Source organism: Bactrocera oleae, chromosome 6, assembly GCF_042242935.1.
Source record: "Bactrocera oleae isolate idBacOlea1 chromosome 6, idBacOlea1, whole genome shotgun sequence".
Lineage (NCBI taxonomy): Eukaryota > Metazoa > Arthropoda > Insecta > Diptera > Tephritidae > Bactrocera > Bactrocera oleae.
Window position 1 is genome coordinate 44,176,850 of NC_091540.1, and position 144,179 is coordinate 44,321,028.

The following is a 144,179-nucleotide window of genomic DNA, read 5'->3' on the forward strand; positions in this document are numbered from 1 at the left end:
ACGACAGGAAACATCTTGATTGCTTTGCGATTGGAAGCGGGTTTTCTGTAAATCAGACTTGAGGCATTCCAGGGCGTATGTTGCAAAAACATTGGTTATTTCATTTGGAAACAGGTGTGGGCATTCGTTTGATCTACAATAAAAAGTTTGAAACTGTGATTCTCATCAATTGTCGATAGATTCAAATCTGGTTTCTCTCCGATGAAAAAATCTGATATGATTGAAGTTTGAAGAGACTACATTTGTCGCAACGGACGTTAGAATCGATATAAGGGAAAAGGATATTTTTTCTTCAAATTATCGTTGAAAACACACTTTCGTTTCAACATTTCACAAGGTAAATATTTATGCTTGAAATTCATAAAATTATTTTATGTTTAATTTTGATTGCTGATTGAAAGTAATGAGCTGTTAGTGAACAACGCTGACGTTCGCGCCAAAATCTACTACAAAATTCAATATATTCAAACCGTAAACATTGTTGTAATTTTGTTCCGTTTATTGAGAAATTTTGTTTTTTATTTTATTTCTAAGCCCGGGACGGAGTCTGGGACTGTCCCCATCATACCGGGACGAATGGTCAGCTAAGTTTGAATACTTAATTTTGAGAATTTATGAATATTTATTTCCTGTATAGTGGAGAAATATAACAACCTCTACATTTTTCTTTAGTAAAATAATAGAACTAAAAGTAACACCCTTTATGAACTGGAACACTATTTATTTATCTATTTACATATGTTATTTGAATTAAAACACTCATTGAGTTATAACTTTTTTTTATATATTTATTTCTATAATAAAATTCAAAATGTTAAGGTTAATATACAGAGAAGCTCCTGAACGTCAGTTGACGGTTAAGCTGAAATCAAACAATTGGTTGAATTGACAATGAAAGTTATGTATTTGACAAAAAAAAAGTTGGAAAAAATTTAAAACTGAAAAAATTCGGTTTTTTCCAGGGAAAAGTTTGAGCGATACTTTTTGTAACTATTAAGCTTCGGGAGCTTCAATTTCTAACCTGCAAGAAGAACTCTGGCATAATAAAATATCAAAGGTCGTTTTAACTTCCTACATGTAAAGGTTTTCTTTAACCATGGTGCTGTGCGAATCATACATTTATACACATACATACATATATATGAGCGATTTAAAACTTTTTTAAGGTTTTTTAACAGTTATTCGACGGTAATTTGTTGGTTCGCTTAATGATATGTCGGAAACCAAAAGAGTATAAATTAGCCGAGTACCTTAGGCAATTTGGTAGATTTCTTGTATTTATATTCTTTAGAATTGCAACTCAAATTTAAGAAATATCTCGAACTTTTTCGATGAATCTTATGTTCCGTCCCGTTCCGTTGTGAATGCTCACCTCACTGAAAGAGGCTTCACATTGGAGCAATATATCTACTGCTTCTTTATTCGCAGTTGAGGAACGCTACAGGGATCCGAAAACCAACATTCCCTCTAAGTTTCGACCTATAAGGACTAGTCGTGACGCTATAACAACAAAAGAGTCTAATCTAATTTGACCAGTTGTTTAAAAATTAATAATTTTATTATTTTGGTCTTAATGAAGCGTTCGTAGTATCTATACTGTTTTAAAAACGAAAGAAAATTGTTTCATTGCTATTTGACCATGAAGATGTTCGGAGCTGATATCAGAGTGTCCAACTGGAAGTAATTTTCATTGAAATGGTTAATCTCTTTACAGTTAAAAAAAAAAATTTAAAACAGAATCTCCATACAATCTCCATAGAAATTAAAAATACATATACAATTATATCGTATGTTTGTATATTTGTAGACAGGCAATTAACACCATATAAAATTAGTATAATCGCCAAAGGCAGAGTAAGCTACTGCCAACACTAATATCTACGTGATGACAGTGCGTTCAATCGTTAATCACTCGGACATTATAATTAATAGTTTTGTAGTGTTGTTGAACTCTTAAGCTTTAAAACGGTAGATATATTATTAATTATGCTAAGCTTCCTCAAAATTCAACGCTCTTTTAATTTTTTTAGAGAATCTATTAACTAAATTAAGTAACAAGAACATACGAAAACAAAATTTATTTTATAGAAAATATGAGATTAAAACAGCGAGAATATAAAGAATTATATTCATTGAAAAGTAAAATAAAAATTTATATAAAATATGTAATATGCGAGTATTCCAGAACCAATTCAGATGCAACTTAGTCATCCAATTGACAGAGAGAGGCAGTGCCACGATTGATCCAGTGCATAGGTGTCTTACTGCAATTCAATTGCATGTACATTACAAAATTGGTGGAGTGACCAGTCGTTGAGAGCACACCACGCCTCTCGCTCGTCTTATAAACAGGACAATCGTAGATGGTACGCGCTGTGGCATCTTCCTTCGCCGCCTGTCCACCGTCCTGTGACTGCTTCAAGGTGGGACGGAAGTATATCACCGGCAATGTATCGAATAGAATTTTTGAGTAGGATTCATCGAGCTCTTGTGTTTCACGATTGTAGCGTGCGCCTTCCAAGAAGAGACCCTGCGTCGAGGCAAGACAAATTTGAACTTTGTTTGTTTTTATTTTTAGGTACAAAAATAAACATGGAAAGTTGAACATACATAAAATATAAATACTCTACAATTTTAAGAGGATGTGTTATAGTAGTAATTTGTATTCACAATGTATTTTTTTTATTTGTATTTCGTGCTCTTTTTTAAAAAAAACTGTTTAGTTTCTGGTTTTGCTAATTATTATAAAAAAAAAATTGGTGATAAATTACTTATCTCTGTATAAAGTTTATATACAACAAGCTCAATTGTCCATATCTTACATTGAAAAATTTTGTCTCATCATTGATGGACAGTTGCTCCTGTTCATGTTTGTTGTTTGTAAGCATGTGTAATGATGATATTCAAGAATATATAGTTAATAAATGAAATATTTAGTGTTAGTGTTTTAAAGTAATATAGGAATAAAAATTCCATATAGACACATATGTGAATATCGGCATAAATATTCACTACTCAACTTACACGTATATATGCACCAAAACTTGGTAGTTTTTCAACTTCGGTCTCGAATTTGGTCACTTCGAATTTGATTTCAACCATATCTATTTGTAAGGTATTCTTTCGTGAATAATTTTGTAGTACACCAGTGATAAAGGATTGTGTGAAATAAAAACCCGATAGCCAATAAACAGTCGGTTCGCCCTCATCAATCCAACGTTGAAAGAATTCCAAGCTAGTTGGGAGAAAATATGTTATTTATGGTGGTTAGAACAAATAAGCAATATTTTACAATATAAATGTATAATAGAAACGAGTATTTAAATTATATTACTGATTCATTAGAAATATATTTTTATATCTGTATATATAAAATACAAATTTTTAGGCGAGAAATCTTATTTAGCTCATAAATGTATGCTTTCAAAACATAAAATTTTTCTATCAAGCGAATTGAAAGCAGCCCTTTGGGCGCTTTATTGTTTCAATTTTATGTATATTAACGTTTATAATTGAATATATTCAAATAAAAATAGCTATGACCACTTTTTAGTAAATACTACCGACTTTTTTGAAACAAACATATTCCAGAGAAATTGTAGTAAAAGTTATTTCTGAAAATTTTCGGTAAAATCAAAAACTTTAAATTATTTTAAAATTATTCTTTTATTTTATTGTATCATTAATGCTGTGTTTCGTTTCATACATTTTCTAAGCATTACTATAACACTTGTTACCACTATATCAACCTACTATACATTGATATACATATATGCACATATACACTACGTATAGTGTACATAGAAATCACAAAGAGTGCTTTCAAACGAAGCTCAGTGTACAAGTGTTTGTTCAAATACTTGTATGAATTGTGTTTAAACAGCTTATTGCGCAAATAATGCCATATTATTGCAAAGAAATAGAAAATAGGAGAATCTGCTCAAAGTAAACGGAAGCAAATGAATTAAAGATACTTCGATGTGCAGAATTACTGTAAATAAATACAAATATTGCTATTAAATGTGAGACTTATTGTAGAATTTCTATTCAAAAATACCTTATATTCAACGCAGAAAAAACTTTATACTTTCAATAGTTACTTAATTAGATTATTATTAAATCTAAATATAAAATATTACCGACTGTCCAATTCTTACAATGCCGACAAATTAGATAGAATGGGTAGTTCGGGTTCATGGTAAGAGACTGACATTGCAATGAAATCGAACTGTGTTGAGATAACATATTTCGATATCTTAAAATAACGTCGACTACAAGTCGAAGATGTGATCAAATTTTTGTACCAATTTCCGTTTTGAGTTCCAAATAATAAACGATGGATAATAAATGAATAAGGTTTCTTACTTGTTTATCTTTATCCAACAGAGTTTTATTCAGAGTGAAAACTTTTGGTACTAATAACCTACTACTTATAGTACAGATATATAAAAGATTAGAATGAGCTTTCTAGAATACAGATTTAGGCTATATACTACGCAATTAACTCGGAAGGTAATTGAATCGAGAAATATTGGATTTAAGTTTAAACTTCTTAATATAGATCAATAAAAGTAAAAATAGCGGAAATATGACAACTCCACTTTGACAGTTCTTGTCAATAAAGTCATATTTCATTAAGCCCATAATAGAAAAACTTTGAAGAAATTGTCATAAATTTAAATTAAACGAGAAATAACTGACAATATAGATTTTGTGGCAATCGTAAAAGGACTGCAGAAGAGGTATTTCCAACGTATCATGCACGACTGGAGATATGACTAAACTCCCTAGTACAGAGAATATTTTTATACTCTGAATAGGGTATATTTGCAACGAAGTTTGTAACACCCGAAAGGAAATGTCAGGGACCCTATAATATGTATATATACAAACATATGTAAATTAATGATCGGCGTGAGGAACTGAGTTGATATAGCTCTAAATTATGCATACATAATTTTATCTACAAGAAGCTGCTTATTTGTCGGAACCGACGAAATCATATCACTATAGCATATAGCTGCTATACAAAATGTTTTGTTTGACAAAATATTTTCTCGAAATTTGTCATAGATTACTTTCTAAAGCAACGCTATAATATCTGAAGAAATTTTTTAGATCGGACCACTATAGCATTTAGCTGCTATACAAACTGAACGATCAAAATTAAGTTCTTGTATGGAAAAATTGTTTATTTGTGAAGGGTCTCTTGCTTCGGTGCAACTGAAGGTAACATTTTTTTCTTTACTCCGTTTCTATGAATAAATTTATTATTTTAATATTGCCTGGACCTCTACATTAATGTTCCTTCAGAAAGCTCCACTGACAGCATCGTCAAATCTAAATGTTCTGACACAATTGATATCGAGCATTTTATAGCGAACACATTTCTACCGAAGTGTGACAACGAAATGTCAAGCACCGCAGTTCTCAAGCAACTTTTCACAAAATCGCTGCCACGGTTTTTTTTGCTGGCTTAAACCATTAATAATAAATTCTTTGCTTAATTTGTCGGTGTCAAGAATTGGAACGATTCTTAAAGAGTTCTCACGTCGAACGTGGGTAATAACTAAGCATTATTAAGTAAACAAATGCTGTTTAATATATTTTTTGCCGAAAAACTGAAATTATTGGTCAAAAAACTATTTCCTTAGTAATAAAATTAATTAATGCAAAGTGTTAGAAGCAAACAAAAATTTTGAATTAATCAAAAAACGTTATGTATAAGCATATCTGACACTAATTGACTTACCGTGTTAGAAAATCCGTAACGTAGCTACCAAGTGGCTTGAGCGATGGGTAGCTTTTCCTTAGCCAGTCCGCTGGTAATTTACCGATCACCATTGATAAATGTGTGCGCTCCAATTCGGGTATCATGGCGATTTGACCTTGTATGGCTTTTTGTACGTTGATGAGACTTTTGCGTATGTAATCCAACAAGCGATTGAATCTGTGGCAAGTGGCGACGTAAAAAGCAAATATTATAAAAATGCCAAATTAAGCACAATGGAGATTATAAATATGAAAATTTAGCCGTTGCTTGCTTCTATGCGAATCTTCTATTCAATTGTGTTTAATTTTTGGCAATGTGAGCAGAGGTCTCTGCAAAAAGTCTTTATGACTTTTCTTTGTTAAACTGGTTAGCCATTTTTTTTATTTCTATGGAGCCCAACGGCTTATTAAATGCCATTGATTTTTAAGAATTGGTTTTGATTTTAATTTATGATAATTAATCTAGTGAAAGTCCGCTGATTTAAATTGTTTTCAGTATTCACGTAAGTTTTCGCACCTGCATCTATTTCTTTTGCAGCCTAATACGATATAAATGGTGAAGTAGTGTCGAAAATCATGTTTTTTTAATTGAAGAGATATTAAAATATCTACTCGAAAGGTTTTGGAAATAGTAATACTATCGTATAATTGAGTTAAAAAAAATTTGTTTGGCTGCTTTTTCTTAAACACTTTGGCTTTCGCTTTTTGAGTTCTCCTGGCAATATACCCTTGGAGTCCAAGAATCCATTTATAGCGAAAAGGTGACTTCAGATTAAGAATAAGTCAAAATCAAAAAGCTTTTTAGACAAGCATTCGCCCTTCGACAGGTAATAGCAAACCTCCAAGTGTACTTCTGCCATGAATACTAATATCCATTATTAAAGTCACTTTCAAACTTTCACATGCGTTAACCAAGGCTGTCCGGCCGCCTTCAGCCGGAAGCAATGAGCGGGTAAAGTAACCTGATTGAAAATTTTGATGGCTTTAACAAGCTAGTTGGGTTGCTTCATTAAATTTTCTTGCACATTAAGAAAGATAATGAAGGAGCTATAACTGTGCGTACTTTTCAGAAGTTTTATTTGGATGGAGGTTTTGAAATATTTATTACTTTAGTTTAACTTATAAGTTTAAAAATCTTAATTTGTCTAACATTAGGGTGTTCAATATGTACATAGTATCAGTAATTTCATATACATATATATTTAAGATATTTTAGTCTTAGTCAATTTTACTGAGTTGAAGAAAAGCAAAAGCTAATTTTATATTTTTTCCATTTCCTTTAATGTGTGTTTATAGCAAAAAATGTAAAAATAAAATTCCAATTATACAATGATTCTCCGATGAGGCTTCACCCCAATATACAACAAGCGCACCATCAATCTACTTACCTTATCAGCTCTTGTCTCAATACCGTATTCATGGAATTTGTATAGATCACCGGATACTTCTGTCCCACCTCGGCAATATTAAAAGCCTGAGGTAGGCGTGACAAAATTTCTTTGCATATGGCAAACGCCGGGTCAACGCTGGCGCCACCCGCTGCGCCACTTGCCTTAACTGAAGCCATTAAATCTGTTTGTGTAAGTAATACACCGCCAATCAACTGCGTTTTAGTGTAGTGGAAACAAATTTATATTTAATAGATGAGATTTAAAATAAATATGCGCTCATTCAGAGCTCTCGTTGCCCTGTGTTCAGATGTATGTATGTGTACTTACACTGTTCGTTTCCTTGTTGTTCCGATTGATATCGGCATTTTCGTGTAAACCAAAGACTTCCGGATGAGGACTAAGTGCAAATGTGGAAATGTATTCGAGCGCGTTGAGACGCGTTGGATTTAGGGGCACGCGATAGGTGGCGGATTGTGATAAGGGATAACTGCGTTGATGGAAAATAATAAATGAAAGAGGTAAATGCATGAAAATGCGTAGGTATTTTTCTTCTGCGTGTGCCGTTATTTTAGAAAATGAGTATAGTAAGAGTGTTTTAAAGTATTTTCAAGAATATGTACATATTTCTTTCTGTATAAAAACTAAGGAAAATTCTTTTAAATTGGAAAAAGGAATCTTAAAGAAGTATGACTAGAACTACATTGCAAAGATATAAAAATAAAACAAAAGCTTTGCATTATATAATTTTTTATTTACCATTTAAGAATTATGAGATACCACTTGATTTATGAGGCTTTTTATACTGTTCGAACTTAAAATTTAAAACTTTTTGAAGTTTTTGAATCCATAAGCATTGCGTTTCTCGTTACACTTTGAAAGAAAATTCAGGATTGTCGAAATTAGGAAATCAAAATTTTCGAAGAATTGGATTCAACAAATACCCAACTTATATTTTGAAAAAAAAATATATATATAGTTTTAGAAATATAGATTTCAGAATTTACGAAGTTTTTGAAACCGTAAATTTCGAGCTTTTTCTGATACAGGGAAATGGAATAACGAAATTTTTGATTTTCGCAAATTCTGAATTTTAAGTTACACTTTGGCGATAAGAACTCAGGAAATATTAATAAATTAATTTAAAATTTTAGTTTTTTCGAAATTTTGCGGTAGATAAATAAATTTCGAATTTTACAAGCAAATCCATGATTTTCGAAACTACGATTTCAGTATTTCGAATTTTTTAAATTTGGAGTTCCATTTTACGCCATGAAAATAAATTAGTTTTGTTTCGATATTTCGGAATCGAGATTGCAGAACTTCAGAGGTTCATAAATTTTGAATTCGGCCTCCACCTCAAAAATAAATTAATACACCTATTCACCGTTTTCAAACTGGAAAATTTGTCACAAAATATTTGTGACCATGGGTGGGAATTTCATTGAAAGTTCGAAAGCATAACATGCACGCTTTTTATGAATGTGTGAATGCTATTTTGGAATGTGTGTTTATACGTACATGTATGTACATATGTACAAGTATCTACAGTTATCTGCCAACTACTGTGAATTTAGGTGAAAGAGTTTTTGACGCTGTCATGGGCAGCATTTAAAATCGAAAATACACGTGACATTCCATAAAATTGGCAAAATTTAATATTAGCAAAAAAAAAAACGTAAAAAAGAAATACTGGGATGAAGATAAGCACATAGCGCAAACAACTGTCTTTCTTACACGTACTTCGCTCTCTTCTACTACCTTTGCTGAACAAACAATCAGCAGTAATAATATTACAAACTTCAAATACAGCGCCGAGTACACTTACTTGTCCATTTCGATTGTGGTCGGATTATATATCATGTTGAGCAGTGAAAGGATTAAGCGGCGATCCTTGTCATCCGTAACACGCCCACCATAGTTGCATTCGCCGGTGAGATAAACATGTCCACGAAACGGTATACTCTTGCTTTGTGCGATGAACATCTTCAGCTGCATCAGCGATATTCTATTGTGGAAAAAATGTCACCGAAACGAGCAAATAAAAACGCCAAATGCTTGAAATATATTTATTAGATATAGCAAAAGCGCAACAAAGCGGCAAGCGGTCGGAGATGCAGTGAAAGGAAAACCATATCTGTGTAGGATTTGTGGTGGAGCAACGTTTGACATTGCAAAATGGCGAAATGTGGTGGAGCAACGTTTGACATTGCAAAATGGCGAAATGTGGTGGGCAGCAGAGTAGCGAAATTAGAAAAGCACTTACATACGTATCTGCCGGGTTTAGCTGACAAATATGAAAATAAGCTTGTAAGCAACTAAAAAATTGCTTTTCACAGCGCATTTCCGAAGCTACAAAATAAAGAAGAGTACAAATGTTGGCATTTGAATAAAATACCTACATAGCATACATAGCAATATGCTTGACATTTCCGTTCACACAATAATGAGGCAACCTCCAGCAAGTCAAACTACGTTTTGCCTTTCACTACACAACCGCAACCATACCTACATATATCAGCGTTGCACTCTCAATGGCCTTTTAACATATCGACCTTACTTACTTCAAATCCGCCTCACTGAACTCGTACGGTATATTCCAGCCAAGCGGTCCGAATTCACGACGCTCCTGCACCACAGCGTGGAAGAAGACCAAGGCGAAGACGCCGCGTAGCCAGCATTTATTTGCCATATCCGAATACAAGAAGGCATTCGTAAAGAATTTATCGCGTACCAACGGATCCGAATTGAACGACCTAAACATGTTCGCCTTAAGACCTTTTGGCGGTTCATTTGTCATCTTCACCGAATTCTGTAGCACCGAGACGGGAAACACATTGCTCGGATATGAGGTACACCACAGCCTATAGTCAGGATGTGCTGCATCCGCCAACGAGGTGTCATTGCAAATGCGCTCTAATTCGCCCATCCAACTGACGGCGACGTGACAGTTTTGCAAAACAACCCAGTGGCCATAGCGATTTGCTTCCAATATCATTTTCTCGGCACGTGGACCTTGACCTTGACCCAATGAAATCGTTTTTGTTCTGTGAAATATTTGTTGGCGAAAATTTAGACAATTTTTGTATGCATAAGTGCATGTACATATGTATGAGATTGTGTGAGGGATATTTGTTTTTTCTGATCAGCATCTTATAATAACATGATTCAGTGTGCAAACACAGGCTTTTGTGTGGGCGTGAATTGCGCAGCAATTCTTATAGGCGAAAAGGAGAAAATTCCTTTAATGTGTTATAAAATGTATGTGAGTCATGGTTCTTTTAAAATTCTGATAGACTATGTTTTGAATTGTGTAAGAAATAATTTTTTCTCAACACTCTTCTTTCCTTAAGTAACAGGTATTTTTTTAAACGTGTGGTTTTTAATAAGACAATACTTTTTTAGTAGTTGGTCTTTTACACAGCTGTTTCTTGATTTGTAAACAGTTTGGTTCGCCATTTCATAATCAACAAACTTACTTCGGAACAACGTTTCCAAATGTGCAAATTAATAACTAAAGTAATGGTTCGGCGGCATCCCGCGCTGCGTCCAATAATTCGCCATTGTTGAGATGCCGATTCATCCTCAAAAAGCCACTGTTTCATATATCTTCAAAAATAAAGCCGACCATAATTTTACAGTCTATGGGGAACGCTATAGAGTCATGATTAATAACCTGGGTGTTGATGTGGACGACCTTTGGTTGCAACAAGATGACGCTACATGCCATACAGCCAAGGATACAATCAATTTATTGAAGGAAACTTAGTGAGCGTATTATCTCGCGTTTAGGATGTGTGGCCTGGCCTCTAAGACCGTGCGATTTAACACCGCTGGCTGGACAATTTTTTGTTGGGGTATATGAAGAGAATATTCGGCGTGTTATCACTGACATATGATATCAATTGCTGCAAAAAGTAGTCGTTAATTGGGCCTCTCGGCTGAAATTTATTCGAGCCATCCGCGGCGGTCACTTTCCCGAAATCGTTTTTAAAACATAATGACAAACACTTATCTTAATAATAAAGCTCGATACTTGTTTACCATAGCCAGTCTCTTTTACACAAAAAATATTAATAAATAAGTGTTTACTAATAGTTGTCTTACTTCCGAGCGCAATGTCAAATATCCGGTTGCTACCTGGTAATATTTACTTGCCTGATAATATCCAGGCGTTTTTCGCTTTGAGATTTAGAAAAACCAAAATATTTATCGAAAAGAAACTTACTTAAGTATGCAGTCTATGCAGTTAGCGATTAGTAGTTAATAAGATTCCTTAAAAAAAAACATTATGTTGTTATAAGTTATGTATGTTATGCTAGTTATCGAACCACTGTACCCGTCAGATCAGCACTATTTCCAATTTTTTATTAAAGTAGTATAATTTGTTCTGTTGGTGGAGTGTTTAATTAGAATTTTTGTGTACCAAACTTGTTTGACACACGATCAATTTCGTTTCTTTCGTAAAATATAAAAAAAAAATTAAATTTCCATTATATGTTAGAGTGAACTTTTGTACATTCTAATGTAACAAGAGTGTTGATAATTACTTTGAATGTTACGAATATGTATGTAGTATAATGGTAGCACGAGTCGCCTTATGTGCATGTAGGCTAGGATGGCCCTTAAAGTATGAGTAATATACACTCCTTTAATTAAAAAAAAAAAAAACGAATTTCTTGATTTTTTTTAACAAAGTTCGAAAAATCCGATTCTTCAAAAAACTGGTTAGCTGAATATTTGCACAAACGAACAAAACTCGTTATCTGAGTTATCCTTATTTTATCCGTTTTACATAAATTTACGAATATTAACCGAATCCATATCATACGAGTTTGGTGCGTTCAACGGATAATATATCTGAATAGCCGGATGACTAAATATGGGGATAAAATGGTTTCATTATTTTAGTTTTTCGTAGTGAAATTTGAGATTTGGCTTTAATGTGTTTCAGCGTGCGGTTTTTACCATTTCCGAGCGTTAAAATGCCAGCGCAGTTTGAGAAAATGAGAACGAAAAATACCCATTTAATAGTTTACGGACCACCGTAATGTACCCCCAGCCAATAGATAATCCACACATGTGGCAATCGTATACTTCATTTGCCACTTAACTCGTGTGTGTCTTCATGACGTTAGTGCACAGAAAATATGAAAAAATCTCATAATAAATGAAATCTCCGCATCCGTATCCACACTCATATAACGGGGCTCATTATAAGTTTACATTGATTGTACATTTTCGCTATTGACAATCATCGTGAGCAATTAAAAATTGAGTGCATTGTTCAGGAATAGTGGCACTCGACTATGACAGGCAGACGACGGCAAACTAAATGAAAGCAAGAACAACAAAAAGGAAAAAAGAACATATTGCGCTGTCAACAGACTACGTAGACGGATGTGGATTTAATTACAACTTCATAAACTTGTTGGATTCTCAATGCATTTCGTTGCTTTTCTCAGCGAGAGGAAGGGTTAATGTTTAGTGTACGTGCAACTTGGCAAAGAAAAATTGGATAAAAATGCTCAGCAATAATATGCCAAATAGCGGCACTTGATAACGCTCGTACGTACCGTTGAGGAGGTACAAAAACCAGCTGACAACTTATTGGACGTCGAGGAGCGAAGTTAGCTGCTAAATAGTTGCTACACAGCCTGGACAAGGACGAAGAGGAAGGTGTGGATGTATGTGTGCATATGAAACCACTTGGCAGCTGAAATTGTGTGTCGTTTGTATTTATGTATGTATGGATTGGTGTTTGTGTGTGTGTGTGTCATTGACCATCGAACGAGTTCTTTAATTAACTTACTTGTCATACATGTTACGCTGCTTGGCGTACATGAATAGACTGGCCATTGGATCGGAGCCAGGCGAGAGCAGGAAGACCAATGGTATTCTTGGTGAGCTGTCAGCAAATGAGGCATTCAAATCGAAGAGCGGTGGCTCCACAAATGATTGGTCCATGTTGTTCGTAATGAATGTCTGTAAAAAAGATTTTTGATTTTTTTTTTAGTTGACATTAACAAATGCGGAGAGTTGGACACAATTTTTCAGGGGGAGAAACATGTAAAATTTTCAACCGCTAGCAAATACGGCTATGTTCGATATGTATGTGTGGGTGTTTGATTGTGTTTGCAAATAAGGATATTTTGTGGATAAGCATACTGTGTGTATGTCTGAGTACTGCTGGCAAGTAGCTTATTCATTTTTTAAGTGTGTATGTGTGTGTGTGTAATATTTGAACAAATATGAATGTATAAGTATGTAGAAAGTGTTGGCGGAGACTTTCTATACCAACCCACATGGGCTAGCATGTACTGTCATTTGTCTAAAATATAAATAAAAAATTGTTGGCAATGTTAGTTAGCTTGCCAAGTCGGATTTGAGTTGCTAACTACATCCGTCATTATGCAATTGCATGCAGACCAACAAATAAGCAAACCACAAACACACACACCCATATCTACACCCACACAGTCATTGGCATTGAATGAGCGTCGTCGGATAGTCGTGCAGTGATGCTTTGTCTAGTTGTTGCTGGCCATTTTGGCCCAAAATGTATTGACGTCCAGCAGTCAAATAACGCGCTTGTCGCTTGCCATTTCACAATTTGCCAGTTGACAGTTGGCATTACTGTTATGTCGGTCAAGCAGTGCTTGTCGTGCACGAAAGTTGGATTTGCGAACTTAAACGTACACAGACACACACACACACACCCATATATATAACATACATATGTATATGTGATGCGTAGTTCATGCCAAAACCCAAGGGGTACAAGCGTTTGAATTGACTTTATGGGGTCCATGTGGGTAAAGTTGCGACTTTCAAAACTGAAGGTTAGAGTCATTAATGTTTCGAATATTTGAATTGAAAATTATGGCAATGTGCAATACGAGACAACGTACTTGAGCTTTCAGGAGTACCGTACGTAATTCGTAATTACGGTATAATAATTTTGTTAATTTTGGCTTGATCATCTGAATAAAAGAGGATTCAGGCTAGTTTCCCGATAAGAGATACTAATCGAATAGAAAAGCTCTGGTTGTTGCTCGACATCCTCAAGTCGTTGGCACACGCTCAGCTCATTGTCGTAGTGAAGCGTGATGATGTGGTGAAACCACAAATAGGTATGCTTTTAAAACAAGGTACCAACTACTGAGTTATTAATTTGTTGACTTATTTCTCAAAATCTTCCTTTTTATAACATTTTTCTACTACTACCGCAGTCAGAAATGAAAAAAGCACTCCGAATCGTTTGTTAACAGTAGAGGTTTTAGAACGTTACCCTGTAATGTCAAATCAAGTAAGCACTACAATTCAACATAGAAACAAGCTTGTTGATAAGCTTTCTTTAGGTTGAGTATGAGATTTGTTCAAAAAGTATCGTGAATTTTGAATTTTCGCAGTCTACGTGTATTTGTTTTTCGAATGTTTTGTTGCGTTGTTTTGGTGCTCATATCCCTTACTAATGTTGACAAGGACAGCTGTTTTGCTTGTTATTTATGTGAAAATCAAAATTAAGTGCGCGGACGCATTCCGACTATTGGCTGTGCCATATGGTGAGGCTTCCTTGGACAAGAATCGAGAAGATGTGGCCGTCAACAATAGACGAAAATCATGAGTCCTTGCCAGAGGGTCGTACGGTGAATAAAGAATATTATTTGCAAAAAGAATATTGCGCGAAGCAATTCGCCAGAAAAGCTCGAATTTGTGGAAGAATAAAAATTTTAATGACTCTGCTCACGCATAGGTTCTTGTGTACGAATATTTGACCAAAAACCACACATTAATGATCTTGCAGCCACCGTATTCCCTAGACCTGGAACATTTTGAAAAAGGACGACCCCACGTTGCAATTGATGAGGCATAAGGGAATTATATCAAGGGGTGATTACATGAGTTAATACAAAAAAGTATGGGTTATCGTATACTCTCTACTTGACTCGACACTTTGTAACGCATTCTCACAAGGAAGCTGCATGCCTTGAACTAGTGTAGAATATACTACATATATCATACACACACTGTATGTTTATATATATTTATCAATGCATAAGATTTTTGCTTTTTTACAATTTCTACTTTGTACGATATTGTGTTGTGTCATTTGATTATGTTCATGTTTAGTTATGTTTTATAATATAATAGATACTTTATTTTTCGAATTTTGTATGCGCCCTGGTTTGCCTCGTATTGTAAGAATATTTATGGTTATACCTACAAATATATATTCTACTTGCATACTTACCCTCACCGCCGGCACAACTTTGTCCGGTCGCAAAGATTTCAATATAATTAAGCATAGCATTTCTTCCACTGTATCGTATGGCTTTGGTAGCGGATACTCCTCGGGCGATGATAAGTCGTAGTATTTCTTCCATAGATGAATATCCTTTGTGAACTGCTTGTAGAAGTCTTTGAGACTAGAAAGAGTGGAGCACACATAAATATAAAAATATGTGTAAAAGTAGTTCTAAAGTTTATATAAGCTCGCAAGACTACATTGTATGGTAGCAAAGCCGGTTTTCACAAACATGTGACCTGAATATGGTTCAACGAACTCAACAGCTTGTGGTAATGAAAGAGTGAAGTATATACCATAGTTAAAAGACGTTAAGAAGTGGAGTGCTTAATTCATGAAAAACTGAAATACTGAAATTTGTATTTAAAAAATACTTAAAAAAAATGTATTTAAATTTAGAACACTTATTCTGAAATAGCGTTGAAAACGTGTTCTTTTTAACCTTGAAATGCATGGGTCTACTATAATAGTATAATAGTTTTGTTCACCTAACGGTTGTTTGTATCACCCAAAACTAATCGAGTTAGATATTGTGTTATATACCATATATATTTCTAAATGATCTTAACTTAAGTAAAAATTTAAATATCTTGATGAAACTTGGTACACAAGTTTCTGGGCGCCGTAAGACCGCCGTTGGTATTGCCGATGGGCACAATCGAATTATTTGGTAAAACGAATATTAGGGAGGTCAGCTGCACTTAACAAATTTTTTAAAAAGTGGGCATGGACCCCTATCGGCAGTGTAAAAAGGGGAAAATCGGGTGATAACCACGCCCACTTCCCATATAACAGTTTTGATTAAAACTACTAAAAGTGCAATAGCTCATTAAATAAACCAGTCAGAGATGTTGAATGGTATAATGGTACAATATTCTTACATACGTTCCTTTGTTACAGTGCGAAAACAGACTACAACCACGCCTACTTCTCATACAACACAAGTTTAAATTCCATTTGATCCTCTTACCTTATAGTATGTAAACCAAACAAAAATTTATCTATCAGAATATAATTTTGCATGAATAATGCCCTTAAAGTATACACTTCTATGACAAAAAATTGTTGAAATCGAACCAAAACTGTTCAAGCCCCTTGGTACCGAATATGTGGACCCCAGAACTTATAGTTGACTTTTTAATGATGATAGTAGGTTTGTAAGTCAAAAATGGGTTGAATCGAATGAATAATTCCCTTAGCTCCCATATACCTAATAGAAAGATTTTCGAACTTCCGACTGATTTTATACCGGCAAATATGTGAGTTATCTTAATAAAATTGAGAGAATGTGTTTTTCTAATAACGGTGCAACTTTGTGCCTAAAATCGATAAAATCGAGTGAAAAACTGCTCTAGCCCCCATATAACTAATCACAGAATTTTCAAACATCCGGTTGATCTGATGGCGTGTGAGGTACCTTATTGAAACTCAAGGAGCATCGTTTTCTGTTAATAATAAGTATTAAAGCCAAATATAGATACAATCGGGTCAATACTACTCCTATATATTATATAATATTTTTAAACCTTCGGTTCGCTTTATATCGTATATATCGGTCGATACGCAAGATGTCTTAACAAAATTAACTGAAGGTATAATATGGGATATACTATAGTTTAATGGAATTATGGAAAATTGGTCTATATATTATATATAAATATATGTTACTACATGCATTGAGTTTCGTTATTCTAACAATCCTTATGCCGTATATTTGTTGTCGCATATATAATGCATTTATTGTAATAATAATTTCGGAGGTCTTCTTAGAAATCGGCTACGGGGTCGACAAATTGCAACTTTAACCAAACTTTTCATTCCACTAGAAAAATTAAGTGGATTTAAGTTCTGAAAGTAAGTGTTCATTTGAAGTAATACAGACAGTATTTAGACACTGCCAAAGTAGTTCAGTAATTTATTAACATAACCTAAATTTTGCATTGTATATTTAAGTAAAAATTCACTTTCCTATGCTTATACGTATTTGAATGAATTCTTACCGTAGAAAATGAATCCAATATTTTAAACCTAATTTTTACATTCATTAATCAGACGCATAAATCAAAAGCGGTTAAATAACAACCAAATTCATGAACAAATTTTTCGAATAAACTACAGTTTTATCTGCAATATTAATTTCCTTGAAAATTTTCGGCAATCTACGAACAAAAAAGCTCAATGCAAGTGGGATGAAGCATTGCGCGTTGATAAATTTTTATTTGAATTGTTTTTGCGGCATCATTACATCAAAGCAAAGTTTGAAGAGTGAGCTTATAGAAAAGGAAGAAGAAGAATTACTGGCATATTAAATTATGATTTTGAATAATGCCACATTCAACTAGCTTTACACTCACTTTGTTGCTGAAATTCGCATTAATTCTTATTGTGAGGCAAATGCAATTAATTGGAAATAAAGTATGAAGCCTCTTTCGGAACAATTGAAGTGCGATTAAGCGCGCTCTTTGTAAGCTCAGCATTTGGCTAATTAATGGCCATGAACGAGCGGAGTTAGTTCGAGTTCGACCGCGTTGCAATGAATTTCAGATGCTTCGATTTGTGCCAACATCGGCGCAAATTAGCAAGACGAGCGTAAAACTTCAAGGTTGTGCTGCTTAAAAAGTACAAAAGGCTTTTGAGAAATTATATTGGTATTATTTTGCTCGTTGCCTAGGCGTTTAAGTATCTCACTTGAGTAATGATAGTGATTGCATATTCTATTAGCTTAAAACATTTACAATGCCGAGTGTTTTCTTAAGCTAAACCTCACTATTCACAAATATTTGTTGCTTAATTTGGTCTTAGTGCATCCTTTTTCGCGTAAGAAGTGGCAATGTGGCCTACTTCTAGCAGAATTATTCGTTTGCGAGTCATTTCACTAAGTTATTGTTGTTAGTTTTTCAGTGTTGCTTTAAGGGAGGTTAGTAATTCAAACTTTGTTCGACTTTAAGAAGATAAATTCAAGTAGAAGTGTCTTTTAGAGGAAAAAATTAGAACTTCTAACCTCAGTAGATATAGCATCAAGCTATTTCGTTATCAGACTCGTTCGATTACGTGGTCATAGCGAAACCGCTGAAAACTACAAAGCCGACGAACTAGCAAGAGGTGGCACCTTTACATCTCTCACATCCGAGTGGGAACTATTTGGATCTCTGTTTTAATCTTGCGTTCTAGTTCTGTCGTGCTGAGGAGCCATCTGCCGACGACTAGCTTCTGTCCGACTGTGAGATCCTTCTGGCCTAGAGTAGAACAACTTTCGTTGTGTTTTCCATGAGCATCTACCAGCGACGGCCTAACTACCTAATTGATATACTTGCCCTTAGCAAAGTTCATCTTGCCGCAGTTCTAGGCGTTCTTACTGACCGAAACTGACATTAGCCGCCTCAACAAATTTGTTATCGACACAAAGTGCTTAGTCGATTTATGAGGGTCTTTATGATTAATTGTATAGGAGTTTTAGGTATCACAACGGACCGGACGACTGTTAGGATCGATCGTTTAACTTAACTTAATCTTCCCTAAAATTATAATCCTTTCTTGGGACTAATAAGTCGTTAAGAGTAACATTGAATATATTGTGACGAAGCTCTCACAAAAAAATAATAAAATATATTTCGGAGCGCTTTACGTGAGTGTTTTTGAAAACTTTTTATACACTTGACACCAAACGGAGAAACTAAAAATAATAATAAAAATGTGGACTATATAAATGATCAGCGTGACGAGCTAAGTCAATTTAGCTACATATGTCCACCATTGATATTGGACCGCTATAACATATATGTAGTTGTCATTCAAACTGAAAACAAGTTCTTGTATGGCATACTTTTTTGTTTGTTTTTATTTTATATAATTATTTCTTCATTAGCCTTATGCTTACGAAAAGAAAGAACGGTTACACGTGCAGAAGAGTTTCGAGTAGTTTTGTCAATTCGGCTTAAAAAAACTAGTAGAAATTATAACAGAGTTCTTTGGTAGCATTCTCGGGTAATTAACGTGCGATTTAACCGATAGTAGACTCACAGAGCAATGAACTAATTTTGTATAAGAGCAGTGTTGATACCTAATCTTTGGGCAAAGGTTTGTAAAATTTTCGACAAGACTGTTGCCACCTATTTTATTAATATTGTTTTTACATTCTTTAGAAATTGCAAATAGTTATTGAAATATGAAAACTATAAAAATTTTGGCATAATTTAATAACAATATTTGTAAATCACTCTTTGCTAAATGTTAAAACAAACTCAAATCGTATCCAAGCGGCTTACACTTTCAGCCGCGAAGGGTTTTGCTTACCATTTCTTTATTCATTATCAACTTACCCTTCTAGATCGCTCGCGCGAAATATTTGTGTCCAAGCCTTCTCCGGTAGCCAACTATTGTCCGGATTAGGCGGCACCGCTTGCAAGCCAACGCCTCCAGTCAAGAAGAACAACAAATGCGATTTATTTATTTTGCCCTGTTTTTGCAATTGTTTGTTGTTGGTTATTCGGTATATCCGCAGCATCAACACCAAGCGCAAATGTGTTTGTACGTATGTGTAGAGTCATCAGCAGCAGGAGCAAAGGAGCATAGACAACACCAACGCCAATAGAAATAAGTAATAGTATTGCAATTTTTGCATTTTACAATCGCTTAAAACTAGTTGCTTAGTTATTGTGGTGTGTGTGTATGTATGTGTATGTGTGTAGTACAGTAGTTTTATTTTAGTTATTGTGCACCATAAAGGAATGTTTAATGGCATTGTTGGCATTTTAGTTGTTATCATTGTGATAGTTGTAGTTTATTTTGTTTGTAGCTGTTGTTGTTGTTATGCTCATAGTACCGTAAGTAAGTAGATATTAGGCGGTAGTCAAGGTATTAGCAGCTAGCAGCCAGCAGCATTTGCATCCGATCATTTACCCGCCGAACAGTGGCAGTGGCGAATATCCCTGGTACAACTGCCGCATCGTTTATAATGGCCAGAGTTGCCACTGCACACACACACATACTTGCATATATATAGAGGCACACAGTTATACATACTACATACATATAGCAGAGTGAATGAAGTTGGAAATTAGCAAATGGTAAGTTCCATTTAGATGATTGCAGTTTTATGTTTGTTCATGCAAATTAAATGGGATTAAATGAAAAATTAATCAACATTAAGATGGCAATGGCGTCAAAAGCCGACTAGGCAAATAGTGCGAGTACACAACGGCAAAATGGTGAAGCAGAAAGAAGATTTGCGATAGAAAAATGAAACAAAAAATAAAATATATTAAAGTGCTCACTGAGCATAGAGGAAAAACCGTAAGAAAAAATTATAATAAGAAATGACTAAGTGTTGCATGAAAGGCATTGCAGCATCTTAACTTACCGTTATTTGTATAGCTGTATGTAAGTATGGATAAGTGCAGTGCGCGAAGGTTGTTTAAACGTCATATCTTTAACAACTTAAAAAGTTACAATTACTGTATATTGTATTCTATTTTTAATATTTTGAGTTTGAAACGAATAGAAAACTTGATTATTTTTAAATGCGAAAGCAGCATTTTTCGAATTTTCTGTAGTGGTTATCCAATGACTATCAAATCAATTTGAATGTTCTGTATATAGTACTGCCTGCAATGGCCTGCCAGTTTTCTTATTAGATCCATAATCGAATTCTGGCGGGCCAAAACTGACCAAATTTTTGAGTAAAATTCCCTTTTTTTAAACCGCCACCATTTTGTCAATTTTTGAATTTTTTCGACCATTGGTCATCATACGACAATTACATCGGCGGAGAAAATCGTTGGAGACGAAAATCGAAAAATATTTAATATTTTTTTTTTAATTTAAGTATTTTTTTATTTAATTCACAAAAAACCCGTGTTTTTGATACAATAGATGTACCTATTAAAATCATATTAGATAGAGCGACTCATTAGAGGTACACTAAAAAACATACTAAAGAGCAGTTGGAAGTATTTTTAATAAATCGTATACCTAGACGCAGAGCATATCGAATATTCGGCACGAATGTTTCTTTGAGTTTTGAAAAGGAGAGTTCAGGGGTATCAAAATTGGGTCGAGTTCAGTCAAGCTCACTTATTTTATTTAAACTGACAAATTTGACTTGCTGGTTGACTTGTTTTAGGTGTGTAGTTTCAGTACGGTTCTAAACTGTGTTGAGATCCATAATATGTCTAACCATTATAATGGGTTAGTAAATGTCAAAATTATTCAGTGTTTGTAGACTAAAAATTGGCTTACCCTGAACCAGTAAAACAGTGCAACGAAGGTAACAGAAGTGAAGGTTACTCAAGCTCACAGATCGGTAAGCAAAGGTCAAGATATCTTATGCAGCTGACAAAAACGCAGATATCCATTATGATAGGATAGGTTTTTTTGATGTCGTTTTGGTAAACGTTTTTATGGATAACGGTGCTATGACAACAACGTTTCCTATCATCATAGGATACTTTGATAAGATATGACATAAAACCAAATATATTCTAAGTAGTAAAGGTGTTTTATAGGTTTTTTAGAAGTTTGCAAGTGAAATTATTGAAACTTTTATGATAGCCTAGCCTAACTATAACCCCTGATTCAAATTTATTTAGCTCTCTCACTTAATGATATATAAATTTTTTTGTTTAGAATTTAAGGCTCTAAAAGAAGTAAATTTTTTGGATAGATTTTATTGAAAGTTTGCTTGTCGAGCAGTGAGCACCATTAGTCACTGTCGTCCGTACTGTAACAAGTTGTTGAAAGCTTTAGCTCGAACTACTCCTTTAATAGGTAATTTAGAAGCCATTCAAGCAATAAAAGAGCGTATTCCCTGTTTACTCTGTTTTTGTGATAAGCCAATGAAATCTGAAGGCTTCTTCCTCATACCGGGTAGACAATTTTTTTTACGTTTTTCTTTGTCTTTTCTCACATATGTCTAAATTCATATGACCAACCATAAATGATGATTTTTTAAACTTTTACGGAAACGCAAACCAATTTTCGATAACATAAAACCGAATAAATATTCCCCATATTTTCTTATATAAAGAGACCTCGTTACATAATAATTGATTGAGAAAGCAATACTTCGATCTTAGTATTTTTATTAGGGTAGATAGTTTAGGGCGCCGTGTTTCGCCTTTTATGTGAGTGGTGGAGAACATGCAAATTTCATACAAACTCCTTAAGATAATCGCTCGCGCAAAATAAAAAGATAATTGCGGATAGAAATTAGTTAAAGTTCAAAACTGGTGAATCAAATCTTGACTATACTATTAATTACATAATACGACAAAAAATAGTGTTGAAAAAATTGTAAGTGCTTTACAAATAAACAAATGGTTTTTCTTTTTGCTTTTGCTTGGAGTTAAACACCTTTGGCGTACTGTAAACCAGCCTAAAACATTTAAATGCGTTAAATATAAAAAACTTAGACATTCCAAGCATTACGCAAAGGTACTGGAAACAACAAGTCCACGAGTAGGTATGTTCTTAACAATTCTTGCGCCTTAACTTCATTCATTCAAATATATATTTCTTTTAAAAGCTAAATAATTGTGCTTTCATTACATTCATGCGTGTACGTGTGTGTATATATGTGTATGTATGTATGTGAATGTTTCTATTTATTGCAAATTTTGCTCCTTAACTAACGCTAACCACGCAGTTTAGGCATCAACTCACCCGCGATACCAATATACCCAAGCACATGACCAAGGATATGACAAGCTTATCCTTCTCGAAAAGCGATCGGCAAACATTTTGATAAATTGATTTCGTAAAGTAATAATTCAAATGCTCTAAACGCTCTTCGAGCACATTCGATTTCGGCGCCTTCAATATAGCGTTTACGAAGAGATTGAGAAACCAGGCCAACGAGTATTGATACATTGGATCGATGTTTGCCAATTCGCTGATGCCGAAGAATAGTATGGCGGAGTGTTTGGCCACCGGTACGTATTGTTGGCGTGCGGCGTCAATTTCCGTTTCAGTTGCCACAGCGATTACTTGCTTCTCCTGTATTTCCTCCGATAATATTTTACTCGATGACAGTATGTTGATGGCATTCTCATCCTCCAGCACGTTGCCCTCCGAGGAGGATAGTACCTACGGGTTAAGTAAGGCAGAGAGTGTTTGCGCTGAATTGAGTTTGGTTAAGTTGATGTTAAATACAAGCAAATGCTTACATATATGGTATATATATATATATTTAGTTATTACATATGTAGTGAATAAATATGTATCAAATCCTTGGCTCAGTCTCAGGCTGAGTAGTTTGGGGGTACATATGTGCATTAGCCTTGGCGATGATGCTTGTTTGTATGTTTTGCTGATAGATGGATTGGTAAACTTGAGCTAAGCAAAGCAATGTAGTGAAATTGTCAAATGGAAGTGTAGGTCTGAACACACACTTTCTATATGTTTCGTGAGGTGAAAGTTTTAGCTATCATTGGCTATGACGGAACATAATTTGATTGAGGCTTACAGTGGGTGCTAATTTCTATTATTTGTTAATAAGTTTTCGTTTTTTTTTAATTAATTTCTTATCGGGAAGTATTTTTTTCATTCTCAATAGCTAATTTAAGTATTTTTATTCAATATCTAATTCGAACAAAATTCCAAAACAGAACTGGGTATTTAAAATGGAGCATGCTTGTCATACCGTACCGGTCAATATCGCAAAATATTTCAACAGACATAGGTATGTGGATATGTCTGTCCACAATAAAAATAATGCAATTGCATAAGTGTTATCCCTATTAGTGTGATAATAATTATTGATAATAATTAAGCGCTTGCGAAGTAAAAATATTTTCAGTACACCCGATATTTCGATCATAAACAAAATAAAACAACATATGCTTTGAAAATTTGAACAAAATATCCAACTTTTCATACCCACCTCTAGGATCTTCGATTCGATTGTGTATAAAGCGTCACGATTCTTGGCTGACTCGACAATCAATTGTTCTTTTTTCTCCTGCAAATCGGGACGTTCACGTGCCACGGTGTTAGCTAGTAGCTGTTCGCGCAAGCCTTGTTCCGTTATCATGAAATTCAAAACCGCTACCTACAAAATGTAAAAAAAGGATTACAAAAACAAGCTAGAAACAACAGCGACGTTGTTTTAAAGTGCATAAATATATTTATTTTTTAAATAACCTTTAATGAAGGTTAAAAAAAATCTGTCAAACACATCTTTATATTTGCTTCCAATCCCTCATCAAACTGCCTCTATTTGAGTGCACTTCTCCGCTGAATGGCTACGTAATGTCTACGTGAGGGATCTCCGGTTGCAGGGTTTTAATATATGTGGTCGTTTTCTTCGAAAGTAGCTCAATATTAAATTCTTTAATTCCATATCAACGCGGTACGAAAACGACAGTAAGTCAAGATTTGCAGCAAAGAAGAGCTGACACTTTCAAATATGTGTTGTGTTGTTAAAGAAATTGTGTGGATCAAATTTTAAACAGGGAGGGATTTGTATAAACATATATGGAGTTAAGGGATGTGTTTGAGGTATAACGTGAGAACAATGTACCAGTTCTCTTCAATTCATCAAAATTGGCTGGATGACGATGAATCGAACAAACAACTCGAATAAGTCAAAAACACTGATATAATGAAAAGTAGGGATATAACACAAAGAGAGAAACAATTTCAATCACCCCTTATGTTATTGTTGCTTGCATGTGAGAATTTAGCACAATATAGCAGAGCTCAAACATAGTGATCATAAAAGTGTTGAATAGAAGACGTCTACCACAGCATGAGCAAGTTTATAACGGGTTTCTGTATGATTTCAACAAAAAACTTAAGAATTGAATATACATTTTATATATTTGACTCTATATTTTTTCCTTATTAATCAATCTTTTCTGCTCTAAAATAATGTTTCTGACAAAAGCTTAAGATTATTGAAAAGTGCATGTTTTAAAATGCATTTCAATATTAAATCTTCTTTTCACGGAGTTATATCAACAATTCACTTTAATTTATTTTGTTAATCCTGCAAGCTTTCAATCCTGCTCTCGATCGCGCACTTTCGCTCTCACTTACCATAACCATTATTTCCGGTGAGTAGTGCGGATTACGCAAACATGTTGTTATGTACAGACGAAAGTTGGGATTATACTCCAGCATCGTTTCACCGCTTTTAATAAATAGACCACCTTTGTGCTTAATTACGTTTTTCTCCAGTATTGGCGTCAAATTGGAATCTAAGCTTTCACCTGCAATCAATTTATTAAAAAACGCAATTTTTAATTTAGAAATTCTGCTAAATACCAAGTAAAGCGCTTTGTACGCTTGGATAGTGGGTAGAGTACATATGTTTGTTTGTTTTTATTATGAGTGCCAGTTAATTAAATCGAATTCAGAGTGGTCTTTGTTATACTCTCGCGACCTGTTGCTACAGAGTATAATAGTTTTGTTCACCTAACGGTTGTTTGTATCACCTAAAACTAATCGAGTTAGATATAGGGTTATATATATATAAATGATCAGGATGAAGAGACGAGTTGAAATCCGGGTGACTGTCTGTCCGTCCGTCGGTGCAAGCTGTAACTTGAGCAAAAATTGAGATCGTATTGCAGATGGGCGTAATCGGACCACTGCCACGCCCACAAAACGCCATTATTCAAAAACAAATAACTTGCCATAACTAAGCTCCGCAATAAGATACAAGGCTGTTATTTGGTACACAGGATCACATTAGGGAGTGGCATCTGCAGTTAAAACTTTTTTTTAAAAAGTGGGCGTGGTCCCACCTCTAATAGTTTTAATGTGCATATCTCCTAAACCGCTAATGCTATAATAACAAAATTCACTAGAAGCAAATGTTTTTAGCACTAATATTGACGGTGTGAAAATAGTTGAAATCGGGTGGCAACTCCGCCCACTCCCCATATAACGGTACTGTTAAAAACTACTAAAAGCGCGATAAATCAAGCACTAAATACGCCAGAGACATTAAATTTTATCTCTGAGATGGTATAAATTGGCTTCATAGGAACCGCGTTCAAAATTAGTCAGTGGGCGTGGCACAGCCCACTTTTAGGTGAAAACCCATATCTTGAGATCTGCTCAACCGATTTCAACCAAATTCGATGCATGACGTTCTTTTCATGTTTCTATGCCATAGTGCGAAAATAGGCGAAATCGGACTAAAACCACGCCTTTTTCCCATATAACACCATTTTAAATTCCACCTGATTCTTTCACTTTCCACTATGCAAATCAAGCAACAATGATTATATCGGGGTAAAACTTTGCGTGAATAATACGTTTAAAGTATGCCACCTTGTGACCAAAAATTGTCTAAATCGAACCTGCACTGTTCAAGCCCCTAAGTACTAAATATGTGGACCCCAGTGCCTATAGTTGACCTTCTACCGAAAATATCGGTCAATCCACAAAGAAATCTCAAACGAGTATACCATTTGACTTTGCGAGAGTATAAAATGTTCGGTTACATCCGAACTTAGCCCTTCCTTACTTGTTTTTCATTTAATTTTATACATACTTACATATATATGTATATATGGTGATTTCGTTTTTGATGATATATATTAGTACACATAGCATTTAATTGAATTACCAAAGGAAAATTTGTGGTATTTATCATCCCCAAATTTTAATAAATCAAAAGAAATTTCCCGCTTGTGTGGAATGCGCATAATTTCACAACGTTTGAGTTACGCGATAAATTACGTAAAAATTAAGGTATCTTAATGAAACTTGGTAGACGTGTTCCGACGCAAAACGAGAACGAGTTCGTAGATGGGCGTAATCGGATCACTGCTATGCCCACAAAACGTCATTTATCGAAAACCTATAAATTGCCTTAACTAAGCCGCAAATTAAGATACAATTGGTACAACGAATCCCAATAATGAGGGGCATATATGGTTTGAAAATTTGTTAAAAGTGTGCGTGGCCCCACCCCCTAATAGGTTTAATGTATATATTTACCAAACTATACAAGCTATATCATCCAAATTTGCGCAAGACCTATCATTTCGACACTTCTTGCGACAGTATGAAAATAGGTGAAATTTTATAAAAGGAAACCACGACAAAGTGGCAAAGCTGTGAAAGGAATGCTCTATTTTAAAAATGAGTGGAACTCGACATTCTTACTTAATAAGAAAGCTTTTGTTCTAAATTTGATAACTTAACTCCGTAGGGTTAGTTGTGTTTATTAGTAACCGCAAAGAAAATTTTATGTTTGAATAACCTTTGCGACCGCTCAGTTAGAATCTGAAGCAGCGTTTGGCGAAATTATTTCCTCTCTTGAGGTTTTCAATATGAAATGATATTCTGTTTTTTATTTGTAGAATACGCGAAATTTAGTTCATAATTTTTTGCCGATTTTTACTACAAACATAAAAATTTACCAACGTTTGAAATAAATCGATCGTAATTCATCAAGCAGCCTTAACATTGAAAATGATAATTGAAAATGTAATTGAAACGTTAATTTGACGAAGTTACAAAAAAATGCAGTTCATAAATAAAAAATTTCTGTATCTACATACATATTGTGTATACATTAGAGCGGGCTGACTTACAAAAAAAAAAACGGAAGTATCGTATACACGGGAAATATTCTACGGATCATTCTGAACAAGTTTGCTCATTTGTCAGAATCGGCCAAATGGCACAACTATGTCACATATGTCCCATACAACCGATTATTCAGGTTTTTTACTGTCCGGTATCCTGCCTTTAATCAAAAAGCTAAGAGCACGTAATTTCGTAGAACAGCCCTCTAATACATACATAAGAATAACAGCGAAAATGAAGAAAATCGGAAAACTATAACGTATAGATTTTATGGAAAAAATCGACCCGCTCTAATGTACATACATACATATATACATACGTTTGTACAGTTGGGTGTGAATATTTCGTGATTTACTGCTGCCAACTTTTACTGTTAACACATTTGACATATTGATTTGATTTAATAAATTTTTCCTTGAAATACAAAATGAAACATTGTTTACACACTTTCATTGGCATGTGTGGTTATTAAAATTCTATTAATAGAATAACCGCAAAAAGCGTTTGTAATTAAGCACTTTCAAATGCCACGAATTAAAATTGTTTTAAATTAACTTTTCTCATTAAAAAAGTGTAAATAAATAAATATTTATTATTAAACTTTTTTTGAGCATCGTAAATGTTAGTGTGATATTACTATGTAACATAAAGTTCATTACTAAAGTCTGATTCCATAACATGTGTATGGTCAAATGAGTTTTAGGAGGGAATAAACACACAATAATTTTGAGCCGATTTGAGAAAATGAAGTTTTATATTAAACACTTTGATTAAATTTCAAATTATTTGACCGCGACATTACCGCTTTCGACAGTGCGCTTTAAAAACTAAACTCATTTATTTTTTACACCTTAAAGTAATGTACTTTAGCTCTGGAAAGATCAGCATCTGCAAAATATATATTCGTACATATGCAAATACAATAAAATAGACAGAGACAGGGAGAGAGCGCCCTACAGTCTCGAAACAACAGTTTTGCAATTAGTTGATCATCTTATTTTAACATTTATTATGATATCTTACGGCTTGTGTGGTTTACTTTAAAGTGCAACACTACGACTAACTTTTCGTGCCTCTTTTCTTTCCCCACTTATTCAGCTAAAGTGAAAAATAACTAACTAACCGACCAAAAGTTTTGAAAAATATTTGGAAAATCAAGTTGTAAAGCCGTTTCATAGATTTTGTAGGAAATTCAATGCGCTACAGAATGGTCGCCCAGGCTTTTTAACAGTTATGACACGTTTGAGCAAACCCGGATCGTTGTTGAAGTCATTCAACAACTCCTGAGCGATGGTAATGCGGCATTGTTTTTGTTTAAAATTTTGGAAAAAACTTCGCTGCCACCGGTTTCATGCCCAAAACATTTGGGAAAATGTAATGACATGAGCCGATTGATATGCCAACATCCTCTGCAACTTCTTTAATAGTGATTCAACGATTTTCAAGAACAATTTTTTTTTACTGTATTTTCTTTGCTTGCTAGCGTGGTCGCACCTTCAGCATGCTCATCGTCATCAACATCTTCTATAAAGAGCTTGTACCACATTTTTTCCTACACTTTAGTCACTTTATTCCATTTTGAACGCAACATTTGATAAATATTCTTTGATCCATTTTTTTTAAAAGTCAAAAATCGAAGAGCACACAAAAACGTGACTATCATTTTCTGTTGTCAAAAACAAACCACTAATCGAAATCGGCTCCTAATGCAAGCACATAATCAACATATGTGTCCGATTATAACCAAAACAAAATGTCGATAATCGAATGTACACAGCCCGCGAAAAATCAAAATTCTCCTTTTCCTTTGAACACACCTCGTATAAAGATATACTAAAATTGAACTAGATCATGCCTTTGCTATATTAATACTCCTAGGAATCATATCTTTTTGCTATAAGTATATAAGTTCAGTCGTGTAATTTAAAAAAAAATCAAAAGAACACCTTTCACAGTTGCATTTTTTATAGGAATCTAAATCTGAAAACGTAACCGGTCAATGGTTTGCATCTAACGGAAAATATTTTGCTTGTTCTTTCTAATGAAGAAAACAGATCACATAAAGTTTATGAAGTTTCTATCGTGATTTTGATCGGGTAGTTTGTACGGGAGCTTTATACTATAGTAGTCCGATCTGAAAAATGTATTCTTAGATTATAGCAATGCCTTGGATAATAGTCTCAAAAACTGAAGGATAGTTCACATACATATATCTAGTCAGGCGGACAGACAGAGGTAGATGGTTCCACTCATACATCTATATTCTATTTTGTAGTGTCACCGATGTTTGCTTCTGGCGATTATAACCAAAACAAAATGTCGATAATCGAATGTACACAGCCCGCGAAAAATCAAAATTCTCCTTTTCCTTTGAACACACCTCGTATAAAGATATACTAAAATTGAACTAGATCATGCCTTTGCTATATTAATACTCCTAGGAATCATATCTTTTTGCTATAAGTATATAAGTTCAGTCGTGTAATTTAAAAAAAAATCAAAAGAACACCTTTCACAGTTGCATTTTTTATAGGAATCTAAATCTGAAAACGTAACCGGTCAATGGTTTGCATCTAACGGAAAATATTTTGCTTGTTCTTTCTAATGAAGAAAACAGATCACATAAAGTTTATGAAGTTTCTATCGTGATTTTGATCGGGTAGTTTGTACGGGAGCTTTATACTATAGTAGTCCGATCTGAAAAATGTATTCTTAGATTATAGCAATGCCTTGGATAATAGTCTCAAAAACTGAAGGATAGTTCACATACATATATCTAGTCAGGCGGACAGACAGAGGTAGATGGTTCCACTCATACATCTATATTCTATTTTGTAGTGTCACCGATGTTTGCTTCTGGCTGTAGTAGGGTATAAACATAATTGTGAACTATACTTTTTTTAACTCAACAGAACTTTAAACTCGTGCTCGATTTAGAACTAAGTAACAACTATGATGTAAAAGTTTATAAAAAAACGGTCAGAAATTTTAATGTTCGGTTACTATGCGATAACGTGGCCCTTCTTTTATTATTACGCGCTAACTTGCGGGTACGCGAGAGGTAACAAAAAAATATTTGAAAATTTTGTTCTAACATTTTTGTATTACAACATATTCATCAATTGAATTGTGAAACCAATTAAAGTAAAAACACATGGTAAAGAAATCATGGTAAAAAAGTAATTAACTGTTCCAAGAAATATGTAGCTACGATCAAACCGTCCACACTCTCGACGTGAAGAAACTGGTTTTGATTGAGGGAAATCTTTACCTACTAAAAATGTGTACACCATTAGGCGGTACTGATGATGAAACACAGTGTTGGGTGTAACATTAGGAAGCACAGTAAAATATAATCAAAACATATTTTCATTTATTTAAAAGTCAACTACCTGATGATAAACTGAATTTGAGGTTATGGAACAGTTTAACAAATTTCTCAACGAAAAAAATATGCATCGATATTTTATCCGTTTGCTATGGTATTCTAATACGAAATTTAAATAAACACCTACTCTCTCTTATCTTTAAATTATTACTATTTTTGGGGTTAAGTGACTAGCTAGCGTTTTAACAAGCGCAGCTTATAAACCAGCTTACTTAAGTCGGTGCGTTACTCATTTTTATATTCATCCAAAGCAGAACACATGCCTATAATTGGTCCACTTTTTCGTGCTCGTACTTCCTATAGACTGGACGGCTTTGCGACGTCAAGTTCTTTATTGCTGTCGTAATCTCGGAAAATAAACACGATGAAAAATCAAAAATGTTCAACTCATCTGCTGCCCACTGACACGTGGCCATATACACGTGTACATACAGACTTTACATACTTGTATATTCCGCATACGGAACTTTGTTTGAAAGATGCTCAAATCATTTGATACGGTTCGACTTGACAAGTAATTTGTTGTCGTACGTCGTATATAAAAATCGCAAATCACCATGAACTTGAGTTGATGCGTTTGTTGATTTTATATTTATAACATTTTTTGAGTATTTATACACACACACTCATACATACATATGTAGGTACATAAGTATTGGCGCATAAATGTTTGGCCAAGTAACTGTCTGCATGCTCAAAACCCCAAAAATCCATTCAATTGAAGAGCACTCAGCATAATAAGTGTTTTCTGAGAAGTCATGTGCGTGTGTATGTATGAGTATTTATGTATGCGCGCATGTTACTCTGCTTTTATGTGCTTTTAATTGGATTTGTACCGACGTCACTCGTTTATTATTTCTGGCTGACTTCATTGCGTCATTAATCTTAGCCAATTCGAATTTGTGAGTTTTGATAAAACAACAAAAAAAAGAAAGAAATGGGTGGAATATTTCTAAGAAAACGGTATATATACTTATATATTTATTTAAATACATACAAAACAAGTAAGGAAGGGCTAAGTTCGGATATAAGCGAAAATTTCCTTCAAATAAATTTTTCCCGATTTCACCCATTTTCACACTGTCGATAGAGGTGCCAGTGAATTTCATTATTATAGCCTTAGCGGCTTAGGAGATATGTACATTAAACCTTTTAGGGGGCGGAATCACGTCCTGTTTACCAAATAACAGTCTTGTATCTTATTGTGGAGCTTAGTTATAGCAATTTATTTGTTTTTGATTAATGGCGTTTGGCAGTGGTCCGTTTACGCACATTTGCAATACCAACCGTCTTACGGTACCAAGAAATGTGTGTACCAAGTTTCATAAAGATATCTCAATTTTTACTCAAGTTACAGCTTGCACGGACGGATGGACGGACTGTTGGACAGACAGTCACCCGGATTTCAACTCGTCTCTTCATCCTGATTATTTATATATATATAACCCTATATCTAACTCGATTAGTTTTGGGTGATACAAACAACCGTTAGGTGAACAAAATTATTACACTCTGTAGCAACAGGTTGCGAGAGTGTTAATATCAAATTTGTCCCAGACTGACAAAAAATATAATATATACATATACATTCATATATATAAGTATTATGCGTTTGATGCGCCGTATTCGACGTGTTCGGCCCGAATATCGCGAAGATGGAAGTTGGAGTTTGTTGCACGATAATGCGCCGTCGCATCGATTAACGCTTGTGGTCGATTATTTCACCAAAAATCACATTTTAACAATCAACCACTCCCCGTGTTCACCTGATATGGCAATGTGCGACTTTTACCTTTTCGGAAAAATACATTTGCCGATGAAAGGAAAGCGTTATGCAGACGTGGATGTCATTCAAAAGGCTTGCACCGGCATACTGGCGGCCATACCGGGCAACGAGCTAAAACACTCCTTCGACATGCTTTTGGACCGTGCAAAAAGCTGTATTAAAGCAGAAGGGGACTATTTTGAATAAAATTAATTGATTTTGCCGATAAAACCATTTATTCCGTAATTTTTTTAAAAGTCCTGTTTACTTTGGAACGCACCTTGTAGTATATTGTATATAGTATATAGCATTCATGAGTCATTTATAGTTTTTGGGGAAGAAATATCCACAGGCTCTTGAAATTTTTAACAGTTTTACTATCAAAATAATTGAGTACAGAGTATTTATTAATAAGAGAACAGAGTGACGGTCTCGAAATTATTAATCGAACTAAAACGTGTAAGTTTAGTATAGTATTATACACGTATATTAAAAAAAATGTACACAAATTTATATTATTATGGAACTCTACCGTTTTTAAATCTGTAAATGAATATATTTCTAACTATTTGGTCCAGATCCCACACATTTAAAATCTTAAAGTAAGATATTTTTTCAACAAGCTCTGAACATTTATCAACAGATGTACTTTTTATACTAAACGTTTTCTTTAATACAAAAAAATATTTCTTTGATTTCGTTTTTGTAATAGTAATTCCATATATTCTGAATTTATAGTTTTTGAAGATTTTATTTGTAGTAAAAGTAAAGAGACTTTGTTTTATTCCTTCGAAATATGCATTTTAATACAAATAATAAACACGGGAAATCTATACTTTTAGTAAAAAATACTTTTTCTACCAACCCTAACCACATTTCCATTTATTATTAAAAAAATTTTAAGATTAAATACTCCAAAAGTCCAAATGTGTACTTACCGACATTTTCAATTAACACAGGATTGCCATATGTTACAGAAAGCTCAAGTATTTGCATATAATTAGGATCACTTTGCTTGATTACGCGCAGATACTTATCCTTTTCCATATTCTTAATCCATTTGTTAGCTTGGACTGGAATTACAGGTAAGATAATAGAAAGTAAATATGTTAGATAAACATTTCTTTAAGAATTTATAGCTTCAAATTTACTATAAATTATACCGATTGAGAAATTATAAAAAATTAAATCCGGTTAATTATTCTGAAATTCCAACGATATTATACGAAGTTTGGTAAATGTTTTCGAAATTTCCACTAAAAGTAATAACAACAAGTAAGGAAGGGCCAAGTTCGGATGTAACCGAACATTTTATACTCTCGCAAAGTCAAATGGTATACTCGTTTGAGATTTCTTTGTGGATTGACTGATATTTTCGGTAGAAGGTCAACTATAGGCACTGGGGTCTACAGATTTAGTACTTAGGGGTTTGAACAGTTTTGGTTCGATTTAGACAATTTTTGGCCGCAAGGTGGCATACTTTAATTGCATTATTCAAGCAAAGTTTTACCCCGATATAATCATTGTTACCTGATTTGCATAGTGGAAAGTGAAAGAATCAGATGGAATTTAAAATGGTGTTACATGGGAAGTAAGCGTGGTTCTAGTCCGATTTCGCCCATTTTCGCACTATGACATAGAAACATAAAAGGAACGTTATGCACCGAATTTGGTTGAAATCGGTTGAGCAGATCTCAAGATATGGGTTTTCACCTAAAAGTGGGCTGTGCCACGCCCACTGTCTAATTTTGAACGCGGTTCCTATAAAGTCATCTTATACCATCTCAGAGATAAAATTTAATGTCTCTGGCGTGTTTAGTGCTTGATTTATCGCGCTTTTAGTAGTTTTTAACAGTACCGTTATATGGGGAGTGGGCGGAGTTGCCACCCGATTTCAACTATTTTCACACCGTCAATAGAAGTGCTAAAAACATTTGCTTCTAGTGAATTTTGTTATTATAGCATTAGCGGTTTAGGAGATATGCACATTAAACCTATTAGAGGCGGGACCACGCCCACTTTTTAAAAAAAAGTTTTAACTGCAGATGCCCCTCCGTAATGTGATCCTGTGTACCAAATAACAGTCTTGTATCTTATTGCGGAGCTTAGTTATGGCAAGTTATTTGTTTTTGATTAATGGCGTTTTGTGGGCGTGGCAGTGGTCCGATTAAGCCCATCTGCAAAACCAACCGTCTCACGGTACCAAGAAACATGTCTACCAAGTTTCATAAAGATATCTAAATTTTTACTCAAGTTAGAGCTTGCACGGACGGACAGACGGACGGACAGACAGTCACCCGGATTTCAACTCGTCTCTTCATCCTGATCATTTATATATATATAACCCTATATCTAACTCGATTAGTTTTGGGTGATACAAACAACCGTTAGGTGAACAAAACTATTATACTCTGTAGCAACAGGTTGCGAGAGTATAAAAATATACCACTGAGACTCCGGTACCAAAGTCTCGATATAGCACCATCCACATTTGTTATAACTTTAAAAGAACTTTTAAAGCATAGAAATCATTAAATCTGTGTAGCACATATTATTCCTTGTTAGTACTGATGATATTATTATAAATATTGAACCGATCTATTTATGCCCTAGACATTTCTCTTCGGATACATTTTCTATAAGACACCTAAATTCAAAAACTTTTGTGAGGTGGATATATTTGAAAGATCGGCATTTTTACGACAATATGGGCGGATTTCTCGCCAAGAGATTCATAATATAATTATTTAATTCATGTCATCAAATATCCAGATATTCAAATAGTTCCTACCTTAAATTCATTATAACGAAATTCGTAACTATTTTACTATTAATACCAGGTGTACCAGTATGAAGTGATTGGTGTACCAGTAGGTAGCAGCCTTAATTTGTTTTCTGTTTGGTTTTCATGACATCTTCCTGTCGATCATGCTCTATCAGAAGCAACACGCAAAAGATGGTTTTAAAGGTTCAAAGATAACGATTTCGATGTGAGAAATGAAGCACGTCAAGGTGGTCAAAATGTCCAAAAAGCAATGCTCAATACAAATGAATGATTTTTTTTTTGCTTTCCCATCATAAATTAGTATTTCATTTTCACAAAAAAAAACAACGTTCACTTCATACCGGTATACCTGCTAAATACCGAATAATTGCAAACAATCAGCTGCCACTAATAAATATAAACACACATGACTACAAACAACTTCAATTAACCGCAGCGTATCAATAGAAATCACCTTGTGGATCTATCATTAGCGGATATCGATTCGAGTTGGCCACAATAATGCCATTCTCTACAGAAAAGTTATCAGCCGGCAGACCGGCTAATGACCAGGCGCGTATCTGCATTGGATTTCCCAGTGTGCTGGCCAGTGAGAACTTCTCCGAACAAGGAATTTTTTGGCGCACACACAACGCATTCCAGTCCTCCAAAATTTGCGCGCGATACTGTAATGAAAAAGCATACATTAGTTTGACACACACACACATGCATACACATAGAAATATTTTGCTAATTTGCAAATGATATCTTCTGTTGTGCAAAATATTTTTCAACACAATACAAAGTTTCAATCAGACAGTAATTTATGGATTCGCGGAAATATGAAAGGTTTGCAATGGCGCCGACTTCCCATTTGTTTTGCTGTGGGTGGTAATTACAGCTCACTTATCAATTGTATATGAATTCCGCTTTAAATCACCAACTGTCTGCCACATTTCTGTAAAGCTATGCATGTCTATTTGGCGTGTCTATGGTTTGGCTTTATTAATCAGCACATTTATTTGGCTCTTTGCAGTTTCATTCGCCATTTTGGTATTTTGATGCCAAAACTATTTTTGCCCAATGTGTTATGCCTTAAGTACATATATAGTTGCGAGCAGTTAATTAGCAGTTAATGTATTGTTTATAGTCAAACCAAAGTGAATAAAATTTCACATGGAAGGAAAAGAGTATAATGTTTTGATGCGCTCGACAGAAGCAACAAAATTCTAATTTCCTACAAATTGTATAAAGGTCGTAAAGTCATCGAAAACTTGCCTCATGCGAATCGTCCATCAATCGTAGTTAATGGCGTTAACATTGAAAAAGTTAAAAAAAAACAAGTAAGGAAGGGCTAAGTTCAGATGTAACCGAACATTTTATACTCTCGCAAAGTCAAATGGTATACTCGTTTGAGAATTCTTTGTGGATTGACTGATATTTTCGGTAGAAGGTCAACTATAGGCACTGGGGTCCACATATTTAGTACTTAGGGGTTTGAACAGTTTTGGTTCGATTTAGACAATTTTTGGCCGCAAGGTGGCATACTTTAATTGCATTATTCACGCAAAGTTTTACCCCGATATAATCATTGTTACCTGATTTGCATAGTGGAAAGTCAAAGAATCAGATGGAATTTAAAATGGTGTTATATGGGAAATAGGCGTGGTTGTAATCCGATTTCACCCATTTTCGCACTATGACATAGAAACATGAAAAGAACGTTATGCACCAAATTTGGTTGAAATCGGTTTGAGGAGATCTCAAGATATGGGTTTTCACCTAAAAGTGGGCTGTGCCACGCCCACTGACTAATTTTGAACGCGGTTCCTATAAAGCCAATTTATACCATCTCAGAGATAAAATTTAATGTCTCTGGCGTGTTTAGTGCTTGATTTATCGCGCTTTTAGTAGTTTTTAACAGTACCGTTATATGGGGAGTGGGCGAAGTTGCCACCCGATTTAAACTATTTTCACACCGTCAATAGAAGTGCTAAAAAAATTTGCTTCTAGTGAATTTTGTTATTATAGCATTAGCGGTTTAGGAGATATACACATTAAAACTATTAGAGGCGGGACCACGCCCACTTAAAAAAAAAAGTTTTGACCGCAGATGCTACTCTCTAGTGTGATCCTGTGTACCAAATAACGGTCTTGTATCTTATTGCGGAGCTTAGTTATGGCAAGTTATTTGTTTTTGATTAATGGCGTTTTGTGGGCGTGGCAGTGGTCCGATTACGCCCATCTGCAATACCAACCGTCTCACGGTACCAAGAAACATGTCTACCAAGGTTCATAAAGATATCTCAATTTTTACTCAAGTTAGAGCTTGCACGGACGGACGGACGGACGGACAGACAGTCACCCGGATTTCAACTCGTCTCTTCATCCTGATCATTTATATATATATAACCCTATATCTAACTCGATTAGTTTTGGGTGATACAAACAACCGTTAGGTGAACAAAACTATTATACTCTGTAGCAACAGGTTGCGAGAGTATAAAAAAAAAAAAAATACAGTGCTTGAAAGTCGTGGCGTTGGCATCAGAAGTAATGCAGAGGATTTCGACATCTAATGGGTATGAAGCCGGACAATGCTAGACTCGTAGAAAAATACGCGAACTTTTACAAAAACGACGTCGAGTAGAGGTCGCAAACGAGATGCTTGATAACGGCGCTGAGGGTTCTATGGTACATTCATCAAAAGGATCATTACTGGTAACGAGAAGTGGGTTTATGAATATGGTGTCGATAATGTCCAACAATCTAGCAAATGGAGTTCCAAAAATGAGACGAAACCGAAAAAAATCAAAATTCACTGAAGACACTGAAAGCCATCGCAGCAGAGGCTTAAACCAGCATATGGAAAATTGGATTAGTAAAGCGATAATAATGTTTTGTAGTAAAATTCGTGAAAATGGCCGTGTGAAATTAGATCAGATGGTATATTCAATCTCCATTGAGAATCTGTAGCAAACTCGATTACGAAATATTTTATTAAATTTAGGTGAGGTTTACCTTAGATTTAGGCCATGCAGATTTTGGGTGCAGAAACAGCTTCGGAATATAATATTTGCTATTTATGAACTTAACAAATACCAAATTTTGAAAATTATTTATATATATATTATATAATTACCTGGAATACTGTTCTGACCTAATATTTAGTTTTATGTTATTCCTTCGTAGTATTCTAGTGTTAATTCAAAGCCATTTATCATAAAGATTACTTTTAGAATAGTATACTAAAAATACCAAATTTATTGCTCGGAACTGTACATGTACACCAACATATTTAATCTCACATTTTATAGTCAGGTTTTAGTTAAAAAATAGAGTTAAGCAAGTTCATATGTAAATAATTGTTAATAGCATGACATAAATAATAAATATAAATACATTCCTGTTTTAACCCATTAGTATCCAGCAGGAATTTCCGCGATAAATATGCAGGAAATTAAGCTTTGATAACAATTGGCTTGACTTCAATGGAAAAGAATAGTTATGTTAATTGAATATTTCGTTTATTGCTATTTTTTTTGTAATGTGAGATATTTGGAGACTTGATTATCAAATGCACAATTTTTCCAACAGGTGCTGTATATGTATGTATATATATCTGTATCTATTTACATTACATCACACGTAAGAGCATTTATTTAGGTATACGCCGGTTTTATACTGCCATTGTCACATCACGATTAACTGATTAACCAGTAAAATCAACATAGCTTCGCTAATTTTAGCCGAAACTGTGCAAATATTTCACTAATTACACAAGCATTCTCCAGCTGATTGATATATTAAAATATTCTACGCAGACATTTTCAAAAATAATTAATATATGATTTGCAATATTTATATATGTACATATCAAGGATTGTAATGAGCACTTTACCAGAAAATTTTAATGCTTTACGGTGTGTTTGTCAAGTTTATAATTTATGCCAAATGGAGGGGTGAAGTGCTTTAAGCGTGGTTTGTAAATAAGACTTATTTGATTAAATTTGTGTGCAAATGTTTATTTATTAGTTTATGTAATTATTGGTAGGATGGTACATGGATAGCAGAAAGCATGAAGAGGGGAATTTCAAAAACCGAAAAATTGTCGTACTATCGGGTTTTAGTGCACAAACAGTCACCGACATTCCTCCCTTCCGTCCCTTCCGTAATTTGTCAAAATTATGCCCGTAGTTGCAACGCAGAAATCGGTTGTTCTCTTTTGTTTTCATTTCACCAATGTTGCCATTGTTCTATTTGTATACACGATTTTTCACATTTCAGTTATAATTTTTCATAATGTAAAATATCAAAACTAAAATCAAACTATTAAAAATAGTTTGCCTATTTAGAAATAAGTGTATTCGACTGTGATTTTAATTTATTTTAAGAATATTTCAAATATATTCAAGTTCATTTTTTAATTACTACAAAATATCGAGATTGGCAACCCTGCGTTGCAAGAGATTGCTCTTTCACTCTCAGCTCACCCGTTTCTACGGAAAAAATCCAATTTTCGCGGTCATCCTACCGTACGGTCTGTTGAAGCGGACGGTAGAAGTGGTGGTGACTGTTTGTGCCTTTAGATGGTAGTAAGAAGTAATTAATTTATGGAAGTTATCTCCGATCTACTACAATTTCAATGCTCGGTTTTTTACGCATTCTGCCTCTTTCTTATGTGGTGTAACTGCTACGTATACTATATCTGCTTCATTATATTACTATCTTGTATTTATCGTAGTTGTCTGTTCGTACTACGTAATACGCTCAAAGTTTGCGTGTTTTGGAGGTCGTTGATTGATCTCATTTAAATAAAAAAATATCGTCTTATGGGATCATGTGGGCGAGAGAATGATGAGAATCTTTCAGAATAACGATTGTAAAAAAAAACGTAATTATTTCTGAATAAATTTCTTTATTTATTAGCAATTTTATATTTTTCTCTAAAGTACTTTGAATGCGCAATTAAATATATATCTTTTTATTCCACATATTTTTAATCCTGAGCACTTTTACACACTTTGTATACAAATTCAGCCATTTACTCCTCGTGAAGCTGCGCTCACATAAGTACATACGAAAATGTTTTACGTGCTCTCGCATATAAACAACTCTTTTATACGCTACAACTATTTTAATCGAATTTCAAAAAATATTCTATCGCTAAAAATAAGTATTTTCTAACACATCAACACAGTACCACCGACGGCAGTTAAAAAAAAAATATAATAATTTTTTTGGGACATGCCAAATCCGCGTCGGCAGTGATTAATTTCATTGACAGTTAGAGTGGTTGTTCATTTTTTGTGCGAGCAACACACTACTAGTTGCTGCAATTGAAAATATCAATAACGCGTTAAATGTATAGCTTAAACGAAGCGTATTAATAGCGAGCCGACAGTTAGAAACAAAATAAGGTGTTATTATTATTTTATTTTAAAAATTCAAGCACACGTACTATATATGGAAATTTATATTGTACTTTTGCATTACATATTGTTAAACAAGAGTTTTTTGTTGTGCCACTGGATTTGGAATTAGAAAGAAACGAAAACGAATGGTCTTGAAATCATAGATTAGGGTTGCTCTTTAGCGATATGACTACACCAGTGTATAAAAACAGCACTAACTCACCTCGGTTGGAAAGAAACCCAAATAAGCTACTGCGCCACCAGCTAGCAAAACATCGCCGACAATATTGCTAATCGATTTATGTAAGTTATGCGCTGCCTCCGACCAACGCGTCTTCTCACCGCCCAGTCCACCAAGTAGCTTCTCCGCGCTGCGTGTAAACAAAAGTAAAAATAAAATTAAAGATACTTTAAAATACATTTTTCAGTTTTAACATTTTGACGAAGATTACCGATTCAATTTCTTCTCGCAGTTATCAATCTCATCTTCTAGACGCTTCTTCTCACGTGATTTTTCGGCAAAGAAGTCATTCAATTTCTGCAATTTGTCCAAAATTACTTGCAGCTCGGCACGTTTCGCATTCAATTTCTCCATTTGCGAGGCCAAATCGGCCTCTGCTTCGGCAAGTGCTTGTTGTTTGGGTTGCACGATCTTCGCTACACGATCATACACATCCATAGCGCGCACCCATTTGCAAAGACCCTCGCAGGCAGTAGAAGCACTTTTAATCTTTTCCGGCACAAAGTCGCGATCAGGTATATATCTGGGTTTAAGAACAGTTGAAAGCGTAGTAAAGACAAGAAGTCTCAAAAATTTAGCAAATATTCTACAAATATGACACACACTTCTCTCTAATCTTTTTGATATTAGTCGCCGGTATATTGTCTTTGTCGAATGTTTTCAGCGATTCTAGAAACTTCATATCGCCTATCATACGCATTGATGGCCCCCAAAAGTCCTCCACCATGCGCCCGCTGGGATCTGGCTTACGATCCGGTTTGAAGCCACGCAACACACATACAGCCTCCAGTGTTAACTTCACGGCGTACGGTGGATTCTTCATCGATTTCACAATGAATATATCAGCCGGCTTGAGTGTGTTCAATGCCTCCAATGCTGCTTCTAGTGCAGGTATCGCTTCCGCTAGATCACTTTCACAATCATCTTTGATCGCTTGCGCGGCGGCTGCGGCCTCATTGGCTGCCGCTTCATCAGCACCAACCACTTCCTTCTTTTTCTCAGCCTCCGCTGTTTCGCGTTCAATATTCACCATTATGCGTTCAGTCTCCTCGGAGAGCACCTTCAGCTTGGGCTGCAGATCGTAGAGGTTCGCCTGCATTTCTCCCACCTGACCGGCAGCAAAGTCCAATTTCTCCAGACCGGTGGTGTAGCTATTGTTTAAAAGGTTGTTTATTGCATATAATTACTGGGATATGCCAGCGCAATTGAGTGCGCACACTCACCGATCGCGCAATTTTGTAATTTCCTCCAATTTCCGTACGTAGAAACTTTTAAAAGACTTAAGCATCTCCAAATAAGATGAGGGTGTCACATAATTGCGGCGCCCCAACTCCAGATAGCAACTGTAATTTAAGTCAAATTAATGTATGTGCACATAGATATGTATGTCTGTCTGTCCATCTGTTTGTATGTATATTTAGTTTGCTTGTGCTTATTGCGGTTTACTGCTTATTTGCTTGTTTGCTTGTCAACTTATCACTTCATTCCGTTTGACAACTTTCGATAAACGTGCACTTACCGTTCGCTCGCTTCGAAGACGGAATTATTGAAATACATGACAATTTGTACCAGCTCCAATTCCAATTCACTGAGCACAATTTCCTCAACATTGTCGCTTTTCTTGTCATCCGATTCTGCGGTATCGACCGATGCTTGCTCAGCGGCACCGGCCTCAGCCTGCTCCTGTGCCTGACCCAATTTCATTGAACTGATAAAATATTCAGCAACACGCTCCAAGGCGTCAACGGGCCACGGCATGAACCTGCAAATCGTACATTTATTTGCTGCATACATATATGTACACTCACACATATCCATGGATATGGGTATTTATCTACTTTTGCCGTTCTACATGGGTGAGTATGTGGAATCCATTGAAATAGATGTATTCACATCGTGTTCTATCCACTTAACTATGTACTTATGCGCATATATTTCCCTCAGAAATTACAAATAATTTCATATAAATGCAAATAAAACAAGCATTTGCACTTATATGTGAGTCAAATTAATAAATTTAGTTAACTGTTAATTGTGGTATTTGAAATTGCCCAAATATGGCTAAAGTAATTGAATTAATTTTGCACCACTTGATCGAAAGTGTGAACTGTTTAATTGCCAAATGAAAGCTTTGACGTTATAAAATTGACTTTGGAAATTTAGCACAAGATCTAGTATGTTTCTCTCTTTTCCAATTTATTAAATAAAAACAGCTCTACCCTAGAGGAGTCTATTTGACGTGTACCGAAGACTCGGTGAGTTGGGAATTCAAATTTGTTGAAGTTAATCGCAATTGATAACAAAATAAGAACGTCAGAATTTATCGTGAATTGCTTTATTAACCTTAACCAAAAGACCTTATGTTTAAAAAAAACAAAAACTTATTCTGTGTAGGAGAGGGTATCAAGTCTTATTATTTTAAGTCCCTTGTTTTTTAAAAAATATTGAAAATTCTATAAAGATCCTTAATTTAATGGTTAGGTGGGCTATGTAATCGAAATACTCCGAGAGTATGATGTTTTCAAACGAGAAGCAGTGCTGGTCACTTAAAATTCGAAATTCTCTTAATGTAAATAATAATAAAAGCAACACAGGAGAAATTCAGACTACACTTCAATTGTAAAAACATGGTGACCTTTAGCATAGAAGACTTTTTTATGTCATTATACGAGTATTTGTTGTATTCTGCAAATATGAAAACATTCGTATGGGAATCTCTTCTATCTGACATAAGTTCAGAAATATGTCTTATTAAAATAATTGATCCTGGTTACCTGTGCAAAGTACAGAGAGCTACTGGTGTAGAAAATGTTCTGAAACTTTGGATGCTATATTAGATTTATACCATAGGATAATCCTAAGATTGGTGAATAGTCATTAATAACTACTTGTTATACTAATTTGCCTAAAACACTAATTTATTTCAAAACCGATTCGTTATCGAAAATTAAAATATCAGCTGGCATACCATAAAACTTTCAAAGTTATTGCTACTAACTTTAAATAATATTTTAGTTTTACTACATATATTTGTTATTGAGACCATTTTTTGAACAAGATGGAAACATTGATTTTTAACCTGTTTCGATAGTTTGGAAGCCTCCAGAAAGTGGGCGAGTAATGAGATTAAAATAAAAACCATTTCTAGGTTTGTTCCCGAAGACAAAAATTTGACAGAAAGATAATGAAATTGAAAGGTACATATATTTGATTTCTCTAGAGATATGTTTTAGATAGCTTTAACTTTCTTTGATTGCATTGTGGAGTGTGCTTAGAATACAAGGTATGAGTTATTGTAGCAAGATAGTGCAAAGTCTGCCTTAAGAATGAATTAAATGTAAATTTGTAAAAAAAATATCGAGCTGGAAAAATTTTTCCGACAAAAAAGAGGCTGTATTTTTGGCACATTGCGTTCCCTTCTTCTCTAATAAATTCTAATTAAATTTAAATTTCTTGCTTCCAAGTCTAATTTGAACTCAAGTCTTATTTATTACCATTTTACTTCCTCATGTTTTCTTAATAATAATCAACTATGATGCAGTCATGTATTTTAATATATCCTTATCCTTATTTGTTGTGATATTCTCATATTTAATTCATATCGTCTTTCTCTGAAATGTTTGATACATGCACTCGTAAGAAAATACCTTCGTAAGCTGCAAGATACAAGTATAGCATTTATTCTGCTTTAACAAGCTCAACAACAAAGAACTTATATAAGAACGAAAAAAAATATTTCTGCTGGATTTCGTTCGAATGGTCATAGGTAAAGCCTATTGCGGCGGGAAGCATTTGTTTAGCCGAAATGATATATAATTTCTGAGCTTGCTGACATCAAAAACGAAGGAGGAATCAAACAAGAATTTTTTGTTCGAAGCTCGAGTCACTATAAATCTATGTGTATGGAATGATGTTTCTAAAAAACGTCTGTTTTAGACTATTATCATTGTTACACTCATTTTCTCCTATATGTTTTTTGAAATCTAGCATTTTCGGACTCGCCTATCTGAATTATATCAAACTAAATATTCATGGTTTTGCACAAGATACTGAAAGGTATTCATATAGATGATATTCTGAAAATTTTAATGCCCTTTTAGAATAATTGCTTATGCTACATTTATACCATATGAACGAGTTAAGAAATATCAGAACAAGCATATAATTATCAGCAAAAATGGTTTACTCATGCTTATTTTCTAGAATATATGTTTTAACTATTGTAATATATTAGTGTTTCGCAGGCAACATTTAGGAAAGCCAAAAAATTGTTTCCAAAGACCTAACGAACCACCCTGATAGCAAGTAGCGCGCATATTGCTTGTGTATGGATATTAAACGCATATGGCTGATAAATTGAGTGATGCAATTTTACTATAAGATTTTTATACATATTATCACTAGATCACTTGTTGTTGTTGTAATTGTTCACACTTACCAATCAATCGTGCAGCAGTTTATCAGTGATGGATACATTCTTAAACGCTCCTTGAAGGAATCGCCAATCGGTGAAAATGCCAAAGCTATATGCAATTGCTCACGTATCCTCTCGATAAAGTATGCATACATCTCCGAAGGGGAATTTTCAATTTGTCTCGCCTGTGCGTCAGTCAGCCCGCATTCGAGACGAAATTCGCCCAAAGCGCAGAAGGTGGTTCGATTGTTGCAGCAGTTGTAGTATAAAATGCAGTGCGCCGTGTGTATGTGTATGTGGTTGGTGGTGTCGTTGTGTGCCGTTGGATGTATTTTATTTGCAGGAAATTATCATCAGCATCGACATCAGTGGCAGTCAGAGTGGCAGCAGCAGTGGCAGTGGCAGTGGCAGTTGCATGTGCAAGCGTTAACCGAGTTCGTAAGTAGGAAGATGCATCATTCAATAATGCAGTCGAAATATGAATTGATTGTGAGCCACTCGAGGAGGATGCGGAGCAGGGCACCAAAACAGCAGTGCAACATTGCAGTGTGGCAGGCCAGGCCATCGGGGCGGTGCGTGGCATGTAATGCAGTCAGGACGGAAGAAGTGCAAATGAAATTCCCACAGTGGTGTGAAGTGGCAATGGTAATGGTACGGAGAGCAAGCAGCACCACCAGTAGCAGTTGGTTGTTATTGTTGTTGTAGTCATGAAAATAGTGCAAAGACAGAAATTCAAAATGATGGCAACAGAATTATAAAGCAGGTTAAAGGAAGTAAAATTGAATCGGCCAAGCAAGCAACCAATATTTGTCATTTGATGGTCCGCAAACGACCGACATGGGAGTGGCAACCGGTGCAGGAAGACGGAAATGAATGTGTTACCGGAAATAAAGCAAATATAGTTCATGAAATAACAACTTGTTATTGTACGGTTGGTGCATAAGTAAGTATGGTGCACATGTATGTGTTCGGCAAATATTGTTGTCATTGTCTATGTTGCTGGTGTTGTTGTTCCTGCTATAGGTACTAACGTAATTGCTGTATTTAGTTCGATTGCCTTGTTGTAAGTGCATTTACTCGACACTGGGGCTTGTTGTGTCGCCTATTATTGCTCTATTGCCAAAATAATGAGCTACTTGTGAGCCAATCGCAACAACAAAAACAACAACTGTACGCAAGTGTAAGAACTTAGCGTTAACGAAGCATGGGTTGTAAATGCAATGTAAAAAAGAGATATTTTCTGAAATAAGGAGGTAACGGGTATTTAAAAATCTAATTTCTTTATCTTAATTTTTATTTACAATAAAAAACAATTATAAAAAAATTGGAAATTGAAAAATTTAATCTCTAGACATTTGAATGAAATATTTGTAATTAAAAAAAAAATTAAAAAAAAAGACTTTATTACTTTCTCACCCACTGTGTCTTCGATAAATTTCGACCAACTGAGCTGCTTAGTTAAAGGTTGAATAATAGCAAAAATGATTCCATACAAGAACTTGACTTTGATCGGTCAGTTTGTATGGCAGCTAGATGCTACTGTCCATACAAAATTTTGTGAATATGTCAGTTTCCCATACAAGGACTTTATTCCGATCGTTCAGTATGTATAGCTGCCATACATGCTATAGTGGTCCGATATCTACGGTTCCGATAAATGAGCAGCTTCTTGGGAAGAAAATGTATGCTAAATTTAAGATTAATATCTAAATTACTGAGGGTCTAGTTCATTTTTATACAACCAGTCGAGCGGACAGTAAGACGGACATGGCTAAATCGACGCAGCTCGTTCTTTCAAACAGCTTCAAGTTATTCTCAATAATTAAACCTTCTTAATATTAAACAATGTATATACTAATATATAAAAAAGTGTAATCCAGAAACTTTTTTATATACGTATATGCATTCTAAGTATATTATATACCTATGTAGAGTTTTATCGGAATTATTTCGATGCATCAAGTCGGCAACACCCTAATGTAATAAACTTTTCATCTCTATATTGCATTTACAGACAATTCCGTTCTAATATCAATGCTAAATTTCCGAATAACCGCTTCCTTTACATATACAGGGTGTATTTTTAGAGCTACAGAACGGAGAAAATTTATTCGAATGGTTTTAGGGCCAATTTGATAGCATTTGCTGATCAATTTCTTGACATCATTTCACCAAAAGTTCGTCCCAAGGGTTCCTACAAGATTGATTTCGTTCCAAATATGAGAATTTACTCATTCATATCTATCTCCGTTAAGCCAAAATTTGGTTCATCCCTGAGAATATTTTTTCTCTAAAAACGTAGTAAGTTGCCGCACGAAATGCGAAGTTATGAAATAAATTTCCAAGAACTACTGATTTGCCAAAAAAAAACAAAAAAAAAGAATTAACAAAATTTGCCAATTTATGCGGCACCCTATATATGCATACACCATAGTTTACATTCTAAAGCCCATCATTATTTAAATAAAGTACTCGTAAAAGGTGTACATTTCCACTCACCATTTGTTTTGCTACACTCGTCATATTCTCCATAATCGCTGCTTTGTCTTCCAACTGATAGAGATTGGGCAAATCACCAGTATTAAGTATACCATTAATGTCTTCAATGAAACCCTCATCGATGGCCTGTAAAGTAGTAGTGGAGAAGCTGAGTTGTTTACATAAATCTTTTATTTATTTAGTATATTTATAGTAGTTATTGCATTTAGCCTTAGTTAGCTACGTTGTATAGAAAACGCATTAGAGAGGCAAATTCGGATAATTATTTACAACAGGAGTCCTTACCGATATTATACCGATTACGGATTATTATTGTATATTTATGTATATGTGATTTGTTGTAGGTATTTATTTTCAAATTATAGAATGTAATATATTATACATACTTGTTGATAATTACTTTAACTGATAATTTGGTGTTAGTATATTTTATAAAGGTGTTTGAAGCCTTATTGTCATCTCAATGCGCCAAGTTTTAAGCTTTTTTAGTATTCAATTTTTGAGGTTAGATTATGTTATATCGAAATTTTAGTTAATTCCCTATCTTGAGGTCAGTCTTGCCAAATACAGTTATGTCGTTTGTGTTGTCAAAAAATTTCTGATATTGACAAATGATTTGATTGACTGAATGCCTATAGAAATGTGAGCTAAGGCACTTTCACACTAATAGTGCAGGGAAGAAAGGAGTGCTGAAATGATTCGACTTTGTCAATTGGAACCCGGCTAGATTATTAGGCTCAACGCGTCATACGTATCCGATGACGCGTCAGAGTAACCATAACTAGAAAGAGACAAACTAAGAATTTTAGTCTTGCAGAAAATAAAAGAAAAAAATCTCGCTTTAAACATAATAAAATTGCAGTTTAATGGAGATTATTGAGAGTCTCATACTTGTATGAGTGTTTAAATAAATGTCGATATAGATATTAGTAGTGTGCACAAAAGGGATGTTTATGAACTAATATTACCAAGTTGTCGTTGCAACTACTAATTCAAAGACATGAATTTTTAAAATATATTATCAATAAAATTAATAAAGCAACAATACTACGAGTATTTGAAGAAGAACATATTGCACATTCCCACTGCTTTGAGCATGACGTATAACAATCCAAACATTTATTTATGTATCGATTTACATATATTTCCATAATTAAATCATATTTTAATTATAGTTTCTGTATTAGCCTACTAAAATTATTCCAGGTGTTGATTTTCAATTGAAAGTTCTTCAAATTAATTCTCATTACGCACGCCCAACCTCTTATGGCACTTGGACATTTGAAAATCATATAGAATTTAAATTAACTCCACATAATGTATGACAAACTAAAGAAAGTCTACGCAAAATACACATTTGTTTAGTAACATAACAACAACAACAACAAAGCCTACAACTCGAATTGCAGCTGTCGACGACATGGTGTTCTCATGATGAATAGACGATTAGTTGCTGCTGCCGGCATAACACTTGTTTACATGTGTTTGACAAAAGCGGAAGTGCATTTATTGTGGCACTTAATTCAATATGGCAACATCCACACATAAATACAGATGTTACGACCAAAATTATGATGTATTTATATAGTTGTTGCACAAATAGAGAGTGGCATGCGAACATACTTCTATGCAAGACGCAGTTCATAGTTTCTACATCCCTGTGCCTCTAAATGCGTCTGTACGCTCTACGCATTATGCTTGTGTCGAATGCATTTGCATAATCTTCTGAAATTCACTACCTTTTTGGATGAACGCTATGTGCCTTCGACACACACAGGCAACTATAATTACTATTAGTATGGGTACATACTTTCGCCACTAGCGCTCGATTATCGAATACCAACTGAAGTTTATAATTGCGGGTTCAAAACGGAATGATATATAAATATATATGTAATATAAGCAAATCTCCGTGACATTCTGTGTTCTAATTAGGAAGAGGCTAAATTTTACTTTTTTGACAGTTAATGTGCAATAATACCAAAAAGCAAATAACTAATAAGATCGATAGAGGCAGGAAGACCTGTAGAAAAAACAAATCTTGTTTTGGATTATTGTGCGTTGTTATAAGGAACGTGAGTACCATGTCCAGTTAAGAATTTATCTTTAGACGGCCTAATTTTCATAGATTTTCGAATTCATGCTAGTAGAACTAGCTGCAAACTGTATGTCATATCTCGATCTTGCTGGTTATATTTAGTTTTATTCTTGACTTTATGACAGCTTCAATAGACCGTATTGGTCGGTTTAAAAATATTTCCTTTATATCACCAGTTTTTCTCTTTTGTTATTACTTCATTGCTTTTAGCGATATCTAAACAACAATGTGTTATATTTAGGATGGTCATCTTATATGATGGGCTCAAAAAATCTGTAAGCTTAATTAAAAACACACGACAATTTTTTTTTTCTTTCAGATAAGTACTCAGTCGGAATTGTGGAGGAAGTGCGAGCCCATTTTTTCGAGGCAGAGGTGTTCAGATCGTTCAGAACGCTGTAACTCACGTATATATTTTTTAGCTTAAACTTGATATTTATACTGTTGAGATGTATGTTAATAATTTATAATAAACTTAAAGCTCTATCTATTTACTGGTCGTAGAAAAAAAAATCTACAAAACAGCCCTTTACATGAGCAGACTTAAACAACCAAAATTTAGTCTGTAGGAACCTCAACTGGTCAGTATTACAGAAAAATACCAGTTTCACAGCAGTACAAACAGATACATAGCTGTCTAGTTCAATTTATTATCTCAGCAAAAAATTTAATGCGCTCTCTGGCAGGTGCTCCCCACTCTTTTTGAAAAAAAAATGTTGTTTCGCCGATGTAACAGTACTCTTTTGATCTACCAACTATGGAAAAAAATGGTTTAAGTCTTCTACTTCGGTTTAGGCCAGGAAATCTCCAGTTAAAAGTCAAGTCTTTAGTTGACATTTATAAGTGGTTTTTTTTTCTACCCAAAATTAATTTTTAACAATCTCGAGATTCGATTCCTCTTATATGCAGACCTCCTGTCTTTTACCTGCGTTATTATATAATACTTTAACCCAACATATTTATAAATATCCACACAATTTGTAGGAGCTGATGTAAACATATAAAACATAGACTACTGCATATAGGTACACCCATGTTTCTACAATAAATTTCCCTTGTATTGTTCATAGTTTTGTCCTACAATTCAATTGATTTTGTTCTTACATTTGTTAACAGTATCTGTATCATTCTGTCATAGCATTTGCAACAGTTACGTATAGTCACTCTGGACGCAGATAAACCTATGTATGTACGCCGGTATACAAATTGTTGTATATACACACATACATGCAAATAAATATAAAGCAAGCCAGTGTACAATTAATGCATTCATAGTTGCTTCACTGTGTTTGGCTGTGGGCGTGTAAATTGCTTATGATCATTGCTGCCATGCCGGCAACATTCTCCCATCAGTCGTCGAATGTCATTCGAAACAATAAATGTAACTATTCTCCTGGACCACTTGGGTGTATGTTATAGCAACCCCGTGAGAAATTTAGGTAGATATCTTTGCCTAACTAAATATGTAATTAAAAATTAAATATCTACACTACAATTATAAAGAGGAAAGATTTGTGTGTATGTAATAAATAAACTCAAAAACTACTGTGCCGATTTCAAAAATCCCTTCACCATGGGAAAGCTCCGATGTTAAGAAAAAGTTCAATCATAATTTGAGATGAGTGCATAATAGCTCACAAATATTCTCGAAGCATTGCATAGAACAAGGAAAGATTTAAATGGTCGCTTTTCTTAATTCAAGATTAACCATAGTTTAAGCAATCGTTCTTATGGTAAAGTATTGAGACGATTTGATTGATCATAAATATGCGTAAGCAATTGCAAGTTAATTAACAAGCACAAATATATTCCGAACAATTGTTAGATATTCGGAATGCCATAAAATTTCTGCACTGTTCATAACAAAAATTTATTAATTTAGAGTATTTTCTTGGAAATAAAAGTTAATTACAAAGATCATAACAGATTCAGTAATCGGGCTACAATAGCAGCCACAAATATGTAATGGATGTGTACGAAATTTATTTCTATTGTTGCCAGGCGAGCTGATATATTTTAAAACCAGCGCTAATTTTGTTGACGGAAATGAAACTGAAATAAAATATGTCAATTTGTGTTTCTAAATTCTCTAAATGTACCCGTAATGGCATCCAATAATCCTCGTTTGAAAATTGGTTCACCTATTATTCTTTAGAGTAATTTAAGTCCACCTTGAATATTCATTGATAATCAAAGAGATTACAGGAATTTTTATTGAAGCAAACATTATGACTGAAAAAATTAAAGGAAAAACTGGTCCTGTTGTCACGTCTTCTAATTGTACTGACCGCCTATAACGTTTTCGTTTTTATTCATAAATGTCATTTACTATATTGAATAGTTTATAATACCTTAGCCTGAGCAGCGTGTGTTGGAGTCTTCTAGTCATTAATATAATTTAACTCGGGAGCATATTTTGAAAGAAATTAAATATCAAAAAAATTTGAAATTTAGAAAACTCCCTTTTGAAAACAAAAATTAATGATTTTATCATAGTATTCATAATTGCATTTATAAACTTTCACCCAACTATCGTAAGCCTTCGGTTTCGGCGTTCAAATACAAACTATACTGCCCGCCTCATATTTCCAATTTCCCGAAGGGTCTGCGTACCAGCATCCGGTCATCTCTCTCTCTCAACTCTAGCATATCTATGTATTACTTTGAATGCACCTATGGAAACCATATCGACGTCAGTCAGCCACCGGTTTGTGTGGCCATGGCGTCTTCAATATTATTACAAGTAAGTATGTAATTTCTACAATCTGTTGGCTATTTGTATGGTGAAACACAGTGTAAAATTAATATTTATTGTTAGTTGAATTGTTGCTTGGTCACTGGCATACTAACTCCCTCTACACCCGCTTGCCACGGCACTTTGTCTTGCACTACATTGCCTAATGCGACTATTTATGCACTTTGTCTCATTGTAATTTGATTTGGTATTATGGCCACGAGCAAATTGTTCGAGCAGATAAAGCAATGCAGTATATATATGTATGAAAGTACTAATGAAGTTGGGGAAAACAGCTGGGTACATGAAGCGAAGGTGTATCGGATGCTAGTTGCCGTTGTGTTAGGCATTAGTAGTAATACGTTGTGAGTAAGAAAGTAATTCTTTTTATCTAATATAAACAATGATGTTTTGAAGAAGTATGAGCATATGTTTGAAATAAAATAATTTACGAGGCTCACTTACTACTCTGCTGGAAAATATGCAATGTATTATTAGTAATTATTTAATTTTTAATAACTGAGGGCCGATCTAATCTATAAATAAAACAAGAACAAACGTTAACTTCGGTTGCGCCGAAGCTCTAATACCCTTCATAAATACAATGGCCCCTTACAAGAGCTTGATTCAGATCGTTCAATTTGTATTGCAGCTATATGCTATAGTGGTCCGATATCGGCGGTTCCGACAAATGAGCAGCGTCTTGGGGTGTAAAAGACGAGTGCCAAATTTCTCGTCAATAAAATCTGAGCGAATAGTTCATATGCGAACTACAGACAGACGGACAGCTAGACGGACATGGCTAAATTAACTCAGCTCATGCTGATCATTTATGTATACATTTTATAGGGTCTCCGACGTTTTCTTCTGAGTATTACAAACTTCGTGGCAAACTTAATATACCCTGTTTGGGGGAATAGTTTCAGAAATGTATTCTAGTATTTAAAGGATTACAAATCAGTGGAGAATATCACATATGTTATGAAGATATAATATTGCGTCAACTAAAACTATAAAAAAATTAATGACAACTATGTTCTCAGCTACATATTATTGTTAAATAAGAAGTAAACGTATATCAATAAAAGTGATATCATCGCTCTCTTCAGTGCTATAAATACTTGTTTTACAAGTGTAGATCAGTTATACGGTTGTGAATGGCATGAATGACAAATTACTCTCAAAAGTACAAATTAATATAAATATATATATATATATATATATATGTATGTATATATATTTTTGATTCAAAAACTGAAGACTTAAAATAAAATACATATACAGCGTCTTCCAATAGGAATAACGTGCTTTGACAGCTCGTGGCGGCCATGTTTGTTTACGTTGTGTTAAATTTTGTTAGTGCGTGTGTGTATAAGGTTTGCCGTTTCATCATGTTACGTTTCTTTTTGGCACAACTCTTGGAAATTGTTCACCGAAAAATCATTTTCTCAGATCAGATTTCCGGTTTAAAGGCTTTATCAACAAACAAATTTCTCGGTATTAGGGTGAGTAAAATCCTCGTGTAGTTCAGAAAATACAGTTGCATCGCCAAAAATGATCGTTTGGTGCGGATTGTGGTATGACAGCATCATCGGGCATACTTTTTTTTGAAATGAGGCAAGAAATGCTGTTACCATCAATAGCGAGCATTATTACACGATGTTGACCGATTTTTTCTCGGAATTTAATGAAATGGACGCGGATGATTTTTATTTCCAACAAGACGGTGCGACACCATGTCTCACATCTAAATATGGACGTGCAAAGTTTGGTGAATTTCGAGAAGTGGCCCAGTCAAATGGCCGTCAAGATCATGCGATTTCACGTGTCTAGATTATTTTCTCTGGGGGTATGTTGAACCAAAGACTTACGCGAATCAATCAGCAACGCTCAAGGAGCTCGAAGACAATATTCAGCGAATTATAGAATCGGAGACAGTTAATACCATAAAGACAGCGATGATTTTTATTATAGTTCAATAAAATATAATATAATATTATATATAATACATATACAAAATGTTCACACGACTTTAGGCAGAGGGGCAACCATGTCCAGTTACTTTCTTAGCTTCAGGCAGATACAAAGGTGCTAATTTAGTTTTCTATGTTTCGTAAATTTGTAATGATCATCAAAAACTTCTCATCAGAACTTGTCGCTAAAATATAAATAAATAAACCATGTGGCAATCTTGCCTACTTTACGGGTGCACTATTGTATAATTTTAGAGTAAATTTTTCCTGCCAGTAGTGTAATAGTTGTATCATTATCATATGTTGTCAATCAATTTGCGCTGTCACCACTAATATTTCAAGATAATAATTTTATATATTGTAGTATGAATATTAAATTGACACTTTTAGTTAATGCGTTGCATGTTGCACACACCATATGTATGTATATTATACTCGGTTTGGGAATAATTGCATAATGAAATGATATTCATCTTTCCAGTCGGAAAAGATAATCATTGAAGCGTAGAAGTAGCACGCACATATACATACATACACATAGACAAATGCTTCCTTTTATGCAAATGCATTTCTCTCTCCCAACACACTCTTTACACATATGTAGATAGCTGCAAGTCGATCCAGGTTTCGCATAATACATACATGCATACTAATTTATATATGTGTGAGGAAGTTTTATTCATAGTGGAGAAAGAGCTCCTCATTACTCTGTTTAAGAGCTGTTATTTTTGTAATTATTGAATATTACCTGTTCTGCTAACAATTGAGTTGAACACTTGCCAATACATTGATAAGGTATGGACTCACATACACACTTGCAGCTCATATTCATAAGCATGTATTAATATTAATGATTTGGTGGCACAGTTTGCTTATGAGAATAAATTATGGATTCAATAAGACGATATTTGCCAATTATGTATTGTATTTGTGTCACAGACTCAGTTAACATAATTACTTTCAATATAACAGTATATATATAGTATATGTGTGTAAATTGCGACTGTCAACTCATACGTTGCACATACAAGTACATATACAGATGCTTTTGGATAGTGAACTATAGTTGTATGAATATACACTTTTGTATATACATACATATATAATACTATTGTATATGCGTCAATATGTTTGTATATAAATCTTGCACGCTATAAATTACTCATTAGGCTATAGTTGCATAGACCGCCGTTTACTTTTATGATGTGCTTTGATTTATGGGCTCGCATAATCAATACAATCAATCCAGTTGAGTACGAGTAAAATAATTTATTGCAGTTAGCAGTTTAGGTTAGGTTAGCTATTTTACATAATGTTGTCAACCAAGACCGCTAACAAAAATTAATAGGGTTTCACAGGGCATGACAAGTACCATTGGAGCTACGTATACTGTGGAAACTTGACTAGCTACAGTTGAAAACGAGATAACTTATAATTAGTTACTGTAAACTCTCTTTTAGATCTTTTTTGAAAACTTACATGTTATTCGTCTTGACCCTATGTTAGTGAGAGCCAATTTCTAAATTCATTTCTGGCATGAATACGACTCTCATAAAATCCATCAGTATTCAAAACAAGAAAAAAAACGTTAATTTCGATTGCACCGAAACTATAATACCCTTAACAAATTCGAAAGCTATATGCTATAGTAACTCGATCTGAACAATTTCTTTGGAGCTTGCACCGTTGCCTTAAACAATAACCCATGCAAAAATTCGTAAAAATACCTCCCCAAATGAAATAGTTTTCAAAACAAGCACATGATTCCGATCCTTCAGTGTGTATGGCAGCTATACGAGTACGCTATAGTGATCCGATAACTACCAGGTTATGTATCTTTATATATATCTTGCTATGAGAGGGATTTCTTATAAACTGTAAACAATTGGTTCGTAAAATCAACTAAACAGTAGCTCAAGTGTGTTATCCGATTCGGCGACAGACGAAAAAAATTATTTTAAGTGGTTTGCTAAATTCCATACAGGTCTTGGAGTCGTTTAAGGGTCGATCAATGTTTTCAGTTTCGGTGAACGAAATTTCTCTGAAATGGCTGACCAAATAGCTTCAAATCTTCACACAACCTTCTTGGATATATTTGTCAGGTAACTAGCGAAAGAATAATATATTTGACATTATTTTTGATATTTTAAGTCACTCTGAAGTTTTATAATTTTTTTACTAAGCATAAAATAACGACTGCTTTTGGAGAAGCCGGCATACTGTCAAAAATCTGAAAATTTTGACTATTCCTTCGATTATCACCTATTCTCATACATCTAAAGTGTTTTGATATTTTTATGAGAGCTAATTTCGAACAGAAGAATCTTCCTCACTGCCAGACACCTTTTTTCGCAGTTGCTCCTGGAGATCGGCTACAGAATCAAGGGGATCCAAAATTTTTTAAAATTAATCACCGATTTTAAATTACATAATATTATTAAAGTACTTTATATTTTAAAAATAAAAGTTTTTAATATATTTATAAAATAAAAAGTGACTTGATAATAAGTTCGCAAGAAATCAAATTTTTTTCTCACATGTAAGTGGGTATATGTAACTCCTTAAAGGAGGCTACTACGGACAAAAACATCAAAAAATCAACAAAAATGTTTCAGCTGACACTAGCAAACAATGTAGTACTATATAAATCGCTAATTGTGGGTTTGAGTTATCGATAGTGCAATAAAGCGCCTCATACTTGCATTCTGGTTGGTCACGTGAAATATCAATCAAAATTTTTCTCATTACTATAATATGCTAATGGAATATGCATATCTGGTACATTATAAGAAAATGTTTGTTGTTTGAGCACTTGACAATGTTGTCAACAGAATTATACTCTGTCTCGTCCACACAAATATACATATGTACATTCAAATACATTTTAAATTCGAAAAATTCAATTTCCTTGTGATTTTGCATTTTTGCACTTTCAAAGGGAACGCAAATATTTACCAAATTCCACTTGCATTTAATTAATTCCATTTCAACTCACCTGTGCATCGGTAAAAAGAAAGACCGTGTGATTCAAATTGAAACTGGCTGTCATCAGTATCTTTTTCAGATCATCACGCCAGTCGGTTTGCGAATATGTCTTTGTCACTTGAATCGTCATCAGGCGGCAATCGGCAATGCTGGCAGCCAATCTGCACGAGCTGCGACGTCCCGAGCCGCCCATGCCGACCATGAGGATATTGCCGCGCGGCATTTGCAACACACGCGAAACTCTGGTGGCTCGAAAAGCAATTGCCGGAAAACAAAAACGCCATTGGGATAAACGAAAACAACAATGCATGAAATCAAATGAAACGCAACAAATGAGTGTGATGATGTTGATGTATGTGTGTACGTGTGTTAGAGTGATTGTGAGCGGTGAGTGCGGCAATGAGTGAATTGTGCGTGCAATTGCGTGACATGGCGAGGAGATGAACAGATAAGTGAATTTCGGTGTTGTGTTGGTTTGATGACCAGCGGTGCAACACGGACACTGGTCGCACGGCGGTTTTGTTGCAAACCACACGAGCGCAAGCGCAAAAGTGTGGACGGCAAGACAATTGGGCGTGATAGCGCGCAACAGCAGCCGCATAGCAGACACACACATATACATATTTGTTTGTATGTAAGCAAGTGTGTGTACTTGTATGCTGCGCGGCGGCGACATCAGTGTGCTACCGCAAAAAACATGAAATTAATAGAGTTGCCATATTGTGCTGACAAGCGTATACCAGCAAGTGTACTTATATATAAAACTATATATGGGTTTGTATGTGTATGTATGCGTGTGTATGCGTGTATGCACAGGCATATTTGTAAATATTGCATGTGCAATCACACACTTGGTTGGCTACAATTCACCGTTGCATGAAATACGTCACGTATACGCCACGCACGCACGCAGCCGCAAGCCTATCAGTGCTGCATCGTCGCTGTAGAAACACGCACGCACACACAGGCATGTATTTAACTGTATTGTTTGTGCTGATAATGTATCGTTGGCACACACACACACAAATACGCTTGTATATTGTTGGCGACCGCCATGCAACCACTTAACTCACCTCGATATATGCTCAATGGCGAAGCGAAACAACACCAAATCCATCGGTGTGTGCGAGAATGTATTGTAATCGCGCAGATAATAGTGCATCAGTTTTTCCAATTTATCATAACTTTCGACCTCGTCGTAAATTTTCGGATCCGCATCTGGTTCCAAATAATTACCGTAGAATAAATTTCGCAAGTCATCATCACTCACTTTGGCGCTGGGATCGGCCATGCGGTCGGCGAACGCCTGCTCGAGGGGGAAGCGGATATTCGTTTTGCATGCATTGCTCACCATGTCCAGCAGTGCGTCACGATCAAACTTCTCAATCAGTCTGTAATAATAACGTATAATAGTTAGAATAACAAAAAAAATAATAAGGCATATATGATATATGCGATGCAGTCAGTGGCACGGGAAATTCCGACAGAGAAGAGCGCTTAGTGCAAGGCGTGCAATTGCATTTATGTGGTTTGTTGCATGCTTATGAATTGTTATATCAATGCGGTTAAAGTAACCGTAATAACACGGTGCGGAAAAGTGTGCACAAAAGCAGATATGCCAAATAAATATAATAGAATGTGCATAGTAATTTTAAGGTTGTTTGCCGGAATAGCGCAAAGCCGATGGATGGAATTTGTTTTAGTACAGAGTGAAAGTGAAGCATGAAGAAATATGGAGTTATGAGAAATGAAAAGAAGGTCAACCCTACTTCGTATCGATGCAAACTCTGATCAGAGTATATTGTAAATATCATAAAATATAGTGAATGTATGATATCACATGATAGCTGTATGTAAGGGCTGCGTCGAAATCTTAATGGAGCAAGACGCAAGTTTTTCCTAATAACTCATAATCTGTCGATGTAATCAGGATCTACTTTCCTCCAAGTGATCAGATTTTCAGATATTTCATTAAAAAGAAATGTTATAGCTTTCTCTTTTACAACATTTTAAATGTTAAAGGGTAAAATTTGGAGCAAATTTATGACGACTCTGAAAGGTCGGAGACCCTATAAAATATATATACATAAATGATCAGCTGCCCTTTTCTCACTAAGAAGCTACTCATTTGCCGGAATGGCCGATATCGGACCACTATAGCATAAAGCTGCCATCCAAACTGAATAATCGGAATCAAGTTCTTGTAAGGTGCCTTTGTATTTGTGAATGGTAATATAGCTTCGGTGCAACCGAAGTTAACGTTTTTTCTTGTTTTCATTCAATTTTGAATTGATAAAGCATCAGATACGTTCGTAACTAAGTCAGTACTTTATATTTAAAAGCGGTTAGTGAAGCGCAACCAACTTCACCTTTTCCTGACTGCTTGATTAAGCGAAAGCTAATAAATTCTTTTCCTAAAACTTCCAAGTAGTATCTATTCTTCAGACCTTGGAGAGTGACGAATCGAAAAAGACTAACACAATCCATTCAGTGTATCTGAGTTAAAAGCACCCTTTGCTAGCACACTTTTTAGTTAACAGCAAATCAAGGGGATATTATTTACTACAAATTGAAAATGCACCCATCGCCTGGGACCAAGAGATTGTGCCTCACATTCCTACTTTGAAATTTCTACCCGACACAAAACCTAATATTATATAATATTAGCAGCAATTTCGTTTTCAGCGTAATTATTGTTTTGTCCCTATAAAAAATCTTTTCAACAAACTCTCCATTTTTCAGAAAACGACAAAATGTTATAGTAGCTTTACCAAAAACGGAGGATAAGTTCAGGTAAATCGGAGAATATATCATTACCGGTCTTTAGTTGTTAAGTGTAGAAATATCGGTTTTCTTGGCGTCACAAATGTGTTAACTAAATCCTTATATATCAGCTCTGAATAGTTAATGAGGGCTATACTTTTACGTCATTGTCTAGAAGAGGATGGCAACTAACATTAACTAACATGTAGACCTGTTGGCTTCAAATTAGTGCCAGATAGCTTTAAATTCATGTCCCAACAATCAATATGTTAGGATATCTCCCGTGAAAGCCTTAATGCGTGTTAATATATAAATTCGATTCGAGTTGAACATAAATTTTATTATTGCAACATGTTCTCAATAAGCTATAATATATAGGAGTTACTGTATGATCAAAATTTGGAAAATTTAATCAATAACTGTTTCTTCGATGTTTTATACTGGCCATACAACCCATTGGCTATAAACAGTAACAGGTAATAACCACTTGGTTCCAAGTTCATATTATGTGATGGATGCAAAATAATCTTTCAACCAAACTCTTGGAGCCCAACTCCTCTCCTATTAGCCAAAGCTGGCCGCATCTGAACGATTGCTTCAACGGTCGAATTGTCGACAATACAGGTCCAAACTAAGAGTTTCGCAATAGAGTGGTAGCTCATAGTAGAAGATTCATTGTCAATTACCTCAAACACAGCAAACCTTCCTGTATATTTTACATACATTTTCACGCCATTGTCCACATTTAGAAAATACTATGTATCTCTTAATTATCCTCCTGTTTAATTACAAACATTCGCTACTATATATTTTTATATTTAATGGTCAAAGACAGTTTCTAAAAGCCAAAAGAAAGTTACACACAATTTAGTGGAACTGCTACTTAAAAAGTGTTAACCCAATTCCAGGCCACACTTAAAATGCCGTCACGTCAACATATGTAAAGCTATGTATCACTTCCGTGAGTAACTCGCATATGCAGCGCGCTGTAATTACCACAAAACCACCGACCATAACCGACAGCGGGACTATATAAAAACTTGAGAGCAACTTTAGCTCGAAAAGTGCGACCACAAATGTGTCTAACATCATACAGTTTATCTGCCATTTTCATGTAGGTATGTACGAATATCTACGTGCTTGTATGTATGAATTTATGGGTTCACATATATACATATACCATATGTATGTTGGAAAGCATTAAAATAAGCGCATACTAACCGATCGTAAAACACACGATACGTTTCATGAGCCCACAAACGTCCAAGCTTCTCAACTTCCTGCAGCCTTTTTGCCGGAACGAGGACAATGCCCTGAAAGACGCGAGTGATGTCACGTAGCGAGAATGTATAATGAGATTTAGCGGGTGTTGGCAGGAAAACTCTCAATGCTTGACGGTAAACGTTGACCATTGCTTCGGCAAGACCCTGAAATCAAATGAAAATTGTACATGTTTCATACATTAAATTAAATTTTTATACATCTTTATATATATGTGCGCGTATATATGTATATAATATTATTATATATTACTACTTTAGGTACTCTTTCACGAATCTAGGTGGCATTGCATAAAAATTATATACAGCGGCAAGTCTTTTAAGTGTGTCAGTAGAGTGGTTAAAGATTGGCGTCAGTAATCCACTTTTAAGTTCGTTCGAATATATTGTAATTGATGAAGCTACTAATATATCAGATGTATATCTAAATATCTAATAAATTAGCTTTAAAGGTTAGTCTTAAGATATTTTGTATTAATAAAATAGGGAGATTGCCTACCGAGAAGTTAAGAGTCCACAATATTTTATAAAGTTGCAAAGTCTCATTGCCTCGGACTCAATCGAATTAGATTACAGCGACTAAATGTATTATTAACTAAATATTACAGGGAAAATTTTTATGGTTTGCATTCTTCTTAATATGTTTAGATTATTCATTTGAACTTCCTCAAGGAAACGACAATGTCTTAAATTTCCCGTCTTCTTATATACCTAGAAAGTTTTTCCAAGAAACAATCGAGAAATCGGGTCCAATGACGTTGATTTGGAGTGATTCGGTAAGAAGAAGAATACAATAGACATTACGAAAATATAGCATCTAAATACTCATAATGTCTGAAGCTAGTAAAAAAAGGTAAAAAGTATCGATAGCAGCTGAGTTGCTTAATGTATATTACGGTCCGTAAAATTTAAATTATGCTATCATCTATACAATTACAAAATTAAGAAATATATCTAAGTTGTGTCTAGTCAGAACAGTGGTGCCGGTTCACACGTACAATATGTAGAACCCATATCACGCACAAATTAAAAGCGAATCTGTAGAAAACTAGAATTTTTCCAAAAAATTAAATATTTGTAAACACTCCCAATTAAGAGGTCTCAAAGTTGTGAGGTTACAGTTTAAAAGTGAAAATTGTCACTACATTTTAATTGGATTATTAATATTTTCCAGTTACTCAGATATTCAAAAATAGTTTGAGACTCAGTAAGTACTCATAAATACCTTGGGAATATTAAGACATATAGATAAAAAGCAATATTTTTATAATCTTGCAACATTTTGCTACAGAGCATAATAGTTTTGTTTACCTAACGGATGTTTGTATCATCTAAAACTAATCGAGATAGATATCGAGTTATTTATGTAAAGATGATCAGGATGACAAGGTAAGTAAAATTCCGAATGACTGTCTGTTCCTGCAAGCGATAACTTTAGTAAGATTAAGATATCTTGATGAAGCTCGTATACGTGTTCCATGGCACCCAAGGAGGGTTGGTATTGCAGATGGGTGGAATCGATCCACTGCCACGCCCACAAAACGTTATTACTATAAAATGAGCCGCAGATTAAGATACAAAACTATAATTTGGTTTAGGGAATCGCAAATGGGCTGAAGAGTTTAAAAAAGTGGGTGTGGCCCCATCTCCTAATAAATTTAATGTATGTATCTTCCAAACTATTCAAGTAATATCTCTCAAATTTGCACAGAGTGAATTCTTTTGACAGTGTAAAAATGGATGAAATCGAATGTAAACCATCCCCACTCACCACTTAACGATTTTGTTAAAGATTAATAAAAGTGAGATTAACCAAGAACTACATGTGTCAGAGGCATTAAATTTTACATCCAGGAAGACACAAAAGGGCTTTATAGGAGCCGGGGTTAAATTTGGACGATGGGCTTGATACCTCCCACACTTTGGTCAAATCACATAACTTCGGACCTACTCGACCACTGCAACCAAATTTAGAACTATTTTGATATTCTCATGTTACATGGAAAAAATGGGCGAAATAGGAGTGCAACCACGCCTACTTCTCAGATAACACAAATTTAAATTCCTTCTAATTTTTTCACTCTCCGGTACACACATCAAGCACCAATTAATACATCGGGATAAAACTTTGCACAAATAGTGCAGTAAATTCGGGTGAAATGTTGCCTTTGCCCACATATAACTATTAATATCACAATTCACAAACATCCGGTTGACTTCACTTCTTATATACTGGCATCTTCGGCTGGGTTTATATATCATATACATATATCATTTGTAGATGATAATCTATAATATTTGATTATAATTTATTCACGATTCGGTATAACAACAAGTATTTAATTCTTTCACAATTTTTTAAAAAATTAAGTTTTCCCTTCACCTAAAGTTATTCCTTCGGCTTCGACCACGGCCAATTGCAAGACTATGAAATGTTCGGTGACAGTCGAACTTAGCTCTGGCTTAATTGTCCTTGCTTTGATTTTTTTTTTTGTTAATTTGTCTAGACCAAAATACTTTTCTTGATAGTGAAACGGAAAAAGAAACAAAAACTGAAATTAAAATTTAATTTATATTTAGGCTTTGCTCTGCTATGCGTCAGACTTAATATTGATGATTTAAAATCTTCAAAGTATTGTTAATCTATTGAGAAGAATCAATTCCACTTATATTTCACCTCGTTGCACATTCAAGATATATTACTTTGGCAACTAATCAGTTATATAACATTTATACATACTCTATAATCCATATAAATATATATATACAATATATATATATATATATTAATAAATATGTTCTTTTGTTGTGTGTTGTTTTATGTTTGCTAACGGCGTTCCAAGTATTACTCACCCGCGAAAGCAGCGCCACCTTTTCCGGATAATCCTTGGCGAAATGCCAATCGCCAATCGCTGTAAATATTTTAATGATGGTCGAGTCCTCGAACGAGTCCACACTAACGATAAATGTATGACGATAGAAGCGCGGAAAGATGAAGTTGCTGCCACCCGGCATCCCCATCGCGCCGACGAAACTCTGCATATATAAATAATTGAGAGAGAGAGTGAGAGATAGATAGAAAGAGGAGGGCAAAGAGACATTGAATGAATGCAACAACAATAGAAACATAATAAACGCATGCACGAAGATGAAAAAAGACAATAGCAATGACCAAACAAACAACACATGAACAGGTCACATTTGTTTTTATTGTTGTTTGCGCTTTTGCAGCTTTTCCGAATTATTTTATTTAACTTGCAACTTTTTTTGTTAATGCTTCTTCTTGCCGCAGCACTAAAAAATGTTAAAAATTTATTTTCATTTTCGCATGAAAACAATAAATAAAATGTTAAAGCGAAAAGCAACAACAATGTTGAAGTCAAATGAGAACAATAAAATGTAAAAATTGTTTCAAAAAACAACTTTGGAATGCAAACTTTTGCAATATGTACGGCAATTTGGTGGTTGACTGGCTGTGTGGGCAGCTAACCGCGTTGCCAAAGAGGCGAAATATGCGGAAGTGCCCCCAAATGTGTAAGTACACGTATTGTATGCCATGCATGTGTGTATATGTGTGTATCTGTGTGTGTAAGCTTTAACTGTTAAACACTTACATAGCCAATTAGGGTTTGAGCGGTATGTTTGAGTGTGTGCGTGTGCCTTTGTTTTCGCTTATTTTTTGTTTTTGTGCACAAAAAGTTTTAAATATTACAAAATTGTTGTAATTTTTTAATATTATACTACAATGCTGCCGAAGCCGCGTTCGGCATTTGCGTTTTTTTCGTCCTTTTTTCTCCTGTAGCCTTTGTTCCACCCACACTTCGGTTGATATACATCTTTATTGATGTACATGTGTGGAGGAAAAAGTAACGGTTTTTTTCGGCTGCTGCGCTGCGCTCAATTTCACAGCAAACAAGTTTCGTCCTGTACGGACGCAGCAGGGTCATCAAAGGTCCTCACACTTAATTAAATGGAAACCCTTTCGCATTCATGTGGCATTTTTTTGTAAATATCCATTTGTTGTTGTTGTTGCGTTTGTTGGAAATTTAAGCAATCAACTTAAAACACGCCGAACAACTACGTGGCCAAGTGTGTTTTGTTTACGAACCGATATCGGTGATGCCACTTACACCCCACATGTACATACTTTCAACTGCATGTGCAACTTTACAACTTTGCAACAACATATGTACTTATGTTTGTGTATTTGCGGCAGTCTGCATATGCAAGCATGTATGTACATTAACTATCTGTATGTTTGTTTTTTGCTGCTCACCATAGAGAGCTTTTGCCGTTAAAAAGTCACCAGTATAAACAATTTAAACAACACACCCTCCGGCACCTTCCCGCTTTGCTTACCATATCGACCAATTCAATTTTTGTTGTATCCACCAAATCAGACCAGTAGCCGTGATCCAACCATTGCCGTATCAATTCGAGTGGCGGCTGTGAGCCGTAGGTGTCCTTTGATGGCATGGCGACATCATCGCAAAATATTAAACACTGTAAAAACAACGCAAACAGCAGTGAAAGAGCAAAAAGTTAACGTGTTGCATCGAAATAATTAAAATAAAGTGAATCCTTGTAAATTAATCATTTTTTATGCCATAAAGCTATTTGCACAATTTTACCCTTTTGCCCAACGGTGGACCGTAGACGCCTTTTCGTCGCCGATCCAGTTTCGACATGATGGTCTCTTGTACCTGGAATGTAAAACAAGGAGACATATGTATTCAATAGTGTTGACTTTAAAGTAAAATAAAAAATAATCAGAATAAAATGCAATGAAACTCTTTTAATAATATTAGGTCTAGTTAAAAACTCTATTATTTTTGCATGTAATTGAAGTTTTTATTTAGACGAGTAAGAGTGATCTGATTTGGGTCAAATATGCTGAGGTTTGTACGATGAATTATAAAGGTAATTTTATTCATCACAAGGAAAACCTCGACAATATTGACAAAGAGTTGTGACAGTTTTCACATGCTTTTCTTGAGGTGATTTTTTTTTTACCAGAAACACCAATCGACATAGATAAGAACAGGTCGAAATCACTTGAGCCCACCTCCAGCCTATAAAAAGATGCATAAGAACTTCCCAATCAAGCTCCTGGCATTGGCGAGTCAATGTCGATGTGTCTGGCACGGCGTAGACCTGCTGGAACATAATTTTTCTCCTAATAGCCACTTCTAATATAGACCACCATTTGCAGCAGTTCATTGGACAGATTTGACCACGACCGTTTTTGCTTGAAGTTGACGTAAGTCACTCACTTTTCATCACTATTACCATCATCATAAAAAATATGTTTTCTTTTTTGCTTTTCGTTGTTGTTTACCACATACATAATAATAAATAATAATACGTTATCAAAGACATGCAAGTTACTTGTGGGGAAATTCATTATCTAGTCGAGGCGATGTCATCCGAACAGCGACTCATATTTATATCACGTCAAATGTATATATCTTATAACCCACAGTAGTATTTTTTATATTCTGTTTTACCATGTTCGAGATAGTCGCTGAGAATGATACCACGTGAAACCAAAAAAATTACTAGATAAAACATGGCTACCTGTTGTGTTTTCGCGTGCTTTGGACGGCTTTCATCGGGTAACAACCATACAGCGGACTGGATTTAGGTGTGTAATGCTATATAATCGATTCGTCTATTGCCATAATCGTTCTTTGAGACCAATAAATTGAGAAGGATTGGACGAAATATCATGAAATTTTGACTGTATTCTAGTTCATAAATTAAGTGTGGAAACCTAGGTTTCTCTTCATACTTTTTATAATGTCTTGACTCTTTGCAATTGATGTCCGCCTCTATAGAAGGCGCATATGTACAGCATTTTAGAAAAATAAGTCGCCTCTGACAAAATTTTTTTTTATTTATTTTATAATGTTTATACCACAGAGGTGACTTCAGAACAGGCGAAGAGATGCTAGATACAGTCATTAATATTTCATATTATGGACAATTTCAATTTCAAATCGCGCACGAGCTTTAACTGATCAAAAGGTAACCCACATGCGTAAATTTACATACAAAATACACTATATATGTATGCAAATATGTTTGTAGATATATATTTGCCTTTCTAGGGCATAAATCACATTACTTCTTTAATAATTACTTAAATTTGCATAATTTAGCCACTTCTAATGCTGACTGCCTAATAACATATTCTTATTGCCTATTTCGTTTTAATACCTGTCATTTACGAATCTAGTGTTGTTTGTTGTTGCAATAAAATTGTCATGCGAATGAATATACATATAAGACGTTTAATAATAAATGGCGCACGCGAATACTGGCATCATTGTCCTACTTGTCGCTCTCAATATAGCATATAAAATGAAAGGTAAGGAAGTGTGGAGGTTAATTGGAACGGAAATTTATATAGTATTATAATGAACGGGGTTTATTGAGGCTAGGAGACGATTTGTTTTTCAATTTTTGGCATACATTTCAGGAAAATATTTCCACCAAATTTTCTACTGCGTATGCACGCTCACACATGGACCAAAATAATTGGACTAGAGTCTTCTAGAGTAACGCAAATCATTATCATTTGCTATAAGAGGGATGAGGTAATTCAGGAGGCAATTTCGGTCGCATTCGACACTAAATTGGAAATAAGTAGTTTACTTAATTTAGTAATCAATAAATAATTCAGAATAAAAAAATATAATATTTTAATGAGGTTGAGGGATGATGATTTTGTTTTTAATTTTCAACACAATTTTGACCTCACTTGTTCCGAAGCTTAACTATATTTGGTGCCACCTTGAACTCACTAGACCACCAGTTTGATGGCGTGAACCCTTGCTCCTACTTTTTTGCTTGTGGATTTCACATAAATTTAAGAACAAAAATCTTCCTCAAGGCAAGACACCTCTTTTCTTGGATTCTTCTGGAGATCGGCTACGGGATTAAGGGAATTCAAAATTGTTTAAAATGAATCGCAACCAATTAAATTCTGTATATGTACATTGTTTTTATTTATTAATTAAATAAAATAGCCCTATATAAAACATCAGAAAAATGCGAGGTTTTCTGACAAGTAAGTGGATTTAACCCATAAGTGAATCGTGGGGTTCCACGTTGCAACTTATATATTCCAGCAATATAATAATACGCATGCTGTGACACAACGGGAGTCATTGAACTACTTCACGGATGGCTTATCTTGTTATGCTAACATCTTTCCTTGGCAAACCTCTATTATAATAGCTGGTTATATTTTTCTCATGAAACATCAGGAAGTAAGTGGCCAGAGATATGGTAAATATTGTATCCAAGTTTAAAAGTGTTCACAATTTCTTACGTATCTTAAGAGCTGAAGACAGCTATCCAAACGTAGGTGATGCCACGCCCACTCTTCAGAGTTTTAGCAAATAATTATACTATTACTAACTTTTTTTAATTCAGTATAATAAGGTTTCATTAAAAAAAATTGCCCTTATTTTTTCAACTCAAAGCAACCCCATGATTTAGATTTCAATATCGAATGATATCGAGTGCGTTCTCGGACAAAAAGGAGGACGGACAGATGACCACAAAATATGAATTCGACAACAAAAATACTGCTATGTTAACAAAATTATAATACCTCATATAAAATGCTGCGTTTGGTTAGGAAATAAATAAAATAAAATAGGTTACTTCGAAGATTAATGAATTCTAGCGGCAGAATTGAGTAACCTCTCATTATGTATGCTGTGAGTGTGTTTGTTGAAAAAATTATAGTTTACAAAAGAATTAGAATAATAGAAATTAAAGCGTGATTTTTTTTTAAAGTTTGTTATTTGGTTGAAAGCAACAAAAGAGTGCCAACTGATTAGCATAATCGAGACGCAAAGCGCTCAGCGCCGAACACTGACCAATCAAGCAGTAAAGCAAACGAGCCAGCTAACCGCCAACTAATGGTTAAATGGAGTTTGCCGAGTGATTGTAAATGTAAATGTCAAATTGTGAATAATTAAAAAGCAACAAAATTAGCATAGGGCTAATCAGAATAAAAATAAAATAGGTAACAATTAAATACAGCAAATGCGGGCAGCTAAGATAAAGTAATGGCTTGCGTGGTTTTGGTGATTAATATTTTTTTTTGCCTTTCGCTTCGGTGGCAGCAGCCAGTGTGAATATGTAGCAGGGTCACGGCGGCAGTTGAATGAACCCGAGAGGGCCAACAGCAAATAGCCTTTATGTGCAAAAGTTAAGCTCACTAGTGGTGGAGGTCGTTAAGTTGCTGGCGATTTTGTAGAAGATATCGTTGTGGTTGCTGTTGTTGCCAAACTCAATTTCAATGGCAACCGCACAAGCACGGGGGCAGCCACTTGACATGCGGCCGGTTAGATTTCAAACAAACTGTTGCACACAACAATAAAACCAGACTGAAGTTTGCATGAGTGTACAAATGTGTGTATATGTGTGTGTGTGTGTGCATGTAGTGTTTGAGTATGGGCATTGCAGACACTTATGCTGCACCTACGCATTGTTGGCCGCTCCAATTTCCAGTGCTTACCTCAAAAATAGAAACTTTGTAGCAACAGCCATACACACACATACAAGCACACATATTTTCGTGTCAGCACACGGGTATTTATGGCAAGCGAAGCAGTGTCGTGCTGTTGCCAATTTTGGCATTTGAGTAGATCTCAGCAATTGCAGTGGCAAACGAGCTACCAAAATTGCTGTAATAACTGAACAATTTCCAAGCAACTTTTCGTAGCAACAATCGTTATGCATACAACATGCTACATATTGGCAGTACATCACTTTAACCGTACCAGCAATACACAACACACAAGCGCATGCTTGCTTGTTGTTTGCCATTCCTGAAATGTGCACTATACACCCCTTCACTTATACCCCTCCTACACTCCTTCACCCTACACTCCGTCCTCCGACATACAGTCATTCGTTCACTCACCAGCTGTGCACTTGTGCGTGCCGAAAAGTTTACAATGTTGACGAGATTTGTATGCTTAGGCAGTGCATTCAGATTGCTTGTGATGACAGCGCTCTTGCCGGTGCCGGTGGGTCCAATAACCAGCATCGGATAGGATTTGTTGATACAAAACTCTTGCCAATAAGTAATTTGACCGGATTCCTTTGTCGGCACGATGAGCTCACTGATAATCGCACGTTCGGGAAATATATTGGCGGTGGCGGTGGGGTCGTCGGTGGACTTCTGCCAGGTCCACCAGTTCTCCACTTCATCGAAACGATAGTCCATGAGCGAAAGTTTCTCAGGAAACATTTGACCTCGATTGAGTGAGAAATATTTGGGGCGCGGATATTCCTCATTGGCACCGTAGAGTATCTTGCGGATAAGTGTATCGAAATGCTTCTGGCCATTAACTGAAATAGAGCAGATTATAAAAGTATACATTTAGTGTGTGTTTTGATAATAAATATTTGCTGGATATCTGATAAGTTTTCTCTCTCGAAATTAAAAGTATCTGCTTGCTAGAAGCATCAACGAAATTATTCAGGAGGTAACGACTTCCAAGATACCGTTAAGGTATTTGGCTAAGGGGTGAATCACGCAAATGGGGCCACTTCTGTATTTCAACTAAAATTGGTAGGTTGATTGAGTACAAATAGGAGGCACTTGAAGACCAGACCCTCAATCGGCGGCAGTTGCCATCATTCTCACTGCGCTCCCATTACGAAGATAACGAATTAAGCCTTATCCACCAACCCAATGGATTTGATAAAATAACTGATTATTTTCCCAGCTCACCAATGTCTTTTAAGTTCTTACATTGGTAGCCGAATAAGACATCCCGTCTTAACCAAAGTAATATTTTGGCGTTTCACTATCCTCCGGGCATGCTGTACATTCTGCCGACTCCATTTTTACCAATTCAAATGTACTCAGCTTGGATATATGCAAGCTACATATGTAAGTGATTATGGGAAGAGTAACATCGCTTACTCTCTCAAAAAAGATAATGCTCAAAGTTTCCTCAAAAATTCCCCAATACAAGACAGACTGATTTCCTCGAACAGCAGATATGAATTTGACAGAATTACTAATGCTGCGATTATACAACAACAAAAGTGACAGATGAATATGAACGAAGGACAGCGAGCGAATAAAATTATTTATAAAATATAAGAAAAATACCTGTTAATGCAGATCCATAAGCCCAGGCGAAGCAAAAGAGAAACATTTGCTGAAACCAAACTTGATTAAATGTTTTGTGTTTGTCCAAAAAATGAAAGAAGAAACGTGAGAACATCTGCAATTTCGAAAAGAAAAGAAAAATCAAATATAAGTACAAAAACATGAGAATGCAGATAGATTTATGATCTAATACGACAAACCTTATACTGATACATGGGTGACGGTTCAACCATTTGTTTGCATTCTTTTAGTATAGCCAACGCGGCTGGAATTAACCAGTCAACCATATCATCGAACAGTGTCATATAGATCTCATTTAGACCCACGGTTTCAATTAAAACATTCAAGAAACTCTTATGAAATGTACGCCAACCCAGTTGTGATGGTTCCATATAGATCATGCCGCAGCGTGAGACAGTAGCCGGTGAGGCCTGCTCCAAATCGGCTGGTTCGAACATCATATTCATTGTTTTGGTCATTTGTATAATTTCACCAGACATAAGACAAAGCTTTTTATTATCATCTAAGACGGTATTTAAATTTTCAATCCACACGGCATCGACGGGTCCATCGAAGAACACCCAGTGGCGTTCAGTGGTCGGCGCGGTGGCCATTTCACGATAAGTTTTCGCCAACACACCATCATACCATTCGTGGGAAACCGGATCGAAGCGACCATACAACTGACCCATGGTAATGGCTTTCGGATTTATTATACGATAGTTGACGGGAAATTCCTTCAACGTAGCATCTGGATCAAGACTAACACAGCGCAATGCTACAGCAAGCATCTGTGAAAAGAATATTTGTTGGAAATCAAGCGAGATTAATCTATAATTGGGTTTGATATTTGTAAGATCATTTCATGGATTTTTTTAAAATTTGCTTGGCGTCCGGGTTCCTACGAGTGTCCGGTTATGTGCTGTATCAAAACTCTAATCACCTGATAAGCCGTTGTCTTCCCACCCATCGGTCCACCGACGATCATCAAGCCATGCCGCACGAGCAACATTTCGTAAATTTGCAAGATTTTTTCGATAAACCATGGAGTTGGTTGTAAATTTTGTTCCTTCAGATTAATATGCAGCCATTTGAGGATATCATCGCGCTTGGGCTAAAATATAATATAATATTTTTAATTTAGAAATCTTTTTTTTTTCAAATATTGTCTGCTTTGTGAGAAAGAAAACATCATAAATATTTTTAATTTTTTTCTGAAATAGGTATAACCTACAATATCATCCCTCAGCCATTAAACATCCTAATAAGGTTTCCCATATATAAACATATGTATATATAAATGATCAGAATGGTGGGCTGAGTCGATTTAGCTATGTCCGTCTATATATGTAAAGGGTATTTTTTTAGAGGTATAGAACTTTAAATTACAATAAAACAACGATGGATGAGATAACGATCTGAAATTTCGCTCATGTTCTTTTTTCCCCAAGAAATTTGGCATGGGTTATTATCCAACAACTACGTCAAAAAATACTTTTTATATACTCATACTCATTATACGGTATTATTTTCTTTCTCTGAAAGTATCAGGAATTGGTTAGAACCCCTCCTTGGTTGTTCATTCGAATTGGAAACCGATATTATCATATTATGCAGAATTGTTTGATTTAACAGGAAATAGGATTATCATTAATTTGCTCATCACCCAATATCCGTATAGAATAATTCATGTATATTTTACATTTAATTAAATAAGCGCTTCACTGAAGCTGTATAGATAAAATCTTCTATTTACCTCGGGCAGTTCGGTACCAGGGAATAAATCCATGTAAATTCCAACGAAGAGCGAAACATCTTGTTCCAAGAATTTCGGCAAGTTCACGTCAACAATGGCGCGCAACACAATTTGCGCTTCGGGCAATGTGGTATATAGACGGCGAAGTGAAGCTGAAGCCAGCAGTACGGACTTAACAGCGCGCATACCTGTAGAAATGATGTCAAAAATGTAATGAAAAAATTGTTTAAAATACGCATAATGTAAAGTTTTTCTCATTGTTGTTAAGAAAAAAAGTAGAAGAAACTTAGACGGAAAATAAACTAAACATTCGTAAATAAAATAGAGTTGTGTGCAAAGTTATTTGGAACAAATAGTTCTTATCGAAAGAATATGCATTAAATGTTAAGCTTTAAGTTGAAATAATTTTCATTTCACTCTCCTTTTCAGCGGTGGTCTGCGTATCGCGACACTTCGATACTTTTGAGTATAAATTCCAAATCAGCGTTAACTTTTTGGCACATTTTCTAACTCCTGTGGATTTTCTTAATATTATTTTTTTCTAAATAAAACGTCAGCAATTCCTACGTGATAATGCCGCGAATGACAGTAAAATTTATATTCTACTACAAACATATGCACAATCTACATACATATTTGTATGGGTAACACCCACAAAAGTTTCTCTCCAATTTCGGCACTTCTGCGAGGCGTTAACATTCACAAAATAAGTTTTTCTATTGAAAGCCAAAAATAAGATATCTATCAGTATTTGCGTACATAAATCTAACCGTAATTGAGTGAGTAGGTGCCACCGCTGCGGCTATTTCGCCCACTCACGCAAATGTTGCTGTCAAACTTGTGAATTAACATTTTTTGGCAGGCGAAAACAACAACTAAAGCAAATCAAATGACATTCCGCAATTTCTTTTTCACATTTCGGCAATTTATCAACCAAAAGTGCTTTCAAAGTTGCTATGTAAATGCGCTTTCAATATGAAAACAATAATAGTGTGAAGACTTTTAGTAGAGGGTTCTAAGGGTCAATTAAATAGGAGTATTTTGAAAAGATTTCTTTGACGTTTACAGCGATATGAAAATGCCATTTTGAAGTTTGCAAAAGTTTCCTAGTGTGGTTGTGGCTATTATATTGTCTTCCAATCATTCTGATATTTTGTTTAATAAAATAATAATCTACAATTTTTAACTACGTGTGAAACTTGAAGCAACCGAAATTGTAGAATTTCCAAGGTTGAGAACACCACCTGGTTCTGTGGAGTGCGTTAAATTTTAAATATAGATATTAGTGGAAAGTTATTTGTAAGCCAAATATCCATTTGTTTTGGGTTACACAAAGATTTAAATTTCCCTGCTTAACTTTGAACTAACCATCGAATCTTAACATTGTATTTCGAGCTTCGAAATCTAAGAACAGCTAATAGAAGTTCAGTGTTATAAGCTCAAAAATCCTATAGATTGCTTTAAAAGCTATGCCTTATTATGTGCTACCAACTTGTTCTTCATGGCGCATTTCACTATGTCAAATTTAATGGAAAAACTAGTTAACTAATAAATTAATAATTATTTAATATGTCGAAAAAAATATGCAAAAATAAAAGAGCTGTCAATATCAGCTATGGTCGCTATAAATTGCTATTTAGATAAAATCAAATTTTTTCATTGGCATGACTGTTACTGTCATTAAATTTGGTATAGTGGAAACATGTGAGGCTTATTTTGATGTGAGGTTAATTTTTATCAAAATCGGTGGAAGATATTTTAAAACGAAACAAAAAGCTGCATAGAAGTTATATTACCGTTCAAAAATACAAAAGGTTCCTTAGAAGATCTTTCATCGGCCAGTCTGTATGGCAGCTAAGAGTATATGCTATAGTGACTCGATAAGAACAATTTCTTCGAAATTTCATCATTGCCTTGAGCAACAATCCATGCCAAATTTCTTGAGGATATATAGCCAAATGAAAATTTTATGTACATGCACCTAATTCGTTCAGTTTGTATGGTATATGCTGTAGCGGTCCGATATCGACATTTCCGACAAACGAGCAGCTTCATGGTGAGAAAAGAATGGGTGCAAAACATCCGATCGATATTTCAAAAACTGCAGGACTATTCGTGTATACATATACAGACGGACGGACATGGCTAAATAGTCTTAGCTAGTCACGCTGATCATTTATATATATACTTAATAGGGCCTCTGACGTTTCCTTTCGTGTATCAGAAACATCGTGACAAACTTAATATACTCTGTTCAGCGTATAAAGATATGTCCAAAATCACTAAATATCATCCACGCCATTTAATTTATATTGTTTTTTGCTGGATATGAATGTTTGCCTAGATTGAGTATATTTCTTTAAGAAGAAAAGAGTAGTTCCAATGGGATAGGTAGATGCATCTAGGCCTTTAGGGGCCGATTATGAAACCACCGGCAGCAAATCTCCTCACACTATCATGCCCTCTCTGAACCATGTTGGAGGATTAAATTTTACAGGCCATCTTAGGAGTTGTATACTGTTCGATCCTAAACACGGATAATCTTTTTAGCTTCAACGTTACCCCAAATGACAAAAACTTCAGCAACGCCGATACAACACATTTAAATCTTTTGTAGAACACTAATTGTTCGGATATGTGCCCGGGACAAATAAGGCGTAAACATTTCAAAACAATAACCTACTTTTATTTTAGACATCTTTTGAAACCATATTTTTTCTAATATTTTTTCAAAGAACGGAACACATTCGCTACCGTTCAAGCATAATAAAATATTCTGAAGAGTAGAAGTAAAGAAACCAGCACTAACGGATGTATTTGAGCGGATGACGTGGAGCAAACGAAAGGAAGGAAGAAATAAAGGAATAATGTCACAAAGCAAATCATCGCTGAGCGCGCATTTCCGCAATCTCATCTGCGACTATTCATGTATGTACTTCCATTTTACAATATTTTCTCCACTTTCTCGCCGAGAATGCAACACTTCACTGCAACTTGTCAGTGCAGCACCATTCAATAATAAAAAAAATGCATACAACATTTTCGAGAACTCTTTCGCTATTATAAGTGATAAGTGTCTTTCAACTATGTACATATGTATGTACATACTCACACATAGATACTTAGTAACTTATAGACATACATAGGTATATACATTATTATGTACACTTGAAAAGCATTATCGACAATAAATCGAACTCATCGCGGACTGAATTAAAGAATGGTTCAGATGGGCAGTCAGTCGTACAACCTCTTCCTAATAGTTCACATGCCCTACACAAACACGCCAACATATCTCATTAAATTCTGACATATATAGCACGTATGTACTTATATAATTTTTGACTTACCGTAATCGTAGTGTGATTGCGATGATAACTGTTCGGAACACAATTTATATGTGTGTACAATTTTTTGTGCCAGCATTCGCGCCTGGTCGAAACCGTTCGAATAGAGAGTGATTTCGCCAATCATGGCATAGTCAGGTACCATCATGGCCACCGTGCGGAAGAGCACTTTCAAATTGTCTGGCAATTCTGTGCGGCCAGCATAGCTGCGGGAGAAATGAAAAAAAAAATATTGTTTATAAGTATTTATGAGAGTGGATTAAAAATCGCGCAATACTTGTAGTACATATCGAACAATAAGTGGGCTCATATGTACATAGATATTTAATACATTTATTTTTGATATTGAAGGGATAAAAATATATATAATGCTATACGCTACGACTACATATATACAAGGACAGTTCGATAAATCACGAACCATGGGGCTATTCTTCAATATTTTATTTAATTAGTATTATAATAGCAACAAAAACTAAGTTATTTTTTGATTCCGACTTTTGACCACATATGAGGTTTCACAGTATACGATTTAAGTGATCTGGCTCTATTCAGGAGACGTGTGCCTCGGTTTTTTGTTTCATTGTACCAAGAACAAGGCTTCAGGTCGTAGTGTTGCCATTACTCATGCTTCTGAGAGACATAATGTGTTCTGCGAAGTTTTTAAATTAACAGTTTTATTAATCGAGAAATTCCTTAAGATCTCGAATGCAAGAGTTGCTGTCAAAAATATATTATATAAAGACTAAAATCGCCTCTGGACTTCCCATATAGTCCCATATAGACCAAATTGTCAACATGCATTTAGGTACCGAAACTTGGAAGATCGCTGATAGTAAAAGCTTCGCCTCTTTTCTACATCACTGTTGGTGATACCAAAATCGGATATATTGTATATATAAGATGATATTAAGTTGGAAAAGATTATGGGCTCATCCTAATTTTGTATTGAGTCGAAAAACTTAACTTCTACTTTGTAAAGAGCTTTCACTTGAATAAATTACAAATATTGTCGTTTGACAACACACACTCACTTATCAAGCTACTCTCGTAGCAAACAGCCGAAATAGCCAAGTGATCAAATCAAAATTTCTAACCAATGAAATTATTTTCGAAAAATTAAATTATGAGTTTACAATTCTCTTTGAGGTTATACTCGTGTATACATGTTCTTCTACGTGGTTAAATCTTTCAATATAAATCTGTTATATAAGTATATATTATATATATAATATATCGAATTAGTTTCACTTTTGTCAGTTTTTGTTGTGAATAAGAAAAGCCTGAATTTGTAGAAATGTGTGTGTCTTCATAGAATGGAGTAATGCGAAGTGTTTGTGGTCAAAGACTTGCCGAACACCTAAATTCTATTACCGCATGGATTGTCGGAGCAACAGTTTCCCCCTTGAATTACTATCATCTGCAAAAATTGTGAAAGTAAATTGAAATGTTTACCGAACTTTGTTCAATTTCAACTGTTTACGAAGTCTGCTTAGTTAAAGTTTCCTAAGATAAGCGAGAATTGCTAAAGAATACAAAGAAATGCTAACGTAGCTGAGTGATTGTGTAAGTGTAATATTATATATATGTATGTATGTATTTGCAATTCTTCGAATAACGAAGAAGCTTTAATTTCAGTGAAAATAAATTGTTAGGATTTCTCACAAAGTTCTGGTTAATAATTATGGCGTGAAAAGCGAAAAAGTATAAGTTGAAAAATAAAATATTTGAAAGCATTAGGAATGATTTCAGTTGTGATTATTTTCGTATTTTCGAAATGTATCTATTACATATGTTGTATACGAGCAGAGTGTCTTTGATTAAAAAAAAAATTTTTAATTATTCTTTAAAAGCTTCTATTTCCAATGCACTTTTTTCTAAACGATACAGAATTAGGTATTCGATATTTTAATAAAAGCTTGAAAGACAACTTTATAATATCTTCAAACAAGATTATACAGACATAGATTACTATTTCTGTACTGTTAAGTAAACATTAGGTTTTTTGAGTTAGACCATTTTTCTAAATATATTGATTAGGGTGGGTCAAAAAACAAATGTTTTTTTTTTCGTTTCGTACTCTGAAAAACTGGTTGATGGAAATGCTCTAAGAAATGCTTTCCAAGTATGAACTCTTAGTTGTATGATCTTATTATCATATAGAAAAATTCAGAACTCACTTCCAACTGCTTGAAAAAAGCAAAATTCGTTTTGTGAATTTTGTGGGAAATGGAATGCTCTACAAAATAGTCTCGTACGGCTTGCTGCGAGTATGAATCAGTATTAACGTTAGAAGTTTGACTACTTTAAGGCAAATTTGTTCTTTTTCTTTTGAATTTTGTAACTCACTGAAAAATAATCATTTTAAACTGCGCAGCTCATGGTCTTGTTGGAAATTTTCTGCTCTGCAAAAATAGGTTTACGAAAAAATCGTATGAGACCATTTTGTAGAGCATTCAGTTTCCAACTACATCCAAAAAATATTTTTTTAAACAGTTGGAAGCGAATTTGTTAACAAGAAAAAAAATATAAAACTGTTAAGCGGACGACCTTCCCGTTACAATTAGGAGCTCATGCTTGGAAATTATTTCTTAGAGGTGTCTATAAACCAATTTTACAGAGTATGAAGGGAAACAAACAATATTTTTTTGACCTACACTAATATATACATATACATATATATATTTTTTTAAAGTTTGGAACTCCACACCAACATTAAAAGGCAAGTATTTTACTCGCTTTTGAATGTGTATTCAGTTTTTCATACTAAAAATATTTTACTGTTGAAAAACTATAGAATTGGTTAGACAAACTATTGAGTATGAATGAATGAAGCAAATGCCACAAATATCCACTAATTGATGCATTCCGTACCAACTGTCTCCCAGATACTACAAAACGATAAATATGCGTTTGGGAAATCTATAATAACCCGCTGGGGCAAAGGCAAATAGCTCTTGATTACACAAATGGAAAGCGCAGAAGAACCCAAGCTAAAGAAGAAGTAACCCAACGGGATACTTTCCAAATTGTTCTACTTGATGCTCTCCCACGGAGACATATGATTTGCATCCCAGTGTAAAAATGTTCTATGTCAGAGCTGAAAATAGCTTAGTAACTTGAGAACTAGTATAAATAAATGGGTTTTATTCTTCAGAAGATGAGTTATAGTTACAGGTTTTGGTGTAATGAAAATAAATTACAAAAAAACGACTAAAACAAGCTCCCTCGAAGCCTTTACGAAGAGAATATTTTAAATTAGTTTTCATTCCATTTCTTCTCTACAGGGCATACTTAAGATATACATACATGCTCACTGCATCTTACTCACTGACAACTGAAAGTGCTGTGGTTACCACTCAACATGATGTCCTATGCCGCCGCTTTACATACATAAAAGCATACAATATTTACGGCAAATATGCAATATGTATATGATTGTCAAACCCATTGGGTAGGTGAAAAACGCGACAGTGGTCTCCGCAAAACCGAGTTGTGATCAAAGCGCGTGGGGCATCTGTTGCGATTGGAACAATTTGTGTTTGTGAATATTGGCTCGCAGTGTGCTTTCCTTGTTGCCAATGCAATATGCTAACAGCAACAACGCATGGATCGCTCATACGACTGGCCCACACACACGCGACTCGTGCTCGTGTAAGAAAAATAGAGGATGTAGATGGTATGCAAATGTTTAGAGCGTTGCATAATCGATAGTACAACAGTAAACGGCACGGCTGGCAAACAAGTCTGGACAAATACAACAACATTGGAATAACCACAATAGAAACAAAGGTGGAAAAAATGGTTAAAAAGAATCCAGCCAAATGGTTTTGTTACGCTTGATATTTGGTAATGGAAAAAAGTGTAGGCATTTGAAAAAAACCTGTGGAGTAACGGTCACAAAATCATTGGCGGCAATACATGCTGCAATACATTAAATAGGTGGAATGTGGTGCCATTAAAAAGGAGAAGGATTCTCTACTTTAAAAATTATGTTAACGAACTTTCTAGTATGAGTCTAAACCAGAGCCTGACTCGAATATAACTTTTGAATAAAATGAAAGATGTTGTACATGTGTTCATATTCATTCGTGAAGCTGATTTCGATGACCATAAAGAATTAAGTACAAAATCCTAGAGAAATATCTGCTCTAACAGTTTATTGAGACCATCAAACCAAAAACCATTTCAGGTACATGTCTTTATAATCAAGAAAAAGATGAGATGCCAGAGAGACAAAAATCACTAAAGCCAAAACTCTGAAGTTATTTTTATTATTTACACTTAGTCGAACTATCGATTTATTTGAAAATGGACTTCAACTTCGTAAGGCAAAAAATTCTGTATATTCTATTAAACTATCTTTATTCTTTAACAGAGTATAATAAGTTCGTTTGGAAACGAGGAAGATCTTATAAAATTTATACAAATGATCAGCAAGATGAGCTGAGTCGATTTAGCCACGGTCGCCGTCTGGCTGTCTGTTTGTATATACGCGAACTAGTCCTTCACTTTTTGAGATGCAAACTTGAAATTTTGGGCACGTGCTTTTATCCCCAATAAGGCGCTCATTTGCCGGAACCACCGATATCGACCACTAAAGCATATAGCTGCCATACAAACTGAACGATCGGAATCAGTACACATTTGTACAGAAAACCTTTTTACTTGACCAGATATCTTTGGAATGGATTATTGTTTAAGGCAAAGGTTCACTCGCCGAAGAAATTGTCCAAATCGAGTCACTATAGCATATAAAAACTGGCTACTATTTGTGAAGGGTATTGTTGCTTTCTTGCAACCGAAATTTGCGTTATTTCTTTGTTTTGTGATAATTGTGTACCAATTTCAGGTTTCCATTTTTTGAGATAATTATAGCCAAACACGTAGAAGGTAATAAAAAATAGGAGGTTTAAAAAGAGTTTAAAAATATAGGTAAGTTAAATTCGTCCAGAAAACCATTTAAAGTATTGAAGGCGCCGCAGAATAGCAGATATGGCATAGCATATAATTTTTCGATAAACTCGTTGCAACTACGAATGAGATTAATAAAGTATACAGCTGTTGACAACCACAATACGACTATTTAGCACATGAGAGCAAGGATAATACCATTACGTAACTACTACGCATTTCCTACCATACATCTATGAACACATACATAAATACACATATAAAAACAAAAACAAAAATTAATTTTTTCCGCGCAGCACTTACCCGGGATTCATTGTTATGAATATGGAACATGTGGGATCCAAGCGTAGCAGAGTGTCTTCAAAAAAGAATTTCACCACCTTGCGGCCAATAGCGCGCTGGATGGTTAGAATTTGCTGCGCCACCACCGATAGCACCTCCAATTCGATACGATTGAACTCATCGAAACAGGCCCAGGCGCCAGATTGTGCTAAGCCCTAAAAAAGAAATGCGAAAAATTCAAAAACAAAAACAAGGCAGAAAATACATTCAAAAGCAGTCAAGTCAAAGGAAGGATGCTAAAAAATACATAACAATTGCAAGAAAATATGTATGGGAGTATGTTTTTGAATGTGTGTATAGTGTGAGTGTAGAGTATTCGCAAAAGGGAATGAAAGAAGCGGATAAAGGTACTAAGAAAAACGGTTTTCAATATTGAGACGTACTCGTATTGGATTTAGTGAAAGAGTTCAGCAGGAACGCATATGCGCTCATGCATTCGCACACGCATACATGCATATGTATGCGGATTTGTACACATATTTGGGTAAACACGGCATATGCAAATGCACTTGTAGCAAATTGAAAGCTTCGCAGACAGCCTGAGGCAAAATAAACAAGCGTGTGCCTAGGCCGACAAACAATGCTTTACATTTACCGCAAAAAATACACAGAAATACATACATACATACTTAAATGTAAGAGCATATGTAACTGACAGTTTAAAAAAGAAATATTCAACCAATAACTGTGCATATGCAATCCAACTTTAACAACAACTTGCATATATTTCACTTGAAAAAGCTTTCTTAACGATTTTTCAATAAGGAGATAACTGCAATTTAAATTATTTATAATAATTTTGTATGGCAAGTTTCTTCATATATTTCTCGAGTTCGTCAATCCATTTGATCGCGATCTTCCCCCGGCTTGAGTGGTGACTAATTTTCTTCTGTGCTATTTTGTTGCATGCTCGAGTAATCTTAGTCGCTGCGCTTAGATAAAGTGTATGACATATTCACCTTTTATAAGCTGGCCCAGGTCATCGTTCCACCTTAAAAGCCATCCGCCATTATCTTTTACTCTGTGCTGCGTATATATTTTGTTAAATTTACATCTCTAATAACTAAGAGACTTGCCATCTTCCGCTATTTCTATTAGCATACAAATACTTTTTTTTTTCGTAAGACCAAATATTGCGTTTTTAATGAAGTGACTTGAGTTTGTTGAATACTATTGTGATTGTTTTAATGATTTAGTGTTCTTAGTGATATTTATTTTTAAAATTATACAATGTTATTTTTTTTTCAAAACCACTAAAAAGTCAAATATAATAACTTAAATTATGTGTTATAGTAGACTACGAATATAAAGAAAATTTCACGAAGTTTTGTTTCATAAAAATTTAGCTTAATAAAATAATCGAAAACAGTAATTGTGTGTATTATTTCTTGCTGTTGGTCTCGGTCTTTAAAATACTCTCCTCATAGACTTCACCCTGCCTCTTCTGCTTGTTTCCTTCCTTCACTTTTAAACACACATTTTCCGTTATATTTTCGCTCTCTCCATTGTCTTTGCCATAACAATTGCAATTCAGTCAATTTTTTATGCTCATAGCTTCCTCAACTGAACTGTGCTCTGCACTCCCCCTTATCTACTGCTGCCTGTTCTATCGGCAGCAAAAGAACGGTATTCAATGCTGTCTGCCGTTTAAGGTTGGCCATATTCAATTCCGTTGCGTTAAATTTGTTACTCGTTTCTTTTATTGTCATTGACTATTGTTGTTGTTACAATTTTGGTCAAAAACGGGCACCTTTCCTCTGCGCTGTTCTTTTACATATTGTTTAGAAGAATACCAGCATTTGATTAGACATCACTGTGTATGTGTGCCTGTGTTTGCTTGGCTGTTTATTGACCTCTTTGTTTTTCTATCGTTTTGCCAGCATTTTGTGTGTTCTTACTTCTGCTACATTTGAACTTTTATCAGAAGTTATATCAGCAGTTTTGTTTACTTTTAATTTGTTGCAGCATTTAGTGTAAAAATGATTTTTCGGGTTTGTTTTCAAAGTTAAGTGCAATAGCTTCCAATTTTTACCGTATTTACACACGGTCATTGGCCTTTATGTGTTTATGTGAGGTTAATTGCTTGTTACAAATTTGGTTATAGTGTGTTGTTCAGGTTTAATAATTTCAACTTCAATAAAAGAAATGGATTTTTCCAACACGAGAGGAAAAAATCATTCAAAATTAATTGAGTTTTTCTTTCAGAAATTATTATCATGGAGTTATGGCAATGTAAAGATCTAAGCAATCTGGGCTGGTGCAATAGTCAGTACTCGAGTAATACTTTGCAGGCCTAGAATAAACTAAGTTGGAACCTCAATAAGTATTTCATAATAGCACCGCAATGAGAGAATCATAGAATTTTCATATTAATTTAAGTGTCTTGATATCAGATAAATCATATATTTTAGAAAGAAGTTTATTGTATGGCTTTATAAATTATTTTCTACCACTCAATGAATAAGTTTATAAACTAATGAAGTTTAAAAATGCGCTGCTGCTGCCTTACTACAGTGAGACTCTTAAAAATTACCAAAACAACGAAAAAAAATATTGGTAAAAAGGGTGCTTTTTTTTAAATAATTCCAAAATTAAAATGCCAAAGATATACTCTAGAAACTGGCAGGCTTCTAAGTATCTAAAAGATCGAACTGTCTGTTAGACCTGAAGACATTATTGGTCTCAAATTGTTTAGATCAGATTGTTATATCATATAGCTAGCATACAAACTGAACTGTTTAAAGCAATGTTAAATCTCTGAAAAAAGTGTTCAGAACGAGCCACCATAGCGTATAACTGCCATACAAACTGAACGATCAAGTAATTGTAAAATCCACAAAAAATTAAAAAGGTAAATTTAATAGAAGAATTATACTAAAGTTACATTCATCTTAAATAATGTGTACAAATCAAGATTTCTGTTAAACTTAGATTGTTTAATATTATGCAGTGATTATTAATTTTCTTAAACTAATCAAATATGCGTTAGCGAGTTTCTATTACCTTATAAATTTTATAAAATTTGAATAAACCAGCATTTAAATATAATTAATTAACTTAAAAACGTAATTAATTAGAGCACACTTTCGAAACTAATATTTCAAACGAAGCACTCCGCCACAATTTCAGATTTCACGAAATCAAGAATCGCACAACATATGTAAGAGTACATCCATACATTTATTTATAGCACTGACGCGTGCGCGTATCAAATTAAGCATATTAAATTATTCAGTTAGCTAACTATCTATCTTTCTATTTACTATTAGCGACTTTAATTTACCGATCCACTAGTTGGTCCCTCTTTTTGAAATTTGGTTCACACACTAAACGCGCTCCCTTTACTTCAAATATAAATATATATATAGGTGTGTGGTTGGAAAGTGGAATTGTCTTGCCATAATTTTCCAGTATTTGGACTTGAGCACATCCAGAAGTATGAATAATTTACCTTGAACTTCATTAACCCGACGCTCAGCCGTCCAGGTGCGAATATTTTATGTAGGCAAACTTCTTGATTGAGAGTTAATTATTCAAATTTCTTTAAACATCTTTGTAGTAGCGCTATACCCAGTTAAAGAATATCATTATTTTCTGGGCTATCACCACACGTGCGGCCGGCGACCCACCGAAAGAGCCAGCCAATGTGGCGGCCGCCAACTGCTCTGCGGTTTGGGGCGCGTGTAACTCACACGTCTACACAACACGCGCAGGCGGTGCCGCCACTGTGGTTCAACGAAGACTCCCACTTTCTAAAGTAGCACGCTTACCAATAAATTGTGGTGTCTACAGATACTCGTTTGAAGCCAGGCGCGTAGTGGGAACAGTGGGAACCTCTGATATTCAGTCATTTGATTTATCACATCCACTTTTTTTTCTTTATTTGGTTAATGACCTATTCATGAAAGAAGGCGAAGCGGCGAAACGGCAGCGGTAACGCCAACGGCAGAGGTAGCGCAACATATGGTACCATAAACCGAATACGGCGAAGAGAAATGCTTCGTGTGTTACCTGTTAAGCGAGAAGTGTTTCAAGACACCGAGGCGTTCGAGTGGCACCAGAGTGTCTCTTGAATTTAGACTGTGGCTATAAATAAAACGTTAGTGATTGGGCGGTTGGCGCGTTTAGTGGAGCACTTAAGGCGAAGTTAATTTATCTTGCCGACCAAATTGGTTATCAATTAAAACAAGTTGTGACCAGCTAAGGTGAGCGATTTAGCCCTAAACGCATAGCCATCGCAAATACAATGTTTTAATAGCTTTTTCGTATTCTTTGTCAGTGAATGTGAATGTTGGGGCAAAGCTTACTCGTCTACGCAAAAAAAATAAATAATACAAAACACAATTGGATTAAATGAATGCGGAATACATTATGCGCCAGTTGCGAAGATCAACCAAAAATAGAACCATAGTAATATCGGCACTCTATTCACCGCCGATTGTTCGAAGATTTCTATTGTGTTTATTTTTGTTTTTCTCTTTTTGTATATTTTTTTGCGAACAGTTCATAGCATAGCATACTTAGTTGATGGTAGCGCCAAAAGTGATGAGTTTTTCTCAAAGCTATGTCGTAGCGATTTTCGTATAAATAAATTCGGTGAAGGTCCAAGAACATCATTCTCGCAGATTAACTCATTCGCAACGGTCTTAGCTTAGCTAAAGAGTTACTGGCAACAAAATGAAATTATTCGTCGCATTATTTGCCGTTATCGCGGTCGTGGCCGCTGTTGAAGTGCCCAGCAATGACTACTTGCCGCCAGCCGAAGCCGTCGCATTTGAACAAGTCGCTGTGGAGCCCCAGGAAGCCGCCGTCCTTGCTGATGATGGATACCGTTACAAAACTGTCCGCCGCTTGAAATACCGTCACCGTCGTGATGTTAGCGAATTGCCTTCCAACGAGTACTTGCCTCCAGCTGCCAGCGCTCCCGTAGCTGTTGCCGAACAACAAGTTTTTGTGCAGCCACAAGAATCTGCCGTTTTAGCTGATGATGGTTACCGTTACAAGACCGTCCGACGCTTGAAATATCGTCACCGTCGTGATGTCAGCGAATTGCCTTCCAACGAGTACTTGCCTCCAGCTGCCAGCGCTCCTGTAGCCGTAGCTGAGCAACAAGTCTTTGTTGAGCCCCAAGAATCCGCCGTTTTGGCTGATGATGGTTACCGTTACAAGACTGTTCGTCGTTTGAAATACCGTCACCGTCGTGATGTCAACGAATTGCCTTCCAACGAATATTTGCCTCCAGCTGCCAGTGCTCCAGTAGCCGTAGCTGAGCAACAAGTCTTTGTTGAGCCCCAAGAATCCGCCGTTTTGGCTGATGATGGTTACCGTTACAAGACCGTTCGTCGTTTGAAATACCGTCACCGTCGTGATGTCAACGAATTGCCTTCCAACGAATATTTGCCCCCCGTCGCTGTTGCCCAAGAACAAGTTGTTATTGAAGCTCCACAAGAATCCGCCGTTTTGGCTGATGATGGTTACCGTTACAAGGCCGTTCGCCGCTTGAAATACCGTCACCGTCGTGATGTCAACGAACTCCCATCCAACGAATACTTGCCCCCAGCTCCCAGCGCACCCGTCGCTGTTGTTGAACCACAAATTATTGATGTACCACAAGAGTCCGCCGTCTTGGCTGATGATGGTTACCGTTACAAGACCGTCCGTCGTCGTAAATACCGTCACCGCCGTGATGTTAGCGAATTGCCTTCCAACGAGTACTTGCCTCCAGCTGCCAGCGCTCCCGTAGCTGTTGCCGAACAACAAGTTTTTGTGCAGCCACAAGAATCCGCCGTTTTTGCTGATGATGGTTACCGTTACAAAACCGTTCGTCGCTTGAAATATCGTCACCGTCGTGATGTTAGCGAATTGCCTTCCAACGAGTACTTGCCTCCAGCTGCCAGCGCTCCCGTAGCTGTTGCCGAACAACAAGTTTTTGTGCAGCCACAAGAATCCGCCGTTTTGGCCGATGATGGTTACCGTTACAAGACTCAGCGTCGTCTAAAATACCGCACGCGTCGCGTTTAAGCCAACATTTTGCCCGAATACTAGCTCCCTAAATGTATAGTACAAGTTAAGAACCCATGTCATTGACTACCTCAGCGAATTTTTAAGCAGCGAATAAAGAACACATATTTGTTTATAAAAAATTTTGTGTTAAGGTTGTGTTTTTGTTCTCTGCTATGTGCTTATTGTCACTATGTTTTTCTGGTTACTTACCTTGAAAAATTTGCCCAATGCTTTGTAATCCAAGCCATCCGAGCAGTTAAATACTACACATTTTTTCGCCACAGCCTTCGCCAAGTCTTTGCACGTCTCCGTTTTGCCTGTACCTGCCGGTCCTTCTGGTGCGCCACCTAAGCACAATTTTAATGCGCCCATCAACGTTCTGCGGAAGAAATGTCGAGTCAGCGATTGTAGTATGTTTGGCAGCGTATTATTTGAGGGAATTTAAATTATATGAGAGAGGTTGGAGTAACATCCATTGGTTTAGCAACAACAGTATGTTCTGTTGTTGAAAAATTTCGAAATACTCGGCATGATGACCAATTGGTTTTTCCTACCGGAATATCCACTTAAGGTTCATGGTTACTTATAGCAACTACTTTTTTTAGTTTGTCCACATGCATGGCCGTATATGAGTATGTTTGTTTTTACTGTCAGGTAATGATTTATTTGGTTCAATATAAAAAAACGTTATCTGTAGAGCCATTAAAAATGGTTATGGGTTTCGTTGTGAAGGGTATTTGTAAGTGACTAAGTGTTATCATTAATTTTAGGACTTATTGTTTATGCCATATTATATACCCAAAGAAATTGTAAGTTATGATCTTGAGCTTTAATAAGAATAGGAATGGCTTCTGTTGACAATAAACATTTCAAAAGCATAATAGCGCTCTTCAAGTACTCCTACAAATTGATAGCAAGGTTTTCGAAAACAAAATCTTCCAATTATCAATATTAATATGCTTGGCTCATCACTCCAAATCATCGTTATGCACAGTCACAGTCAATGAACCTCAAAAGCGCAGTGCTCTGTATTTGCTTCAATAGCTTCAATTTCATACTTTTCTAAGGTACCTGCGATCTACATTGGCCGACCCTACCTACAACCTTACTTGCTTTTATATTAGACTGGCACTCACTCAGCATCTCTTTTGGCACTTAAACAAAAGGTTATGAATTCGTCAAAAACATGATGTTAGAAATTCTTTTAACTACTTCAAAATAATTTCTATATTTTTCGAATGGTCTTTTTACCTGGTAACTCCCACTAGAACTTAGCCCGTCGTTTCCTTAACAGACGCTTACAATAAGCCGAAACAGCCGAGTAAGCTAAGCTTACAATGAGAGAGAGAGAGTAACACATAGCTATCAACTTGCCCACATTTTCCTCATCTGGCTAATTGTTATTTGATGAAACGAAATCGCCCGAGTCCCAATTCATTCAAATTACCTGTAGCAGCGATCAGTAAGCGGCGTAACGACCAAACGTGGATTGTTGCCCAAATATTCCATGCCATATTTAACATCTGTAACGACCATGCTAACGCAGACCCACTCCTCACCCTCTGCAAAGAAGTGTGTTCAATTTAATTTCATTATAATTTTTGATATATTTACTATCAGTTTCACGCCAATAGTAACGCAATTGAGAGATCCAGTCGAATTCGGTGATATTTTCCACATTCACATCTATCAAATACTTGACAACGTCACGTGCTACAATTGAAGAATTGAGAACGATGACGTCACTATATAATTTGCTTGGGTGATTGCAAATTTCTACTTTTATTAACTTACCATGCACGTCCAGCACAATCAAAGCTTCGATAGTGAGTCGTGTACCTGTGGCTAGTTCAGTTCGCACCAACTGTACCAGCTCGCTGATTTGCGAGTTGCATTTCTCTAAATATGCCGGAACAGCGTTTTGGCTGAAAGCTTCCTCGACCTAACAGAGAAAGTGCGAGGAAATTGAGTAATCCAAAAATTGAAAATTGAGGATCCGGACTTACTGATAACAAACTAAAATTAGTAAAACTGTAAAAAAAATTGCTAAGCTGTTAAAATTAAGATATAATCCTAGAACGACCATAAAAGCAAGTCCAACTGAAATACATTATTGATGATATTGCAAGGATCAACTACTGTTTCGAGAAACTTCCGAACATTTACAGGGAAAACAAATATTTTCAACTCCTTAAATAAGAAGCGCAGTAAATCGTTTTGAGCTCAGTTTTTATATAAGCATAAATGTAGAAGCTATAGAGATAACTTACCTCGAAAGTCCAAGCCATACAGGAAATACTCTGAACTACTTGTCCTGGCCATGACGTTACCCAAATTATGCGATCAACTAGGAAGTAATCTTCCCAAGCTAACTTCATCTGCTCCAACACGCTTGCCAGCATAACATTTTCAACTTCTTTTAGCCAGATTTCCACTAAACCCTAGACAAAATAGTTCTACATATATTAAATTGATAATTGTACCTTTAACCGAGGTAAAAAATATTATTTTGATGACGTCAGACTAGCGAAAGATTTCAAAATAATATAATATATATTTTTGCAAGATTGTTAGAGCATTCGCTAGTTTTTTTTAAATCTTATAAGACGTCATGTAAAATTTGGAGAACCGATTTTGAATATTATTCTTTCGTTTTAACATCTACAAGCAGCACTATACTCACATTCGCCAATGCTGGATTGATCTTACGCACCAATAACACTTGCTCATCTTCATCCGATATCATTTCCGTTATCTCCATGGAGTCATCGAAGGTGAGGCGCGCAATCTATAAAATTAAAGCTTTATACCTCCGAACAAGCTCCACCAGCTATAAGCACTTACACCTTCGAAACACTTTCGTAAATGCGGCTGCACACGTAGCGGGTCTTTGGTTTCAGAAAGAATCTCTAATAATTCATCATTAGACAAGAAGAAGAAACGCGCAAAGAACAAACGCTTTTGCTCGAGATATGTATTCAGTCCTTTTTGTACTGTTTCAAGATCTGCGACGGCCTTCAAGAACGTCTCCAGCATATTCGGATACTCAGTGGTTACGAGTACATTCAAGTTTTGGCAGGTATGTTTCATGATTTTACGCCAAGTTTTATCGACCTACAAGCACAAATTTTGCATTAAAAATTGAAGAAACTTATGAAGTGATTTGATTACCGATTTGAAATTGCGTCCCTCTACCGGCATTTGTCGCATAATGTCCTCAGAGCTAAAGATTGGCTCTAAATACATCCAGGTAACCTGGACTTGCGTCCAAGCATCGATAATATTTTGTATCAGCAGAAGTTTAGCCTCCCAGTCATCCGCCTTAGAGCCCAAGGCGACAATAAATGGTGAACGTTTCATCGCCTGCGTACGCATAATATGATCGTCCAGTAGTGTTTGTATATCGTCTAGCGCGGATAGTATATGCGTATCTGAGTCTCGATATTGTAGTACTTCAAAAGCGACTTCTTTCCAATCTGCTTGCATGGCATCAAGCGCTGAATTCAATTCGAATTCTTTGCCAGCCGCATTAGATATCTCCTCCAATTGTTGCAATATGCTCATTATATTCGCATCGATCATATCTTTGAGTGTGGGATATAGTTGCGGATTGCACTCGGCGCCCAAATGTTCCGATATTTGTTTCCAATGACGTTCTGTTAGACCTTGCCGACAGATGGCATCGAGTACCGGTAGATATGCACGGAACTTTTCCACCTTAATACGCATCTGTTCGGCGGCACGACGAGCGGTCGGATTGTTGGCCAACTGACGGGACAGTTTGTAGACGATCTAGAGTGAGAGTAAAGCGTGAATTATATGATTTTTAAATATGACGAATGAAACAGGATTAATTAATATTTTAGGTTAGTTATGAATTTGTAGTACGACTAATTTTTTATACTTACGCGATGCATATTCTCAACCTCCTCTCGTATGGCATCCGCATCGAGGCATTGGAATTCTCCATACATCCTTAAGTAAGAATTTGCAATTAAGAAAATATACCCCAATAGTTTTATTGTAATTCTTTTCAGAAACATTTACCAAATTTGATAATCCTTTTCGAATTCGTAAGCTGTCTTCCATAACTTTTCGATTGGTTCCATTTTTTCAATGATTTCGGCAAGCACCGGGAACGGCGATATATCTATTTGTAATAGCTGCTCTTCCACATTTATGGCTCTGGCTTCACGACTCATGCTCTGTAAAGTAAAAAAAAAATAAAACAAAACAGTCCAGATTTTTTGTATTAGAGCAGGTACTGTGTACAGGTAGTGTAAATGAATTTTTAGAACGAGCTGTAGCACATCAAATTCTATTTGGCACGATTTCGAAAGGTTTAATATTGATTCAAGTAAATACTAAACTGCTATCAAAATGAGACCGAAAGACTATTGAACTAGTCGGAGAGTCGGTTTATTTTCAAATATTTTTAGGCACATAAGTTTGGTTTAGAGCTCTTGGTATGCGTTATTCGAATAATTATATTCGGTTTGCACTATTCGATTAACTACTCATTTTCGATTGTTCGGTTAACCGTTCGTTATCCACTATTCGAAAAGTAAGCGTTCATTCAAAAAACAAAAAGTAATAAATTATTATAATAACAATTTCCAACTAACTATTCGAATAGTCGCAATTGAACGACCAGTCGTCCTCCAGCTATTTTATATGAGCAACTTTCCTTTATTTTTTTATTTCGAATATTTAAGGACAATAACTTAAAGCTCACTAAAGTATCATGACTTGAAAGAAGTTTAAATTAACAACACGACAGTACAATGTAGCACAACTTACCTCAATTATTTCGTAGAGTTCGTCAATGGTATCGACACGTTCCTTGAGCTCTTCGAGTGACATAACTTCGCGCGTTTCCTTCACACGAAAACCATCCATGCGACGTTTCTCATACAGAATGAACTCTTCGAACTTTTTGCGGCGCTCACTGCCAATATGTGTATGTATGTACATAGGAAATTATAAGCGTGGAAAAGAAAAGCGAGTGTTAACACTTTTGCTAATAGACACATTCTGCACACAACACAATACGAACTCTCGCTAATGAAATGGATTTCCAGCATTTATACGAACATGTGTGTGTGTATCGATAGTTGCATGTACAAGTATTTATGTGTGTAAAAGCGTACGGTTGGTGGAAATCTTTAATTAGCAGAGTTGCATTTGTGCCTTATACGTTTGTTTATGTGTGTATATGTGTTTGGCTTTGTATTTGCTTGTGTTAAGGTGTTAAGGTAAGAAATTAAAACGCACCGCAACGCCATCTCCAAGTTCTCGCGCACCACATTCAAACGTGCCGCGCTCAAATCCAATACTTCCTCCAGTTCGCCGGGCAAAGTGAAGGTGCGCGAATTGAGATGGATGTGATCACCTGTTGAATAGTTTAGACTTTGTTTGTATACCATTTGCAACTGTAAAGTCAGAAAGCTCTCAGGATACATATAAATATTGTCAATAGCTTTGAAGAGCAGCCAAAACTTTGTTATCGATGCTCGGCAAGCTAATTAATTAGAACTCGAAGGCATGTTTCGCAAAAACACGGTACTTTAGTCGATATAATCATATCACTTTTAAAGTGTGCACATGCACCGTTAGCTCATATGCACTTAACATTAAAAAACATCTATAATGACTGCAGAAACGCTCAACCCCATCAACTGCTAGTGTCAACTTCGTAATCACTAACTAAATTAAACTTTTATAATTTGCTTTTAGTATCGAGTGCCACGGGCCAGCCTTTGTAACCGAAGGATATCAATGTGTTGTGAACAACTTTGTACAACTTCAATGGAAAAAGAAGTTAAAGTTGGTGCAAACTTTTTATGCAGTGCTTGCACATATAAAGTTGATGGTTTAAGCTTATTTAGAAAACTATTTATGTATGTGTACCATATACAGATGTGTATGGTGTGCATATACAACCAGTTTACGACTATATATAAGGGTAACTCAAAAAATTTCGGATTCTAATTTTACAAGCTCTTCACAATTCTCAACATTAGAACCCTATAGTTAACTAGAAGCTTCAGCCTAAGTCTCGTGAGAGTGGAATGGTGAAAAATGTAGTCTGAAATGACCTTAGCCCAACATCTTTAAGCCAACCAATACTTACTGCTACATTTAGAAATGAAAGATCTACTACTTGACAGCTACCTCTAACCCTAGTATGCTATTGCAGCTTATATCTAGATTTATTTAAAAAAGATTTTTTGACAAATTTTCTAGCATAGTTTGGACTCATTCATGCTTAACCAACTGCCCATCTTCTCTAACAGATCCCTTCGGTTCACATATATTTGTAAAAGTTGGCCTCGCGACGCAGGGAGCTGATTAATAAGATATAGGAGAGCTGCAAAGATCTTCCGGCATTAAGGACTACAGTCACCCAATAACACCTGTGTCTCAAACCTTAAACAAAAACCTAAAAATAGTCTTCACTCATATTGAAATCAATTGAGCGCGTTGCCATCAATTGAAGCGATAAAATTTAAAGATTAAAAGTTTTATAGTACAACCCTAATGGGCATACATACACACTATGCCATTGCACTTACTATCCAATATTGTATGTGTTAAAAGGAAAATCACACGACGCGACACTATTTTGATTTCATCTTTTATTGCAAATATTTTCTCATCACGACACTCGCTTAAGTAGTTTTGCAAGGCGACCACTTCTGGTGTCTCTTCGGGGCGCTCGCCAGCCTTCATTGACATTTCCTCCAGAGCATCGCAAATACTACAACAAAGAAGGTAAAATAAGTACTTTTTTCCATTGCATTCAGGTGGGTAAAGCAGCAAGTAATTTCAATGTAATGCATACACCTTTTACATATATCTATGTAATTATATGTAATCCTTGTAACTACTCTTCGTAATTAGCATTTCCCACTTACGCTCGATTCTCATTTATATTAACTGCTTTGTAATAGTCTATTATGAAATCGTAAACTTGCTGCACCAGCATTACGATGGCATTCTTCACATGCCGATTGTCCACCATGAATAGATTCAGCGGTATGAAGTCGCGCAATATGTATGTGCTGTGTATGATGCCCATCAAACGTTTCATTAAGTCTTCAACTAGCTGTGTGGAAGAGAGAGATGTTATTAAAAAATTAATAATGATTAAAGGGGATTTTAAAGAAATGCTTTCTTAGATTTGAAGAAATCTCTGAGAAATGATTTTTTCTACGAGCAGATTTTAAATTAATGAAGCCACAAAAAATTTTATATAATATAACGGTTTAATGTAAAAAAACGTATAAAGTGAAAATATTTCAACCATCTGAACGGAAGCCGGCACCTTCCTAGCAGCGTTCTATTTTCCCACCATCTCCTTATAGATCTATTGCAGGGAATCTTACACCAAATAATTACCTGCTCTTTTTTATTTTAATTTTATTTACTTTTATACCCTGAACAGAGTATATTAATTTTGCCACGAAGTTTATAACACCGAAAAGGAAACGTTACAAACCCTACAAGGTGCTCGTATATATATATAATTAATCAGCTTGACAAGCTGAGTCGAATTAGCCAAATCCGCTGTATCTATGCAAAATAGTCCCTCAGTTTTTGAGATATCGACCAGAAATTTTGCGCACGTCCTTTTCTCCCCAAGACGCTGTTCGTCGTGTGGGAACCGCCGATATTGGACCACTAGAACTCTTATAGAAAGTGAACCATAGAAATTTAGCGGCTGTATGAAAAGTTTTGTCATTTGACGAGATATCTTCAAGAAATTCGCCATGGATTATTGCAATATCCGAAAAAATTGTTTAGATCGGACCACTATAATATATAGCTGTCATACAAACTGACCGATCAAAATAAAGATAAAGATATTTTTATATTCCTTTATGCTATAAAAAATGCACCTGTGGAGACTATTCTAGCTTCGGTGCAACCGAATTTAACGTTTTTTGTTTTTATTTATATTAAAACATGGCACACACGTATACGCGATACATAATCAACTTGTTATTTTTCAGTGAGCAAATTTGCTTACAAGGACGTCGTGTACCAAATTGAAATATTAACCATTATTTTTTTACACGCTGCGCTACAGTAACTAAATATTTTCATACTCGTATTCATTACATAGACATTTATCCAGCGTTTATTCGGCGATTTATACCACTGACGATGTTATTATAACCTTCATTTTTTGAGAAAAGAAATTAATAAAGAGGTTGAAAAAAAAAAATTATTTTTGGTTAAAAACGGAATGGAATTGAAACGCACAAAGTTGATTGTTTTTTTTCTTTTTTTTTTTTGAAATTGAGGAGATTAGAGCTCAATAAACTATCTCTGACTAGGATATCGCTGATTTTGCTCTATGAAAATCATTGATCAAGCCGTGATTAAAACACATGGAGATCAAGATTGAACGCTTGATGAATTTATTTATACCATAGTATCTGATTAAATATGACTTGGGCAGAAACCAAAATACATTTTCACTGATTTTACGACCTTCACGGAATACTTTGTGTCACTGAAAAACTTGTGTTCATGATTAAGTAGATTCTCCAAAATACTTTCGCAACATTTTAATTGATTCCGTAGCCGTGATTCCATTGGAATCCCAAAATGTCAAGCAAGCTTTTTGCGTAGTAAAATTCTGCAGCCAAACAAAATACAATTCGACATATGGAGACCCAACTTCATACGAACATTAAAAAAGGAATGTACCAATTCTGAAAAAATATTATATCGATTCGCTTTACGCGTTCCGGTTAAATGGACTAGTCTGGGTCAAATTTGATCGGTGAATAATATATCGCTAATAAGTTTATTTTTCTTCAAACTGTGTCTACTTGAAATCTTCCAAATAAAAGCTGCCATCAGCAAAGTTATTCGGTCGTCAAAACAATGTGGTATGAACGCTTGCTTTTCTCTCACTATTTGCTTGTTCGATTCTCTACTCGCTAATTTTCAAAGATTCGCGAATGGTATAAATTCACCAGTGGAATTTAATCGTGTGTCAAGAAAAAATATTGTGCAATAATCGACTTTTAAATCAATCATATAATTTTTAGAGCCTTCAAATGCAATCGAAAGTCTAACGTCCTTACTTTGGCGCGCGTGTGTGTGCACAAACAAATGTGTTCTTGTTGCAACGCGTCAACCAATTACCAACGAAGAGCTATACACGCTGATGAGTCTCAAAGTGTTAGGTAGTGCGTCATAATAAAATTTAATTTTAATCCTACGCATCAATGAATTTAATCAAATAAAAGTATAATAATTAATTTAGTTTTCCTGCAGCGAAATTCAGTGGAGTTTGCCGTACAAAATTGCACACCGTCTATATACTACATACATACATAAACATGTGTGTATTTGAGAGCGAGCGCATGTTGCAGCAGTGCAGCATTGCGTTCGCGTGGTTAACATGCATATTTGTTTGTATGTACATAGATATATTTGCAACATATGAGCTGGATGCTGAATAATTTTTTTTTTTTGTTATATATTTTATTTTGCTTTATTTCCCCAAATATGAATACATAATGAGCTCATCACAGTCATTGTCAATATGTTCATCAGTAAAAAGTTTATAAGCGCTATCATTATCATCAATATTGTTATCTTTTTGAAAATCTCATTATGCATCAATTTATAGAAATTGGCAGTGTCAGTTTGCAGTGAAAATGGAAAAAAAAAAATTAAAATATTAATGTTCAAATAATACAAAATATGCTGAAATTTGATAATTTAATGTTCAATATTCTGATGAAAATGTAATTAATGTCAGTCATTTCCGTTCAATGTTGATGATTTAACATGAAACTTAAATCGGTTGTTCCGCCGCAAACCCCTATTGAGATTCACATAACGGTTTGATTGTATGAGTGCTAATTAACGTTCTTTGAGCTATTTAAGCGAGTCAAAGGTTGAGCTGTGCAAAGCTTGTAGACATTTATGTAACAGGTAGCTTTAAATTAATGCACAACTTTTAAATATTTTATAATTATTATTATTTCATTATAAGTACAGTTATTGAGCATAATTACTTTAGCAGTTTGTTACTTAATTAATAATTAATTGGAGTAAATAACTTCTATACCGTAGACACATAATGAGGAGAATACTGAAATACGGTTTAAAGATATTTCGGCGATGCCTCAGAATATGTTGAGGTAGTTAAAAAGATTCGATTACATATAAAGCAAAAAACCTGATGTTTGACGAAACCCTTAGCAGAAATTTAGCTTGAGTTCACATCAAGAACACACATTTATCATTTAGAACATTCATCATTTAAATATAAAAAAAAAGATCTGAAGAATATGTTCGGAGATTGTAAAATATATAAATGTATAAAATGGACTTCAATACAAGAACTTAAGTTTGCCCAGTCAGTTTGTATGGCATCTATATGCTATATTGAACCGATATCGGAAATTCCGTTAAATAATAAGTATCTTTGAGAAAAAAGGACGTGTACAAAATTGCAGATCAATATCTCAAAAACTTTGGGACTAGTTTACATATATACAGACGGACATAGCTAAATCGTCTCTGCTCGGCACGTTGATTATTTCTATGCCATATAGGGCCACCGACGCTTCCGTGTGGGTGTTAAGAACTTAGTAAAAAAAACTTCCTATACCCTGTTCAACATGTATGTATGACGCTGATATCCTTGCGGTGATGATTTTGTAAATAATTGTGTGAATTTTCTTATGTCTATTTCAATCACATTAAGTTTTTAAGGGTGAAAATCAAGATTCAAATATTAACGATAAATATTTTCATATACTTCAAATTTGCAAAAAAGCGTAAAAAGCTTAGTATCAAAAAAAGAAACAAAAAACCAAAACTCAAGGAAGTAAATACTTACCACCAATTCAGGAACGATGTTTTGTGTAAACAACTTCTCGACAATCGGCAACATTTTATTCGTGAATAGTGCAGAATAGTATTTGAAAATCGGATACAAATAAACGCGCAGACCACTCCAGTTGTTCTCGACAATTCTCTGCACATTTTTATACAAACGCTTCATATCACAATGCGACTCATTTACCACATGCAAATAACCGAGGGTACTTTCATCTACGCAAAATGAAATATAAAATATATAAAAAAATGTTAAGTGTTTAACTGAAGTAAAATCTAAATCAATGTCATAAAATAAGCGAGCAAAAAGTATATCCTTACCTCTCGACATAAAGTATTCCAAACGTGGTATTTGATAGCCAACACGTAATATTTTCTTAAATATGTGAGTAAATAATTCGGGCAGCTCACTTATGTATGGAAAACCAAAAAATTTTCCTTCATTTTTCATCACGAATTCGCAAGTTGGGTCCAGTTCTGGTTGACTCTGAGAAACAAAAGCAATAACAAAACAATATTTATGCAAATTACGTAGCAAATAATTACTAACCACTTCGAATGTAATACTTGGTCGTCTGTAAAATGGACTGGCGTCGTCCTCCTCATCGTATTTATAGATCGGTGTTGTGTCATCACGATCATCGGTGCGATTATCAAAATGCGCACCGACTACGGAGAAAATCAGCGTCATCAGTGGACGACGTCTTAGTTTCTTATCGTACATTTGATAGCGTTCGATGTCGTTGCCGTCCTGAAAAATATAAAAAAAGATGATAAAACCTAGAAGTCGTTATCACCAAAACCAACAAGCAACTAACTTCATATCTCGTTAAGTTGGTGTAGAGCACAGAAATACTACGCGTTATAAGGCCCTCCAAGTGATGCGACATGAGAGCATGTACACAATTGAATAGAACGGCAGCGCGTCCACCATATCGCTGATTCATTGGTACCAAGTCCTTCCAGGTACGACGCATAACATCCACCAAATCGGCACAACGTGGCAGCCAGTCATTCAACAGCAACTAAATTGGTGTGATATTTCAAAAATTTCTTGCATTTTTAATGAAAGTTAATCAATTTTTTACTCACATCACGTATAACCTCACAACTCTCGTCGACAAAACTTATAATTTCATCGGCTGTCATGGGTTGATCGCGCAAAAAGATCTTCGAAACATCAATGACTACCAAATCGTTGTATCTGTTGGAAAAAATATTGTTTACTCGGATGAAATATATATTGTTAAATACTGAGAAGTAATATAAAAAAATGTAGGCGATGATATTTGGGAATCGTCAGAAAAATGCCTTCAATCATTTTAACTCTCTTTTACTGACAAGACTGGTTTCAACAAGACGGAGCCACATGCCATACAGCCAAGGAAACAATTAATTTTATTGAAGGAAACTTTTGTCAGTTACGCCCCAGACGATTAACGCCTTGGAAGAGTTATTGCAGACATACGGCCCCGATTGCTGCATAAAGTGGTCGAATATTGGGTCTCTCAGCTAGAATTTATTCGAGCCTGCCGCGGTGGTTATCTGCCCGAAATCATTTTTAAAACATAATGGCAACCAATTATCTTTCAATTCAGTGGTTATTAGTTTCAACCAAACTAAGCGCCATATACCAAAGACTGTGACATCAGCCACCAACTTTTTCTTTAAACCACACACTTTGTTATTACAAGTATGAGCATATCACTAACAATAGTTCTATCTTGCTAATATTTTCATTTAAAATACAGACTCTCCTCACTTTACTTTAATTACAGTCTCTAATTATACTCACAACTGATGCCACAGCTGATTGAGTGCCCTTATAATGGGATGTGTTACCATTAAAAGTTGGTCTAGACGATTACGTGCTAACTGTACATTCACTTTATATGGCACTGGACCACGTATGATTAGCTGTGGAAAATCCGGTGGCTCCATTTCCAACTGCAGTCGTTTGCGTTCCAAAGGCGATCTATAAAAGAAACACAAAAAAAGTAAGAATCGAATTAAAATGAAGGCAGTAAGAAAGAAAGAAAACAACAACGAGTGGGTGAATTAGTGGTTGATTAAACTAGTGGCTGGTGGCTAGTGCCGAGTGGCATTTGGCAAGCGAATAGGTCAAACACTAAAACTTTACACATTTGGCCAAGCGAATTAAGTAACTCTTCGCTCTTCGGCCATTTGGCATAAGTCCCAATTTCGGCACTGAGCTTAATTATTGTGGACATATAAGTGTAAGTGCTTGGGACGTTGATAACATATACATACATATATTAGAGACGCTGCTTCATTTTTGTGCTCATTTTAGCTTTCCATATGGCTTCTGCTGTTGCGTGTGGACACAATCTAATGAACTATTTTATAACTAATTTCGTTTATCACATGCAATTCTTTTTATTTACATGCACACACGCTTTTCGATATACTATTGTAAGACACCCCTTCGATTTACTTACTTGAGTAGATAGCGCAGAAAGTTACGTTTCACGTAATACCGAAAATCCTCTTGCAGATCTATAATGCACGATATAATTAAGACGGCGACAGTGGCATTAATTTGCCGCCCGCCATTGAAGAGATAATCCAGCAGTATGACCTCCGGATAAATTTCTGGCCAAAGTTTCTGCACATAAAAGCAAATAGAAACGAGTATTGTCATTGGATTTTATTAGAATTGATGGGAGTGTGTGGGATGCATATGTTTTAGGAAAAATTAAGAAGTTTTTGAATATACACTAATACACTTAAATTTTTTGCGTGTGCTAGACACATTCTGAGAATTTTTTTTGGAATTTTTTTCAATTGCCTTCAAACTTTTTTTTTTATTTTAAATACTTAAATTTTGTTTCGGACATTTTCTTAAATTCACTTACAATTTTTTTTTTTAATTTTAAGAAAATTTCAAAAATTTAGAATTGTATAAGTAGCAAAAAGCTTAATAGCATAATAGCATTTTAATTTAAATAAGTATTTGTTGTAATATTTTTTAAATTTATTGAAACAATTTTTATAAATTTTCATCTACTGTATCGCATTAGGTTACTTGCAGTATAAGAACTAGCTTTTAAAATATTTCTTTACTTCTTCTTATATCTTTTATTGTTTGTTTTCGAAAATATCGTAATCTGTTTTTAAATATTTTTCAGATTTTTTTTAAAAGATTTTTAAATGTTTCCTAGGATTTTTATTTTTGAAATTTTTTGGACTTGTATTTCCTAACTAATTGTTTTAGATTAATGTTTAATTTAAATTATTATTAAATATTTGTTGGACTTTATGTAAGAAAATATTATAAATTTTTAGCATCTGTAACCCGAATAACTTAAAAACAGAAAAGAACTAATTTTAGCTATTCTTCTTTACTTTTTTTGCTTTTACTTCTCACTTTCATGTTTTTTTTTCGCTCTAAACCTGTTTTAATTTTAATATCAAATTCAATTAACTAAGATATTCGCATACAAAAACAAAACAGCATACACACATACTTAAAGCAACTATTAACTACTAACGCACCTCTTCTCGTAATATATACTTATGAATTTCCTGTAAAAATGTTATGCGCGGATCGATTTTTGTCCAAACTTTCTTAATCAAGTGCGAGGGAAATGTTTCCAGACTCAAAGCGCTGATCTGAAAGAAAAATAGCAAGACAATGGAGAAGTAAGTATATAAAAAGTTTGATTATGTAAGTGTTACAAAGTTCAGAAATGTTAAAGTAGTTATTAAAAAATGGAGAAAATAGTGGGCAGCGTTAGCAGATTAATTTGAGGAAAGTTTGCAGTAAGAAAGTTAACACAAAATAATGTCAAATTTTAAAAGTATAAATACAAGTTTTATATGGAAAATTTTGCACACATCTCATGGCGTAGTTTATGCTTATAATGACGCAAAACTTAAAATAAAATATTGTCAATTTGATTTATGAATTACTAACACTTTTTCTTTTATCCATATGAATTTTTGCTTTTATTTAGTCCAACTTAACTCAATTTTAAATAATAGAAGTGAAGAAAATTTAATAAAAACAAAAATTATATTTACAGATATGTACTTCAATATCATGCGATTGACTTTTAAAAATTCCCGTAGCCGATCTCCAGGAGTACTTCGAAAAAATGTGAAAGACGAAAAAGGTAAACAATAATTTTCTGCTGCAAATAATCAAATCCAAAACCGAAAAAAATTATCACTACTATAGATGAAAACAGTTAATGACAAAAGCGCTAGTCAAAATTTTAATTTTTGTCGAATAGCCGGCTTCCCAAAAAAAGGATTTTTTGAAAAAATTTGCACTTTAAAGTTGCTTAAAATATTAATATTAAAAATCTGATTTCTTCAATTACTACCAGGCAATTGTATTTTATAAGAAAGTATTGTGAAAATTTCAAGTTGTTTCAGCCGTTTCGGAGTAATTGTCCTCACCGACACATCGTTTCGAGGAAAACTCGTTTACAGTTTTTTGAGCGAATTAAAGTAAGTTAACCTTACAAATACGACCATATCTCTGCAACTGTTTGCTGGATCAGCTCTAAATTTTCCGAGCATATTCTTAAGTATACGTACATTCGATACATATTATGTAAAATTTACAAGTGGCTAGAAGCGCTTAAAATGTGCGAGGTGTACTTACATGACCTCCGAAATCAATATTTTTAATTCGAATATCTATCTATGTGCATATGTCTCAATTATTTTATGTTGCCACAGTTTTAAAGCAGTAAAATGTATAAGGTAATTAACTTAATTTACCATATGCATACACATGCACGCACACATAACGTAGTGGAATTTTTGAATTACAGTTATATACACTTCCACTGCGACTTGAAAAAACGTGTTGCCTACTTCTGAGCGCCATAATTGCGAAATGCGCTTGAATTCACGTTAATTACAGTTACACTCACTCATACGAGTATATGCACAAACACTTAGAAATCTGTGCGGGCGCATTATTTCAATTTTAGTTAAAGTTTAAATACATAAACAAGTACCAAGTATATATGTGTTATACAATATATGTATAAGTTAGGCATATAATATACTAGCGTGTGAAGTTAATTTCTTTTATATTAGCCCATAAAGCGTTTTTACGATGAAACAAACCAAAAACCGACAAACAACTGCCTGTATCCACTTCATTTAATTGCAGCCACCAGGTTGCTGAGGCGATGATGCGTGCAAAGTGGTATTATCATTTAATTTTTTATGATTTTTTATATTTTTTTCGTTGGACATTTACTTATTAAAAAGTAAATACGCATTATTTATATCTATATTTACTTATTTGTATATATTATATATATGTATATATGTATATATTTATATAAATTTATTTTTTATTTTTAAAATTAATTCTCTTCTTAATTTTGTAGCGTCCAATTAAACTCCCCCGCTATTTGAAGTTTATTGTTCAAATGTGCACCACTTAGGTGTTGGCAAACGAAATACACAGTGAAATTAAAGAATTTTATTAAAGCGTTTATATGCTGTTCTGACAATTATTTGTTGTTGTGGCGGTTTTTCATTTGTAATTAATGATGTGTGCCTGCTGAAATATGATTTGGCTGACATATGTATATAAGTATGTATGTGCGTATGCATAAATCAAGGTGTTTGGAAAACAAAAACATTAACATATATATATTTCTACGTTTATGTATGTGTATCAGCATTATTATTTGATAAATTATGAAACTTTGCTGTTGCAGCTTTTTTCTTATTCATACACATTTCACCTTCCTTCCTCTTGTTTTATATTATCAAATGCTGCACTTTACTAATTAACAATATGACTGAGCAAAATTTGCGCTCAACACGCCGCTGGTGCACAGCTCATCGTTAGCGTTAAGCAACAATATCGGTACTATATATAAATATATATGTAATTTGCTACTGTCGTTCCTACATACATATGTATATGTGTAACTTTTATATACTATTTCTTAATATATGTATTCATATGCGTGCCTCCGGTCGGTGAAGTGTAATTGCAGGTGCAAATGGCCTTCAGCAGTCACGCAAGAACAACTGTTACAAGCTTTCCCTTTAGTTGGGAAATCCAACAACCAGCTATCAACTATTTACGTATATAAAGAATTTAAAGTTTTCTAAGGCCAAGTCATGCACTGCAATTTTCGAAGTCTAATTACGAACGCAGTATGCTTGAGTTATCGATTTCTTTTTCAGCTTAAACTTGCAACATTTGTTGCCATACTCTTTGAGCAGATCGGTGTATGTAGCACGCAGATATACCTATAAGTAAGATATAGTACGGAAAGTGCGAGAGAGAAATAATATAAATCACATTAACTAAAGGATTTTAACCGAAGAATATATATTAAATTCTAGAAGAGAAGGACACTGACTCTGAGGCGCTTCAGTTACGACTGGAAAATCACAAAAGTTGCCGATTTCATACTAAGAACACAACGCTTCTAAGGAGAAACAACTAAAGATGTTTTTTCGAAGATCAACGTATTTTAAGACTTGATCGATTGTCAGAAAAAGATATAGGTGCAGCTAAGAGAGTTAAACAATGCATTCGTTTCTCACCTAAGATATTATGTACACACCAAACATAACAAATTTAATAAGCGAAAATGGGAGGGAAGAACTTACTGCAAGAGAGGGGCGGTGAGCTTTTTTCCGGATGGATCAAAGCTTGCGCGAAAGGTTGGTGAAGAAGTACACTATCGAGAACTATTCATTCAACTTTCTGATCACTGCCGCGTCTTTTAAGTGGAAGTGGCGTTCAAAAACGTATCAGTAGTTCCGGAGCGCTGCTTCCTTCAGAGTGGTGACTACTAACAACAATAGTAGGACAACGAATTAGACTTGAGCTGGATGACTGTACGCCTAAGACTAGTAAATATATATCTAGACTCCTTATATCAGGCGTCGAGTTACTCCACGAGTATAATGGTTTGGATGCCTGTAAATAGCGGTATCGCAGTAAACTGTAAGGCTGACGAACTTGCTAGGACTGGTACATCAATCACGCTAACTGCAGAATGGGAACGGTTAGGATCTCCTTGTGCTTCTTGCAGTTCACTACTGGATTGTCAGACTTTAGATCAGCTCAGCAAGCATTACTTTGGTCAACTAATAGCAACTGTGCAGGTTCTTCTATGAGTATATGAGTGCTAACTGACTGATCAAGATTTGAAAGGTAAGATTTGAAAATTTTGTCGGATGCCAGTAGCATCGGCTGCATGAAATAAGATAATTCCACATATCAGGGTTTTGATCCATGTTAAGAAATTGTGGTACTTCAAAGGCTACTACCCAAACAATTTATAAACAGCTTCTACTAACTTATCAATAAGCGTTTTATTTATACGTACACTTCTCATTAGATATTTGTAGCGCTTCTCTATTTTCAGTGTAAACTTTTGCTCGGCCTCCTTTAATTTGATCTCATAACGCGCCAGTATGATCGCCTTTTGTACCTCTGGATCGACCGGTTGCAGGCCTTCAATGTACTTGAATCTTCTGCGAATAATAATGGTAAAAATTGCATAATCATATATGGTATATAAATATGTTTAACTTGTGGCACTCAATTAGATGTGCCCACGTCCGGTGAATGAAGAATATGTGCACGTGGTCATACAAATTCTTGCTACTTTATTTTAATGAGCCTTGACATGTCTTACTGTGTGGCATTACATAACAGTTGCCACTGCGCCGTGGGCTACATATGCAACGGCAAGCGCCACATTAATTAAGAGCCCCACGAAGGTAATGTTGCACATGCACCCTAGTGGAGATGAGCGATAATTTTACGCCCACACATACATATATATATATATATATATATATAAATAAATGTACGCTTGCAAGCAAATACTTGTCGGGATGCAACATGGCCGCAGGCTTCAGCTGCAATACTACATATTATGCATGGCGCTTGCAATATGCCGTTCTATACAAAATTGTTTTTGTTTGTTAGTTTTGCCGCACACAAATGTTTTGCGGCGTTTTTATGCTTGCTTAGTTGGTCTTCACTTACTCGCGCTCGTAGCGTTTCATGCACTTCATGTAGTCCTCAAAGGTGGGGAAGTCTGAGGGTCGCAGCATGACATCGTGGCGGTTGCAGGGATTTTTCTTTTGCTATTCAGGCGGAGATAGTGCAGAAAAGAAATAAAATTAGTTGATATAAATATGTACGTAAGTGCTTAGTTATGAACAAAAATTAAGAGAACAATACTTTTTACAACAACAGCGACGAGAGGTGAGGCATTGCGTGACAGTGCTTGCAACTTCTTTCAACCTTTGTCTGTTCGTTCTCAACTTTCTTAGAGTTCAGTTATATTATTATAATATTTTTGTTATGCCATTTTCTTTATTGTTTGTTGTTTGCATGCCAAACGACTTATAACTTCAGCACTTTCAAAGCTGCTACCTATGCCGCTTTGTTCTCAGCATACTTTTGCAAATATTTGTACTTACACCCCCGTCGTCCACCCACCTTTTTCACTAAACGCTTCGTCTTCTTTTCCGTGCATGCATCGCCGGCTCCTCGCTCCATTGCGCTGGACATTTTCTTTGATGCCGTTACCGACTTGCTTTTTGTTGTTGTTGTTGCTGTTGCTGTTTGTGCTGTTGTCGCACCAACACCCTCGGCCTGGCGTTTTAAGTTCTCTCTGGCACGTCGCAATGTTGGCTCTATTAATTTGTCTATAACTTTACCCATGCGTATTAGTTCGTTCCGGCATTCTGTAAGGCAAGGCGTGCCACATGGAACACAAATGTATACATTCACACACACACATGTACACGTACACATATAGATAAAGAGTAGAAAAAAATACATGAATATCAACATACATAAGTGTTGGCGTTGGCGTTGGTATGCTTGTAGCTGCAGCAGGTGGAAAACTTTCGCATGAAAAATGCAAAAGTATAAAAGTGTCTAAGTAGCTTGAGAGCGCAAGTAAATAAAAGAGTGGTACTAAAGCGTCTTTAGCGAAAGGCATACACATTTTTATATGTATGTATATACACACACACACGTTACTGCTACGCAATACCGCGCTTGGTAGTCAATTTCAGCTTTTTGGGAATTTTATTGCATACCTTCAGGCGTGCGCAGCGCGTAATGATCGCCAGGTGTGAATTTGAGCGCTCTGCGAGGCCGTCGTAGTGCCTCCACGCGTAGATCGCGTGCCGTTTGTGTGTGTAAGCCGCCTGCAAAATAAAGGAACAGCAAATTTGTTACAATATTTGTTGTTGTTAATAGCTGTAAGGCTACTTGCCTATAACATCCAAGGGACTGCCGTGCATTTTGCGCAATTCATTCGTGTACAGTTGGCTCTTGGTGCGCATATCTGGATAGAAGATGCGTACGCGGCGCGCGCAATAGATTTGCAGAAGCTCGCCGGTAACGCGATAAACCATCTCTTCGCTGGGTTCCACTGGGGTAGAGTCAATTACATAATTAAGTTGTTAATGGTTAAAAGTTTTATGAAAAAGTATTACTCCTTTCGTTTAAAAAAAAATTATGGAGGTATTAAAAATTTCATTGGATTTGCACAAGCATTTATGATATACAATTTTGACACTAAAAAATATATGACTCTAAAACTGTTTATATTATGAAACAGAGTAATTTTTGCGAGTTCGTTAGTCAAAAACAAATTTTGTAAAATACCCAAATGAAGAGCAAAGGCTTTAACGAATTAAAGCATAAATTCAAAGTATAATAGAGGGTTATAAGTAATATTAAAAATGAAAAACGCATTCAATACAGATCGCTAATTAGCATAGCTCTTAACATCTTCTGGCTAAACTTCACCTTCATTAACATTCCCTGTCTCTCCCCACACAATTACTGTACTTTTATGTATTTTAATTCATAAAATATTTTGTATGAAATACCCTGTGCGCTGTCAAAGTCCCGCGGCCACGCGACCGATGCGCGTATTTCCGACAACTGACCGAAATTTTGTTGTGTAAAAGTGTAAATTTTTTAGAAAGTATGGATACAAATATTGTGCTCTATTCAATAAAGAAGAGTAGTGCATGTGGTGGAGTGAATTTAAATGGGGCCGTGAGTTTATTCGCTGTTTTGGGGCTCTAGCTCGAATGAAGTTATTTTACGCAGAAACTAAAAAATGGAAAGCTTTAATCAAAATATACAATCTATAAAGAGCTAGACTTAGCGATAGCGTCTTAGATATAGCGTCTTTAGCGAAAAATTTGTTACATATTCTGAAACTTTGGCTAATGTTGATCGTGGGTGGAGAAATACTTATTTATTTTATTCGATGGTATCATTGTGAATCTTCTTCAAAATTCTTGATTGAAGTTAAGATTTCTAAAATCTTAGTAAGTCTGAATAATTTTGAAAATTAATAAATCAATACTAGGCTTTTGTAAACAAATAACAAAATAATATTTCTTCTTTCCCTAAATACATTCCGTCACATGAAGATGACTTAAAAAGAGAAAACTATTACTGTGACAATTATGTAATAACCAATGATGTAGTTTTCCGTCGATAACACCTTATATATCATAATTCGAAATACAATTTGGAGTAAACTGATGAGAAAATAAACTTTGAACTAAATTTGAGATATACATTTTAAATGTATTATTATTATTAAATTCATTTTTATACATTATAGAAGTAAATCGGTAAGGAGTACCTAATAAAAGTAGTTGTTAAGACAAAATATATATTTAGTGATTTTTAATACTCTAGTTTAGTATACATTCATGTATTCAATAGTTACAAGCGAGAAAGCTTTGTGTTTTTAAATTATATGATGCACATATTGTATATGTTTTTTTTTACTTCTGCTAAATACAAACTATACAAACTCTTATAAAAAAATGTTTGTTTTATTGAAAAATATTTAGTGCTTTCCTTTCAAAAACTCTTTTTTTGCGTTTTTTCTTAAATTTAAAAGCTGGCAACTATTGTCATCTATATATAAAAACAATGTTGTAAAATATATTGCATGCTTTTAGGAGCAGGTGAAGATATTATTGGCTACACTGTGCTCCACATAAATGGGTATAACATTTTGATAACCTCACAACGGATTAAAAATTTGTAATTAAATACAGAGTGCCACAACATAATTTCCAAAGTAAAATTAGTGTTAGGAACTATCGTATGCTTTCAACTATCGATAGTTAATAACTGAATGATTTTGACTATCGAATTAATTTTTTCATTCATTTATTTATGCAAATTTAATAACAAAGGCCACTGCCCCGCCCACAAAACGCCATTATTCAAGAACAAATAAGTTGCTAAAACTAAATTCCACAATAAGATACAAGGCTGTTATTTGGTATACAGGATATACATCTGCAGTTTAAAACTTTTTTAAAAAGTGAGCGCGGCCTCACCCCCAATAGGTTTAATGCGCATATCTCCTAAGCCGCTAAAGCTATAGGAACCACGTTCAAAATTAGAAAGCGGGCGAGGCACCGTCCACTTTTAGGTGCAAACCCATATCTTGGGAACTGCTTAAACGATTTCAAGCAAATTCGGTAATAACATTCTTCTCATATTTCTATGTTATAGTGCGAAATCAGATTACAACCACACCTATTTCCCATATAACACCATTTTAAATGCCATCTGATTCTTTAACTTTCCACTATGCAAATCAGGCAACAATGACTGTATCGGGATAAAACTTTGCGTGAATAATGCAATTAAAGTATGCCACCTTGTGGCAAAAAGTTGTCTAAATCGAACCAAAACTGTTCAAGCCCATCAGTGTCTCTAGATAATAGATTTTTTTTTTCAAAAATGGGTTGAATCAGTTCAATACTTCCTATAGCCCTCATATACCTAAAATAAAGATTTTTGATCTTCCGGGTGACTTTATACCGCATATATCGGCCAATATGTGAGTTATCTCTAAATTAGAAAGCGTGTTTTACTCATAAAAAGATATCTTTGTGTCTAAAATGGATCACATCAGGTAAAAATTTAACTTGGCCCCCATGTAAGTAATATCAGGATTTTCGAACATTCGTCTGACTTTACTCCATATGATTAGTGATGGTATGTGAGGTACCTTAATGAAACAGTGGGAGCATTTTATTAGTCTGTGGTATTGACAAAAATTAATAAAAACGGCTTAATACTACCCTCAACTTCCATATACTTCCTTTAAAGCTTTTCGTTATTCTAACCAGTTTTATGTTGAATATGTCGGTCAGTGGGTATTAATCTTTTTTTTATACTCTCGCAACCTGTTGCTACAGAGTATAATAGTTTTGTTCACCTAACGGTTGTTTGTATCACCTAAAACTAATCGAGTTAGATATAGGGTTATATATATATAAATGATCAGGATGAAGAGACGAGTTGAAATCCGGGTGACTGTCTGTCCGTCCGTCCGTCTGTCCGTCCGTGCAAGCTCTAACTTGAGTAAAAATTGAGATATCTTTATGAAACTTGGTAGACATGTTTCTTGGTACCGTGAGACGATTGGTATTGCAGATGGGCGTAATCGGACCACTGCCACGCCCACAAAACGCCATTAATCAAAAACAAATAACTTGCCATAACTAAGCTCCGCAATAAGATACAAGACTGTTATTTGGTACACAGGTTCACATTAAGGAGGGGCATCTGCAGTTAAAACTTTTTTTTAAAAAGTGGGCGTGGTCCCGCCTCTAATAGGTTTAATGTGCATATCTCCTAAACCGCTAACGCTATAATAACAAAATTCACTAGAAGCAAATATTTTTAGCACTTCTATTGACGGTGTGAAAATAGTTGAAATCGGGTGGCAACTCCGCCCACTCCCCATATAACGGTACTGTTAAAAACTACTAAAAGCGCGATAAATCCAGCACTAAACACGCCAGAGACATTAAATTTTATCTCTGAGATGGTATGAGATGACTTTATAGGAACCGCGTTCAAAATTAGTCAGTGGGCGTGTCACAGCCCACTTATAGGTGAAAACTCATATCTTGAGATCTGCTCAACCGATTTCAACCAAATTCGGTGCATAACGTTCTTTTCGTGTTTCTATGTCACAGTGCAAAAATGGGCGAAATCGGACTACAACCACGCCTACTTTCCATATAACACCATTTTAAATTCCATCTGATTATTTCACTTTCCACTATGCAAATCAGGTAACAATGATTATATCGGGGTAAAACTTTGCGTGAATAATGCAATTAAAGTATGCCACCTTGCGGCCAAAAATTGTCTAAATCGAACCAAAACTGTTCAAACCCCTAAGTACTAAATATGTGGACCCCAGTGCCTATAGTTGACCTTCTACCGAAAATATCAGTCAATCCACAAAGAAATCTCAAACGAGTATACCATTTGACTTTGCGAGAGTATAAAATGTTCGGTTACATCCGAACTTAGCCCTTCCTTACTTGTTTATATATAAAATTGCTTCAAAATATGTTCTCGAGTATAGCAATGTTAAAATTAATATTTTTCTCTATACCCAGTATATATATTATTTCCGTCTTTCCATCTGTTTTAAACCGTTCCGCTTGATCAAAATGTGATATTTTAATGATATTAAGTGAATAAGTTTTTTTTTAATTATGTGTTTTGACGCTGAATTAGAATGAAATTAGTGTATAGCTTGGTCTAAACCTATATCTATAAAATGTTCGGTTACATCCAAACTTAGCCTATCCTTACTTGTTTTTATTTAATTCAATATTTTAGTAAAATTTAAAGATAGTATAACGTTCAAAATAAAATAAAATAAAATTGCCATTTAAGAATGTTATTTGTCAAGCTTTTGACCTTTTTGTCTATCTCCTCTGTCATCTATTATTTGACCAGCTTTAGAGAAAACCTTAGAGAAAACCGGAAGGAACGGAAGTAGCAGGTATACACAAATATTTTTTTGACAGTGCGTAGAGTTCTGGAAAGGCTGATTTTTTGTTGTCCCAGAAGTTTAAAGGGTTTTGATGTATTTCAAGGAAATCTTGCCTAAGATATTGCTCTAAAGCCATACTGCATTAACACTAGGGGACGTAGTGGCAAATAGTTTTTGCTTCCGCTACTTTTTGGTCAAGCAGAGGCCAAAGAAAAATTTACTTTTATCCGCGGGTAATTTTATTACTGAGACTATGGAATCCCTTCAGTTTCTTTGAATTAAAGCTGTTCCCTTATTTGCCAACCGTTTTGAGCCTTAATTGAGCTAGTTACATTTCCAAATGCAATCTTTTTCAACCGGGGGTCTAAGAAAGTCGACTTGACACACATCTTATCAGAATATAATTGGCCAAACCGTCGCGAAAAGTTCTGTTGTCATATGTTCTATCGGCTTTATTCTGTCAATAGAATCTGACCCGTGCTTCGCGTTAAAACGCACCGTTGAATTTTGGGCTGGTGAATTTCAAAGTGATCGTACTAGGCTTGAAGACGATCCGCGCGAAGGACGACCAAAACCACAACCACACCAGAAATCATTGAGTAAGTTCATAATATTGTTAGTGAAGACCCAAGTTTGACTAAGCGTGAAATTGCTAATGCCATAGCCATCTAAGCCGAACGAGTACTTCATATTTCACATGCAGGATTACATATGAAAAAATTGGATCGAAAACAAATTTCTCTGCATAATTTGGAGCGTTTTAAGCAGAATAAATCCGATTTCTTGCGACGTTTTATAACTATGGATGAAACTTGAATCTACCAACCCGGATCCTAAATTGTAACAAGAACGTTTACAGCAGACAAAAGCTGGTTGTTCAGCTCCAAAGCAGGTGAAGTCACAACGACCAGCAAAGAAGGTTATGGCATCAATTTTTTCCGATGCAAAAGAAATTTTGTTAGTTAATAATATTATTGTAGCCTTTTTTTACCCCTGCGGGCAGGGGATAGAATATGCCCGCGGCAAGGCATGCCTGTCGTAAAAGGCGACTAAAAGCCAATATGCACTATGACTGTTATTATATTCTTTGCCCAGTAATATCAGCATAGTATATGGAGTGATAGTGCTATAATACTCAGCTTGAACTGATATTAGAAACACTTTAAATGAAAAAAAGCTAATAAAAAGACATTTGAAGTTCAAGCGACAAATGTCACCAGTCATTTGAGTAATGGGTAGCTCAACTGGCAGTAGTTTAGGCTACGCAGTCTGACCGGAGACTTTCCGGTACCACGGGGAGCAGAAAGCCCTTGGACTTCTGTTCAATCTGCTCATTGGGTTCGGCCCTTTGGGGAGTATCGTGGTGGCTGTGGTTTAAACCTAAATGCTGGAAGAACTGAATTTTCAGTTCGAAAAAAGAAGTTACACAAGTAACTGGGTGCCGTACCCGAAAACGGAAGAGGTTTTAGGTCGGCCTCGAATCATACCAAGATGGTAGTGTGGACCCAGACACACTGCCACTGGTATCCAAATAAATACTTGCATAAGCTCGTATTGTTTGGGGCGCTGATCAACGCATTGTATTGATCCGTTGTGTTTTGAACACCGTGAGGTAAGGCCGTCGCCGGCAGGTACTCACGTAAATCTACAACGAAAGTTGTAGCCTTTTGAATCAGTTGTATGAAAAAATTCGTAAGAAAAAACTTAGTTTGCAGCACAATAAAATAAAAGGCAATGTGAGCAGGTGCACAAAGGTGTTTTAACACTGAAAAATTTCCACGATTTAAAATACGAATTGCTTGAGCATCAACCGCATTCACCAGATTTGGCACCCAGTCACTACAATCACTTCAGAAATCTGAAACAATTCCTTCGTGGAAAGCGTTTTTCGTCGAATAAAGAAGCTATTACAGCCGTAGACGGGCATTTTGCAGAGCTTCCGGAAAGTCATTAAAAAGATGGCATCAAATTATTGGAGGATCATCATAAATCTTGTCATATATCACCGATGGCCACATGAATCTACTTTAGTCATCTTACTTACTTCTGGATATCGACTATATTATTCCTTAATCTATATTTATTACGAGTAGAATAAATATTTTTCACTTAAATTATTTTAAGCATGTATTAACATCTACCATGCATACATAATCTAACATAAATCTAACATAAGTCATTCAACATAATTTTGAAATACACACAATTTAAGCATTATTGAAGCCCTTGAAAGCGAATAAATAAATTCGTACAAAACCACTTTGCTAGAAATCCACTTACATACACAAAAAATCATTCATTCGAAAAACCGTTCAAAATTGAAAAATTACTTGTAGTATTTGAAGAATGATTTCTTGAAAGCTATCGAATGAATGAAAATTGCTGAACTATCGAATAACTTGATAGTTGTTATTCGATAGTTCCCATCACTAGTTAAAATATTATTATATAAAGCACATGCCTAAAAATATATATTTTTAATTTAATTATTAAAAAGTAATAAAATCTTTAAAGTCATTTTTAAGGAGTTACATGGGTTTCACGAGTTCAAAAAACCAGAAGAATTATTTAATTTAATAACATTTCTAGAACATTGTCCTAAATTCTCAAGTTGATACCAGTAATAGTTTTCGAGATACAACTGTGAAAAGTTGCGCGCTCGAGGTTAGCTATATGTTCACTTAAAACTTTAAACGCTTTTTCCTGGAAACGGTGTTTTCAAAGTTGGTTGTCAAGATTTCTTGCGAACTACTCAAGCAAACTTAATGAAATTTCATGCGGGGGTGTGATATACAATTTACTCGTGCTTGGATGAAGGATTTTTTTTTCACTTACAACCATTTTAAAAAATAAATGTCTTTCTTCATTTTAAATGATCCTGTCCGGAGTTATGCTGACAACGCGGACGCAATTTTTTTCGAGGGGTCACCGGAATGACGTTACAATGGCGGAGTTTTAATTTTTTTTTTGAAAATCTCAGAAATTATTCCTTAAATGTGTATTTTTAAGACAAAAAAAGTTTGAATTAATTAAAAATAATTTTTTAAATAGTAAAAAAAAATTTATTAAAAATAGGCTTTTGTTTACCCGACGAAACCCATGTAACCCCTTAACTTTAATTTTCATATGAGAAATACAAATGTAGGCAAAATAATTGTACTTTGTACATATGTTCAATTGCATCTATGCATGTGCCATATGTATATATAAAAGTACGTACGGCACTTGTATATAGTATTTCTCCTCTGCTTGCAATAAAACGTAATAGGACGAAAACTGTAGGTGAATTATTCATTTTAAAAATGTATAAGCGTTAAGAAATTATACGGCGGGGTGCTTATTTTGTATTAAAAATTTTTTGTAAATTTTTTTGGGGTTTTCGTGTATCCAGTGGGCTTGAGATACTCTGGTGGTTTAATTGTAAGTACCTTTTATATTAACATATATGTATACTACATTAAAAAGTCTGACTTACTATTTTCCCAGCACTTTGTAATCCATGGAAATTGGTCACAGGCTGAAAAACATGAATGTTAGAAAATTATAAAAATACGACAAATATTATATAATATACTACAATATAATGCAATTTTTTTACTTATTTTTTCAGATTTGTGGTTCTAGCTTTTCCGATGTTATGTATTGGAAGAGCCTTAAAATAAAACATATTTTATTGTAGATGTAAAATTAATGCTTATTTCGCTCTCACGCTATCTTTCAGAAACTAATTAAATATTTTACCAAATTATTTGCTCTTCGACCTCTTTCTACTACGAGCTTGCCTCATAATATGCACCAGTACATACAGTTGTTATATCTCGAAAGTGTCACGCACATTCATGCATAGTTAATTATGCAAAATATAACATTATACACAAGCTACGTGAAGTCCACAAGTAGTTGGCAAGAGCGACTGCTCTTTAGTGTACACTTAAAGGCATTGAAGTTGAAGTGACTTAAAACGTATATAAATATATATATGCATACAGTGTTATAGAAGTGTGTAAGCACACGTTGGGGTATTTAAAAACATGCGTGATAAGCAGTCACTAAAACACATGTACCACTACTGTGACAATGCCAATGAAGACCGAAATTTCAACTTTTTGTTTTGCACTATTTTTAAATTTTTTTTAAGGCAATGAAAGCCTATAGTACTGGCCATGTACAGCTGTAAGCCGAACTTAACCGTCCCATCGTCGTATGGCGGGCAGTCGCTGGTAATACAATAGCGGTTATATTTATATAACCGACAGTAGCTCATTTCACAAATTATATATTAATTCGTTGAAGCTAACTGCAGGGTTATGACTTACAAGAATTCCAGTTCTATGCCGAACAATGTTTCGAAGTTAACAGTCTAAAATCTATCTCCATGCTCATTTTAAAATGAGCATGGAGATAGATTTTAGACATGCTGACCATTCTGTATTGAATAGTATTGCCATAGTTAAATAAAAAAAAACTGATGATGGCACAATATTATTGAAGCGATTTACAACTTCTAGACGCTTGATAAGTTAATAGAGTCTGGAACCATATAATATGTCTTTGGGTACAGCTGAGCAAATGTATTTAACATATCTCCATTGATATTTAAATTTCACTTCCATCGAACGTCGTTCCGAACAATATGACCACTACTGTAAAAATTTCAGGCGAGTGCAAAAGGACTGGGAAGTATGTGAAAATTCCCAGAGGCCATTTCGGGCATACTTTGGACATACCAAAGCGGGCTGCTGCTGCCGAATCCAATATCATCAGTAGTAGGCCTCGGCGGGCATCATTATGGCCTTTGGCAAGTTGAAATAACATTTTTATGTAAATGCCGTTATCGATTTGCATACGCAAGGAGTGTAGTGAAAGTAATAGGCGCTTCATTTCATTAATATACCGTCAAATGTATATATGTATGTGTTGCGTTGAATATACACGCATACAGAAAGGAAAAGCCCATACCCATAAGCGGCTTTCGATACACTCGCAAGTATTTAGTGCCATTTGCAATGCTTTGACCGCATAAATAATTTAAAAGCAAATGTACCAAATAGGCGCTGGAGAGTAGGCCGCAAAATTGAAAGCGAAAAATGTGTGTTGCTTTTTTATAGACACCGCAACGGCAGTGAATAAAATTTTTATGACCCTTGAATTCTACAGACATATATACTTGTATATATATATATGTGTATGTATTTATGTGCTATTACTACGGACACTTTTATACTATATTTGTAGACTGAAATATGTGTGTGTACGTGTAGTATTGTTTTAGTTTATATTATTGCTACCGACTTATAATTTTAATGTTCTCAATTCCATTGAGATACGCTCGCAGTGACATTTAAAGTTTTTAACAGAAATATTTTTGGAGTTTCGCATACGCTTTACATACTATATATATATGTATGCATATTAAGTACATATGTATTTTTAATGACACAAATACACTTTAGAAATTAAATGTTCATTTCTGTAACGCATATGTAAGTAGTTTGCAACACGTCAACATGAAAAACAAGAAAAAACGTTAACTGGTCTATTCCAAATTTTGTGAATATAACCTGACAAGTAAAAAACTTTTCTATACAAAGATTTCGATCAACCAGTTTTTATGGCAGTTATATCTTATAGTGGTCCGATATCAGCGGCTCTGACAAATGAGCAGCTTCTTGAGAGAAAATGCAAACATCTCAAAAACTAAGGGACCAGTTCGTGTTTATTCAAACAGAAAGTCGGACAGACAGACGAACATAGCTAAATCGACTCAGCATGGTACGCTAGTCATTTATATATACACTTTATTGGGTCTCTGACGTTTCCATCTTTCTGTTACAACTTCGTGGCATGAAAAGAGTTATCTTCTTTATTATAGTTCTTAATATGGATTGATTTTAGTTAAGATCGGGTGCAACATAAATACGGCTTAGATTTTCTAATATCGCTTAGTCTTGATTGTTCGAAAAATTAATAATTTTCCTCCACTTTAGTTACTATCAGCAATGACAGTATTGAGTATACATATATCTTTAGAGCTTTAGATTAACTGAATCCGTTCGGATGATATACAATATATTGGGCCTTATAAAACGTCCACCACTTTTGTTTTTGACTTAATGTGAATAACATTCAAAAAGAGGTGGCAACACTCATGAAAACTTTCCAGCAGAAATCTTTGTCAAACTTATTGAATTTGTTGCTAAATCTATATTATTTGTTGGTTTCACGTGGCAACCTTTCTCATATATGTTTCGAAGCTTTTTTAAACCTCTTTACTTCGATACCCATATTGTAACAGTTAGCTTATCAAATGTATTGAATGAAATTTATAATATATGTATGAGCAAGTGGCAACTCACTCCATAAAAAAGTTTTTAATTTAAGGAAGCTGACTTTTCTGTTAAACGGATAATTTAAGTAATTTTGTATCTTATAATTTGTCCAAGTTGAAATTTTGAAAAAGGTGGCAACATTTTAAACATTTGAAATTTTTGTATGAAGTCATATGGGTATTATATAAAGATATTTAAATCTGTACAGACTTCACCATGGTGGCGGACTATTTCCCGTGACGGATTTTTGTTGCGCAACATAATTTCGTTGCAGTCTAATAATTTTACTATTAGAACTTGAGAGCTGACGAAAGTACATCTTACTATTATGTTAAATATGCCACTCACCAATAGTAAAATGAAGCATTTCTACATTCATGTGTGTGTATGCAGGCACTCACCTCGACTATTGAATGCATATTTATGATCCTTTTTGTCCTTTAACATTTCGAATTTTTGCGGCATTACAATATCCACCAATTTCAGTTCCTGAAGACTGTCATCATCGCATTCTTCATACTCCCATTTGACATGGTCCATTTGATAGATGTGAAAGTCCAATTCCTTATTGCAGCGGCCCACAATTTGGTCGACCTGCATGTGAGCTAAAGAAGAAGCAAACAAAAAAAGCTTTTAAACATCACATAATGTCTGCAAGTTTACCAATCTTTTCCTCGATGTACGCCTTTGCTGGATCAAGTGGCAGCTCGTCGAACTTGTACTTGAACGTGTAGAACGGACAGTCGACGATGTTACGACGCGCCGGTGTCGACGGATCGTTGCGTCGTTTGCGCGTCTCACAACTTTTCAAGTTTGTAATGCGCTTTGGCCTCCGCGGCTGCACACAGTAGGGCCTAGCCTCTGGCTGTACAGACTTCTTCATGCTCTCGGCCTACAATAAACTTCGCCGAAATGCGCCTCTGCTCCTCCTTCACTTCTGCTACGTGCAATTGCACACAATTATACAATGACGATGTGCCGTTCCTTTTCGGCTTATAAAAATATGTTTTTTTTTGTGTCGTTAAATTTTTCACAGATTTGTCGTTAACGCGTTTGCTGTTGCCGTTGTTTTCGTTACCTCGCACGGTTCCACTGCAGATTTTTGCAGCTGTAAATATATTTGATATAATATTTGTCTTTGCGAAGAGGCAAATAAAATATTTTTCAATATTTTTCCGTCATCGCGTTTGACTGTAACAGCCCCACCGTCAGGGAGTAAAATGAAATCGAGTTAAATAAATGGAATGACGTTGAAATGTGAAGGACGCATTGACAAATAGTCTAGAAAAATACGGGGAATTGAAAATATTTGAAAAGCATAAGCCTTGCCAGGTGATTTTGTTTATAAACAACAAGCGCAAAGGCAGTAGTCGGCTGCCAAGCAACGCATGCGGTCGCTGAGCGTAAAGGCGTTTGAGCGGATCTGTAAGGTGGTAGCTGCTCGTTGGTTGACAGTTAGCGGTTGTTATTTACGTTGCCATGCGGCGGCGAGCGCTGCAGTGCGCTAAAGTGGCATGTCCACTGCGAATACACAATCGGACGGGCTTTGTTGATTGCCGCCGTGGCATATTTACAAATAATATTTCATATTTTATCAGTCGGATTGCTGATTTTGTTTACAAAAGTTTAATCAGCGCAACATGTTCCCAAAGGAATAAAGAATTTTTAAGTTTTACTAGAAAAATACATAAATCTCATAAACACAGTGCACCTAGATACACGCTACATTTTTAAAATAATGAACAAATATATGTTTACATTAATATTAAGAGAAAATGTTCAGCTATCATTACCTAATTTCATTATTTCTAGTATGAATTGAGGAAATGTTTTAGGTAAACAATTGCACTAGAATAATTCGTTTAACTAATGTCCCAACTTTAATGTAAAAGAGGATATCCAACCTGAATGCATCTGGTCAGGGAAGCTAATCTTTCTCAGATTCTAAAGTTCAATATTAGTTAGACTTTTTGAAAGCAAATATCGCATATCGCTAAATATAATATATAGGTTTTATACATAAAAGAGCGCATTAGGTCCATGGTTCCAGAAATATTTTAACCTAAATTATATGTATGTTGAATTTACATTTAATATCCTACACCAAGGATCATATTTGTGCATTTGTCTCGCATTGGCAAGGCTACGCTTTAAGCTTTTGTGGGCCGCACGGTATGATACACTGGAAGAGATATTGTCAGTTGGACAACAGAGTCTGTTGAAATTCGCGTCAAGGACAGGCATACATAAAGATGAGTACTACTCATTGATTTCGTAACGGAACTCCATCTGGTATCATTAGCCTACCAGAATAACCTAACCTAATATCCTGTCATTCTTGGTTTAGGACTATTTATCTGAATCTCTGATAATCTTATTCCTGTTTCGACTATGTATGTAGATGATTTTGTTGTTGGTCTCAACTTTCAAAATCTTCAGCTAATATTTTTATTTGTTCTTATTTAACACTCTAAACCACTTTGCCTTTCCAAAAGAGAGGGTATCTGTGTACTGCTTTGTTATTTTCTTGCGATCATGTAGGATCAGTTAGACGAGATAACAAGACTTTGGTTAATCTTAATCTGATAACTTCCGTTCAGTTGTCATGGTGTATCGAACTTCGAGTAAACATCGCTCACATCATTTCCTCCCTACTAAGCTGCTCAGTTGCCTAAACCGCCGATATCGAAGCACTATAGCCTATAGCTGCCAAGCAAACTGACCGATCTAAATTAAGACCTTTTATGGAAAACTTTATTAATTGACAAAATATCTATAATATTTGGCACAAGTGATTTTTTAAGTCAACGGTAACGAATATATATATTATATTTTTCAGATCGAATTAGAATAGCTGCCATACAAACTGACTGACCGTAATGTATTTTAAAATTTAAAATACTTTATTTAAAAACATCTTCAAATAACAGCATTTTTTTTTTTTTTAATCTCACCAAAGTATGCTAATGCATCTAATTTCCTGCTTCACTGCTGCCAAGTGCCGACTTCTGCCGGGCAAAATGTTTACACTCATAAAATCTCCACTTTTATTAGCTGCTCAATAAACTAAGTCTAAAGCACTCCATTCAAGAGTCGAGCCACTCAGACCCCACCGTATAATACATAAAATATTATTTGGACACAGCATATAGCGGGAAATTTATTAATTTTCAACAACGCCACGCCAGCGGAATAGCGCCGCTCAAATATGTGGCACATAAAAATCTCTTTAAATATTAATAAAAATGCGATTTGGTTGTGCCAAATTATGACTAAACGCACCGCAACATACAAAAATGCCTTCACACAACATACCCACGCTTTTACATACACACGAGGGGGACGCACTGGTTGCCACACCTCGGCATTTTGGCAGCTCCTTCGGCATCGCGATAAATAACAATAAAAGTCAACAAATTAAGCGCAAACAAATTATGAGGAAGTAAGAGCACCGAAAACAATAACAAAGGCGGCGAATCGACGGTGGAGAGTAGCTGAAAATTTATATATCTATGTGTGTATATTATACAGCAACACTCAGTAAGGTAGTACTAGCTGCGAGCGCTTACGAAATATATGGTCACCGTTAGACAATGCTGAAGTCGCTCTTTAGCTAGAAAATGAGTAATATATTAAAAAGAAAGAAATGGTCATTAGAACCTACATATATACCTATAGCGGGATTAATTTTATTTGGAAATTTTAAAGCTTCTGCAACATTGTAACCTCAAAGTTCATTTCCCGTAGAGCCTATTAGTTATATTCGCAGGGAAACACTCGTAGCTCCTTCTAGTAATAGTTGAAAAGAAGTTCTTTAAATTAATAACTCTCCAGAGAAACTAGATGCAACTCTTCTCCCAAGCCTAAAGAAAATATATAGAACGGAAAACGTTAGAGAAAATACAAAACTGTATATACTTTTTTTCATCGCCAAGTTAATGGAAAAATATTCTTCTAAAATCTACTTTGAATTTGGAAACTTCATCATTTATCGGATAATGTCAATATGTACACAGAAAACCGAGAAAAAGCTGGGTACAGAATATATTAACAATTGTTCCATTCATCCGTTTCATTTTCAAGACCATTGGACAAAATTCCTCCCTGATTCGTGTTATACGAGTTCGCATTATTGTTGTCCAACTAATGGAAAGTTTCAGAGGGGAGTACTTCATGAGAAGTTGTTTAGTTGCATAATTATTACTAGCCGGGATGATAGCGTTATTCGTAAAAGCTATTTAATGTCGGCCAGAACAAGGATTTAGCCCGGTTCCTACGGACTCGTTAGCTACTCTACATCAGACACAAGGATTAGATAATATTCACAGGAGTTAATGAAGAGGAAACCTCTCTGAAACTCTTCACTTTTTCTACTCCAATGCAGATTTCTTTAAAACACGTATTTTAAAGTAGAGCTACCGAATTTCAATTGACTCATGATATATTCAGTGGTATTCAAAACGATATCTTACTGGATAGACTAGTTATTGGATATATACATAGATATTATTGAATATGCCGAGAGCGTTTCATTGTGATCTTGTTCATTATAATATCTTAAAACCATACTGTATGTAACTGTATGTATTGTATGTAACTCTAAGAGGGTGAGCTCTAAATAGGTCGATAGACATCTAAGCGACCTTAGCGGACCCATCACTCAATCAGCCATAACACGAGTAAGTAAACTTTCCACATGTTAGCCACGATATTCACCAATTATGTGTCGGCAGCGCTCCGTTATTCTATGACAAGTCGACGATAAGTCGGTTCGTGTACATTCGTTAAACAGAGATGATTCTTGCAGGACGTGTAACAACGCGAAATACTTATGCAACACCTAGTTCGGTGGCAAGTATGCGGTGTAAGCAATATGAATGGCAAGGAAAAGGCGAAAAAGTGGAACGATTAATCGTCGTTGCAAATTGTTGGCACGTTTTCAATTGACAACTGCCGCCTGCTGCATGCTTGCTTTATGCCGTTAGCCGCTAACTGCTTACCATTTGCTATTTGTTGTTCTAAGCCGCCGTCTACCACGTACGTGTGCTCGACAAACAGCCGCCTAATTTAGAGCTTTGCCATGCCACAACAAATACACACACACACGCACGCATATATATATGAAATATATGTAGGTATGTGTTTTTGTGCTGCTAGAAAATTGTGTGAAACTTAGAGCGTGCCCACCTTGCTTTCGGTGGTGGCAAGTAAATCACTTGGCGCTTGTTGGCTGCTGGTGCTGATGTGACCCTGTTGCATGCAACACCCTTAATTCGTAATGCCCGTAATGCCGGTGTCGTTTGGCTTAAGTCGCGCATATGGCATTTGTTGTTGTTGTTGTTACTGTTGTTGTATTACGAATACATTGCGCAGCCAATTGTTATGGTGTTGTTGTTGTTGTTGTTATGGCTTGTCTGCATTATAGTTGAGTTGGTGCACGTTTGTTGGAGCAATTTTTCAGGTCCGCAACTTAAATATTCATTAATCAAACGACAAAGAAGACTTTGCTGCGTGGATGTTGCCTTAACGGCAATTACCGTTGGTTGCACCCATACATACATACATATATTTTAGGTATATAAAAATACTTTCAACCGGCAGAGTTTTCGTTGTCATCGTCCAACGCTTGTTCACTTGCAGTCGAAGGGTTGACATCCTTTGTGAGGAGGTGGCGTTGCCACACTTAATGCAAAACTGATGTGTTTTTAAAAACCGCCATTTTGCAACTACAGAGTTCAAGTTCGCAACAACTTAATACTAATGCATGCAAACCATTTTTGTTTTATAAACAAACCATATTTAATGATTGTGTGTTTATCTACTTATATACATAGTAATTGAAAAGTAATGGTTTTAATTTTTTATTGTAGAGCTTTCTTATAATTACTGAGGAAGGTCGTTGCTCATTTTTGAGTGGTCATACTTTAAAGCTGGATGAGTTGTTGCATGCTTTTCGTCGAATATATTCGCCTTATTAAAGTGACCTCAATTCTATATTAATAACTTATTTTGAAATCTTAATGTTTAATGCCAACTTTATGTACTGACATAGATCAGAGAATTAATTTCATTTAATAAAATGTATAAAATATTATTTTATTTACAATATGGTGCTCAAAAATACTAATACTTATGCTTTCAAAAAAAATTCTAATCAATAAGGAAGTGCGTGACTCCACCAAAAATCCAAAAACATAAATATGTTATATGAGAATTTGATTTTTTGAAAATAAATTTTTAAAGTATACCTATTGTAGACAATGAGATAACCGGGAAATCACACACAACTCGTTTACAATTGTTAGCTCAAGGACTGAAGTGACATTCCTGGCTTTCCACAGGAAAATTTCCTTTTGTGAGATATAGCATTTGATCAAATTTGACCCGGACGGGTAAAAAAAAAATTAATTTTTATGCATTTTATTAAAAAATCATTATCGCTTCCGAATAGTTTCTTGAGCCAATACAAGGATGCCAACGCTGCTATATCCAATTTTTCATGCACTAGTTATAAGCATCGGCTGGGATGGTCTTTGGGGTCTTCAGCGAAGATGAAAATATGTCTGCGGCATATATTTGTAAAAATTAAGATCTAAATAAATTTGAACTTGAAATATCAGTTAAAGCCAATTTATATAGTAATTTAGGAACTCAGCAGTTTAATATCGGACATGAAATTTAAAGTTTAAATGAGTCCTCTATTTTGACCTAATATCGAAAAAAAAACCCTAATTTCCAATCAAAAAATCTCAAGTCAAAATTTCAGATTTTTTTATATGAAAAAAGGAGAAAAAATTAATATTGTATTTATTAATACATTTTTTTTTGTACAAGATTAAAAAAAAAAAACCCAAAAAATTTGATTATTTGAATTTTCACATATGGTAAGTGTTGGAGTTATGTGAAAAAGTCGAGTAAAAGAAATCGAGCTAAATCGTTTTTAACCTCTGAAAGTTCAATCAATTAATTTTCTCTTAATGTTTATTATTTTATCTTTCGTTTCCGATAAGTCTCACCCAACTATATCTTTTTTAGTTTTCAAATATTATCTAGCCTGTTCACTTACGTTATTCAAGTTTATAGATTGCAACTGAGACCAGTCTCTATAATTTTGGCTATTGGGGTTGTTACAAGAATTCTTATGCAATTTCTAGTTAATGAAGCAGCTCAATAGGCACCTTCGCATATTATCAGGTTAACTGCTGAAATGTTATTTTCCTTATGAAAATTTGAAATTGAGATTCCGAAATTACAATTTTCGAATCACGAAATTTCGGAATTAGTTTTATAAATAATTACACGATCTCAAAACAAAGCTCATGTCACGCATATTGGTCAGATCATTCAATATTTTGCAATAAAATCATACAGAACACTACAAATGAATAACCATTAACAATACATTTACAAAAGTGTGAGTGAAGCAAAATGTAGTTACGTGTGTGTGTGCCTTCTCCATAATGAATTTGAAATAAAATGTGATTATGCGGCAACAAAAAGCGCGTCAGTGAGAGCGGATTATGCGCTCAGACGTGAAATGGCAACGATTTTGTTAATTTCTACAACAGTAATGCCCAACTAATGGGGGTAGATACCGACGAAATGTCCGTCCATGCACAGCAATTGCACGTATGATCATCTAATTAAAATAGCGACACGTGCCCTGTGGGTCTACATTTAAGCAAACGTGGCAACAGAAGCAAGAAATGGTTAAAAAATGAACACAACATGCAGTTATTCGGATAAGGTTGTATGAACTATGGCTAAGTCTGTGCTAGGTATGTGTGTGTGCCGTGGTATTTGTGCGTACAAATTTAATGTAATAAACAAAATTTCTGCTAGACAGAGAATGGTACGTTCAAAATGCAGAATAAATGTTGCACACGCGTGTTGCACGCGTCGAAATTACGACGCCGTCACGCCGATTGACAAGCGAAGGCGCATTGCTGTTGACTATTTGACATAAAAAACGAGCATAAAATTAGAATGTGATCGAAGAAAACTGTGCTGCGGGAGTTCGGACGTGCGAAAATGTACTTGGAACACAGCAGAGGCACTTAAATTAACGGGAAATGGGAGCGCAGTCGTTTAATGTGTGTTATATATATCAATTTTCGACCATGCCACAGCGGCAACAATTTGTTGGGAGGTATGTTTATTTGATGTATAAGTGACAGTTAGCAATCGACAAATGCAATTATGCACATACATGCACACACAACTTTAGCGAATGCGAGTCAGGGTGAACGAGGGTGATTCGGTGACTCATGGGCTTGTCGCATGGACCTTTCAGTCAATTTATCAAAAGCTGCTTGCAATTCGAACGGCACATCATTTCTTCTCATTACCGTTACCGTTACCGCTACCGTTGCCCCAGCCAACAAACACCGTTCGCTCTGTGCGCTTAATATTGGTGCTTGGTAGGTTGAAGAAATTTTACGTAGCGCTTTAATTGTGCCTCACATTTCTGCAGCAGTCACGCATGTGGCACGCTGATCGGTCGGCCTGCTCGTCAGCTTGTAGCCTCGCCTGTCAAGTGCACATGACACCTGCACTACACTACCGTTTTCATTTGCCATTTCCAACAGCTCTTTGATGGCCGGGACCAGTGCCGCCCGTGCAGCGCTCTGCATGCAGCTCAAATGGGTCCGTTTGCGTTCAAGTGCCAAGAATGTGTCAACTGACAGTGTAAGTGCGTGCGACATTCGCCCTTCTCACGCACTGTCACCTACGATTGCCGACACACACACCACTTGTGCTGACAAGCACTCGCCCACACTTAGTGCTTGGTGCAAGTGGCATATGGTGCATACGCGTGACCCTCAATTACTTACAATGGTCCCTAGAATGTGTTGCAAGTTGCAATTTGTTCGACTGGCCATTTGCCTGATTGTCGTCTGTCGTGCCTCTCATATTGTTGCACAACAATTGCAATAATGCAACAAGACAGCAATGTAGTAATGCATTCGTGCAACAATGCACTTGGCAACGCCGCAACATGACAATTGCAAATTGTTGTGGCACGCTTGGTTAATACGTATTGAAGATTGTGGCAAATATACTTCACGCAACTTAGTGCCTACACGCATACACACACGTAGGTGTTTGTGTTGGTTGATGGTTGCCGCTGCAGTTCAAGTTTCTGGCATTTGCTTCGTTCATCATTTTGTCATTAATCAAAATTTACCATTAATTCACCGCAATTAATTGTTGTGTTAATTGCATGTGTACACACACACCGACACAAGCAAGTGGTATTTACCCATAACAATTCAAACATAAATTTATTGTATTGCGGTCAGTGCATTGACAGTCGTCGCATTACAAAAGGAATAGCAATAGCTGTCATTCGAACCGAATGGGTGCCCCTTTTCGCGATCAATAACTGCAGAAATATTTCTTCGTTTTATAAATGAAAACGGCCACAAATATTAATGATATATGAACTTCTGAAACAATTCTTACAAAAATAGTAAAAAAAATACTCTACCAGACAGAAATCTTCTCTAGCAGGAATCAACCCGTTACAGGCGTCTACGAATTGCAAAGTCATTTAGCACTGAACAGGGTAGTTTGCTAAGAAGTTTGTAACATCTAGAAGAAAACATCGGAGACTCTATAATATATTATATTATATAGTATATAAATGGTCAGCATGATGAGCTGAGTCGATTTAGCCATATTTGTCTGTCTTAAACGACAACATTCATTCCTTAAGCGTTAAAATAAATTTTGAATCAAAAACCGTCACATTAGGTAATTTTTATATAAATGTAAAGAGTTTAATCCAAAAATAATTTTTTCTTGTCCAAAAAAAATTTTAATACTCGAAATTTAGTTTAGAACTGAGCCGCCTCTAGAAAAAAAATTTGTTTCGCTCCACCCTAATATATATAAATTTAAATATTATATTGTATTATAAATACATTATATAAATGTTTATGTTCACCATAGGTAGTTCTTCAGTTGATTCTCCCTAACAGCACCACTTCTTTTATATTCGAATTTCGGGCACAGTAAACAACAAGGTAATATTCCAACGCTTCGTCGTGTTCTATTCCATCGATTTCATTGTCTCTTTCTCTCTATATCACAATACTCAGTTTGCACCAAATATTATACCTTAATACTGGAATACCCCCTTTCTTAAAAATTCTTTTTTGTGACCTACTAATTATAATTCGAAGATTTTGTGTGCTAAATGCCTAGAAAATATGCCTAGCTTAAGGTCTAAGCACAATTATTAAGGTGACACGACACGCTAAGAACGTGAGTTGGTTTGCTTGTGCTATTGAAATGCTTGGATTTACGCTTGGCACATAGCATAGCAAACTTTCACATATAATTAAAGAATTTATGTTTTTCCAGTCGGTTTGGAAACACGAATTACCGTACCTTTTTAGAATGAGTCTTCAGAAAGTGTATTTAGACGTAGAAAAGGATTAATCGATTAAAAAAACACTTAATTTTAAACACAGAAAAAGGCAATGCTTTCGATTTAGATTCAATATATTTCTATGAATATCGAAATTAATCAAAATTTTTTAACAAAATAAGAACATACTAATTTCTAACGGCTTTCGAGGTGATTCTTTCGAAATCATCGTTATTTATCTGTATAGGTGTATGTTTGTATGTGTGTTGCCTACAGTAAGTAAATTCGTCTGTATTTAAAATATATGCTGATAAATCTATTTTTTATATATAGCATGTGCATATTTGATTACATTAAAAAATTCCAAAAAAAAATTATTTAATTTTAATTAATTATTGGTTTTTTCGCCGCTTTTTACCAACTGCACTAAAATAATTTAAATAAATAAAGCACTCACTGATCTATCAATAAATACTTTCGCATTTATGTGTATAAGTGTGTGTATGTGTAAGAATGCACATACACTTACCCACAAACAGCGACTTTTGAGTGCGAAGTTCATGTTACGGGTATTCACAGTTAAGACTTCAAAATTGCCAAATTTTCTGGGCTTGTTTTTTCAAAAATATTTTATCGCAGATAAATGTATGTATTTTCAAGCTTTTAATAATATAATACATAGATACTTTTTTTAGTAAAAAATATAAACCAAATTAATAATAATTAATTTTAGAAAAAAAAAAAAAATCTATAATAAGTGAAACTAAAATATTATAATATATTAAAAAATATTGTAGATATAGCTTTTTTATAAATTTCAAAATTTTTTCTTATTTTTGCTTTGAGTTAAATGCTAAATTGTAAAATTTTTCAAAACTTAAATTGAATACCCTTAACATTGCCACACACATAGGGTCATGTGTATAAGTATATAGGGTACTATATATGTACGATGAATCCAAGTATTTCTCCACGCATTTTGAATTGCAATTGTAAATACGCAGCGTTGCATTTTGTGGTTTTATATTTCATTGAATTAATTAAATTAACTTTGGCGTTTTTTAAATTGTGAAATCAAATATATTTTCTTTGCATTACTATGCGCTTCCGTTGTTTTTGTTTGTAATTGGTGTTGAATTTCTGTTCTGAATGTAGATGTGTGTTGATATTATGAAATGCGATATGGAATGATACCGTTACCACAGCACTTTCATTAATAGTGTTGCATGTTCGTGGGAATTTGAGGTAAAATAGCGGTGTATTTTCGCACTATTTTGAATTTAAATCCGTTGCACAACTGTTTTAAATAAAGCTTATGTGCTGAAAGAAAGGTTTTCGTATCTGATCTGTAGCAGTTTTGGTAAATATATACAGGAATCAATTTGTACTGTTATCACTTTGAGTGATGGCTTCGTATGTACTTAACGGTTTCAGTGGATTGAAAATATATTTCATAAAAGGTTTTTAGGTTTCCGATAAAAAAAATTGGTAATATCAGTTTAGAAATGTTTTTTTTTGGCTTGGTACTCCGATCACATCACTAAGAAAGGCTCTCCAAATATCAGCCCTTAATTGTAACGTGGAGCTCCTCCGCTTTTTCGCTACCTATTTTTTTCTTATGATCGGCTAGAAAGTTTCATATCTCGCTTCCAGTTACTTAATATTTCATTTCATAGATTTTGTACGAAATTTAATGATTTATAAAATAGTCTCTAACGGTTTTTTCGTAAACTAAACCGTTTAAATATATTAAATGTTGAAGTTTGACTATTTTAAGGTAAATTTGGTTGTTTCTTTTGAATTTTATAACACAATGAAAAAACATGATTTCAAATTGCAAAGCTCATAATCTTTAGGAAATTTTTTGCTCTACAAAAATGGTCTAAATAATTTTTTCATTAAGTTAAGCTTTTGGAGTTATTCATCGTCAAATATCAAGGTCTAATAACGGAAAACACGAAAAGGTTAAACATATATGTATGTGTGTTTCTGTTTCCCCACAAAAACGTATAGTAAACGTATTATCCTCTACATCCTTAGCCAATACTCTAAAGCGTGTGACTTGGCACAGGTGGCCATAAAATTCATTCGGTCGCTCAGTTTGTCTCTCAATTACTTAGTTAATCTCCAAATGACACTTTTCAATCGATTATTCACCTCCCCTTCGAATATGTCATTAGGCCCTGACACGTGGAGACAATCGCACGTTTCTGACGTTTTGATTTGCGTCCTTAATTGCTTCCTTTGTGGCAGTCTCTTTCACTCCTTTCTAGTGTGTTCGTCGGTGTGTGACGAAGCAAATCAAATTGTTCTACCGGACTCGTTCCTTTGTATCAAAATATAATTATCATTTTGTCATAATAAATGTTTTACATAATTGTCACTTTGGTTGATGAATATGAAATTTAATGTAATTACTTGCAAAAGACAGGCTGGCGCCTGCTGTAAAAGTGATTGTTTGAAAGTTGATTTGATTTGTGATTGTTCGATCCGGTATTTAGTTTTTAATAGTAACTGGAAATTGAAAGTGAAATAGTAGTCCAATGCACAAAAAACCTTATGTTGCCGTCGACTCAATATATCCAGAATTTTTGAACTTTTTGAAGTTGTTTGACATAGTCCTCAAAGTAGAAAATGAACAGGCTTTTGATATTATTTACATGCTAGTATATGTACTTCTTTTGCGATTACAAATGCAATTAAAGAGCTGGGGATCATCACAGAGGGCAAAACAGTTTCAACGCTTACTGTTTTAGATTCAGGCATGTTTTATTTCATTACTGTCGCATTATCATTTATTATTATTATTATCGCTTATGGCTGCCCCAATATCTCACATTCAGTTCTATTTTTTATGGATATATGGTATGTATATATGTATGTAATAAGCTTTAAACCTTCTGTATTTTAGAGTTTCCGTTTTTGCATACAAGTAGGTAAGATTTTAACCTCTATGAAAATCCACACCCAAGATAGAGGGAATCTTTTTTAGGAATCAAGGTAGGGAAGGGTTTCCAAGGAACCGTCCACCTATAGGTAAGGACTTATATCTCAGCTACAATTCGACCAATTCCAATCAAATTCGTTATTTTCTTGGAAATAGTATGTCCTGCTACCCTAATCGGGTTGAAAATGCTCGCAGTCATAAATTACTTTATATACTAATTTCACGCTTTCGGTATACATATAATCGCATATATGGGTCAATATGAATATACCATAGTCTCTCCGTCCGTCCGTCTGGATTAGTATGGCAGCTATATGCTATAGTGGTCTGATCTGAACAATTTCTTCAGAGATTGCTCCGCTATCTTGGATAATAGTCCAGACTAGTTAGTTACTAGACTAGTTCTCGTATATACAGACAGACAGACATGGCTAAATCGAGTCAGCTCGTCACGCTGATCGTTTCTATATGTATATAGGTTATTTTATTTCAAATGTTATGATATGTTATGTGTGAATAATAACAGAAGTGTTTCCCTGAAATATTTAAAGTTTTTCTTTATTTTATACAAAATTACAATAAATAATTTAAATAATGATTTATCCTACCTAAACAATCAAAGAAACTTGATTCGAAGTTGATTATCCCACTAATGTTTTTGGATTAAACTTTTACAATTTTTATCGCATTTCTTGTTATGTCTGGCGTGCTTTTCGTGGCTTACATTCCCTTTCTGCCTGGTTTACTTAACAATAAGAATTCTTAATTATTAATATTCAATAAGATTAAGGAAACAATGTCCTTACGTGTATAAGTATCTGTTCTGGGTGTTACAAACTTCGTTGCAAACTTTACATTCCCTGTTCAGGGTATAATAATAACTTTCGAAGTAGGTTTTACATGTGTCATATGTCTCTTCTCTTGTTTGATATTTGAAGGAACTCTGATCCTAAAATCAAAGATGGTATTTCAACTTAGCACGCACACATCGATGTATGTATGTATGCACAGGTTGGTTGAAAAGTTTCTGCGCTCGAAATGAAAAAAAATACTGTTTTTGGTACGAAATATAATTTTTTATTTAATATAATCTCCCTTAACTTCAATACACTGATACCAATGATCCTCCAACAAGTTTATGCCATCCCTATAATGACTTTCCGGAAGCTCTGCAAAATGCCCGTCTACGGCTGTAATGCTTCTGCATTTGACGAAAAACGCTTTTCATGAAGGAATTGTTTCAGGTGTCTGAAGTGGTAGTAGTCGCTGGGAGCCAAACCTGGTGAATGCGGTGGATGCTCAAGCAATTCGTAATTTATTAAGTTAATATTTGTCATTGTTAAAACAACTTTGTGAACAGGTGCATTGTCTCGATGAAAAATGATTTTTTGGTGCTTCAAACCAGGTATTTTTTCACGAATTTTTTCATCCAGCTGATTGAAAAGGCTGCAATAATATTCAGAGTTGATTTTTTTACATTTCTGGAGATAATAAATGAACAAAACCCCTTTTGCATCCCAAAAACTGCAAAGGTGCGTTTTGAAGGTGAGGACTCCTTATACCCTTCTAACAATTGTTCATAAATTTATTTTGCTTTAAAACCTTTCAAAGCATAGAATCTAATCGCTGCGCGATATTTAAACTTTTTCATATTAAAAAAATACTCTTACACGTAAAATAATAAATTGACAAAATGACTTGTTACTTTGCATGTGGTCTCACGACAGATGTACCAACTTGAGAAAAAAAAATGTTAGCTAGTAGTGCTTATTTTCTTGGGGAGAGCAGAAACTTTTCAACCAACCTGTCTATATGCAAATACACTAGCAGCCAGTCTGCTATAAAACATATTTTCCGTTGTTTTCTCAGCATACGAAACTTGCCAAATTTAATAAGATCTTTGCGTACAAATATTTTCACATAGAAATATACAGCATTCTCTCCAAATATATATATACATGTGAAGATTTTAAATATATGAGTGCGTATGTATATGTGCGTTTTCTAAACCAGTTCCTGAGTATGCTGTCGAGCTTTTTCCTTGGCAAAACCACCGAAGAATTTCACTTGTAAACTCTAAATACCCAAGTATGCCAAGTCAGTTGCGAGTACTTTACTTAAAGATATTTCAAATTACTAGTAACACACATATAGACTACATTATTTTTACTGTTTATACAGTTATTTGAATGCACAAAATTGTTGCAGAAGACCGAATAACTATTCGAAAGCTTGTAAAAGGGTTCTCTGTTCGCATTCAAGCTGACGCCCGGAATGTGCTTTATGCGCTTGTGTTGGCAAGCAATTTGCATATGTGTAATGTACGCACACATATATATGTACATACATACAATAGAATTATAGACATATTAGCTAGCAATTCTTATATATACCATATTTACTGCTATTCTACCAGCAGTTTTTGATTAATACCAATTGCTAAGAGCGCAACTGAAATGCGAGTCAGCCGAGGCGCTTAGCAGAAGCCAAGCAACTGGGAGCGCCGCGACAGCATCGCCACGAATGCCGACGCATAAGTGTCAGCGCGGAACTCAGCTAACTTAACTAATTTAGTGTGTAAACGTCTGCAAGCGCTGTCATTAAGTATCCATCACAGGCGGTGCCACAATGAATGTACACACACATACATGCGTGTGTGTATAAGTTTCAATAATATGCTACGCACATCATCTAATGGCACACAGCAACTTAGTAGCAAGTATATATAATATAATAATATGAACCTCTTTCGCATGTTGCAACTTCACATTGGTTGCACTTTTTGCGTACAACAACAACAAGTTCGATACATACTCAACTAACTGCCGTAAGTTTTGCAGTGTTTTGTATTCGCGGATTGGTTGTGGCAAATGAGCGCAGCACGTTGTTGTTGTTATGCGTAGACGCCTGCAACCATGTCGGCGGGTAATTATAAGTGTGTAAGTGAGTACACTTCAAAAACACGTATTTCGTTATCGAAGAAATTTAGCTAAATAGTTTTAATTACATTTATACAGGCATACTGGCTTTGTTGGCGGCTTTTGTGTGTGTGCGTGTGTGTGTGAAATGAAAATATTGGCAGCATTGCCACTTATGCCTCGACGGCGTTTCATTAAATGGCAATTGCAGACAATTAAATATTTTCCATTGAACATTCGAGTATTGGAAGAGAGTAAATAGCCGCTGAAGTTTTCACGCAAGAGCATGATAAAAGTCAAATCAATATTATGCTTTAATTTAATGCAATGTTTTTGCACTTCAAAGTTAGTTATTCAGTGAGAGAGTTGCCATTACTATGTAATTAATCTTATTTTGTATTGTAGCTTAGTAATATTTCTGGGATTTTTATACGACTCGCCTTCATTTATGCGATATATATTTCTATTCCGTATAGACAGGGCGGGCGGTCTTCTATATTGAAGTATAAATATTGTGTAAGTTTGAATAAAAATCAACTCCTTTCATAGCTGAGATGTTTATACCCTGTATGTTGGAGATCCTATAAAATATTTATCGTCATTTATCATTCATCGTCATATCGATTTAGCGATGTCCGTCTGTATATTCGTCTTTATATACGCGAACTAGTCTCTCAGTTTTTGAGATATCGATCTGAAATTTGAAACGCGTCCCTTTCTCACCAAGGAGATGCTTATTTGTCGGAACCGCCGATACAACTATAGCATAAACATAGCTGCCATACAAACTGAACGATGGGAATCAATGTATAGAAAACTTTTTCATTTGAGGCGATATCTTCATGAAATTTGGCATAGATTATTGTCCAATGCAACGCTACAATCTCCGAACATCTTGTTATTAATGGCAAATGGTATCATGGTTGTGCTACTTGTCCGTATTGAGCAACCATGGCACCAATTGCGACAACAGCTTTCTCTGCAGAATATTGTATACAGGATATGACATTATATACATATATATTGTCTCAGCTCGAATCATGGACCGCTATTGCTCTTTGATATCCTGAACAAAACAAAACTACGAGAAATTTTGATAGCAGCCTGTTCAATAATAGGGAAATTTTTGCTTCCGATAGTTGTACAGTTTCAAAGACATATTTATAAATTCACGTTGTTTTTGCAAAACATTTAGGTATTTTGGTACGAATCTAGCATATACATTTTTCACACCCAAAACATTAAGAAAACTGTGTTGAGTCGATCTATAAGAGATGTTGACATCTTCTGCTATCACTCATTTGCCAACACAACAATTTTCAAGCACTGTTTCTTTAATTCTTTCGACAATGACAATAATATTGACATAGGTGGATGTACTTCTAGCATTAGGCAAGTTGTAGCTGATTTCTTTATCTTCACTGAATACTTTGTGCCACTCTAATCGTTGTGATCGTGATGTAGTAGACTTTCCAAAACACTTCTGTACAATTTTTAACGATTTCATAACTGTGATTCCATTGAAAACAAAAAAGTCGTTGTGTAACTTTTTTTTCATGGTAAAAGACGTCATACAAGCTTTTCTGCACTGGAAAACTTTTTTATCCATTCGATTTGCACGTGATGCTTAAATGAATCAGTCCCGGTCAAATTTGATCAGTTTATATATATATATGAAAGAAATGGACGTTAACTCAAAAGTACTTGTATATTTTACTTAAACAATCACTGGAGTTTCAAAACGTAATAAAACATCAATTTATTGCATCCTATAAAAATGTCATGAGAGTACTTTTCATTGTCACGACAAAGCTTGTCCAACTGCCTTGAAGATTACCAAGCGCACTATCCTTTCACCTAATCTGCGAGCACACGTTTTAACCCGCGGCCAGACAACGCCAGATAATCGCCTTTGCCCATTCGCACCCCGGCCGGATAATGAAGATATAAATAATGAGTGGCAAAGTGTTGAAATTTGCGATTATTGCGAATTATGTCACAACGCAAATATCAACGCGCGTAGATCTTTACGAGCAGCAACAGCAACTACAACAACAACAAAAGTGTAGGGTACACAAACAGAACAATAAAGTATGTAAATATGTTTTCAATAGGCAAATTATTGCGTGGTGTAATTTAAAAGTAATGACTGAATTAATTAAACACACACACACACTCACATATACATTCACAATAGTCACATTAGGGTTGCTGCTTAGCTGACTCGCAAATTCCAGCTGTGTGTGTGTGTGTGTTTTCTATTCAATTCCTGTCGGCGGACAAAGTTTGCGCATAACTTTAAGATTGTGTAAATACGAGCAAACTCAAGGGCGGGGGAACACGTAAACTGTGAAAGAAATTTATGTAAATTGCTAATTTATTGTTGTTGGCGAGTCTCGCGTAAGCGTAGCGCGTTTCGGTAGGGTAAAAAGTTAGTATGCATAAATTTTGTTGTTGTTTGTTGTATCGCGCGGTGAATATTTGCAAAAATACAACAAAATAAAATTACAACAACAACCGCAGAAAACATGAAATAAATATTGTAGAAGAGAGGAATGTGAAAAAAATGGCACGCTACGTAACGTAAAGCAGCGTAAATACCATTTACCGCATTGTAATAACAAAATAATAAACTCGTCTGACGGTTTTTCGGCGCTTTCCATTGTCCCCCCCCCCATCTTGTGCTGCTTTGAATAACTTTGTGCAACTTTGATTGTAATTCAAATGGAAATTCATTAAAATAATAAACGCATGAATTTGATTATAGAGTTCTATTTTTTTCAAATAGTTGCTGCGGACTTCTTATTTCGGCGCGACGACATAGCTTTTGCTATTTTACGTGTGTGTATATGCGTCATTGTGTGGCAACATCGCAAATGTGGCAGAAGAACACTTTAATTGCTGATCAACGGATAGCGCAGATGTTATTGAATGCTTAAGTCTTTCTTATCTTAGTGCATTTGAAGTTTAATTGTGTGCGTTATTAGAAAATCGCCTCACTTAACCAAAAATTGATTTGCCTCAGTGGCTCTTAGGTATTCTTCTTAACATTATCAGTGATTCAAATAAAAACACTAAAGCAATTAATTTCGAATTGACTCGAATAACTATTACCCAGTAACAAATTTCATGCAACCCTGCGCTATCATAATGTATTGCTGAAATAATTATGGTAATTTAAAAATAAAATCCTTCTGCACTCCATAACTACAACTTAAGATTCTCTAGCTGAAATCAGAAGGAGAACACTCAGAGTTTTAACCTAAAAAAAATTAAGCGCACTGAGATTTGCATTTTCATTTATTTGTTTCATTCACTCGCATGTTTTGTGGTAGAATTAACCACATTTTGCCGGAGAAAATTTTCCAATTATAAAGGTAAAAAAAACACACATCTACCAGTCATTGAACACAGTTAGCAGGGTTTCAACATATTTTTACTGCCAATGAAAAACTAACAAAGCAATTAGTATATTACTATGGTGAGACGCACAACCAAATTGGCTTCGAAATGCAGTGAATTCTATCAGAGAAAAATACACAAAATAATCTCGGCGCTAAGCATAAGTTTAATCAGTTATTATATTTATAATTTTATATTCGCATAGCAACTAGATAGGATACTTAAGCGCCTGAACACATGCCTCTGAGTGCTTTCAAATACGGTACTACCTTTTTTATGTTCGTGTTAAGTTTGATCTTCATCTGTTAAATTGTGGGTCAGGAAACGGTTAGTTTACGAAAAATTTAACATCGACTTTATGGAATCATTGCGAGTGTTTTAGAAGTATTTTGGTTAGTCCACTTTATAAGTCCTCCATCCACCTCTGTTAATGGTGGTAACATCGAAAATGTTTGAGGAACAGTACTTAAAGTAGTCGTGTTCGCATCAGAAAAATAGCAGAGGATATTAGCATCTCTTACGGATCGACTCAACACATTTTGGTTAATATTTTTAGTATGAAGCGTGTCAAAGTTTGACTCGTATCAAAAGTCTATATCGTTTGCAAAAACCACATCGCGTAGAGGTCGTAAGAGAGATGCTTGGCAAAGTTGCTGAGGACCTTACAATCATAAAACGCATCATTATTGGTGACGAGACGTGGGTTGTTCAATATGACGACGTAACTGTCGAACAATACAACGTTTCGCACTCCAAAAAGAGCTGAAACCGAAACAACCAAAATTCGCTGAAGGCATTGCAGAGCATTCCGGTGGAGGCTTATATTAACAGTAGGAAAATTGGTCTAAGCGTTGATATGTTTGTATTTGCTCAAGATCCTATTTTGAAGGCGATAATAAGGAGTTGTATTCAAATACGTGAAAATGTAGTTTCTAGCTGCTAGCATAATGTAAAGTAGGCAATTCTACACATTCATAGACGTTTTATACGAAAGTTGTTATAAGTATCTTCGAAGAAAAAAGCATATTGCTAACTGGCTCAAAATTAACGAAAATTCGCCAGTTAAAAGTGGTGAAACATATTCGGGAGAAACTAAACTAAAAAAATTATTTTTGTGGTAATATCTCCAATGCATATTATTGATACTGTTATAGCTCAATGTATTTATTTGTGTCATTTTAATACAGCTATGCCACCATACGCAGAACACGAAACACGAACCGACGACAGTATACTAACCGAGACACGCAAGTCGCCAAAGAGTAGATTTTATTCAGGAGATTTCAGATTTTCTGATAGTGAATAATTTTTGAAAAAATGGAGTTTTAATGATTAAGTGCAACTAAAACTGAGCTCCATAATTGGTGTTATACATACATTGTGATCAGAAAGTTTGCGGAAATGGTCATTTAAACCCCCCGCGCTGAATATTTATCTGCATTTTTTTTTGTTCGGTTGGTAGCACTGTTCTTAATTACTATGCCAAAAATGAGCTCGATCTGTCAACCAGTTTGTTTGCAGCATCTGTTGAAATCAGTTGATCTCAGTGGTGTTTTATGATTTTTACAACGGATAAAAATATTGAACAAATAATTTGCATAAAATTTTGTATTTCAAATCAAATTTCGTGTGCGAATATTAGAAAAGACTTACGGTGAATCTATTCTATCGAAAACCCGAGTCTATGATACAAAGCCTTTAAGGATAGTCGATAATCCTAGTTCCGGTCATTCTTCGACGTCTGCCACCGACGGTACCATCAAAAAAGTGAAGAAAATCGTGCTCCAAAATCGTCACACGAGTGCTAAAGAGATAGCACGTAAGCTAAATATCGGCCCTGAAACAGCTCGTTTGATTTTGAGCGATAATTTGGGCATGAGACGCATAATTGCTAGGCTTGTTCCAAAAGAGCTGAATTTTTTGCAAAAAGGCCGCACCGAATTGTAGTTGTGAACGAATTTAAGACCAAAAACTCATCCAATACCATCGATCAACCACTGTATTCACCGGATGTGGACCCATGCGACTTTATTTGATTCCAAAACTCAAGTTACCACTTCGTGGAACCCGTTTCGACTCGATTGAGGCCGTAAAAGAAAATTCGAAGAGGAAACTGAAGGCGATTCCGGACAGCGCCAACAAGGCATGTTTCGATAATTGAAAAAAAAGAGGTGGCATATGTGTATCGCTTCAGAAGGAGCATACTTTGAAGGCGACTAAATAAATATTGATCAAGATTAAACATTTTTCGTTTTATTAACAATTTCCGGAAACTTTCAGGTCACTACATACTTATATAGTTCACAGATTGACTTGGCTTCGTAGCACTGTAATTATTTTATATATATGTGTGTACATTAAAAGACAGTAATTAAATGCGACAAAGTCATATTACATTTATAATAAATAATAAAGTCAAGCGTCAGTACTACATAGTGTAATTACACACATGCTTATGATGTTTTATACTATATTTAACAGTTATATGCACAACTTTCGCCATATACGAGTATTTATGCGGCATGCGTGCACAAGTATGAGCGTTAAAAATTAATAATGTCATTATGTGTTTATTTCAAAAGAACATTTTCACAACAGTTGTACAAACTTATTTGCTTGTGTGTCTGCCGCGTGCGTATTTTTTTTTATTTACGCACTTACATACATGCATACAGGGTTGTAACATGTGCAAAAACACGCTTTTGACATTTATTGTTGCCAAATATTAATTTATGACAGTTCAATAGCGACAGCGACAGCGACAAACAACGCGAGCAACGCTGACAAACTTTGGCAACCAGCGACACACACACGCACACAAATTAGCAACTGTACTTGCAAACCAATGCTTGTATGTTATTTGGGTGTGTGTGTGTGTATGTGTGCTCGCATGCGTCATGCGTAATAAAACTGGCAACATTTTAGCATTACAATAAACATTGCGAACGGCGTGGCGGCTGAGTTTGTTTTTCGGATATTTATTTATGCGAATTAAATTAATGATCTTTCTAGTTCATAAAATTCGACGTTAATGTCAAAATGAAAATGCTAAAATGCCACAGCCGTGTATACACACATATGCAGACACATGCACGGGAAGTAAAAAAAGTATGAGAATCACAGTTTGTGTGCTAAAAAAATTGAAATGCCAATTGAATTATAACGGTGAATTTGTGTCTTTGTCCACACACTCGCACTAGCATATCGGCTATTCGTTGTTTGACTCATTCGCTTACACAATCAATCGGTCATACTTTTGTGAGTATATGCCACTTAAGGACCCTGACACTCGATCACACCGAATGATATTTCGTTTCGTTACAAATTGATTGTCATAAATGAGCAATTTATAATTTTGCAATACAACGATATTTGGCACTCGTGGCGTTTCCTGTAAAGCACACACACACACATAGATATAGGTATGCACACTTTTAGACGGAAGTGGCCTTATATTTAAGTGAGTTGAGTAGCAGTCGCCCTTTAGCGCTCACTCACTGCATCGTCAGCTATAAGTAAAGCGAAAAGTATAAGAAACGCTTCGTAGTGTTTGCACGTATGTGTGCTTGTCTTTTTTTTGCAACATCAGAGCAACCCCCATTCGTGCAAGTAGTCCTTGGCGCCGGGCGTTCGCTTGCCTGCTGCAGCATATCAATTTTTTTCGCATTTTGTCAGACTCAATCTCTTCTTCAGTAAGCGTTTTTCCTTTATTCATGCCGCCTGCTATTTGTTTTTTCTTCGCCGCCTATCTTGCTTCCTGTTCGACTGAGTTTTGTTTACGGTGCATTGCACACTCCATTGGTTTATACCGTTACTTACATGTCACTGTTGTGATTAAGAGTTTTTTTGTGCCACTTACTGCATACTCAGTTTTACATGTGTGTGTGTGTGTGTGTGTGAGCTGCTGTGTGTATATGTTGGCTGTTAATATTTATTGTTTCGTTTGACGTTATTGTTGTTGTTTTTATTATCATGTGCTCTTATTTACACATGATTTGTGTTTTGAATATAAGCGAGAGTTATCAATGCACACACACACATGCACATCCACATATGCCTCAATACTGGGTGGTCGCTACGGTCCTTTGTTATAAATGAGTTTAGTCGAATCAGCGAAATCTATCGCTGTCGGGCTTAGACGCGTACATATGCCCTCCCACTGCCGATATTCACTTGACTAGCGGCTTGACTTTGAAGCATTCGTTTATCTTCATAAACACATTACTCTTATTATTCTTTTACTTTGTTTTGTTTGTCATGGCGTTTATTTGTTTTTACGCTGATGATATGATAGCATGCATGATTTGTCAGAATTTTTATTATCAATGCCATTTAGCATGATTTTAGGCGATAAAACAACCATGGAGAACCATTTGAGTGTCTTAATTGATAGGCTTAAACGGAATTGTTATAAAGTCTAGCTTAAATTAAGCGTGAACTGTAGCTGATAATTTAGAAAATGTTTGAATTAATTTCTATGACATAGACTGAAAATTTTGAGAGTGAGAATTTTTAAGAAATTCGATCTTTTATCATATTTAGTTTTTTTGCGTTTTCAAAAATCGAATTTTTTTAAGCCAAAAACGTCGAAATTTAATTTGACACCGCTATTTTGACCATTTTTGATTTAGAGTGCCCCATAATGATATTTATGAACGAA

At 35.1% G+C, this 144,179-nt stretch overlaps 2 protein-coding genes across 2 annotated transcripts; one reads left to right on the forward strand and one right to left on the reverse strand.

The window, feature by feature from the left end:
* Positions 1-2,063: 2,063 nt before the first annotated feature.
* Dnah3 (dynein heavy chain 3, axonemal) lies at positions 2,064-120,937 on the reverse strand. Its single transcript, XM_036372440.2, has 65 exons — positions 120,541-120,937; positions 120,279-120,482; positions 117,024-117,065; positions 108,971-109,129; positions 108,792-108,902; positions 108,184-108,431; positions 107,725-107,825; positions 107,057-107,204; positions 103,227-103,343; positions 102,170-102,336; positions 101,506-101,685; positions 100,803-100,914; positions 100,529-100,735; positions 100,261-100,461; positions 100,032-100,197; positions 99,712-99,926; positions 95,756-95,946; positions 95,414-95,598; positions 94,113-94,230; positions 93,639-93,786; positions 92,886-93,043; positions 92,747-92,813; positions 92,010-92,630; positions 91,683-91,952; positions 91,522-91,626; positions 91,109-91,279; positions 90,633-90,780; positions 90,453-90,551; positions 90,286-90,400; positions 89,049-89,217; positions 82,797-82,990; positions 77,583-77,785; positions 74,233-74,420; positions 73,420-73,590; positions 72,677-73,267; positions 72,477-72,591; positions 71,274-71,704; positions 66,961-67,032; positions 66,689-66,832; positions 65,183-65,365; positions 62,271-62,476; positions 59,360-59,677; positions 58,297-58,528; positions 48,497-48,622; positions 46,022-46,182; positions 43,103-43,345; positions 42,807-42,926; positions 42,189-42,734; positions 41,795-42,106; positions 41,566-41,713; positions 36,404-36,614; positions 34,103-34,237; positions 25,504-25,676; positions 24,347-24,514; positions 23,128-23,550; positions 19,788-19,924; positions 15,415-15,589; positions 12,973-13,145; positions 9,725-10,207; positions 8,989-9,168; positions 7,491-7,650; positions 7,161-7,375; positions 5,753-5,950; positions 3,025-3,235; positions 2,064-2,530 (listed from the first exon to the last, which is right to left on the reverse strand). The coding sequence occupies exons 1-65, from the start codon at positions 120,758-120,760 to the stop codon at positions 2,204-2,206; spliced, it is 13,236 nt and encodes a 4,411-aa protein (XP_036228333.2). The 5' UTR covers positions 120,761-120,937; the 3' UTR covers positions 2,064-2,203.
* Positions 87,431-88,978, forward strand: LOC118682735 (uncharacterized). Its single transcript, XM_070111264.1, has one exon. It carries the CDS (start codon positions 87,513-87,515, stop codon positions 88,854-88,856), a length of 1,344 nt encoding a protein of 447 aa, XP_069967365.1. The 5' UTR covers positions 87,431-87,512; the 3' UTR covers positions 88,857-88,978.
* Positions 120,938-144,179: the final 23,242 nt, after the last annotated feature.

What these genes read in the sequence shown, in the direction of transcription:
- Dnah3 (XM_036372440.2), bottom strand. Translation starts at nt 120,760, where the DNA reads ATGAAGAAGTCTGTACAGCCAGAGGCTAGGCCCTACTGTGTGCAGCCG. An exon ending in GGAATACTTTATGTCGAGAG is followed by an intron (nt 99,927 to 100,031) that starts GTAAGGATATAC and finishes CATTTTGCGTAG; the next exon opens with ATGAAAGTACCCTCGGTTAT. An exon ending in AGGGACGCAATTTCAAATCG is followed by an intron (nt 91,953 to 92,009) that starts GTAATCAAATCA and finishes TTGTGCTTGTAG; the next exon opens with GTCGATAAAACTTGGCGTAA.
- LOC118682735 (XM_070111264.1), top strand. Translation starts at nt 87,513, where the DNA reads ATGAAATTATTCGTCGCATTATTTGCCGTTATCGCGGTCGTGGCCGCT.